Source organism: Macaca fascicularis, chromosome 14, assembly GCF_037993035.2.
Source record: "Macaca fascicularis isolate 582-1 chromosome 14, T2T-MFA8v1.1".
Taxonomy (NCBI): domain Eukaryota; kingdom Metazoa; phylum Chordata; class Mammalia; order Primates; family Cercopithecidae; genus Macaca; species Macaca fascicularis.
In genome coordinates, this window is record NC_088388.1 from 109,365,651 (window position 1) to 109,509,829 (window position 144,179).

The 144,179-nt window shown below is 41.8% G+C and overlaps 1 protein-coding gene and 2 long non-coding RNA genes across 5 annotated transcripts; 1 reads left to right on the plus strand and 2 right to left on the minus strand.

Annotated features, from left to right (window-relative positions):
• The first annotated feature begins 5,758 nt into the window (after nucleotides 1-5,758).
• FDX1 (ferredoxin 1) lies at nucleotides 5,759-42,233 on the plus strand. The gene is made up of 4 exons (XM_015435681.3): nucleotides 5,759-6,107; nucleotides 12,242-12,366; nucleotides 35,292-35,421; nucleotides 41,093-42,233. The coding sequence occupies exons 1-4, from the start codon at nucleotides 5,923-5,925 to the stop codon at nucleotides 41,205-41,207; spliced, it is 555 nt and encodes a 184-aa protein (XP_015291167.1). The 5' UTR covers nucleotides 5,759-5,922; the 3' UTR covers nucleotides 41,208-42,233.
• Nucleotides 42,234-45,767: 3,534 nt separating this feature from the next.
• On the minus strand, nucleotides 45,768-99,116 carry LOC123568695 (uncharacterized). Of its 3 annotated transcripts, XR_012423682.1 has the most exons (4): nucleotides 98,984-99,116; nucleotides 59,423-59,578; nucleotides 54,594-54,773; nucleotides 45,768-47,018 (listed from the first exon to the last, which is right to left on the minus strand). It is a non-coding gene; the product is annotated as an uncharacterized lncRNA (long non-coding RNA). The 3 variants fall into 3 exon arrangements; XR_010580992.1 differs by lacking the exon at nucleotides 45,768-47,018 and having other exon boundaries at nucleotides 53,571-54,773; XR_012423681.1 differs by lacking the exons at nucleotides 45,768-47,018; nucleotides 59,423-59,578; nucleotides 98,984-99,116 and adding an exon at nucleotides 55,801-56,759 and having other exon boundaries at nucleotides 53,571-54,773.
• Nucleotides 66,750-82,427, minus strand: LOC135967117 (uncharacterized). Its single transcript, XR_010580993.1, has 2 exons — nucleotides 76,832-82,427; nucleotides 66,750-67,040 (listed from the first exon to the last, which is right to left on the minus strand). It is a non-coding gene; the product is annotated as an uncharacterized lncRNA (long non-coding RNA).
• Nucleotides 99,117-144,179: the final 45,063 nt, after the last annotated feature.

Here is a 144,179-nt window from a genome sequence, read left to right on the forward strand (position 1 = left end):
TGGGGAGTCCCCTGTGAACTTCACAGTGATAGGGGAACTCACTTTACTGGCCAGATTTTTCAAAATCTTTGTAAAATTTGGCCATATTTCAACATTTTCAGGGTGCCTACCATCCCCAGTCCTCAGGCCTGGTGGAGAGGACCAATGGAATAAATAAAACACAATTGGCTAAGTTCACAGAGGCATTTCACCTCCCCTGGCCCAAAGCACTCCCCCTAGTGCTGCTTATCCTCCAATTCACCCTTCCTGGAAAACATCAACTGTCCCCTTATGAAATTATAACCGGAAGGCCCATATATATGGGAATGAAAATAACCAATCCAACTTTTCTCAAGGGAGATAAATCGCAATATTGGGAGGGATTCATTTATCATCTTAAAAAAGCCAACACTTGGTAAAGAATTCCTTTCGGCCGGGCGCGGTGGCTCACGCCTGTAATCCCAGCACTTTGGGAGGCCGAGGCGGGCGGATCACAAGGTCAGGAGATCGAGACCATGGTGAAACCCCGTCTCTACTAAAAAAAATACAAAAAATGAGCCGGGCGCGGTGGCGGGCGCCTGTAGTTTCAGCTACTCGGGAGGCTGAGGCAGGAGAATGGCGTGAACTCAGGAGGCGGAGCTTGCAGTGAGCCAGGATCGCGCAACTGCACTCCAGCTTGGGCGACAGAGCGAGACTCCGTCTCAAAAAAAAAAAAAAAGAATTCCTTTCACAGTGCGCTCCCTGAAGATAAGGTGCCTGGTCAAGATCTGCAGCCTAGAGATTTTGTCTATTGAAAAAGACATTTAATAAGGGATTCTCTTCAACCTCGATGGAAAGGCCCATACTAGGTGCTATTAACTAATCCACGTGCAGCAAAATTAGAGGGTACAGCCTCATGGATTCACATCTCTCATCTTAAAAAGACACAAACTCCTGAGTGGACTGTAAACTCCCATCAAAGACCTTCACCTCCAGTTCACTAAACATCGACCTTCAATCCAGAATAGAAGCAGATGACAGCTGTTGTGGATGGCTTAACCCCAAGACACAGGACCAGGCCTGTATACAAAAGAATGCCTATGTTTATCGTATAATAACCATTACAATTATTGTCCTAGAGCTACTGGCAACTGCTGTCTTATAAGAACAGGACACTTGCCTTGTCTGATTAAACATCCTTTTAGTAGCTAAAATGAATTTTACAACCTTGCTATTATTGACCCTATATCCCTACACCTTCTTGCCATTGCCACCCACTGACTCCAATGAAACAAACCTGTTTCTACAATGGACTGAGGATTATGCAGACAGATTACAAAAGGACACCTGCTGGATACTTATGCCTCTTTCCAGTGGCCCTGGCCTGCCATGGTCGGTATCCTCCTTCCAAGGTTAGGACTGAATAGAATACCAAAAATTTATTACATCACAGAAATGGTCTGGTATTCTTAGTGCTGGCATAACAGAACAAGGAAGATGGGAAAAGTTTTTCAATGGAAAGGACCAGCTCATTAGCTCTCACTTTAGCATCCCCCACAACTAAAACAAAAGGTGGTAACTATGCCCCAGACAACAGCCCATTTCAAAATGGAAGAATGCAAATTTGGGATGAATTTATCTGGCCCACCCTTTCATTTGGCCAACTCAGCCAAAATGCTGGGAACAAAGAAACCACACCAAGGATTTATGACCAGACAGTACGAGAAATGTGGGGTGGATACAAGGAGAACGCTGTGACCACATTATCATATTACAAGACACTGACTGGCATGCCACTGATTGGCTGTAGCAACTAGGTATTTATCGGCTAGCACCAAATGGGACGTATTGGCTGTGTGGTACTAACTTATGGCTGTGGGCACCTCCAGGGTGATTAGGACAATATTCCCTAGGTTATGCTAAGAACAAGGATGAATAATTCAGACCCTGCCCAAACCAGCAAGCCTTTTTCATTTACGATCTCACTGGACACATTCAGTATTCCAGTGGCATGATCACTTGAAGATTGAAGGTAGGTACTAAAAGCGTTGTATGGCATATAGATGCCTTAATGAATTATACCAAGAAGGCCCTAAATGATAGCCAGATGAGTATGTCGTTGCTAAACAATGAGGTCATGCTTTATACTCCCAGCAACACAGCGGGGGGGCCTGCACCACCATAAAAACTGAATGTTGTGTGTATATTCCACATGAATCGAAGAACATAACCCGACTTATGACTGATATGAAAAGCCAGATAACCAACCTGTCAGATCCAAAACCCTCACTCATCAATTGGTTGAGCGATTGGTTTGCATCCTGGGGAAGTTGGTGGCAGAAGCTGTTGCTTATAATAGGAATAATAATAATAATTTCTGTTCTGTCCTGTTTCTGCTTACGGTGTTGTTATGGTATGTGCTTGAAAATAAGTCTACACACCACTGAAAGGTCTAGTGTAATGATTGCCCAGGGGATTGCTGTAATTGAGGAGGCAGTAATATAACCTGACCCACCTTCCAGGTTTGCTTCCTATTTGTTGCTATAAATCTGGTCTAGGGACATATATACATATATATGTGTGTGTGTGTGTGTGTGTGTGTGTGTGTGTGTGTGTGTGTGTGTATTTTTTTTCTTTTCCTTTTCTCCCACTTTTTTTTTTTTTTTAGATCTTCATGGTACATAACATCTTAGGAATGAGCCTTCCTAGCAACATGGGACCTGAACCTCCAGGAGTTAACCATCCTAGTGAGGAGAAACCAGGCCAAAAGAAAAGGAAGAAAAAGCAACCTAGGTCAGAAAGCTGTATTCCTTCTGAAATGCTTTCTCCAAAAGACTTTAAAGAAAAAGAAGGGAAAATGTGAATGGAAATTAAATCTTGAGACCCCAAACTCATTAAGCCAAAGGGAAAAGCTAAGCTGGGAACTGGGTCATGCAAACCTGCCTCCCCCTTTTGGTTTCTAGATAAGATGGCTGCAAGATGAAAAGCTACATGCCTCCTCCATATTTTGCCCACAAAGAAAATTCCTAGGGAGCTGCAAGATCTTTTAAGGTAGTTCTGTTAAAATTTCACCACGGCAATGTAAATGGATAGATAATCTTTACAGATGCAGTCACCCCGCTGCCCACCAGACACAAATGCATATCTCATTGTTCCCCTGCCCCATTTTGTCTATGCTACCTTATGTAAAAATGTAGATGTCCTGCATTTTTCCTCTGCTCCATTTGTCTATGTCATCTTATATATATAAAATCAGATTCACTGAGCTAGACACAGGCATGAATGACTACTTTTCCTTATCCCCCTCATACATGAAAATTAGGTACTTCTCAAAATCCCACCTTTTCCCCTTTAAATTTGGAACCTTCAAAATCATCTTCAGAAAAGGCATAGAACTGTCTCCTGGGTGTGCATCCTTAACTTTGGCAAATCAATCTCCTAAAATGATTGAGAGTTGTCTCATAATTTTTCTCGATTGACACCTTTATAAAAGGACTGGAGGAAATTAGGCATGTTTGCCCTTCCTTCTTGCATCATGTGAGGACACCATCATATCAGGACAACAGGACAGGATCTTGGGACAGGACACCATCTCGGAAGCAGAGACTGGGCCTCTCCATCAGACATTAAACCGGCTGGCACCTGGGCGACCCACTCTCCAGACCTGTGAGAAAAGAAATTTCTGTTCTTTACACATTACCCAGTCTGTGTGGTATTTTGTTATAGCATCATAAACAGAATAAGACAAAAGTCTTTAAACAATGAATGGATTTCGAAAGGAGTAAAAGATGGGCTGGGCATGGTGGCTCACGCCTGTAGTCCTGGCATTTTGGAAGGCTGAGGTGGGCAGACTGCTTGAGCTCAGGAGTTCCAGACCAGCCTGGGCAACATGGCAAAACCCCATCTCTAAGGAAAAAAAGAAAAGAAAATAAAAAAAAAAAAAGGGAATGGAGGGGTGGGAGTTTTATAGACAAGAAAACAATAAGCAAACAGATAAGCAAAAGCACGTCCTCAGTAATTCCATGTTGCTTTATCTGTATTCATGACCATGTTTACAAATCCCTTTTGGAATTCTGCTGACTACTGGTATTTGCGATTTTTGGCATTACCCCTCATCCACCTTTGAAAACCTGGAGAACATTTTCTCTATCTTTAATCTTCATATACAGGCTTAATGAATTCTGATGATTATTAATGGAAATTACATAACATTAATTTATTCGCCAATATTTATTGGACCCTTGATATGTTCAAGATCCTGTAGCTGGTGCTGTCGGAGTTATTAAGATGAACTATACATACAACTACTCTATGTATACAAACAACTACTCTACAAAGCAGAAAACTGTCAAGTGCCTTAAAGGAGTTGAAACTGTATTTGCTACAGGAGGGCTGAGAGAAGAGAGAACGTCTACAATTTTTTTTTTCTTTCCAATTCTCTTCCTACAACTAATTCATCTGACCTTGGAGGTTTGATCTTATTTAAAAAAAAAAAAAAGTTAACTGTTCTTTTACAACCTCCTCTTCAAGATTACTTGTCAGGGTTTGCTGTGCCCTTCGCAGATTTTTCTTTACCCAAAGAGTTGAGGCAATTAGGAGCCATTGCCTTCTCTCTGCCATTGGGTTCGAGAAAGCACCATACATTGTCCGCAGAGACTTTACTCAGGTTTACACTTTCTTGTTCTGAATTATCAAAAATTAGTGGGGCGTGGTGGCACACGCCTGTAGTCCTAGCTACTCGGGAGGCTGAAGCAGGAGAATCACTTTAACCTGGAAGGCGGAGGTTACAGTGAGCCGAGATCGCACCACTGCACTCCAGTCTGGACAAAAGAGAGGCTCCATGCCAAGAAAGAAAGAAAAAAAAAAGTATCTGATTGTGTTTAGCATATCTGCAATATCCCCTTGACTTTGGCCTTTAGCCTCTTTATGAGTACCCTGATGGAGGAAGGCCCAGGAAGTGGTAGCCTTCCTGGTTTGTGACGCACTGTATGTTTTGCGTGTTTGTTTAACATCGGAATGGCCCTGAAGGCTGGAACATCTTATCTGTGTTTGAAAATTATGGAAACTCTGATCCTCTAGGAGAATAATTTTTCCAAGGTCTCAGATCTCTAAGGTAGTAGACCTTGGATCTGAATATTGCTATTTCTGACCTTAAAGCCCATGCATTTCCCACAACATATTAACCATGATAAAGTGTTTTTAAAGTTAGTTCATCCTTTCTGGCTTTTGTGAAAGTCTTTTAGAAATCTCAGCTCATCACAAAGTTTCCTGTTCAGTCTCGTGGGTTTCATGTACTCAGCATTTATTTGCCAGTCAAGGTCTAGGATGGCTGGCTGTCCTCTGCAGCAGCCCCAAGCCTATTCATTATTGTCATTTACAATTTTACAGTCATAATTATTTCTTTGTATAATAGCATTCTGAGATTTTTCAAAATTTCCCCCTGTTCTTGTTTTACAGTGCGCAGAATTCACTTTTGCTCTAACTTGACTCTAAGATGACACAATTTCCCAGTTTTTTCTTTTTTTAACGGCTGGGGGATGGGGGGACACGGAACAGAACACAGTGGTCTAGCTAACTGGTTTCCGCTAGCCGTCCAGCTATCTTTTAAAATATTTTGTTTCTGCATGGCAACTCTGGGCGCTAAGAAACCACCCAGCTTACGACGGAACCTAGAGGATAGGTAAAGGTCCCCTGCGCTGGCCCCGCCCCGTGGGACTTGGCGGCGTGGGCGGGAGAGGCGGGGCGGGGCCGCACTTTGCTCGCCAGTGTCTTTATAGGTCACCCGGCAGGCACGCGGGGCCTCGGCGCGCTGCTCCCAGTGGGGCCTCTCCGCCACTCCAGCACCGCGCCCTTCGCCACGGCCCTCTGGCGTCTGCGCTGCAGCTGCGGCCCCCGCCTCTTTGGAGTCTCTCGCGGCCGCAGCCCGCGGCCTGCGTCGCTTCCGGCAGTTCCGGACCGCGGGCGATGGCTGCCGCTGGGGGCGCCCGGCTGCTGCGCGCCGCTTCTGCGGTACTCGGCGGCCCGGCCGGCCGGTGGCTGCACCACGCTGGGTCCCGCGCTGGAGTCAGCGGCCTGCTGAGGAGCCGGGGGCCGGGCGGGAGAGCCGGGGCGAGCCGGCCGCTGAGCGTGTCGGCGCGGGCGCGGAGCAGGTAGGGCGCCATGTGGGCACGGGCCGGGGTCCCCGGTGGGTGGCGTCTGGCTGGTTGGGCCCAGTCTGGTTCCGCCGCCTTCTACGCGCCGGGCCCACACCCCGGAGGCCTGCCTCTCGCCTCGCTCTTCTGGGGTGCCCTCGCGGCTCCGTCTTGCTGCTCGGTGGCGTCGCTGCCTCCCTTCCGTCGCACCGCAAAGTTCCTTCGCGTATTACCCACTCCCGGCGGGAATCGGGGACTCTGGACGCCCAGCTACCTTTCCCAGCGCCTCCCGTGCCCACAGGAAAGCCGGGACTTTGCTGGTGCTTGTTCTCCGTGTGATTTGTCTGGGATCTGACCTTTGCTCTGCCCGAAACTGACAGTGACCTTCGCGACAGGCTCCGCTGCTGCTGTCCTGGCCTGACACTCCTGCCAGCCGTTTCTTTCCCGGCCTTGCCCTGCTTTGGGAGGACACCTAGGTCCCAGGTCTCTGTCAGGGGGTGTCCAGGTAGAATACACCAAGCCCATAACCTCTGCTGCTCTGTAGGCCCTTTGCTAGTTGCTCAAGTGTTGAAAGCCCCTGCGTTGAAGTAATCCGCCGGGACTTGAAACTTCGCTTTGGCACGGATTGTCTGACGTGCCTAACTTCGTCAGTCCTTAGGAACCCAGTTTCCCCATTTGCAAGTTGAAGATAATAACAGTTTAGACCTCCTACGGTTAATTGAAGAATAAATGAGTTAATACAGCGATACGGGTAGTCTTGTGTCTGGCACATAGGGCTCGGTAAATGCCACTTGGTGGTAGCAGCAGCAGCAGCAGCAGTCTCCTAGCCTCACAATGTTGAGAGGGTTTTGTTTTAAATATTTTAAGAGATGTGAACAATTTCCCCCAAATGTGTTGAAGTTTTAGGTTCTTGGGCATATTTGTTTTTCAAAGACACTCCCTAGATATACTAGAGATAAAATTTAAACATGATTTCTAGCAGCAAGGAGGCTAGAAACATGGTGGCGATTTATATAAAGCAGATCTCTCAACAGCCCCTTGACCTCGTAATGTAGGGTAGCAGGAATAGAGAACTAGAGGGAGAGTATGTTGGATTTATATGCTGCTTTTTCTAGTTTCTTCTTGAGAAGGTCTCTCTGAGAGTAGGGTGTAAGACTTTCAGTCATCTTTTCCTCACTAATCCCGTTGTCTAGTGGGTGCTCCATACATTTTTGTTGTGTGAACTTTGGGGGAAATCAGGAAGAAGGCAAGCCAGATTTATTTGTTCCTGTTTCCTCTGTACTTCCCTGCCTTTGATCTGTGTGGGTGCCTTGCTTTCTGTTATACAATGGATGAGTTTTGGACAATTGTGTAAATTGGGACAGATACTGAACATACTTGTGTAACTGGTACAAGGGAATATGAATGTTTTTGTAATAATTGGGAGTTATCTTTCTCAAATTTGTTTTTTTGGATTTGGATATGTCAGGTTGTCTTAAAGGGGAGCACATCTATTTCCTCATAATCCTGCTGCCCTCTTTATTGGCACAATTTCTTTCTTTTTTTGTTTTTTTGAGAGGGAGTCTCGCTCTGTTGCCCAGGCTAGATTGCAGTGGTGCAATCTTGGCTCACTGCAAGCTCCGCCTCCCGGGTTCACGCCATTCTCCTGCCTCAGCCTCCCAAGTAGCTGGGACTACAGGAGCCCGCCACCACGCCCGGCTAATTTTTTGTATTTTTAATAGAGACGGGGTTTCACCGTGTTAGCCAGGATGGTCTTGATCTCCTGACCTCGTGATCCGCCCTCCTTGGCCTCCCAAAGTGCTGGGATTACAGGCGTGAGCCACAGCACCTGGCCTGGCACAATTTCTATTCATGGTCTTATCGTTTCTGTTACAGACTTTGGAGCTACAACTGGATTTTCCAGTTCTTACTGTGTTAATGAAACTTGTGCTGTCCAATACAGTAGCTGCTAATCACATATGGCTATTGAAGTTTAAGATAATTAAAGGTAAATAAAATTAAAGATTCAATCTCCCAGTTACACTAGCCACATTTCAGGTACTCAGTAGCCACATGTGGCTAGTGGCTGCTGTATTGGACATTGCAGGTATGTGTAGAACATCTTTGTTATGGCACAAAGTTCTTAGGGACAGGCAGAGCAGTTCTAGAAACTGTAGTTCTGTGTTTGAAGTTTAACAACTCGATAAGCTATCAGTAACTGAGAGTCAGAAAAACTCCTTTTACTCTAAAATACAGTGACACAATACTTTACATTTTGCAGTGATTTAGGTAGCAAAGGGCTTTCACGTGTATTATTTCATGTGACTCTTAAGATAATTCTATGAGGTAGGGAGGGTAGGTAAATGGGAATAAAAATTTCATATTAAGTAGCTGGCAAAACTAGGACTAGAACTCAAGAAGTTTTTGTGAATTTAAATTTTTTTTTTTTTTTTTTGAGACGGAGTCTTGCTCTGTGCCCCAGGGTGGAGTGCAGTGGCGCGATCTCGGCTCACTGCAAGCTCTACCCCACCCGGGTTCACACCATTCTCCTGCCTCAGCCTCCCGAGTAGCTGGGACTACAGGCGCCCGCCACCTCGCCCGGCTAATTTTCTTGTATTTTTAGTAGAGACGGGGTTTCACCATGTTAGCCAGGATGGTCTCGATCTCCTGACCTCGTGATCCGCCCGTCTCGGCCTCCCAAAGTGCTGGGATTACAGGCTTGAGCCACCGCGCCCGGCCTTAAAAATTTTTTAAATTTTTATTTATTTTTAAAATTTCAGTAGTTTTTGGGGCTCAGGTGGTGTTTGGTTAATGGGTACGTTCTTTAGTGGTGATTTTGGTGTACTCTTCACCTGAGTGCAGTGGTGCCATCATGGCTCACTGCAACCTCTGCCTCCCAGGTTCAAGCGATTCTCGTGCCTCAGCCACCCGAATAGCTGGGATTACAGGCGCGTGCCACCACACTTGGCTAAGTTTTGTAGTTTTAGTATAGGTGAGGTTTCACCATGTTGGCCAGCCTGGTCTGGAACCTCTGGCCTCAAGTAATCTGCCTGCCTCAGCCTCCCAAAGTATTGGGATTATAGGTGTGAGTGACCACTCCCGGCATAGTGTCTACATCTTCGGACTCTTAGGTTCCATACTCTTTCAACTGAAGAATTACTTTTTTCTCTTGTTTCCACTTCCTCTCCTATTCTTTGGTAAACCTGTTAATACTCTTACTTGGCAGTTTTTTGTGGGGCTGTTGACTTTTAATACAGACCAACAGGTTAGACTTCTTAGCAAAAGGGTTTGGTCTTTAAATAAAAGTTATTAATCAGTGTTTGTTGAATTCTACTATGTGTTACATATTTTGCATACATTGTCAGAACTGTAAGATTAATGTTGTCCTGATTTTATAGAAGAGGAGGCTGATGTAAAAGAGATTTTGAATTCCTTTGCTGTAAGCTTAACTCTAGAGTGGTTCAGAAGAACAACAACGCTAAAACCTCTGGCTTTCAGTAGTGTGTATAAATGATGGAATTCTTTCTAATGTACTTCCTGTAGCTTTAGCTACCAGGCATTCATTGATGTCAAATCTCTAGACTTCCCTGCTGGGCTCAGACCCATACCCTTATTTCCATCTGGCTTTTGGACATTCTTATCCGGCTTTTTCATTATTAAATTCAGCAGGTCTAATCTTCAACTGATTTCCGTCTTCCCCAAAGCTCCTTTGTTTCCTGTCTTAAATCTAGGTTAAATGGTACCACCTAATTGCGTGAGCCGGAAATCCCAGTGTTTTTCTTCTTCACTTTTCAATTTAGCTTAAGTAGATGGTGAGTAAAACCTTTCGGTCTACCTCCTGGATGTCTGTTATGTCACTGTGTTCTCCGTCCTTGATTAGTTTATGCTGTTTTGATAACCTCCAAAGTGGTCTCCCTGCCTCTGGGGTATTTTCATTCTCAGTCATTCTACTTTGAAAAAAATTGCAGTTATTCATATTGAAAGTCATGAATAATATGTGGGAATACTAGTTTTAAAGCATTTTTGGCTGTGAAAAGAAGTTGGAGAGCGCAGGCCCTTTTGAGGAACATTCCTGAACACACACACCCTTTTGATGAGTTTTAATGAATAGAATCCTGGTTTTTTTTCCAGTGTTGTAATATTAGGGAGGGCATTATCCAGTGGGGCTTCAGTTGCCTCATTTGTGAAATGGGATCATTGGACTTGGTAACTTTTAAGATAGTGATGGCTCTGAAATTATTTAATTCTGAGTTTTACTTATATTAAAGATTTGTTTGATGGGCTATTGCCATCTATTGGTAGTAGTAAGAATAACAACTCATTATTTTAAGTTGAAGAGAATCTTTTCAAGTGTGAGGTAAAAATTAAAATGACCAATGGTGGAGGAATAAGGATCTAGTTGCTAGTATAATGTCTTCTCAAGTTTTGGAGGGATGTTTGTGAGAAGTGAAGGAAATTTAAGTCAGCTGATAGCTAACCTACTATCTTATAAAACATGTAAGGAGGTATTTATCTTACAGATTCAAACAAATAAAAAACTTTTTCTAGTCCCTTTGATTTGTAAGTATACAATGTGGACTGAAATGAGATGTCAAATACGCAGGAAACTATTAAACAACGTCACTCAGCAATAGTAGTCTATGTAGCACTTGCACAGCAGTTGCTGTGTTGAGAGCAGAATGATTTCCTTTTTTTTTTTTTGGAGACAGAGTTTCACTCTGCCACCCAGGCTGGAGCACAGTGGTGTGATCTCAGCTCACTGCAACCTCCGCCTTCCGGGTTCAAGCGATTCTTCTGCCTCAGCCTCCCAAGTAGCTGGGATTACAGGCATGTACCACCACGTCTGACTAATTTTTGTATTTTTAGTAGAGACGGGGTTTCACCACGTTGGCCAGGCTGGTCTTGAACTTCTGACCTCAGGTGATCCGCCCGCCTTGGCCTCCCAAAGTGCTGGGATTACAGGCATGAGTCACCATGCCCGGCCATGATTGGCTTTTTAAAAGCTCACTACAACCCTGGTCTAGTCTTTTATGGACACATTCATGTTTTTCAGAGTCATGTGACTACGTTTTTACGTGTTTTTTTTGAGACAGGGCCTTGAGCTGTTGGCCAGGTTAGAGTGCAATGGTGTAATCACGGCTCACTACATCCCTGAACATCTGGGCTCAGGTGATCCACCTCAGCCCCCTGAGTAGCTGGTACTACAGGAAAATACCACCATGCCCTTTATTTTTCACACACCTACAATCATCTCATTTTTATTTTTATTTTTTGTAGCTATAGGGTCTCTCTATGTTGCTCAGGCCGGTCTCAAACTCCTGGGCTCAAGCAGTCCCCAGCCTCGGCCTCCCCAAGTGCTCCTGTACAGGTGTGAGCCACCACACTTGGCCTTTTCTTTTTAAACAACAGGGTCTTGCTATGTTGCCCAGGCTGGAGTGCAGTGGTGCAGTCATATCCCATTGCAGCCTCCTCCTCCTCCTGGGCTCAAGGGATCCTCCTGTCTCAGCCTCCCAATTAGCTGGGACTACAGATCACATCACCACACCTGGCTAATTATTTTATTTTTTGTGAAGATGGGATCTTGCCTTGTTGCCCAGGCTGGTCTCAAACTCCTGGCCTCAAACGATCTTCTCACTTCAGCTTCTCAAAGTACTGGGGTTACAGGTGCAAGCTATTGCACTGGCTTGTATGAGAGTAAAATAGAGTTCATGAGTGATAATAATTGCCAAATGTTTTATAACTGTGACTATTAGGGAGACATATACTGAGGCCATTTGACCAGGTAGTCATTGCCATTTCCTGTAAGGTAGTAGAGCTTATTATCTGGTAGCTGGGTAGATATAGATGCCTTTGATTTGTGTTGCCTTCTTCCCAAATAAGCTTTGGAAAGAAAAGAAAATACTTTCGGCTAGTCATGGTGGCTCAGGCCTGTAATCTCAGAGTTTTAGGAGGCCAGATTGAGAAGATTGCTTGAGGCCAGGAATTTGAGACCAGCTTGAGTAACATGGTGACACCCTGTCACTACAAAAAATGAAAATAAAAAAATTAGCCAGGCATGGTGTTGGGCACCTGTGTTCCCATCTACTCTGAAGGCCTTATAGGCTTTTAAACCAATTATTTTGAATTATGTTTTGAAATTACTAAAAATACTAAAGGACTGCTTTCTTTTCCAGCTCAGAAGATAAAATAACAGTCCACTTTATAAACCGTGATGGTGAAACATTAACAACCAAAGGAAAAGTTGGTGATTCTCTGCTAGATGTTGTGGTTGAAAATAATCTAGATATTGATGGCTTTGGTGAGTATGAAACGTTTCTTAAAATGCATAAGTGAAACTGTTAGATTTCAAATTTTTGTTTTGTTTTGTTTTGTTTTTTTAAGAAGTTTAACCTATAGCATGCTAGGTAAAATATTAGCATTCGGGATGTGTTAGTGTTATATTCTTGTTTATAAATAATAATAGAGTGACACCGTTGTTCTGTTCTTTGTAGATTTAAATAACTCATGATCAGAAATCTGCTGTGGCCTCATTACCTTACTGTTTATGTATGCGATGCAAAGCTGATGGTACGGAGTAGAGTTAAAAGATACCAGGTTAGAGAGAATAAATGTCCTAGCACAGAGGGGTACTTAAATATCTTGAATGTCAGCTCACCTTCCTAGGAAAGGTAACTTATCCTAGAAAGTGATTTGTTTAGAAAGTTTTCATTTTTAGACTTCTGACCATATGCCTTAACTACACGTGCAAAGCCTGTGTTCCTGCAGCTGCCCTTTTACACTTCCTGAGGCATACCCTGTATATCACCTGTCAGTTTTGTTCAAGCACTGTGTGTCTAGATTAGCAGTTCTCAGAGGGTTTCCTTGACCATTAGCATGAGTGTCACCTGGGAAATAGAGATTCTCAGACACTCCTCCCCACCCGCCACCCCTGCCCCTGCCCCAGACTTACTGAGTCACAAAGTCTGGGATAGGTCCAGCATTGTGTGTTGTAACAGCTGTCTGTGTGATATTGATGCATGTTCAAGTTTGAGAACCACTGGTCTGGAATAAGGTTCGAGGAGTGTATCTGACTCTGCTTCTTTCAAGGCACTGTTCACATTACCTTTAAAGAACCATTTCTAGATCAGAATTAATTTATCTTTCTTCGGTTTTCCCATGATTTATTAAATCTACCTCTCCTTGTTAATGCTTTTAACAGTTTTCCTTTTTAGAGAGAATGGCTATCTCTCTTATTAGATTATTAGTTTTTGAAAGACGGCTCCATGAGGTTACTCAGGTACAGTAGACTTTGTCGAGAGTTGGCACTCAATAATATTTGCTGAGTATCTTTAAAAAAATTTTTTTTGACAGGATCTTGCTCTGTCACCCAGGCTGGAGTGCGGTGGTATAATCACCGTTCACTGCAGCCTCAACCTCCTGGACTCAAGTGATCCTCCTGACTCTGCCTCCTTAGTAGCTGGGACTACAGGTGCACCGTCACACCCGGCTGAATTTTGTAATTTTTGTAGAGACAGGGTTTTGCCACATTGCCCAACCTGTTCCTGAACTCCTGGGCTCAAGAGATCTTCCTGCCTTGGCTTCCCAAAGTGCTGGCATTACAGGCATGAGCCACCATGGATATCCTTGGATATCTAAATCTAATTTTTTTTTTGCTAGTTTTAAAATAATTATAACAACTAGAATTTGAGTGTATACTACATTCCAGCATATGTTAAATGAAGTAGACTTTTTTTTTTTTTTTTAGCTCTCCATTTGATAGTTGAAGAAACTGAGTCTCATGGAAATTAAGTTTCCCTGTTTATACACGCAGGAAGTGAGAGGGCTAAGACTCAAACCTGTCTTGAAGTCAAGATTGGTGTATCTCATTGTGGTTTTGATTGCCGTTTCTCTGGTGATTAGTGATTTGGAACATTTTTCCGTATGTTTGTTGGCTGCTTTTGTGTCTGTGTCTTCTTTTGAGAGGTGTCTGTTCATGTTTTTTTTCCCAACTTTTATTTAGATTCAGGGAGTATATATGCAAGTTTGTTAAATGGATGTATCATGTGATGCTGAAGTCTGGGGTATGAATGATCCTGTCACCTAGGCAGTACGCTTAGTAACCAATAGGTAGTTTTCCTCCTTGCCCCTCTCCCTTCCCCCTCTGGTAGTGCCCAGTATCTGCTGTTCCCAACTTTATGTCCATGGGACCCAGTATTTAGCTTGCACTTTTAAGTGAGAACACTTTGCTTTTCTGGGTCTCTATTAATTTACTCAGGATAATGGCCTTGAGCTGTATCCATGTTGCTGAAAAGGACGCAGTTTTGTTTTTTTCTAATGGCTTTGTATTCTGTGATATATATGTACTACATTTTCTTTATCCAATCCACCATGACGGGCACCCAGATTGATTCCATATCTGCTATTATGAGTAGTGCTGAGGTAAACATACAAGTGCATGTGTCTTTCGGTAGAATAATTTGTTTTCTCCTGGGTATGTACCCAGTAGTAGGATTGTTTGGTTAAATGGTAGTTCCATTTTTAGTCCTTTGAGAAATCTCCAAACTGCTTTCCGCAGTGGCTTAACTAATTTACATTCCCACCAGCACTGGCTAAGTGTTTCCTTTTCTTTGTAGCCTTGCCAACATCTATAATTTTTTGACTTTTTAATGATACTCTTTATGACTGGTGCAAGACGGTATCTCATTGTGGTTTTGGTTTGCAGAGTGAAGTATTTCTTCATGTGTCATGTTTGTTGGCCACTTGTTTGTCAACAGTGAGACGAACTCTCACTGTCACCCAGGCTGGAGTGCCGTGGCACAATCTCGGCTCACTATAACCTTCACCTCCCAAGTTCAAGCGATTCTCATGCCTCGGTCTCCCGAGTAGCTGGAATTATAAAGGTGTGCCACCATGCCCAGCTAATTTTTATATTTTTAGTAGAGACAGAGTTTTGCTGCGTTGGCCAGGCTGGTCTTGAACTCCTGACCTCAAGTGATCCGCCCTCCTTGGCTTCCCAAAGTGCTGGGATTACAGGTGTGAGCCACCATGCCTGACCTCTGCCCACTTTTTAATGAGGTTATTTGTTTTTTGCTTGTTGATCTGTTTAAATTCCCTATAGATTCTGGATATTAGATCTTTGTCGGATGCACAGTTGGTGAATATTTTATCTCATTCTGTAGGGTGTTTACTTTGCTTTTTTTAGTTTGTTTGTTTTTTGAGACGGAGTCTTGCTCTGTCGCCCAGGCTGGAGTGCAATGATGTAATCTTGGCTCACTGAAACCTCCACCTCCTGGGTTCAAGTGATTCTCCTGCCTCAGCCTCTTGAGTAGCTGGGATTACAGGCGCCCGCCACCATGCCCAGCTAATTTCTGTATTTTTAGTAGAGATAGGGTTTCACCATGTTGGCCAGGCTGGTCTCGAACTCCTGACCTCATGATCTGCCCGCCTTGGCCTCCCAAAGTGCTGGGAATACAGGTGTGAGCCGCCATGCCCAGCCCTCTGCCCACTTTTTAATGAGGTTATTTGTTGTTTGCTTGTTGATCTATTTAAGTTCCCTATAGATTCTGGATATTAGACCTTTGTCTCATGCATAGTTTGTGAATATTTTCTCTCATTTTGTAGGGTGTTTACTTTGTTGACAGTTTCTTTAATGTGTCAAAGCTCTTTAATCAGGTCCCATTTGTCAGTTTTTGTTTTTGTTGGAATTGCTTTTGAGGACTTAGTCATAAATTCTTCGCCAAGGCCAATTTCCAGGAGAGCATTTCTGAGGTTTTCTTCTAGAACTTCTGTAGCTTTAGGTCTTACATTTAAGTCTTTAATCTGTTTTGAGTTAAATTTTGTATATAGTGATAGGGGTCTAGTTTCATTCTTCTGCATATAATAGCCAACTATCCCAGCACCATTTATTGAATAGGGAGTTCTTTCTTCATTGCTTATTTTTGTTGACTTTGTCAAAGATCAGATTTTCTAGATGAATAGCTTTATTTCTCGGTTCTCTATTCTGTTCCTTTGGTCTGTGTCTGGGTTTTCTAGTTTATGTGCATAGGGGAAGGATCTTTGTATCTTTATGGGATTGGTTGTAATGCCATCTTTGTCATTTCTGATTGAGCTTATTTGGATCATCTCTTTTTTCTTTGTTAATCTAGCTACTGGCCTATCCGTTTCGTTTATTCTTTCAGAAAACCAACCTTTGGTTTCCTTGATCCTTTGTATAGATTTTTGGGTCTCAGTTTTGTTCAGTTCTGCTTTGAGTTTAGTTATTTCTTTTCTTCTGCTAGCTTTGGGGTTTTTGTTTTTCAAGTTCTTCTAGGTTAATGTTGATTGTTATTTGAGAGCTTTCTAACTTCTCAATGTAGGCATTCAGTGCTCTGAACTTCATCTTAACACTGCTTTTGCTGCATCCCAGAGATTTTGGTACTTGTGTCTCTGCTTTTATTTATTTCAAAGAATTTTTTGATTTCTGTTATATGGTGGAGCCACTTTAGCTGGTAGATATATTTCCTGATCTTTGACAGAAGTGGGTCAACCATGCTGTTGTTTGTGTGCATTGGAAGTTGTGGCTGTTATGCCATTGAAAAATTTAAATCTTAGTATCTCATAACAGTGTTAACTAAACTTTCATTTAGTGATGGTGTGGTACTGAAATATATCCCAAATCAATAACATTGGAATGGATGCTAAACATGATCTTACATGGAAAAAGGCTAAACAATCAGCCTGACATTTGGTGCTGTTGATTTGGGAGTAGATACTGTATAGACAAAAGTGCTTAGAAAATAGGATTTTAAAAGGCATTACAGTAGGAATATTTTTAAGCTCACAAAAAAATCACTTGATGTAGGGTAATGGAAAACAATACTGGTGATACGGTCTGGCTGTGTCCACACCCAGATCTCATCTTGAATTCCCATGTGTTGTAGGAGGGACCTGGTGGGAGGTAATTGAATCCTGGGGGCAGGTCTTCCTTATGCTGTTCTTGTCATAGTGAATAAGTCTCCCAAGATCAGACAGTTTTATAGAAGGGAGTTTCCCTGCAGAAGCTCTCTGATTGCCTGCTGCCATCTGTGTAAGATATGACTTGCTTCTCCTCACCTTCTGCCAGTATTGTGAGGCTTCCTCAGCCATGTGGAACTGTAAGTCCATTAAACACTTTTTCCTGTGTAAATTACCCAGTTTCGGATATGTCTTTGTCAGCAGTGTGAAAATGGACTAATTAAACAAATTGGTACCAGGAGTAGGGTGCTGCTGAAAAGATACCCCAAATGTGGAAGCAACCTTGGAACTGGTTAACAGGCAGATGTTGGAAAAGTTTGGAGGGCTCAGGAGAAGAGAGGAAAATATGGGAAAGTTTGGAAATCCCTAGAGACTTGTGGAATGGCTTTGGCCAAAATACTGATAATGATATGGACAATGAAATTCAGGCTGAGGTGGTCTCATGGAGATGAGGAACTTGTTGGTCGTTGGAGTAAAGGTGACTCTCTTGCTATGTTTTAGCAAAGAAACTAGTGGCATTTTGCCCCTGCCCTAGAGATTTGTACTTTGAACTTAAGAGATGACTTAGGGTATCTGGCAGAAGAAATTTCTAAGCAGCAAAACATTCAAGAGGTGACTTGGGTGCTGTTAAAAGCATTCAGTTTTAAAAGGAAACAGAGCATTAAAAAAGTTTGGAAAATTTGCAGCCTGACAATGCGATAAAGAAAACCCCATTTTCTGGGGAGAAATTCAAGTCGGCTGCAGAAATTTTGATAAGGAATGAGGAGCTGAATGTTAATCCCTGAGACACTGGGGAAAATGTCTCCAGGGCATGTCAGAGATCTTCGTGGCAGCTCCTGCCATCACAGGCCCAGAAGCCTAGGAGGAAAAAGTAGTTTTGTGGGCTGGGCCCAGGGCCCCCTTGCTGTGTACAGCCTAGGGACTTGGTGCCCTGTGTCCCAGCTGTCCCCGCTTTGGCTGAAAGGGCCAATGTAGAGCTAGGGCTGTGGCTTCAGAGAGTGCAAACCTCAAGCCTTGGCAGCTTCCATGTGGTATTGAGCCTGCTAGTGTACAGAAGTCAAGAATTGGGGCTTGGGAACCTCCACCTGGATTTCAGAAGTTGTATAGAAATGCCTGGATGTTCCAGGCAGTAGTTTTTTGCAGGGTCAGGGCTCACACGGAGAACTTCTGCTAGGGCAGTGCAGAAGGGAAATGTGGGGTTGGAGCCCCCACACAGAGTCCCTATTGGGGCATCACCTAGTGGAGCTGTGAGAAGAGGGCCACTGCTTTCCAAACCTCAGAATGGTAGATCCACTGACAGCTTGTATGGTATGCCTGAAAAAGCCACACTCAATGCCAGCCCATGAAAGCAGCCGGGAGGGAGGCTATATCCTGCAAAGCCACAGGGATGGAGCTGCCCAAGAGTGTGGGAACCCACCTCTAGTATCAGTGTGACCTGGATGTGAGACATGGAGTCAAAGGAGGTCATTTTGGAGCTTTAAGATTTGACTGCCCCGCTTTATTTTGGACTTGCATGGGGTCTGTAGCTCCTTTGTTTTGGCCGATTTCTCACATTTGGAATGGCTGTATTTACCCAATACCTGTACCCCCATTGTAGCTAGGAAGTGACTAACCTGCTTTTGATTTTACAGGCTCATAGGCAGGAGGGACTTGCCTTGTCTTGGATGAGACTTTGCACTGTGGACTTTTGAATTAATGCTGAAATGAGTTAAGAGTGTTGGGAAGGCATACTTGGTTTTGAAATGTGTGGAGATGAGATTTGGGAGGGACCAGGGGCAGAATAATATGGTCTAGCTCCGTCCCCTCCTACACAAACCTCATCTTGAATTCCCATGTGTTGTGGGAGGGACCCAGTGGGAGGTAATTGAATCTTGGGGGCAGGTCTTTCCCATGCTGTTCTATGATAAGACTCACAATATCTGACAGTTTTATAAGGGGTGGGGGGGTTCCCTGTGTAAGCTCTCTGTTTGCCTGCTGCCATCCATGTAAGATGTGACTTGCTCCTCCTTGCCTTCCGCCAGGATTGTGAGGCTTCCCCAGCCATTGTGGAACTAAGTTCAGTAAACCCTTTTTCCTGTATAAGTTACCCAGTTTCAAGTGTGTCTTTATCAGCAGCGTGAAAATGGACTAATACAACTGGTTATATAGTTGAAGGCACAAAACTGTGGCAGTGTACCTCAGTCTGCAATGACTGATGTTTATGGGTGCTGAAAATTCATCTTTACCCCTGCCCTGCCTCTCTATCTTTTTTTTTTTTTTCTGTAGGAAAATTATCTCAACTGAAGTTTTAAATTATGTGAAGCTTTCAGCACTAGCATCTCTTGTATAAAAAAAGATGATTGGATTTAGATTATCTTCCCTCCCCGCCACATCATTTAACATGGCATCTGTTGTTTTTTGATTTTTTAATAATACCCTTTTTTTTTTTTGAGATGTAGTTTAGCTCTTGTTGCCCAGGCTGGAATGCAATGGCACGATCTCGGCTCATTGAAACCTCTGCCTCCTTGATTCAAGTGATTCTCCTGCCTCAGCCTCCTGAGTAGCTGGGATTACAGGTGTCTACCACCACGTCTACCTAATTTTTAAAATATTTTTAGCAGAGATGGGGTTTCACCATGTTGGCCAGGCTGATTTCGAACTCCTGACCTCAAGTGATCTGCCCGCCTTGGCCTCCCAAAGTGCTAGGATTACAGGTGTGAGCCACTATGCCCGGCCAACAGCTAATACCCTTTCTGACTGGTGTGAGATGATATGTCATTGTGGTTTTGATTTGCATTTCTCTGATGATTAGTGATGTGGAGCAATTTTTTCATGTTTGTTGGCTGCTTGTATGGCTTTTTTTGAGAAGTATCTGTTCATGTCCTTTGCCTATTTTTTAATGAGGTTGTTTTTTGCTTGTTGATTTAAGTTCCCTATAGATTCTGGATATTAGACCTTTGTTAGGTGCATAGTTGGTGAATATTTTCTCCCACTCTGTAGGTTGTCTGTTTACTTTGTTGATAGTTTCTTTTGCTGTCTAGAAGCTCTTTGTTTAATTAGGTCCCACTTACCAATTTTTGCTTTTGTTGGAATTGTTTTTGGGGACTTAGCCAAAAATCCTTTGCCAATCCAATGTCTACAAGAGTATTTCCTTGGTTGTCTTTTTTATAGTTTGAGGTCTTACATTTAAATCTTTGATCCATTTTGGGTTAATTTTTGTATATGGTGAAAGGTAGGGAGTCCAAGTTCAGACTTCTGCATATGTCTAGCCAGACATCCCAGCACCATTATTGAATAGGGAGTCTCTTAAAAAGAGTAAGTGCTGGCCAGGTGTGGTGGCTCATGCCTGTAATCCTGGCACTTTGGGAGGCCAAGGCAGGCAGGTCACTGAGGTCAGGAGTTTGAGACTAGCCTGGCCAACATGGTGAAACCCCATCTCTACTAAAAATACAAAAATTAGCCAGGTGTGGTGGTGCACACCTGTAGTCCCAGCTACCTGGGAGGCTGAGGCACAAGAATCAGTTGAATCTGGGAGGTGGAGGTTGCAGTGAGCTGAGATAGTGCCACTGTACTCCACTCTGGGTGACTGAGCAAGACTGTCTCAAAAAAAAAAAAAATATATATATATATGTATGTATATATGTGTGTATATGTATGTGTGTATATATGTATGTATATATGTGTATATATGTATGTATATATGTATGTGTGTATATATATGTGTGCGTGTATATATATATATATATGTAACTGTAGAACAACCTCTGAGCTGCTACTCTGGGCACACTGCCTGTGGGGTAGCCCTGCTCCGCAAGGAGTCCTACCTCTGCTGCTGCTGTACGCTGCTGCTTCAATGAAAGTTGCTGTTTAACACCACCGGCTTGCCCTGAATCCTTTCCTGGGCAAAGCCAAGAACCTTCCTGAGCTAAGCCCTAATTTTGGGGCTCATCTACCCTGCATCAATTTCATATGAATTTTAGAATAGTTTTTTTATAGTTCTGTGAAAAACGATGTTGGTAGTTTGATAGGAATAGTGTTGAATCTGTAAATTGCTTTGGGCAGTATTATTTGCCTATTTTTTGATGAAGTATTGTTTATTTTTGTAGGTTAGCAAAAGCTCTTTAAATGTCCTGTTTGATTGTGAAGACAGATTTTTAACATTTATTTAAATGGCTTCCAACTGCTGTTTTACATGAAGCTACATATTCTCAAAATAGTGTAAAATGCTTTTTGCATAAATAATTTGTGTGGATTGCTTTATATTAATTTCTTTTAAATTAAAACACAAGTATTATGATCTTAATACTTGAAAATATTCTTTTAAGTTTTTAAAAGTATTTTTTTCTTCATCACTTGTGACTATGTATTACAGTCCAGTTTTTTTTTAAACTGCTGGTGGCAACTATTACAGGATCATGAAATCAATTTAGTCACTCCCAACTAGCATTTTAAAGAAATCAAAAAGAACAGAACATATAAAAACATACCATCGGCCGGGCGCGGTGGCTCACGCCTGTAATCCCAGCACTTTGGGAGGCCGAGGCGGGCGGATCACAAGGTCAGGAGATCGAGACCACGGTGAAACCCCGTCTCTATTAAATATACAAAAAATTAGCCGGGCGCGGTGGCGGGCGCCTGTAGTCCCAGCTACTCGGGAGGCTGAGGCAGGAGAATGGCGTGAACCCAGGAGGTGGAGCTTGCAGTGAGCCGAGATTGCGCCACTGCACTCCAGCCAGAGAGCGAGACTCTGTCTCAAAAAACAAACAAACAAACAAACAAACAAACAAACAAAATACCATCTTTTGCAAGAGTATTATCTTATTAAATGTTTATTTAGCTATTTACAAGTATGTGTGTACTGGGTCATGATGTAAAATGAAATTCATACTCTGAGTCACAGTTAAACAAAGTGTTTTCTGAAAGTCATTGGTTGGAATGGAAGAATGTCCTGCCTGGGCTTCTTTCCCAGCTCTATCACTTTTTCAGCTTTGTGACATTGGGTTAGGTATCTAACCTACTCATACCTCATCTTTTCATCTGTAAAGCGGGGATAATATTAATATCTACCTCATAAAATTGCTGTAAAGATCAAATTAGTAAATCCAAGCAACTGCTAAATAAATATTAGCTAATATTGTTAACATAGGTATTAATACAGATTCATTGTTCATTATAGCAAATTTTGAAAATAGATTTAAAAAGAATTTAACCCTTCATGTCATCACACAGAGATAAGCACTGGAATAATCTTTTTTCCCAATGCCCAAGAAATAAGAAAATTTAATGTAAATGTAATTAAAGAATTCTGCTGGTATCATAGAAATTCACATATTCAGACTCAGAAGAAAAGCTTTAAAGATCAAGTATCTTGACATGTCCACAAATCTTTGTATTTAAAGATAAGCTCGAGATAAGTAAGCTAAACTAGATTCACCAAAGATAGAGTTAAGCCTAAGCCTCTTTCTAGAATAAAGATGAAAGAAATGAAATCAGGAAGGGTGCAGTGTTATCGTTATAAAGAAGAGCTTATTACCACAACATTATGGTGGCAGCTGTTTCATTAATTCCTAAGGCTGAATGCAGGAGCCCATCTAAATACCACACTTGTCATAAGTCCTACTCACAGATGAACACCGTACTCCAAACGTGGCTGACCAAAGTACTCAGTTTCTTTACAGTTTCTCCCTGGGTGATCTCATCTGTTCTATGACCTTAAATCCTTTCTAGATGTTGATAAACTCTTAAATTTACATCCTTAGCTCAGACCTCTCCTCTGAGCCCTGACTTACAGGTCTAACTTCTTGCTTTACATCTCTTCTTGGAAATCTAACATATTTAAAACAGGTTTTGGCTTTTTTCCTCCTGATGTAACCTGTCCTTCCTCGAATCTTTCCTATCTCAGTAATGAGCACCACCCGGCTGCTTGAACCTGAAACCGTAGAGCACCATTCCTTCCTCTTTCTGCCCCACCTGACATCCAGTCCATCGGCACCTCCTGCCAGTTGTGCCCCCAAGATTCGTCTCTAGCACCTCCTGTTGGCTCCATCCCTACAGTCGGCACGTGGGGCTGGCCAGCCACTGTGCGCCTGGAGCTGTGCTAACCTGCTTCTGCTCTGGAGCTTAGCAGCTGGGTAATTTGTCCTAACAGAAATCAGACATATCAGTCCCCTGATTAAAAACCATGAGTGGGCCTGGCACTCATGGGCTGATGCATGTAATCCCAGCACTTTGGGAGGCCTAGGCGGGCAGATCACAAGGTCACGAGTTTGAGACCAGCCTGGGCAACATGGTGAAAACCCGTCTCTACTAAAAATACAAAATTTAGCCAGGTGTGGTGGCACGCACCTATAATTTCAGCTACTTGGGAGACTGAGACAGGAGAATTGATTTAACCCAAGAGTCAGAGGTTGCAGTGAGCCGAGATTGCACCATTGCACTCCAGCCTGGGTTACAGAGTAAGACTCCGTCTTGGGAAAAAAATAAAAAAAACAAAAAAAAAAAACCCGAGACAGGCGGATCACGAGGTCAAGAGATAAAGACCATCCTGGCCAACATAATGAAACCCTGTCTCTACTAAAAATACAAAAAACAAAAAAAAAAAAAAACAAAAAAAAAACAAAAAACCCAAAAAACAAAAAAAGAAAACAGCTGGGCGTGGTGGTGGGCGCATGTAATCCCAGCTACTTGGGAGGCTGAGGCAGGAGAATTGCTTGAACCAGGGAGTCGGAGGTTGCAGTGAGCCGAGATCGCACCACTGCGCTCCAGTCTGGCAACAAAGTGAGACTCTGTCGAACAGAACAAAACCATGAGTGCCTTTCTTTGCACATGGGATAAAATCTGTATTCCCAACCATAAAGGGCTCTGCATTATCTGGCCCTATCTGCCACTCTTCCTCTTTTTTTTCTCAATGTCCTTTGTCTCACTTTGGTGATACTGGCCTTTTCTCAAGAGCTTGAACTCACCCAAAATTCCTACCTTTGAGACTTTATAGATACTTCACCCTCTCCCTGCGATACATCCCTCTCTCTCCCATCCCCAAAATTTAGCTTTTCATCTCTCAAATCTCAATTTATATACTTCCTTAGCAAGGCTTTGCCCAGCCACCCAGTCCAAAGTAGTGGTTCTCTTGTTATCTTGAACCTATTATCCTCCTTCTCAGCATCTTGTTCATTTGTTTCACAGTATTTGTCACAGTTTAGTAATTATGTATTTCTTGTGTATCTTTCCCAATAAACTTCAATGAGGGATAAAGTCATTCCTATTTTATTCCTCATTGTATATGAAATGAAGTAGTGAATGAACAAATGAATAAAAAGGGACAGTCATACATTTTGGAAACAGTGCAAACTTATAAACATTCTCATTGCCAACTTTTATATTAATATAGGTCTTTTGGATGATGCAGGTACCTGTTTTCAGAGTGTATCATAATATTCTGTCACTAGGGGGCAGTTACACACCTGCGATTCAACTTACCTAGTTTACTCTCGACATTTTTTTTCTTCAATATTACCTATTTTCATGTGTCTGTTTTGAGGGAAATTATACAAATTGGAAGATCCTGATTGTGTTTGTATAAGTTTATATTTTTTCCCTTCATACTTGAGTCGCTATTGATATAATGTATTTCTGACTATGCTAGATCAATCTTTACTCGAGAAAATTAGATTTTGTGTTTACACATAATTTCCATTTCTAATATATAATATTCCCATGCAGCCATCCTCTAGATTTTTGTTTGGGAAAGGGGTTGGGTGTCGGGGCGGGCAATCTGTATTGTCAGCATCGTAGTAGATAATACAAAATGATCTTAATATGAGATGCATACACACGAAATGTCTTTTCCCATTGGCAAACACTGAAGTTACATGAAAGGAAAGGAAAAACAGTCTGCAGAGATCTAACTTTCTCTAGGAATTAATTTCGCAGCTAGAACTTCTGAGGATTTGCCCAAGTGCTTACTATCATTATTCCTGTTTAAAAAAAACAAAACTTCGTTCATGAGTTCACCAACCTTGAAATTAGTAAGCATGCTTCACTATTCTTCGTGTAATTTTATATGCATATTTGAAATTGTGCAGATTAACAGTATTGAGATTCTTCCTCTAGCAAAATCAGAAGTATTGTGAAAACCAAAACTTTTGTCAGGAATCCTATAATTTTAAGCTGGCAGGCTGTGTGAGTTGTAAATTTTATGTTTGTTACTGCAGCTAAAGATGTACCATTTTAGCTTATAAACAAATCCCTGCCATCCTTTGTCAGCACCATGTGAACCACACTGTTTATAGACATCTGAATATCTGTATGATTTTCTTGACTATGGTGATGATATTTTAAACTGTGGTTATAATTTAAAATCATTTTTAAAGCCTGTATCAGTTTCAGCCAAGCATTAAGTGCTAATACTGAAAAATGTATCTGAAAATTAGTTATTTTGTAACAGAGGTTAGATGTAACAAAATGCTAGGAAGAAAGCCAAAAACCTGTCATGATACCTATTACTGTTAGTTTAGGAGAAAGAACTCTGAATTGTTAGCCAAAATGTCAACAAAATCAAAGCAGTACTAAAATGTATATACTTTTAAGTTCATGAAAATTGTTGTATAACCAAGCCAGGATGGTGGGTAAAATGCTGGCCCCAGGGGCTAATATTAGCGTGGCTGTAACGTGTTCCTAAATCAGGTTATTTTCGGTGCTAAGGCATGAAATATGTTTTAGTATTAATTTTAATTGACGATCATAATTGTATTTATGGGGTAGGTACAGTGTGATATTTTGATACATGTATACAATGTGCTTCACCTCAGTTATTTTTTGTGATGAGACATCTGAAATTTGCTGATAGTAACTGTTGAAATACACAATACATTATTATTAACTGCAGTCACCATGCTGTGCTATAGATTTTTAAAAATTCTTTTTAAATAATTTTTTGAGACAGAGTCTTACTCTGTCACCCAGGCTGGAGTACAGTGGCGTGATGTTGGCTCACTGCAGCCTCCACCTCCTGGGCTCAGGTGAATCTTGTGCCTCAGCCTCCCTAGTAGCTGGGATTATGGACGAGTACCATGACACCTGGCTAATTTTTGTATTTTTAGGAAAGATGGGGTTTCACCATGTTGGCCAGGCTGGTCTCGAACACCTGACCTCAAAAGTTTGCCTGCCTCAGCCTCCCAAAGTACTGGGATTACAGGCGTGAGCCACCGTGCCCGGCCTGTGCTAGACATGTTAAACACAAATTCCTCCTAACTGAAACTTTGTACCCTTTGAACAGCACATGCTCGTTTCATTTCCTCACCCCGACTCCCATCCGCTGGTAACTACCATTTTATTTTCTATGGCCGTGGCCCCCAACCTTTTTGGCACTAGGGACTGGTTTCGTGGAAGACAAATTTTCCATGGACAAGGTTGGGGTGGGGATGGTTTTGGGATGATTCAAGTGCATTACATTTATTGTGCACTTTATTTCTATTATTATTACACTGTATCATATAATGAAATAATTATGCAACTCATCATAAGGTAGAATCAGTGGGAGCCCTGAGCTTCTTTTCCTGCAACTAGATGTAGGTGTCATCTGGAGGTGATGGGAGATAGTAACAGATCATCAGGCATTAGATTGTCATAAGGAGGGTGCACCCTAGACCCCCCACATGCGCAGTTCACAATAGAGTTCTGACTCCTGTGAGAATCTCATGCAGCTGCTGATCTGACAGAGGTGGAGCTCAGGCGGTAATGCGAGCAGCGGGGAGTGGTGGTAAATACAGATGGAGCTTCCCTCGCTCTCCCTCTGCTCACCTGCTGTGTGGCCTGTGGCCCGGGCCTGCTGTAAGACATGATGTATTTTTGGTTATTTGAATGGTGGGTATAGTAATGTAAAGAATTTTACTTCATACATTTGTTCTACTTAAGTATATTTTAAAACAAAAATGTTTGAGTATTTTAGATTTTTAAACTTTAGGAATCCACTTTCTATTTTGTTTCATTGAGAAAATAATTCTTGAAATATGAGACTTGTACAATTCTCAAAATCTTTGAGAATGCATTTCTCATAAAACATGATCACTTTGTGTTTACATATATGTGTATATCCATGTACATATATACATGCACATACATATATACATACACATACACATTTTCCCTATTCATTTACTTTTATATAGCCAACCACTTACAGGGACACTAAAAGCTGACAGCCACCAATATTACTCTGGGGCAGTGTATATAATAAGTTATATAAATTTTGCACCTTATTCCTTCATATACATAATGTATTAGTATGCCCATATTGTGATCAGCTGCAAGTTTTAGCCTTGTAGTTATTGTTTGTTATTTTATATCCTTTATTCTTTTATAGTTTTATAGGTTATCTTCTACTGTTTGTTTGTTTTGTGGGGTTCTCTGTGTATGTGAAAAGCAAAAAAAAAAAAAAATGCTCCCCCTTTTGTGAATTGTGGATAGGTTTTGTTTCCATAATCTATTTTCAGGTCAGCTGCTTGTTATTTGGAATTTGTTTTCCCATAAACATAATGTTGGCTAAATTTTTGAGCCAACATGCAGAACCTATTTCTTCACAACTGACTTAATTACCATTTGTAGCTTGTTTTTTTGGGATAAAATGCATTGCACCTTCTAACTCTTGTAATTATAGCTGTTGCTGCTTCTTTCTTGTACTTTTAAAAAGAGCCAGGGTCTCATGCAAGTCAGAATGGTGATTATTAAGAAGTCAAGAAACAACAGATTCTGGTGAGGTTACAGAGAAATATGAACACTTTTACACTGTTGGTGGGAATGTAAATTAGTTCAACCATTGTGGGAGACAGTGTGGTGATTCCTCAAAGATTTAGAACTGGAAATACCATTTGACCCAGCAATCTCATTACTGGGTATATACCCAAAGGAATATAAATCATTCTATTATAAAGATACAGGCATGTATACGTCCATTGTAGCACTATTCGCAAGAGCAAAGACATAGAATCAACCCAAATGTTAATCAATGATAGGCTGGATAAAGAAAATGTACATATACACCATGGAATACTACACAGCCATAAAAGGAACGAGATCGTGTCCTTTGCAGGGACATGGATGGAGCTGGAAGCCATTATCCTCAGCAAACTAATGCAGGAACAGAAAACCAAACACTGCGTGTTCTCACTTGTAAGTGGGAGCTGAAAAAGAGAACACATGGACACAGGGAAGGGAACAACACTTACTGGGGCCTGCTGGGGGAGGGCACAGAGGGGAGAGCATTAGGGAAAAGAGCTAATGCATATGGTGCTTAGTATCTAGGTGATGGGTTGATAGGTGTAGCAAACCACCATGGCACACATTTACCTATGTAACAAACCTGCACATGTACCCCAAAACTTAAACAAAAAGAGATGGGGTCTCGCTTTGTCACCTAGGCTGAAGTGTAGTGGTATGATCATAGCTCGCTGCAGCCTTGACCTCCTGGGCTCAGGTGATCCTCCTGCCTTAGCCTCCCAAGTAGCTGGGACTACAGGTGTGCACCACCACACCCAGCTAATTTTTAACTTTTTTGTAGAAATGGGATCTTGCTATGTTGCCCAGGCTGTTCTCAAACTCCTGTCCTCAAGAGATCCTCATACTGCGGCCTCCCAAAGTGCCGGGATTATAGGCATGAGCCACCATGCCCAGTCTGTACCTTCTAATCTCAGATCAGGGACCCACCCTACACACATGAACGCACACACACACATCAGGAACACCTTAACTCCCTGGGCCCACCCTACACACACACACACACACACACACACACACACAAAAAACAAAAAAAAAAAAACAAACAGAGACTCCTTTCTCTGTGTTGCACCCAAGTCTGATAGTGGGAATATATGCATGGGTGATCTCAGTGCAGAAGATACCATGGTGGATAGGAGCCTGGGAATTCTGTGATGCTGAAGAAAGAAGACTTAGAAGATGACGCCTAATGACAATGTTATCTACTTTGTTTCTGCGGATAGGCTTTGGCATCTGGGGCTGTGACTCTAGCATAGTTGGGAGCTATAGGGATGCTCATTATGGCTCTGAACTCTGTGTCAAAAGAGATAGAGAATTGGTGGCAGTTCTCATGTTTTAACTGGAAATAAGAAGGCAGTGCCAGATCAACTCTATGCAAAATAAGGTGCTGATAAAAGGAATCTACAAAAAACTCTATAACTGACATCATGCTTTATGGTGAAAAATGGAATGTCTTTCCTGTAAAATCGGAGACAAGGCAAGGATGTCTACTTTCACCACTCCTATTTAACATCACACTGGATGTCTTAACCAGTGTATTAAGGCCAGAGAAAGAAAGAAAAGGCACATAGATTGAAAAAATAAAAGTGGTTTTAGATGACATGATTGTTTATGAGGAAAGTCACAAGGAATCTACAAAAAAATTCTTAGAGCTAATAAGTAAGTTTAGCAAGGTCCTAGAATATAAGGTCAACACACACACACACACACACACACACACCAGTTGTATTGCTATGTACTTAACAGTGAATGTTTGGAAATGAAAACTAAAAAAAATCCATTTATAATAGCTTCCTAAATGAAAATTTTAGGTTTAAATCTAACAAAATATGTTTATGGAAAAGCAAATTAACTAGAAGAGCCAAAACAAGTTTAAAAGAAGAATAAAGTTAGAAGAAGCACAGTACAGGTCTTAAGACTTACAGTGACACCACAGTGATGAAGATGGTATAATATCAGCAGAGAGACAAGCAAACATGTAGATCAGTGAAACAGAATAAAGGGTTCAGTGACAGACCCATAAAAGATGGGCAGTTTTTTTGATAACAGCTTTATTGAAGTATCATTTAAATACCAAACAAGTCATCTATTTAAAGTATGCAGTGAATTTTTTTTAGTATATTCAGAGTTGTGCAACATCACCTTAAAACATTTTCATCACTTCAAAAGGAAACCCCATCCTCTTTAGCTAGCACCTCTCAATCCCCCATTTCCCTAGCCCTAAGCAGCCACTACTTTCTGTATCTATAGATTTGCCTATTCTGGACATTTCTCATCAATGGAATCATATAATATGTGGTCCTTTGTGAGCGACTTCCACTTAACATAATGTTTTCAATGTTCATCTTGTGTTTTAGTTTGTATACTTCATTCCTTTTTGCGGCCAAATAATATTTCGTTTTATGAATGTATACCACATTTTCTTTGTCTCTTTATCACCTGAGAGATATTTGGGTTGTTTCCACCTCTTGGCAGTGGCCAATTGGTTTTTGACAGAGGTGCAGAACAATTAGAGAAGGAAGAGTATTGTTTTCAACAGGTGATGCTGAATCAATTGGATATTCATGTGGGAAAAAAAGGAGCGTCAACCTAAACCTCATAAATCTTATAAAAACAGTAATGCAAAATTGACTTAGATCTAAATGTAGAACTTGGAACTGTAAATTTCTCAAAGAAAGAACAAAGAAAAATCTTCAGGACCTGTGGGTAGGTAGGCAAAGAATTAGACATGACCAGAAGAGCACAATTTTTTCTTATATATAAGAAAAAATACATAAATTAGACTCCATCAAAATTAAAAACTTTTGTTCTTCCAAAGACACTGTTAAGGGAGTGAAAAGACAAACTACAGACTGGGAGAAAATACTTGTAAATCACATATCCAGTGAAAGGACTTGTATCCCCAATATATAAAAAGCTCTCAAAACTTAACAGTAAGAAACAACCCAGTTAAAAAATGGGCAAAAGATATGAACAGACACTTCACCAAGGAGAATGTAGAGATGGCAAATAAGCTCATAAAAAGATAATTGAGGGGCATCGGGACTGAACTTGCTTGTATGAACGACTCTGTGTTGTTTAGAGTTTTCTTCTAGAGGGACAGGAGACTAATGGTGATGTCATACTCCCAAGTGGCTTTGGAAAAAAAAATGAGGCAAAGTTAAAAAAAAAAAAAAAAGATATTTTACACCTTTAATTTCTTGTAGAGAATGTGAATGAAAGTCACAATGTGACACCACCAAATACCTATTAGAAACAAACCGTGGGACATTCAAACAGTGGAATGCTTCTTAGCAATGAAAGGGAGCAAATTATGGATAGACGCAACACATTGGATGAATCTTAGAGGCATTGTGTGGAGTGAAAGAAGGTAGTTTCAGTCATACACTGTATGATTCTATTTATGTGAACATTCTGGAAAAGACTAAACTACAGTGATAGAGAACAGATCAGTGGTTGCCAGGGGTTAGGGATGGGGTAGATTGTGACAACAAAGCAACAGTAAAAGGGAATGTTTTAGGCTGACGAAGCTGCTCTGTATCCTGAGTGTGGTGGTGGTTACACAAGTCTATACATGCATTAAAACTCACAGAACTGGCCGGGTGCAGTGGCTCAACGCCTGTAACCCCAACACTTCGGGAGGCTGAGGCAGGCGGATCACCTGAGGTCAGGAGTTCGAGACCAGCCTGGACAACATGGTGAAACCCCGTCTCTGCTAAAAATACAAAAATTAGCCAGCCGTGGTGGCTTACGCCTGTAATCTCAGCTACTCCAGGAGGCTGAGGCAGGAGAATCGCTTGAACCCAGGAGGCGGAGGTTGAACCCAGGTTGCGGAGGATCACGCCATTGCACTCCAGCCTGGGCAATAAGAGTAAGACTCTGTCTCAAAGCAAACAAACAAAACAAAACAAAACACCTCATAGAACTGAACACCGAGACAAGTGGTAGTTGGAGGACACAGCTATCATGAAGTGGCAGTATTTTATGAGATAAAGAGAACAGAAAAGGAGGAACTGTTTTTTTCTCTTAAATAGTCTCTTGTTCTTCTCAGAGTTTTAAGCTCTTTTTATACCCAAATATTTACCTTATTTTTTTTCCTCCTAAATACCCTTTTTGGATAGGTGTCTCCAATATTCTCAAAAATTCTTTATTTGTTAATAAACCGTATAGGTTAAATCTCAAAACAAACTCTAGAAAATGAATCATCTGTCTTTTTATGGAATTTTGCAAGATTGAAAGTTTCTTTTTACTTTTTTAAATTTTTCTTTGAGCCCTGACTATGGCAAGGACAGAATAGTTGTTAAGTGCTATCCATGGGGTCTTGTAAACCCTTGCTACAGATCGTTTCTGTAGGAACACAGTCTGACCATGAGCTTTCTCTGGTTTAGTGTTAGCTCTCTCACATAGGCTGGTTTCATTCTGAGTCTTAGAGTTTCTATTATATTTGAACTTCTTCCTAGTACAGAGAATAAGAAAGGATAAATTGTTGACAGGTTTTTGTGGCAGAAAAGGTTCGAAAAGGATCATAAAATAATGAGGGATCATGAATGCGATGTGTTCATTTAAAGAATAAATAGGAACTTAGTGTGTAGACATCAAAAGTTGATCTGTACATATTCAGCATTTTTCAAATTCTTTTTTTTTTTTTTTTTGAGACAGAGTCTCGCTTTGTCGCCCAGGCTGGAGTGCAGTGGCGCGATCTCGGCTCACTGCAAGCTCTGCCTCCCGGGTTCACGCCATTCTCCTGCCTCAGCCTCCAAGTAGCTGGGACTGCAGGTGCCGCCACCACGCCCGGCTAATTTTTTGTATTTTTAGTAGAGACGGGGTTTCACCGTGTTAGCCAGGATGGTCTCCATCTCCTGACCTCGTGATCCGCCCGCCTCAGCCTCCCGAAGTGCTGGGACTACGGACTACAGGCGCCCGCCACCACGCCTGGCTATTTTTTTTGTATTTTTAGTAGAGATCAAATTCTTATTAGAATAGTCTCTTCAGCGCTGAGCTTAGCAACTTAAGCAAGATGTGGAAACGATTGCCAAGGTTCCTGAGCCATGAAAATTTAAATAAGAGAATAGAAGAATACCTTTAAGAGAAGGTTAAAAGAATGGAAGCTTCCTAGGGAAGAGAGGGAGAGAATTTGAAACCTATGAAGGAGCTAGAACAGGATGGTAACTCTTCATTTCGACTGGCCACTGGTACAAAAAGCAGTGTCCTTTGTTTTTCAGGAGGGATTTGTTGGCATATGAGCCTTTTCTCTCCATTTAATATATAAGTAAGGCAACTTACATTGTTGTATGGCGATACAGTAATGATTAGTTGCCTACAGCACTGGGAAACTTAAGCTGAAGTCCTAACTCATCTCTAACTAGTGGTATGACCTTAGTCCATTTCTTTAACTTCTGGGGCTTAATTCTTAATTTAACCTCTTATGTTTACAAATAAAGTTCAATTACTCTAAGAGTTTCTGTGACTTCCAGATAATAATAATAGTTTACCAACACTTACATAGCACATACTATCTGCCAGTCATGGTTGCCAGTATATATATTCATATATATTAAGTATGCAGTCATGTGTAATTCTTGGAACTACTATGTGAGGTTAGTGTAGTTACTCTTGAGGAAGCTGAGACATGGAAGGTAAAGTAGCCCAAGGTGACAAAGTTAATAAAAAGGGAAGCTGTAGTTGAAGGGAGGAAGTCTGGCTGAAAGCCCATGCTCCTAGCTCTTGTACTTCACTATATGGTCTCGCTCTCCCATAATTCTATTATTGCTTTGAATTGGATTTAATAAAAATGAAGATTTAGAGAGATCTCTCAATGGTTCTTTTTCTTTTCTTTTTTTTTGAGACGGAGTCTCACTCTGTCGCCCAGGCTGGAGTGCAGTGGTTTGATCTTGGCTCACTGCAATCTCTGCCTGCCTCCCAGGTTCAAGCGATTCTTCTGCTTTGGCCTCCCGAGTAGCGGGATTACAGGTGCGCACGACCATGCCCAGCTAATTTTTGTAGTTTTAGTAGAGACAGGGTTTCACTATGTTGGCCAGGCTGGTCTCGAACCTCACATGATCTGCCTGCCTCGGCCTCCCAAAGTGCTGGGATTACAGGAGTGAGCCACCATGCCTGGCCTGTTTTTTTTTTTTTTTTTTTTTTTAAATGGTAAAATATGAATAACAAGTGCTTAAATTATAAGGAAGGAACAACTCTAGTGAAAATGATCCATTCAGAGGAAAATTAAGAAGGTTACTAGTTGTTAATAGTGGCTGTGTATATTTCATATAATGTTTAGTTCCAAAAGAGAATATAAATCAAACTGAAGTTACTCTGAGGACTCTATAGTCTTTGAAATTGTACAGTGACTTTAAAAATTCATGTAGAAACAAACCCGAATCCCTGTTTTTAAAGTTAGATTTAACCAGACTGTGATTCTGCATGCCTCTGTTGTCGGGTTCTCCCCTGGGATACTAATATGTTCTGGATGCCATATTTTAAGAAAAGCCCAACTAGCCTGAGGGATGGGAGTTAGAACTGTGTTGTGTAAGAAACAGTGGAAGGACCTGGGGATGCTCAGCTGGGAGAAGGAAGAATAATCTCAAATAAATGAAAAGCTATCATTTAGAAGGATTAAACTCCATGGGATAGCACTGGACCAGTAGGTACTAGTTACAGAGTGGCAGACTTTAGCTTGGTGGAAGCCAGCCGAATGCAAAATTGGCTGACTTATGTGGTGTTGGTTTCTTTGTCAGGAGATTTTCAAGCAAAGTCTGAGTAACACTTAAACATTTAACTTATTAGTGATAGGTTTGATTGATTTCTAGTTCCTCTTATATACCGTAACTTACATTGCTATTATGTTAGTAATTACTATGTAAGTTTAAAAATGCACACACTTTTATATATATGCATGTCTCAGCTTATTAATTTTTAAGCTCTCTATTAGGACTATGTATTTTCATAGGTATTCCTTCATAGCACCAAGCCAAAACCTTTGTGAAATAATACAGCGTGAGGGATTTCAAACTCGTGCGTGTGTGTGTGCGCGTGCGGCAGGAGATGGAGGGTTGTTGCCCCTATTCTCTTCATTTTCAACTTTCATTTATGTATTCTACTTTTCTTTTCTTTTTTTTTTGAGACAGAGTCTTACTCCGTTGCCCCGGCTGGAGTGCAACCTCAGCTCACTGTAACCTCCGCCTGTCCCGTTCAAGTAATTCTTCTGCCTCAGCCTCCCTAGTAGCTGGGACTAGAAGCATGTGCCACCATGCCTGGCTAATTTTTGTATTTTTAGTAAAGACAGGATTTCACCATATTGGCCAGGCTGGTCTTGAACTCCTGACCTGAAGTGATCTGCCTGCTTTGGCTTCCCAAATCACTGGGATTACAGGTGTGAGCCACTGTGCCTGACCTCACTTATGTATTCTAACGCTGATTCTAACATTTAGAAACCTTTACTGAACCAGGTTTGAATCATCTGATGTAAAAGGGAGTATTTTCAGTGTTTGTTGCTTTTGTCAGGTGCATGTGAGGGAACCCTGGCTTGTTCAACCTGTCACCTCATCTTTGAAGATCACATATATGAGAAGTTAGATGCAATCACTGATGAGGAGAATGACATGCTTGATCTGGCATATGGACTCACAGACAGGTAAGATTTTTGGACTGCTTCAATTGTACTAATAATCTGGGAACATAGATGTTTTATTATGTTGTCTATGTAAGACCAGACCCATGAAAGTAACAGTATTCTACCAGGTTAAATAACAGTCACAGATTTTGAGTATCATATATGTGGCAATTCTCTTGGTTTTCACTGCTCTAGTTTAGACCTTATGAAACTTTACAAAAGTAAAAAAAATTAATTGGAAGTATTGGAAGTACAAGTTATAGATCCTAACACCTCTTCTTTAGTCTCTTTTTACTCCAGGAACTAATATTTATTACAGCTGAATGGAGGGGTTAAATTTAATGCTTTTATAGTATTCTTGAAGGACAGGTTTGATAATTGAACACAATTATGGTGGAAAGTTTTACCTATTGAAGAGAACAGAATTTTTAAAGAAACTTAATATATAATAGTAATTATGTTAAAATGAGTAGTTCTTTTTCTAAGTGTACCTTAATCAGAGCTTATTCTTGTTATTAATTAATAGGTAGAGTTACTCTTGAAAGTGGTGAGATTTCCAGTAGCAAGTGACATTAAGTGATAACTTATTTTTTCTTAAAATATCTAGTCTTTCAATTAGAGTCAATGAAGGTAGCTAGCTGATACACTGTTTCAAGGGGTAAGATAGTGAGAGCTTATTAATTAAGGTTGGCTTTGTTTAACTCTAGTTTGGTGACCTTAATGACAAATAACTTTTTAAAAATTAAAAATAGTAATAATAGTTTTATTTCATGTGTATTATATAGCTACAATTTTGTTATATACTTAACATAAACTACCCCATTTAATCCTCACAAAAATTTTCAGGTCATTTGTATTTATTTAGAGAAGAAGAATCATTTTGTTCCTTTTATAGTTCATTTCCCTCTTGGTAGATGTGAGACTGATAACCCTGGGAAGAGAAACTGGTGAAATAGTATCTGTTTGGACACCAAAGCAGAGTGGATTGTGGCTACTGTCTGCCTGTCCCCTCACATCTTCAGTGCCATGTTCTCTATGAGCACCTCCTTTTTTCCCCCTTAACACAGAATCTAAATCCAATGACTGTATTGGTTTGGTTCTGAGAATTGTGTCTCTTAAAAAGAGGTAAATCATAACTAACTGTTTGCCCTTTTATACAGTTACAATTGTAGATGCATGTAATAGATAATTTTCTAATTGAAAAGAAAGGGAAAAGGAAGAGCTACAGTTAGATACAAAAGGTGTGTAATAAACGTCAGCTAGCAAGAATATTGATGATAAAATTGCCAAGTTTTAGAGCTAGATAATGGAGAGCAAGGAATAGCTTTTATAGTGTTTTATGGCTAGTATTCTTTTTTTTTTTTTTTTTTTTGAGATGGAGACTCGCTCTGTCGCCCAGGCTGGAGTGCAGTGGCTGGATCTCAGCTCACTGTAAGCTCCGCCTCCTGGGTTTACGCCATTCTCCTGCCTCAGCCTCCCGAGTAGCTGGGACTACAGGCGCCCGCCACCTCGCCCAGCTAGGTTTTTTTTTGTATTTTTTAGTAGAGATGGAGTTTCACCATGTTAGCCAGGATGGTCTCGATCTCCTGACCTCGTGATCCACCCGTTTCGGCCTCCCAAAGTGCTAGGATTACAGGCTTGAGCCACCACGCCCGGCCTATGGCTGGTATTCTTAAGTACACAGCATTTTAGTAGAAATACTTTGTGGCAAAGAGTATAATGAGTTTCACAGGTAGCATTTACAAAACACACTGACATATTTGGAATGGAAAGAATTTTGTTCAAAGCTGGTAACCACAGGTAAACTTATTTTTAGGGTATCAGAAAGTTTCAAAAAAAGAAATAAGGAAATTTAGCCTTTTAGTTCATGTACTTACTTTACTTTAAATACTATGTAAATGTTTTTAATTTTTAAGCAAAAACACCATCATTTCATTTTTTTTTTTTTTTTTTAGAGACAGAGTCTTGCTTTGTTACCCTTGCTGGAGTGCAGTGGCATGATCTTGGCTCACTGCAACCTCTGCCTCCTGGGTTCAAGCAATTCTCCTGCCTCAGCCTCCCAAGTAGCTAGGATTACAGGTTCCCGCCACCATGCCCGGCTGATTTTTGTATTTTTAGTAGAGACGGAGTTTCACCATGTTGGCCAGACTGGTCTCGAACTCCTGACCTTGTGATCTGCCCGCCTTGGCCTCCCAAAGTGCTGGGATTACAGCACTATTACAGCTGGGATTACACCGTGCCTGGCTTCCATGTTTTATTGGTTGTCCTTACCTTGATTGCTGATGGATGGATGATACATGGACAGCCTCATTGTTTTTTTCATACTGGTTACCTCTCTCCCTTTTCCCATTAGAGGAGCCGCCATGTCTTATTTTACCATTGTATCTCTAATGCCAGATTCACAATAGAGGTCACCAACTGCTTGCGGAATTAATAGTTGATGGAAAGGGAGATTCAGGAATTACCTGTGAGTTTACACTGGATGATTGTCATTGCTCCCTGCCACCAGTTTGCATGGATAATCTACACAGAGGCCTCAGATTCCTTATATGTAAGATGAGGTTAATAATAGTATCTACCTCACAGTATTGCTGTGTGGAGTTAATGAGGAAGTATATGTGAAGCTCTCAGAACAGTGCTTGGTGGAGAAAGCGTTCATTAAATGATAGTTGTTAGCATTGTAACTACCATCATATCGACCTATCTATTGGGAATTTACTGTAATGCCTAGGCACTTAAATGTTATTTCTAACCTTCAGGGTTAGGCAGTACTATCACCGTATTGTAGGTGGGGAGACAAAGTTTAGTTGTTGCGGATTTGCTTAAGGCTGCACAGCTAGTGGGTAACACCCCTGATTTAAATCCAGCTATGCTGGGCCACAAAGCCTTTAGTCTTTTACTGTTTCAAGCTGCTTCTCTGAATTGAAAACCAAACCCTAGATCTAAACTAAACCCAGTACCCAGTATATTTTCACCATCAGGGATATGTGGCAAGAGTGACTGGAGAAAATAACTTCGAGGTTTGCACAAGTGTCAGAATGTTTTGGGACTCAAAAGTGTGAAATCAGGGGAGCCTTGTTGTCTGTTTCCTTCTCCAAAGTATGAGACACCGTCTATATTGGTGGATCTTGGAGCCAGAGACCTTTAAGGAAGCAGAAAAAGTAGGAGAGTGAGGAAATAGCCACGGAGCGCCACTGCCTTATTTTCTAGAGTGAGCGGGAGCTTTTCGTTCCGTCTCTTTCTGTGTTCCCATAACAGGCTTATTGTTCTCCTGTCACCACACTTCTGGTGTCCTGCCATGTTTCACTGATAGCTGTTTCCCTCTCTGTTTCCCTTACTAAAGTAACAGTTCCTTGAAGACCAGCATCATCTTGCTATCTGTATATGAATACCAAGAGTAATTAACAGACTCTCGAGAGCTCACTGCTGTCTTAGTGAATTTGTCCAAATTGGCTCGCCACTTTTTCTCTCTTGCAGACAGAGCTTAATGCATACTTGAGTATTGTGAAGGCTGTTTCCAATTCTACAAATAAAGAACTCTTGGTAGAAGGGATTTTTTTCTATTAGTAACCAGTATTTCTCATGGTTAAGCATACCCCTTTACTCCAAAACTTCCTGGTGGTGCCTCCTTGCTCACCAGTGAAACACAGACCCCTTAACTGATATTCACAGCTGCCTGTGCCTCTGGCCGCCTTTCTGGCCCATCATTCCCCTTGTCCTTGTTTACACTGTGCAGCAACCAAGCTAAAACACCCATCTTGCCTTAAATGTTGCTTGAGCTTCTCTGCATTGTGTTGCCTTTGCCTCACATACTTTTCTCCTTTATCTTTTACTAAATAGTAAATAGTAAATCCTACCTATCCTGCAAAGCCAAACACCACCTCCCATGGCCAGAAGTAAGTGCTTTCTTCTTAGACCTCTCAGAGCCATTTGGCTTTCTCCCTCGGTGGCATTTGCCACAGTCTCACATGTTAAGTGTCTGAATGTGTCTCATCTCATCCCTTTGATTGAAAGTTTGCTGATTAATGCTGGCATTAGCAACCAATCCTCACATCAGTCCTGTGAGGAATTCTCCTACTCATCTTGAAGATCAGGTTAGGAAACCAGCATTTGGTGAGGTTAAGCAAGTTGCCTGTGAACATGGTGTATTAAGTGCTGGGTTCTGCACTGCTGGTCTTTTTGGCTGTAACTCTGATGCTATCTCTTTAGTGCATCCCAATGCCCAGGAAGTAAGAGGTGTTCAACAAGAAAGTGTGGAGTTGAGTTGGTCTTCGTCACTGACATTTAGTATTGTGCCTTTAGGTACTCCATAAATGCTTGATGAATACATTAATAAAACCAAGACCTGAATATCACATTTCATCAAATTGAAGACATGTCGATTGTAAGATTAACATTTCTTTTTATATGCCACTAAGGAAGAGAAAAGCACTGCTAATTCAAATAAGACACAGTGTTATCACTTAACATATTTTCTGCATATTGAAAGAGTGAGTTAGACTTCTCTAGACACAGATTTGAATTATATATCACTGCTAAGAAAAGAAAATGGCTGAGTGCTGTGCCTCTTGCCTGTAATCCCAACACTTTGGGAGGCTGAGGCGGATAGATCACTTGACCCCAGGAGGTTGAGACCAGCCTAAGCAACATGGTGAAACCTTGTCTCTACAAAACATTCAAAAATTATTCAAGCGTGGTGGTGTATGCCTGTAGTCCCAACTACTCAGGAGGCTGAGGTGGGAGGATTACCAGAGCCTGGGAGGTAGAGGTTGTAGAGAGCTGAAATCATGCCAGTGCACTCCAGCCTGGGTGACAGAGCCAGACCCTGTCTAAAAAAGAAAAAAAGGAAAATAAACACAAAAGAAAATTAGTAGTAATTCTAAAAAAAAAAAAAAAGAAAAGAAAATTATAGTCATTCTTAAAATGACAAATATTTATTAATTCCAAATTTATACCCTGCTTTCTTTCTGTATTCTTCTTCGTTTTCATTTTGCAATCTTTTTATACTTATTTTGAAAAGTAGGTAAATTCAACATGTGCAACTTACATACTTTCCATAACTAAGTTGAAGAGACCCCTATATGAATATTGTCACCAAATTTATAGCTGTGAGATGACCATTACTTGACAGTGTAGCAGTGATTGGAAGATTCCACTGATTTTAAGACGCTTCTTGATTTTCAGAGATGGTAAAAATTTGAGAAAAAAGTATGCTGTTATAATTGATGACTTAAGTCTATGTATTTATTCCAGATTTCTTCTTTTAAAGGCTTTAAAAAGTGTAGCTTCCTTTTATAGTCTGTGTAGTTTTAATTATCTAGGAATTGATTAATCATTTTCTTGGCCTTGCTAATAACCTCAGTTCCCCACCATTATGCCTTTTGATTGTTTCCTTGCTTGTCAGCTCTTTGACCAAAAAATAGTGGTCTGGTGAAACAGTTAATAGATAATAGGAACCACAGGCTAAAATGAAGCTTTACTACACTAGGTTTATTGTATTCATATTTACCTTTTGTTACTCTCTAGTTGATAGGGTTGGTTATATCTGTTTTGACATGAAGGAAATTTAAAAGATTAATAAGTTCCCTGACTGCTTTGGGTAAGAAAACATAAAGACTATCTTAAACAACTGCATTACCTTGTGAATATATATATGTAATAGTAAACCATATCTTCCCCCTTCTCCATACAGGTCACGGTTGGGCTGCCAAATCTGTTTGACAAAATCTATGGACAATATGACTGTTCGAGTGCCTGAAACAGTGGCTGATGCCAGACAGTCCGTTGATGTGGGCAAGACCTCCTGAACTAGAACAAATGGGAATGTTTTCATGGAATTTTATCTATTTTTATAATTATTATTTCTTAAAGTGATTAAATGAGAACATGGATGAGTGGACTTCATATTATGACTAGCTTTTACTATTTTAATTCACGTTGTATAACTACAGAATTTTGTCATTCTTGAAAGTATGCAATTTTTATTTTGGTTATATTACAAAAATGTCAATCAAATATTAAAAAATAGTTAATGTGATAGAAAAACCTTACATATTTTTTTCTTATTTTTGTTTAGCGACTTTAGCAAAATGTTTTCATATAATCTCATCTGTTTACCTAGAAGATAGGTTAAGGAAATATATTATTATTCCTGTTTGATGTGGGTGAAGGCAGAGATCTAACCTGGCTTGTTTAGGGCCATACCACTAATTAGAAAATCTGTACTAGAACCTGTGTCTTATTACTACTATAAGTTATGTGTTCAGACTGAAACTGGAGAAATTATGACTATTTATAGCGATAGTTAAATCTGAATGTGTATGGACAAAAATATTTAATTGCTCAGTAAACTGCTTAACTTCAAAGGTAGTTATTAACCTTATAAATAAATGTTTCAGAATTTTGATTCTAAAGTCTAAGTCTGAGCATAGAAATTATAACGCTATCAAAGAAGTTTGATCTCTGTTTTGACTATACTAGAGGAATAACGATTGGTTGTGTTTATTCTTTTCTAAGCAGAACGGTTTAACTTTGTGCTCTTTGAAAAATCATGCTGATTTATAAATCTCTGCCTATAACAGAATGGAAACCTTATGAATGAATTGTTTTTCTCTGTCCTGAGCTGGAGAAGGGAATGAGCAGGCTGACACATCGCACAGCCCCAGGTGGCGCCATTCTCTCACGCAAGGATGGGGCTGCAGTGTGAGCAGCGTGGACTGCAGTGTGTCAGTCCCAGGAGGGAGGGAGTGGTGAGCACCACAGATTACCATGTATGTGTGGAAGACATTTGTATCCTTATCTTTACTATAAATAAATTCATAAAAGTTAACAAAGGGGTACACAGTATGGTCTTTGGAAATACAATAAAACATCAACTAACTTGGAATAATTGTGAGGAAGAGCAGAACAAATTAGTAGAAAGAAGGTGAATTGTAAGACAATTGAGTTGGCTTCATGTGTATTATTGCAGCTTGATCATTTATGTAAATATTTGCCTAGTACAATGCTTGACATACAGCATTGTGTTATGCCCATTGGGGACACACAGGTGAACAAGACAAGGAATGTCATCAGGGAATTCACCTTTTATTAGGAAAAGATAAAATATGTATGTATGTGCAAATAATTTGCTTGAACTAAACTGACTAGTTCTACAAAATAAGATTTTAATTCATATGTGAAAAGTGATTAGGAAGAACTTGAAGAATCTGATTTTCATTTGATGCTTAATAACTATTGAGTAGCGTTTGTTTGTTTGTTTGTTTTGAGACAGGGTCTGACTCTGTCACCCAGGCTGGAGTGCAGTAGTATGATCTCCGCTCACTGCAACTTCTGCCTCCCAGGTTCAAGCAATTCTTGTGCCTCAGCCTCCCGAGTAGCTGGGACTGCAGGCACAGGCCACCACGCTTGGCTGATTTTTGTATTTTTTGTAGGGATGAGGTTTTGCCACATTGCCCAGGCTGGTCTTGAACTTTGGAGCTCAAGTGACCCACCCACCTCAGCCTTCCAAAATGCTGGGATTACAGGTGTGAGCCACTGCACTTGGCTATTAACTATTGAATGCTTTCTATATGGAGAGTGCTTGTCTTAATTTTCTGTAGCTATAACAGAATACCACAGACTGGGTAATTTATAAAGAAAAGAGATTTATTTGGATCATGATTCTGGAGGCTGGGAGGTCCAAGAGCATGTCACCAGCATCTGCTTGGCATCTGGTGACAGCCTTCTTGCTGCATCATTACGTGGTGGAAGGGCAAGAAAATGCGAGTGAGAGCAAGAGGGCAAAATGATTATCCTTTTATCAGGAGCCTACTCCTGATATAACTAACCCACACCTGTGATAACAGCATTAATCCATTCATGAGGGCTCTGCTCTTAAGAGAGATCACCTCTTAAAGGACCCACCTTTCAATGCCATTTCACTGGCAATTAAATTTCAACATGAGTTTTGGAGGGGACATTCAAACCATAGCAGTGCTGTAATTTTAAAGTACTTAAAGCCAATTTATTCTCTTAATTAGCTTCAGTATTCTCGTCTTTGTGTGTGGATTACTTAAGCTCTCCTTCCAGAGCTACTTTAATGATTATATTCAACCAAAGTGCTCTAAAATTTAGAGTATAAATTGTCTTATATTTTCAAATTAGACAAATTCAAATAAATGAAGTTTAATTGTGTTATTAGATAAAACCTTCTAAAATTATTAAATGGAGGATATAATCTATAATTGGTTTGTATAAAGGTGATTTTTCAGTTTGAAAAATCATTCTGTATTTGATGTATGTGTATTGTAGGTAAATATGTTGGTTTATCTGTTGCTGCAAAACAAATTACCCCAAAACTTAGTGTCTTAAAACAAGAAACTTGTATTATTTCAGACAGTTCCTATGAGTCAGGAATTCAGAGTACAGAGTAGGGGTGGCTTGTCTCTGCTCCACAGTGTATGGGTCTTAAACTGGATGACTCAAAGGCCAGGTTCTGGAATCATCTTCGGGCGTATTCTTCATGTGACTGGTGTCTGCTGTTGGCATCAGCTGGGGCGTCTAGGAGAAGATACTGGCTGGAACACCCACATGTGGCTTCTCTGTGTGGCCTGGACTTCCTCACAACCTGGTGCTTGGGTTCTAAGGGCAGCCATCCTCAGAGGAGCGTGCATGCCAGGCAGAACTGGATCCTCTTTATGAGCTAGTTGTGGAAGTGACAGAGTATCACTCCCAACTATTCTTTTCATTAGAAGTGAAGCACTAAGTCTGGCCCATCATCGGAAGGGATGAGTTTCCAAGTATTTGGAGATATCAGAGTAACTGTTAACTTACTGATAAACCCCTTATCTCCTGTGAATATTGACCTTTTAACTACCCGTGTTGTAAACTTAAGAGGAGCTAGCTTTTTCTCTTATATTTGAAAGATTCTTGTGTCTGCTTTATTATGATGGCTCACTTGTTTTATTCTATAACTCCCAACTTTTTGCTTCTTGACTATTGATTTAAATGAAAGGAAAAAATAGTGGGCTCCCTTTCAATGCTGTATAATTTTTTAAAAAAACTTTTCGTAGTCATTTTTCTACCAAGAAAGGCATCTTCCTTTGGTATAGAGTTCTATGTAATTATTGGTTGTGTGCTAATACTTAATATTGTATTTGGCTTTCACAGATAAAACCAACCTATAATTTAAGTAATTCAGAACCACTGAATTTCTTAAGTGAACAATTCTAAGGAATTCTAAAACCTTTTGCCTTTAACTGTGAAAATATTTCTAATATGTCTATTTTTTCTGTCTCAAAAGACAGCTTTCCTATTTTCTTACTAGCTATTTAAGTATCATATGATGATCTATGTGGTAACTGTAGTGGTCATTCAGCAGTTACTAGAATGATTATATTTACTTGAAAAGTTGTTTTCTAAGAGAGACTTCAACTGTTCATATATTTTCCCATTTTTTCTTTTTCACAAGTCTTTTAATTGTTTTTCCTTCCTTAAACTACCTGAAATTTTGTGGTAAGCCACATTTTAGATCAGAATTTGTTAGATGGCTTTCTTATTTATAGCACAACTTATTGTTCTATTACCCCACAAAATAGGAATAATGTTGTATTTTACATTACTAAAACTTTATATAAAGTGTAAATAAACAACAGTAAGACATTCATACATTACAAATAAGCTTTGTTTTCTATTAGAGAAATATTGAGAGTAGAAATACGACTTTGGTTAGGCAATGACAGGATTTTTTTAATGTGTCAATATGCCACATGATATCAGGTTATTTTGAACAGATTTTTTTCTGTTTATAATTTCTAGAATCTGAAAAATTAGAAAACCAGCTGGCAGGAGGAAGGCATGATCAGTAGCAGACACAGATACATGTGGCTACAATAGAACAGAAATGGGCAGTTAAAGGATAATTTACATCTACCAGAAGCAGCTTCTGAGGGGAGTTGATAGAAAGGATCTCGGCCAAGCGTGGAGGCTCACGCCTGTAATCCCAGCACTTTGGGAGGCTGAGGTGGGCGGATCATGAGGTCAAGAGATCGAGACCCTCCTTGCCAACATGGTGAAACCTCGTCTCTACTGAAAATACAAAAAAATTAGCTGGGCATGGTGGTGCACGCCTGTAGTCCCAGCTACTTGGGAGGCTGAGGCAGGAGAATTGCTTGAATCCAGGACACGGAGGTTGCAGTAAACTGAGACTGCCCTCTGCACTCCAGCCCGGCAACAGAGCGAGACTTAGTCTCAAAAAAAAAAAAAAAAAAAAAAAAAGGATCTCACAATGAGGGGCATCACGGCTGCAGTGACTGTTAGTAGTAAACTGTCTAATAAAAGCCTCTTTCCTTTTTCCTTTGACTCCCATTTGCTTATTATCTAAGATATTTGTCATTTAATTTTTAGACTTGATTTGATAGTAATATAAAATTAAGCAGAGCCTTTTGCCTTTCTGGCTCCCTTGCTTACTAGCCATTTCTGAAATCATCAGCACTCAGCTTGGTTTACCTCACTCTCTTGTCTGTCCCATTACTCTGCTTTAGGCCGCCCTTTAGAGCATTTCCTACGTCTGACATATGTAGCACTTATTCCATCTAGCAGTTAGCACACCAGCGGTTTTCACCATCAGTTTTTCCCTGAGAGAACAGCACCTCCTTTCTTCTTCTTCTTCTTCTTCTTTTTTTTTTTTTTGAGATAGAGTCTTGCTCTCTTGCCCAGGCTAGAATGCAGTGGCATGATCTCTGCTCACTGCAACCTCTGCCCCACTTGTTTCAAGCGATTCTCAGGCTTCAGCCTCCCAAGTAGCTGGGACTACAGGTGCATACCACCAAGCCTGGGTAATTTTTTGTATTTTTAGTAGAGACAGGGTTTCACCATGTTGGCCAGGCTGGTCTCGAACTTCTGACCTCAAGTGATCCACCCACCTCGGCCTCCCAGAGTGCTGGGATTACAGGCCTGAGCCAGCACTTAATATTTTTAAGAATAAGGACTCTCTTGTGTTCAATTTTATAACTGCAATGTCTATGATAGTATTTAGCCTACAGTAGGTATATAGTAAGTGTATGAATGAATCGAATCCTGGTCTTACAAGGAATCTGCTTTTAGCATTTGGCTCTGTGGCAGTCACTTGTTATGGATGGGACTACATAAGCTCAATACAGACCAATATACTGAGCCTGCATTCTAACTAACTAAACGGGAGTCAAGTTACACAGGAATGTTTTGTTGAAAAATGAGGTAATTTCCACTGCATTGAAAAGGACAGTGTTCAATTATCAACTTTTTTTTTTTTTTTTTTTTTAACATATCTTGAAGGAAACTGCCTTCAGATGAGCCGAATGCAGGTCCCTCTGCAAGTTTTGATCTTGTAGGTCAGTGGCTCTGAGGCATGCGTGCTGAAGGTCCTATAGGTGGCACATGGACTCCACCCCCCTGTATCATGTGGTTCTGTCATGATCATGCCTCCACATGAGTGCTCTTCCGTCTCTCGGAAGCACCTGGCCTCATGCATTTCTGATAGCCCTTGGTGACGTCTTGCCAGCCTTAGGCTTCCCATGGATTCGAATGAGGATTCCTCAAGGTGTGGAAGAGGAATAGCTGGTCCACAGAATATTCTCCCCAAGCCAGCAAGCCGAAGACTGAGAATTACAGAAAAACACTTTTTTTAGTATTTTAAAATTTTAACCTTTTTCTTTCATTCATCTTTATTTGTTTCTTATCTGAACTCTAAGGACTGAATGAGCCTCAGAGAGATAGCAAAGTCAGCTCTTTTACGTATTAGGGGAAAAGCATCAAATTTATCATTTGAAGACCTGGATACTGTTTACAAATTATCTGAAAATTAGAAATGAAGAACTGCATGTCTCTTCAAAATTGCATATAGAGGACTGTCTAACTGGGTCACTGAAGGATCACTTGATGTTTTAGTAGGATGGGGGTTAGCAAACTGTGTCGTAATACAGTTTTATGGGAACACAATCATGCTCATTCATTCCTTATTGTCAATAGGTGCTTTCATACTACAGCGGCAACGTTGAAGGGTTGTGACAATGACCACATGGCCTACAAGGCCTAGAATATTTGCTGTCTGGCTCTACGCAGATTAAGTTTGCTGACCCCTGTGCTAGGGGAAGGTAACTTTGACTTACTGCGTACTATTGATTAGTACCCAAACTCTGTAAAGTTAGATGTTAACTTAGAAAAAATTGGTAAGTTTCAAAAAAATTTCTCTTTGGTGGGGAAGGTAACTCCAAGTTAACGGTTTTCTTGCCTTGAAGGGCATTATCCAGTTTTGTATCTATCTCTGCAGTCTTATTTCCCATCGACATTCTTTTTTTCCATTGACTGCATGTGTCAGTTTCTCATGTCCTTCTTTGAGCCACCCTTTGTCATTCTGCAGGTCCCTTCATTAATGAATTAAAGAAATCTTAGACACACGCTCACTGTATATTCTTATGAGAGTCTTTATTGCATGGAGAATTATACGGTGTCTCCTTGAGGCTTGGCAGTGCCTCTTGAATGTAGTCATTTATCCCTCTTGGGCCTCAGGTAACTCCTCTGTTAAGTGGAAATCATTATACCCAGTATCTTAGCCAAATTACTGTCTCACCCAAATAATAACTGGACATAGTTTTGTAACTAAGTTAAAAGATGTTATGTTTATGAAACAGTTTTGTTAACTGCAAAGCATTTATTTGATGGTTGGATATTGCTTCTTGAAAAAATATAGATCTTAGATATTAAAGAATATGTAGAAGCCTGTTAGGTGTGAATTATAAACAGATATTTGATTATTTGACTTCTCCATTCAGAATAGTTATTTTTAAAAAGCAAACATGTAAAGGTCTTTCTGCTCTTAAGCCTAACCACTCATCTGATGAGTGTACTGAAAATAGAAGTGGTTTATTGAAATATGTCAGAGAAATATTCTACTGATAACCACCCATACATGAAATCTTTAAGAAGTAGTTATGAGTTGGAAACTTCTAGGTTGTAATCAGAAAAGGGAGCAAATGACAGAATACAGCTGTGCATTGTTTGGAAGTGGGCTGGAAAGAATTCATTGCCTCTTTAATTGAAAAAATGTAAGGAGTGATACTAATCAAAGTAAAAGAAGGGAAGTACTCATAGCTAAAAATGGAACTATAAATTGTTTTCTTTTTAGAACAACATCAGTTCTTTGAAACCCATACAGTTCCTTATAATATTCCAAAACAAACTGCCATATGGAAACCTGTTTAGAAAGGAATAATAGCACTCTACCCTACTCCCCAGCCACTAAATTGAAACATACATGAAAACTTAATGTGTTTTTTAAATCAAGCTCAGAAAAGTTTTTTTTTACGTATTTTTTGACAGTCTGATCTAATTTTTTGAAGTATGAACATTGGGTAGATCTTGCACAGTAGATAAACCATTCTTTTTTATTTTATTTTGTTTTATTATTATTTTTGAGATGGAGTCTTGCTCTGTCACCCAGGCTGGAGTGCAGTGGCACAATCTCGGCTTACTGCAACCTCCGACACCCAGGTTCAAGCAGTTCTCCTGCCTCAGCCTCCTGAGTAGCTGGGATTACAGGTGCGCACCAGCACACCCAGCTAATTTTTTTATTTTTAGTAGAGACGAGGGTTCACCATGTTGGCTAGGCTGGCCTCGAACTCCTGACCTCAGGTGATCCACCCGCCTTGGCCTCCCAGCTCATGCTGATATTCCAGGCAGGAACCACCACGCCCAGCCAAGAAACCATTCTTTGAGCACAAGCAAATATACTTTGGAGACAATTTTAATAATCCTAGCAGGGCTACATTCACCATAATTCTGTTGTGGGGTGAGGCAGCATGTTCTGGCTGCTCAGTGAGCTATGTTCTTTTTTTTGGGGGGACAGAGTCTCGCTCTGTCTCCCAGGCTGGAGTGCAGTGGCATGATCTCAGGCGATCTCGGCTCACTGCAAGCTCCGCCTCCCGGGTTCACCCCATTCTCCTGCCTCAGCCTCCTGAGTAGCTGGGACTACAGGCGCCTGCCACCACGCCCAGCTAATTTTTTTGTTTTTTTAGTAGAGACGGGGTCTCACTGTGTTAGCCAGGATGGTCTTGATCTCCTGACCTCATGATCCACCCGCCTGGGCCTCCCAGAGTGCTGGAATTAAAGGCTTGAGCCACCGCGCCCGGCCTCGGTGAGCTATATTCTGTGCAACCAAGTGAAATTGTTCAAAAAAAAGATTCTCATGTATACAGTAACTTAAAGTGATGCAGTCTACTTAAGATCAGATCTGAGTTACAAAATCAAACGTGATAGCTCCTATGTTCTTTTAAAGTCCAATCTCTTTAATTCATTGTGCTCCAAATGCCTTGAGTACCTGATGTAGAGTAGGTGGCCAATAAATATTGGTTGAATTTCTTGAACAAATCTTTTATGAAAAGATCTACTTTGCTCATCTCTGTGCCCCAATAGCAGGAGCTTGAGGAGAAGGATAAAAGCTTGGATCAGAGCTTTTGATTAATATGTGTGATTATATTAAATGGGTTCACTAAACCAAAAAAAGCAAAGGAAAACAGTTAAGCCAAGAGTTCTTGAGGTTAAAGTCTTGTGATGATTAAAATCGTCATCCTAAGATAATGATGACAAAGTTTCAAGTATTTTTCTGTCTTGACTGCTTTTGTAAGTTGGTCAAACTCTTTAGTTCTTTTAAGAAGACTGCCGCAATTTACAAAACTGTTGATGTACACAGTGGAGTGGACATACTTTGACCCAGCACCCACCTCCAACAGCCTCTACTCGTTGTGTCCTGAGGGGCACTGCAAAGTGGCTACACTTGTAGGATATAGAGGTTTCTTTTATTGAAAGATTTAAAGAGAGGTAACCCCGGGAAGCTGACTTTGCTGGCTTTTCTTTCCTCCATCAGGGACTAAAACCTATGTCCAACCATTGTGCCAGCTCTCAGTCAGCCAGCCTGTTACTTTTGGGCAGTACTCAATGCACAGTCTTGGAGCTCTTCTGCAACCCCGGTGAAACCCCATCGTTTGGAGGCCATGGCCTCATCTTGATGTAGTTAAAGTACACACCTCAAAATGCCCGTCATCAGGCTCAGAATCCATGCTGAGTGGCAAGATAACAACTGATCACAAGGTATTAGATTATGAAACGACCTGTTTGCACTCTTCTGTCTCCATTATTAGCCAACTTTTTAATGCTACAAGTCCAATTTTGTGGATCAACTACAGCCTTCCAAGAGAAAAGTTGTTTGGAGAGAGAGCAAAGCAAAACTGAACAGGAAATAAGTAAGCCAACAGTCATCACCTAATGCAACTGCATAGAAAAGCTGAAAAATATTTTAAGTGATTTCAAAATGTTTGTAGATATCAAAGAGCCAAACCATCTGGGTCAAACATTCCATAACTCTTCATTCTTTTGTAGGGGCATTAATTTTGAACTGGAAAAATCTCACCCCTGCCCAAGTTAACATATTTTGTACTTAACACCTCATTCAAAACTCTCAAGTTAAGTTCTAATTAGTAATGAAACTTAGAAGTGCATAGCCATTAATGTTTTTCTTTCAAACATTTGTCCATGAGGCTTGAAAAGGGAGGAATCCCTCCCTGTCCCACTCATATTTCCTGCCAAAATATTAATTCCATTCTAGCTCCTCCCCTATGCCAGAAAAGTCATGCCCTCCCCATTCATGTCTTTTTTTTTATATATTCTATCCAGCTGCTCTACCTTCTGCACTAATTCTCTGGGGTGCTCTGCCTAGCCTCTCTCCTTACCTGAGTCTATGCTTTTCTCTGTCCTCTCCTTCAGGTAGTGCCTGCCCTGCCCTCCTTTTCCAAGGTGTCTTCCATGCCCAACCAAATACTGGCCCCGGACAGTTAGCAGGGGAGACTTATTGGTAGGACTCCTTAATCTTGAAATAAATGATGAGTTTGGTCACCTGAAAAACCCAGACTGGAGATTGGGGACTATGATTTGAATGAGGAGGAGACATCCAAGAATGTTTAGGGTCAGTCTCTGAAGATCAGGTCACCTGTAAAGGCCATGAGGGACTGGCAAATGAGATTATGTCCACTTGGGAGGAAGGAGGACCAGAGGGGTCAGGAGCTGCTGTTTCACTCTAGCTTGCTATTTCCAAACAGCAGGGCAGGACACTGTTTTCAGAATTTTAGAAAGAGAAGCTGGAACCTAATTATTTATTTATTTATTTATTTATTTATTTATTTATTTATTTTGAGGCGGAGTCTTGCTTTGTTGCCCAGGCTGGAGTACAGTGGCACAATCTCAGCTCACTGCAAGCTCTACCTTCAGGGTTCACACCATTCTCCTGCCTCAGCCTCCTGAGTAGCTGGGACTAAAGGCACCAGCCACTATGCTCGGATAAGTTTTTGTATTTTTAATAGAGATGGGGCTTCATGGTGTTAGCCAGGATGGTCTTGATCTCCTGACCTCGTGATCCACCCACCTCAGCCTCCCTAAGTGCTGGGATTACAGGTGTGAGCCATGGTTCCTGGCCACTGGAACCTAAATTTTGATGTGAAATCTGATTTTTATTATGTTCGCAAGGATTTTAAGTAGTTTTAGTTTGTTTCTAATGTTACATGGGACAAATAAAACATCCATGACAGATACAATGGGCTACAACCTCTGGTCTAGAGGATCCCTTGGGACGGGGTTAGTTAAGTCCTAATTTTCAAAATTTTTATTTATTTTATTTTTTAAATTAGAGACAAAGTCTTGCTGAGTTGCCTAGGCTGGAGTGCAGTGATGCAATCATGACTCACTGCAGCCTTGACCTCCTGGGCTCAAACGATCCTCCCACCTCAGCCTCCTGAGTAGGTGGGACTACAGACATGTGCCACCATGCCCAGCTAATTTTTGTATTTCTTGTAGAGCTGGGGTCTCACTATGTTGCTCAGGCTGGTCTCAAACTCCTGGGCTCAATTGACTTTCCGGTCTCATCTTTGCATAGTGTTGGGATTACAGGTGTGATCCACTGTGCCCAGTCTTAATTCCTAATTATTAGGACTTTGGTTGTACTCAGTGGGCTCTGAAATGTCAACAGGGGTCTTGGGTGAGTTTGAATTTCAAGGAAACTCACACTTGATTATTTACCTCCTAAGGGATTCTCTGGTCTTATGAGGCTGGCCAGACCTGGAGTGAACCCTGTAGGTTGGCCTTGGACTGGAACAGACCACCTAGTCTCTCTCTAGGTTATATGCCCGATTCTAAGGGGGCCTCTAGGCCACACAGGTTTCTGAAGGGTCTATGTCCCCTCCTGTTATCATGTGGAAAGGGCAAGGTGTGTCATCTAAGCTTAAGTCGTCAGGGAATTCTCTCTCCCTCAAAAGCATTTTAAATAATCTCCTGAGTCTTGCTTTAATTGGCTTTCTAAATCTTTAATAAGCCTGCATTAAAACCATCCTCCATTAGGATGATCAATCTGAAAACAAATTAGATCAATTTCACTAGTCCAAGCCCCTTCGTATAGCCTATAAGAGATGCCGAGCCCTGTAGCTTACGTTCTGATAACTCAAGCCTCCTTGTGTTCCCTGAATACATCATGCTGTTTCATAACTCTGCATTTGCTTAGGCTGAGCTCTGACTGGAGCTCCCTCCTGCTCTGTCTCGGCCCGGCTAACTCTCAGTTATCCTTCGAGATGTCTCTGGGAAGTGTCCTCTGAACTTTCAGCGGGGATTAAATGCCCCCCCACCGCCCGGCTTTTTGGGACCGCCCCCCCACAGGATGGAGTTCCATCTTAGCCTTTGCCATGTTATAGTATATTGAGCCTGGTGGTGGGTGATTGTCTCTGCCAGTAAGCTGTAAGCACATCCTGTGTACCATCCAGCACAGAGCATGGAGTCTGACACCGAGTAGTCAGTTAATACCGAAATATTGGAAAGCAGAGAAAGGGTGCCTTCATGCTACAGGGACAAGCCACGTGAACACTTAAAGAAAAAAAAGGAAACAGAGTCTAGACACCTCAAACTCAGGAAGGACTTATAGTGTGGGTAAAGAGGCCCAGGCAACATTATTTGTCTCTGGTTTAGACATGCCCTTTGTCTTGGAGCCCGTTAACTGTGTTTTGTACTTACTGACAGTTCAAGTTTTTCTCGTTTTTTTTTTTTTTTTTTTTTTTTTTCATACTTTGGAAGGGCAGAGACATCTGATCTAATACCATCTGTGACCAAGAGAGGAAAGGTGGGAGGAAGGAAGAGAATATCCGTTTATTCACGTGACAAACATTTCTCCAGCATCTGCTAGGTGCTGAGGATTCAGCAAGGACAAAACAAATTAATTCCTGCCTTCGCAGCTTCCTCTCCAGTGTGTGGGGGAACAGAAAATGAATAACAATAGAGAGTGCCTTAGGCGGTGATAAGTGCTACGGAGAATGTAAAGCAGAGAAGAAGGATACAGGTGTTGAGGGTGGGGAGCAAGGAGCTGCAGATTTTGAATAGGGTGGTCTCTGAGGTGGATGCCACAGGAAGGCATGCTCCTCTGGGAGATGGCCTGGGAGGGCAGGAGAGCAGCAGGAACGGAGGTCAGGAAGGTGAATGAGCCAAAGGGGAGTTTGTAGATGGTGCAGGCCCTGTAGGCCAGGGCAGGGGCCCAGCTTTTACTTCATGGGATGGAAGCTACTGGAAGGTTTTGATAAAAGCAGTTCAGTGCTCTGACTCACCATATGTCCAGCACTGTGCTAGGTAGTCACATAAATGACCTCATTTAATTTTGTAAAGTACCCTGCAAGATATGTGGTTTTATCATCATTTTGCAAGTGAGGACTTAACACAGACCTCCAAGATCAAATATGCATGGGGAGTCAGGAAGACTTAACTTTTCTAAGGCCCTGCTTTGACCTCTGTAAACTAGGAATGATGCCTAGAAACCCTATGCAATTCTGAAAATCAAATGATAATGTAAATAAAGAGAGTAGCAAAGCACTTGAGGAACTCAATAAATGTCAGTTTCCTTCTTTGTTCCAAGGCCACACACACAATAGCAAAGTGAACACTAGTTAGAAGATCTGCTCCATCCTCAGTGAACCCAGAGTAGGCACATCCATTGCACTTAACAGATTTTTATTTCTTCCCTCCTTTCCCCTCCTCCTGTCTCTGGGTTCAGTTTCCTTATCTGTGTATTGAGTCTATTGGTCTGCTTTCCAAGGCAATTTCCAGTTATAAAGTTCGTTATTGCTTCGACATTGTCTTTGCTGTTGGGTACCCACCTTCCCTACTAGCTGGCAGAGGGTGATGCACACCGTGGGAACTTCATCAATCCCCAGTGAATGATTTGCGGGGTGTGATGATAGAACAGGTTCAATGCCAGTGTCCTCTTCAGGTTTGATTGGGTCAGTGATCTTGTCAAAGGGGCGTGATGAAGTGCCCCAAGGAGGATCCTGGAGTTTCTGAAAATGGATGCAAAATACAAAATGTCAATGCTTTGCCAGCGATGCTGGAGCACTTCTGCCTCTCGGATGTCATTCTTATTACTTTATAATTACCTTCTGACCTTTACTGACTCTGACAGTTGTGAGTCTTTAAAAAAAGGATTCAAGAATATTATCATTATGCAGTTGCCTAGAAACAGGGCCTAAAATACATCTGGCTTTAATAGAAGAGCTAAAATGAGTTTTCATTTTTTGGCATTGTCTCTCTTTCTCCTTTCTCTTTTCTCTCCTCCCTCCCCCAACGTTTTCTTTGTATTAACCAAGAATTGCAATATAATTTTTCACTAATCTTTTCTGAACTGTCCAGAGCCAAGGTACCCAAAATAGAGAGCATTTTTCCATCGTGGGATGCTTTAGCAACACTAACTGGGCGTTATGAAATCTAATCCCTAGCCCACTTACACAGCAGGTATAGAATCTGGAATGTCAAATCTCTCATCGTGCTCTCTATAAGAAAGCTTTGCCAATACTCATAAAGATGCGAGAAGAAGGAGATTCTGTTGAGATTCTATTTCTGTCTTCATCAAGGCATGTTCTAGAACACTATGCCAAATGGCTCCAAATGTAATTTTCTGACCCGTAAACATTTCTCTTCACCACTTTAATGTCTCCTCCCAGATGTACCCTCTTGCTTTCCTCTATCCTTTTTATCATTGCAATGTTTAGTCAGTCTGTAGCTAGTGCACCTTGCAAACACAAGCCCTTATCATCTGATAAAAAGAAAAGAGAAAACAGTAAAAAAGAGCAATAGAATATATTCCATTTTTTCTATGTCTGTTATTAGATTTCTACCTGTGGAAATACACTGATTTGCAAAAATTCTTCTGGTGGCAAAGGTTACATCAGCCTTACTAGGTCAAGAGGTGTAGAAGCCTGCTGGCCAGGTCAGCACAGCACCCTCTACTCACCATGCAGGTGCTTATGGAGGTTTAGGGATGTGGAGTTCTGTAAGGGGAGGGGTGCCTCCAGGGATCCAGACCCTCACCGTTCAGAACTGCTGCAGAATTAATTTCCATAGCTGACATCACTCCCAGGCTGTTTCCAAACTTGCCTGATCATAAGAACCATCTGAGGGCTTGTTAAAAGTACTGATTCAAAGCCTCTTTTCTGAAGACACTGATTCCGTAGATCTGGTATAGAACTTGGGGAAGAGCTTTTAACAAGTACCCTGGTGATTCATGTCAGGCAAGTTTAGGAAACAGACCAGTGGTAGAGTCCAGGCGCCTTTCAACTGCAGACAAGGCTGTCTGTGATCTTGCTGCAGATTCCACTGTTAGCTCCAGACACACACTGGTTTGTGCTGCACCGTCACACAACTCCAGGCCTTGACTCCTTGCTATGCACACTGCCCAGTGGCTGTCTGCCGTCTTCAACAGGCTTCCCCATGTCTTAGGACTCAGCGCAGGCATTGTTTCCTTGTGTTTCTGGAACACCTGCTCTTGCTTCTAACAAAAGAACAGCACTTAAGTTTATGACAGGTATTGGTTTACCTTCTGCAATCCCATTTTCTGCTTTATATTTTTCATAGGATGTCTACCCCATACTCCTCAATTTGAATGAAAGCGCTGCGAAGGAGGACTCTGCCTGGACTAAATTGTATCCCAGGCTTCTACAAGAGGCCCTGGCCCACAGTAGGTGCTCAGTAGATATTTGTGAATTAACTTCTGTCTGCAGCACTAGACTGTGAGCCAGTCTTTAATCTCTGCAATCCTAGCACCTTGCTGAGTGTCTGTCACTCTAATGATAGTTGGATGAATCACTGAGAGATTTGACTTTATAACCAGGTTTCGGTCCACTCAGCTCTTAGTGAGGAAGAATTAGGCAGATACAACCTTGAAAGGGAAAAAAGGAGCCAAATGGGGGAACAGCATGGAAACCTGGAAGAGCAGAGGAAACAGATACATAAAGACTGGACAATGGTGGGGAGCAGGGGAAGTTATCTTAGTCCTGATGGTAAGAAAAGTATCAAGAAGGGGATAACTGTTGATTGTTTCTAAACAACTCAATTCTTACTGGTAGTTTCCAAAGACAGCCCAGAGATCACCCAGGGCCATCTCCACAACCTGCCCTCCCCTTGAAGTGGCTCTGCACACAGTCTAACCCAGAGAGAGCATTAACCCAGTACCATGGTTAGGAGGGCAGATTCTAGAGTCAGAGGACCAGGTCTCCAATCCTAGTCCCACCCCTGACTGACTTTTTCCTAGGGCAAAATGTTCCAATTCCCTACTGCCCCCGCCTCCTCATCTGTAAAAGGCTGTACTAATGGTACCTGATCCTAGGGCTGTGGTGATAAATATGGTAATCCATACAAGGTGCTTAACACCGTGGCTGGCACCTCGTAAGTGATGAGCTGTGGCCTGTGTGGCAGGCACTCTGCTAGGGACTGGGTATGTACAAAATAGCTAAGGGGCCAAGTGCGTAGACTTCGGAATGAGATATGTATGGTCTGGATTGGGAGCTCAGGGAAGTGTACTTAGCCTCTCTGAATCTCACATCATCAAATGTAAAGTGGGGATAATAGCTTCTGTTTACTGAGGCACATCCATTTGCCTGTGATCCACACAACTATCCTATAAGGGTATTACCTCATGTAGTCATCACGCAGATTCAATAAGTGTCAATTAGTGATCACTTTATAACCTCTACCTACCTTTCACCCTTGCCTATCCCCAGTACCCTGGTTATTTTCACACAAACCCCAGATAGAACATCACTTCATCTGTCAATATACCTTATAATGTTTGTTGGCTTCACTGTGTCTAGAATTCTAAGTAAACAAACTTGGTTCTGGACGAGGCACACAGTTGAACACGGTACCTGTGGTCCAATTTCAGAACCATCCTTCTCAGCCCACGGATGAGCTCATCCCCTTCGGGCTATAGGGGTCGCCGGAGCTAGAGGAGGAATGACAGCCAAGCATCCTGCTGAGAAGGCAGACTGAGAGCGTCCCAGGGAGTGATCTCTGTGGCCTTGGCTTCCTGCGGAGAAACCTGGAAAAAGGATGCCTCATACGATGGTTTGAGGCCACCGCCCAGCCTGGCTCTCCCAGTGGAAAGCTGTATCCAGACCTAAAACTGTACACACAGTGCACTCTACAAGGGCTTGGGAGAAACTAGGGTACTCGTCAGGGGACTGTCTGGAGGCATCGAGGACTCCTTGGAACTGGTCTCTTTTAAGTAACGTTAATGAGCTTTAGCTACTGCATAGGTAAAATGGCAAAAAGAAAAGCCCATTTTGACAAAATTGTTCCTTGGTCCTGTCACATCAGGCTGTCATTTTGGCTAACTTGTCAAAAGTCCTTTGCATCTCAAATCTGAAAAAATTCTAAAATGCCTGAGCTCTATGGTGAGCAGAAAACTGTCCTATTTCTCCTCCTTTTCGACGTGGATGTCTCTGCCATTCTGAGTCTATTATGCAGTTTAAATTCCCTTTCTTCCTTCTCCCAGAGCTCACTTTGCCATGTAAGCAGTGAGCTCCAAATAGATTGGTTCAGCACCACTCCAAAAAGAGAGCACTCCTTGTCTGAGAGGAAATATGGGTAAGTTGCAGCTTCCTCATTCTTCCTGTAGATAATATCTGTTCCTCTTGAGGAAGACTCTAGCCCTGATGCAATCATTTGATGCATTCTTTGTGATTGCTCCAAGGCAAAACTAAGGTAAGCTTGGAGCCAGAGAAAAGCGCTTTATCTATTTATTTATTGGTGGTGGTGCTGGTGGGGAAGGTAGAGCTGCCAGTATTCCTATTACAGTGTGATTTCCAAGGGAGACAGTATTATGTAACCAGTGAATCATGAAAACCACCTCCAGTCTTCCAGCTGAGGAGGGCTTCTCCCTCCCCCATAACAAGCTGCAGATTGGCAGTAACAAGAGGCAAGTACTTCACTGCTTTGTCCTGTTGCAGAACTTTTGATATCACCCCTTGGCATGAACGGAAACCTAGTATACCTCTGGAAGTGAAGCCTGCTTAGCTGGGTTCAGCCCAAGGGAAGGCAGCAGTTGCTATTCCTCCCGTCTGCAATCCAAAGTATAGTAAACAAGTAGGGGATAGAGTTCTTGTTTACAGGGGTTGCTGAAGTTTCTGTTTCAAGACACCATTTTTATCATGACACAAAGGCTGCTCTCACTACCCTTGGTCGTCGTTCTGTGAGTGGTGACTGAGCTGAATTTCACTGCTAGTTTGGAAGAATCAAAGGCAAAAAGGCATTTGCATCAGCTCCCTCCATTTTAGCCAACAGCACTTGATGGTGGCTCAGCCTGACTTGGCATTATGCCAAGAGACAGCTTCTCAGCTGTGTGAGGTTTGGCTATACTCATTATCATAATTAACGTTAGCTGTCCTAACTGACAAACCCCCCCCCCCCGCCCCAAGCCTTGACGGCTTAATACACAAAGGTTTATTTCTCATTTATGTGAGGTCCAGTGGGGGTCCGGCTGCCCTCCTCTGTCTGATAGGGTTATCTGGAACACAGGGCCCCCAAGGTCTCTGCTGCAGGGAAGAATAAGTTGGAGGAAGTGCCTGGCTCACAGTCCCTTGGCCAGAATCAGTCACATGACCCCAGCCTAACTTCAGGGGAGGCTGGCAAGTACAGATTGGAAAACATGAAATACCTGGTAAGTACTGATCCTCTCTGGCTATCATAATTCCATGATTTTCTGTGTTTTCCAGCAACTCACTGATGAAAACGTTGAATAGGTTAAACCAGGCAGGAGGACTGTCAGAGAACAACAGCACCTTAGTCTTCAAGGAAGTTATTCTTCACAGGGCTGTGGGCAAGAAGAATGCTTTTGAAAACAACCAGAGTCATTCCTAGAAGCAAGGACTATGACAGTAAGCTAAGATAGTTCTCGTTTGCTGGTTGTAGTTGATAACGCTCATTTTATTCCTTCGTCGAGGTAGAGTCCAAGTCCCAGCTGGAGGATACATTCTGTTATCCTGTTGCTCAGTTCCTAATGGACACAAGAAAGGTCGTAGCTACTGGAAGTTTCTCAGCAAGGAAGCTACTGAAAAATAAAATAGAATCCTTGTCCTATGAACAATTCCAACCCTTACCCTGACTGATCCAGAAACTGTGAGATTGAGTCTTGCCATGTTAAAAAAAACAAAACAACAACAACAACAACAAAAATGGACAAACAGGGAAAAATTTAGCAACCCTCAGAAGTCAACAGTTTTCTCTACAGCTTGGGAAACAAGTAGAGCTAGGCAAACTTTCCACCTGGTACATCAGCTTAGTGTGAATGACAAGGGAGAAGTGAGGTGAGAGACACACACCTCTCTTTCTCTCCTTTTTTTTTTTTTTTTTTCTTTTGAGATGAAATTTTGCTCTTGTTGCCCAGGCTGCAGTGCAGTGGTGCGATCTCAACTCACTGCAACCTCCACCTCCTGGGTTCAAACGATTTTCCTGCCTCAGCCACCTGAGTAACGATTCTCCTGCTTCAGTCTCCTGTCTGCAATTACAGATGCATGCCACCGTGCCTGGCTAATTTTTGCATTTTTACTAGAGATTGGGTTTCTCCACGTTGGCCAGGCTGGTCTCAAACTCCTGACCTCAGGTGATCCACTCGCCTCGGCCTCCCAAAGTGTTGGAATTACAGGTGTGAGCCACCACGCCTGGCCGAGACACACACCTTCCAAGGGCATACCAGATTCTCAAAGGGAGGATGGTTAGAGAGATGTAAGATTTTTATATTTATCAAAAGAGGACTTAAATTTAAAAAGAAGGAAAGAGAGAGTGAGAGGGGAAAGAAAGACGAAGAGAGAAAAGCAGAAGAGAGAGATAAAAAGGAAAGAGAAAAACTAGAAAGAGAAAAAGGAAAAGAGACAGAGACTCCCTAAACACATCTGCAACCTTCCAAACCTGCATATGATTGTAAGGTGGTTGAGTGCATGTGTATCATTAGTTGCTAGGACAACAAATTGCAATCCAGTGCTCTGGAGCCTTATATCATGTGGGCAGATTTTCTGAAGTGCTACGGTTGTGCTTTTATCGCTCTGGGGACAGATCCAAGGTGTCATGGCTAATGGGGATTTCTCTTTCTGAGAAGGGGCTCTCAGTCTATGACTCAGCTGTCATCTTCTGGCCCCTGAGATCTAGATAGTGTTTCTCCTGAACCATCAGTTTTACTGCCCATAGAGGTCCACTGCCAAATTTCTACTGATTCTTCGGGACTTGCCTTCCCATGAGCCCTCTGCTCTTGGCTCTACACAGGTGGCTTTAGTCCTTACCATGATGCTCAAAACATGAAACTTGGCAATTTCCAATATTATCTTCTAGAATCTTTGTAGTTTCAGGTCTAAGATTTAAGTCCCTGATCCATCTTGAGTTGATTTTTGTATAAGGTGAGAGATGAGGATCCAGTTTTATTCTCCCACATGTGGTTTGCCAATTATCCCAGCACCATTTGTTATATAGGGTGTCCTTTCCCCACTTTATGTTTTTTGTTTGCTTTGTCAAAGATCAGTTGGCTGTAAGTATTTGGGTTTATTTCTGGGTTCTCTATTATGTTTCATTGGTCTATGTGCTTATTTTTATGTGAGTACCATGCTGTTTTGGTGACTATGGCCTTATAGTATAGTTTGAAATCAGGTAATGTGATGCCTCCAGATTTGTTTTTTGCTTAGTCTTGCTTTGGCTATGTGGGGTCTTTTTTGGATTCATATGAATTTTAGGATTTTTTTTTTTTTTTTTAGTTCTGTGAAGATGATGGTGGTATTTTCATGGGAATTGAATTATATTTGTAGATTGCTTTTGGCAGTATGGTCATCTTCACAATGTTGATTCTACCCATTCATGAGCATGGGATGTGTTTCCATTTGTTTGTGTCGTCTATGATTTCTTTCAGCAGTGTTTTGTAGTTTTCACCTCCTTGGTTAGGTATATTCCTAAGTTTTTGTTTTGTTTTGTTTTGTTTTGTTTTTGCAGCCGCTGCAAAAGAGGTTGAGTTCTTGATTTGATTCTCAGCTTGGTTGCTGTTGGTGTACAGGACAGCTACTGATGTGTGTACATTAATTTTGTATCTGGAAACTTTGCTGAATTATTTTGTTAGTTCTAGGAGCTTTTTGGAGGAGTCTTTAGGACTTTTTAGGATACAATCATATCGTCAGCAAACAGCAACCCTTTCAATAGTATTTAAACAAACACACAACTAAAGCACGTTTACAAGCACACATTTATTGCTTTACAACTTTGCAGATGACTGCTACTGAAATCAGCACATGCCAGATAACATTTTTAAAAATCCCTTTTATGGAGAGATATACCAATTTTGTGGATTGGAAGATGCAATATTGTTAAGATACCGATTTTCCTTAGATTAATTTATGGATTTAACATACTCCGAATGAAAATTCTAACACACTTTTTTTTTTTTGGTAGAAATTGGCACAGGTAGGGAAATGCAAAGGAATTAGAACAACCAAAACAAATTTGAGGGGAAGAACGAAGTTTGAGGACTTACACTACCTTCGTTGAAGACTTTACAAATCTATAATCAAGACAGTGTGATACTGGTGTAAAGATAGATGTATGGATAAATAGAATAGAACAGAGAGTTCTATTGACCATGCATATATGGTCAATTGATTTTGGCAACATTACAAAGGCAATTCAGTGTAAGGAGGACAGTTTTTCAACAAATGGTGCTGGAATGATTGTTATCCATATGCTGAAACATCATCTTTGATCCATACTTGCTCATGAACTCAAAATTGATCATGGATCTAAATGTAAAGCCTATAAGTATAAAACTTCTGGAACAAAAGATAGAAGATCTTTGTGACCTTGCATTAGGCAAAGATTTTTTAGCTATGACACCAAAAGCATAATCCATAAAAGAAAAAAATTGATAAATTGGACTTAATAAAAATCAAGAACGTCAGCTTTTTTGAAAGACACTGTTAATGGAATGAAAAGTCAAGCCACAGACTGGAAAAACATTTGCATATCACATATCTGATAAAGTATTTATATCCAAATATATAAATAACTCCCAAACTCAATAAAACAACTCAATAAGAAAAATGGGGAAAATATTTTAATGGACACTTCATCAAGAAAGAGATATGGATGGTAAATAAGCACATGAAAAAATGCTCAACATCATTTGTCATTAGGAAAATGCAAATTAAAATCACAATGAGATGCTACTACACATCTTTAGAATATTTAAGATTGAAAAGACTGACAGTATCAAGTATTGGTGAGGATACTGAAGAATTGGAATTCTTATATGCTGCTGGAATGACCACTTTGGAAAACAGTTTCAGAGTTCAACAAAAAATATAACTCAGTAATTCTGTTCCTAGTGGAATGAAAACAGATGTTCATACAAAGACTTGAACAGGAATGTTCAGAGCAGTTTCATTGTAATAGCCCCAAACTAGAAACAACCCAAATATCCATCAACAGGTGAACAGATACACAGATTTTTGACATATTCATATAATGAAACACTTCTCAGCATTAAAAGGAATAAACTATTTATACATACTAAAACATAAATGAATCTCAACTACAAAGTGAAATATACCAGACAGAAAGGGAGTATATAGTATATGATTCCATATATAGATACACAATTCTAGAAAATGCAAATCAATTTATAATGACAGAAAGAAGATGTGGTTGCTTGGCTAGGCAGGGATTGGATTGGGAGCTTACAAGGAACACAAACTTTAGGGTGATGGACGTTTGTACTATCTTGATTGTGGCGATAGTTTCAACTTATTGTATACTTCAAATATAGTTTACTTTATGTCAATTATACCTCAATAAAGCTATTATTAAAAATCTGCTTTAGACAGATTTTCTCTAAAGTCCTATTTTTGGCTTTCCACCACTGTCAAGTTCTTCTCTTGGTCCTTTCCCCATCATCATTTGATTCTTCTCTCTTTTCCTTCATTTTCTACCTCCCCTCCTGTTGTTGAACTCTTTCAACGACAGAGTTCCTCTCCTTGTCTTATGCTGAGCAGTTCTGCTCTTGTTCTTGGACTTTGAACTTGTGACTCCAGCTCACACTTGGACCCTTGCCTCTTATCATCCATCTTGTACTTCAGAACGCAAGTGCTGGAGCCAAAATGCATGTATTAAAAGCTATGCTCTCCTACTTCCTAGCTGGGAGCTTCAGCAAGTTCCTTGCCATCTCTATACTGTGAACAAATGTGAACCTAAAAACGTCCTTTGAGATGGATCCTGGGTGGCTAAGCCAGTCCTTCAAGATGGAGCCCAGGAGGCTAAGTAGGCCTAAATTTAAAAATAAAGCCACATGGCCATACTCTGAGTTTCCAGAAAAATCTCACCTCTGCTTAACTTTGGGACTTTCAGAGCTCACCAGAGCCAACCAATCAGGGCTGAGCTATATCAACCAATCAAGGATCAGTTGTATTGACCAACCAGAACTCAGCTGTGCCAATCAATGGAAACTAGGCAAGTTTGCAACTTTTATTTGCATACACAGATTTGATTGGACATCTGGGCAGGAACTTTTGCTATAAAACTGGAAACTTCTGTTTGTTCGCTGGAACATGCCTTTATTTCACAGGTTTGCAAACTGTTACCTACCGCATGATAGTAAAATTAATAGTACTCTTGTTTTAACATTTGCTGTGAGGATTAAATGAGTTAATAAAGAATGTTTAGAATATCTGGCATGTAGTGAGTATTCAATTATTATTACTATTATATAGTAATAGAGCAATTATTATTACTTTAGGACTTAAAAGCATCTAAGTTTAGAACAATTCCTCCCTTAAGAGGAATTATGACAATAGAGAAAGAGTTCAGTAAATTATGGCCCATTGGCTGAGTGGAATATTACATGTCCCCTAAAAAAATGATCCTTCCTATGAGTCTATAATAATTTGGAGAAATGCTTGTTACGTGAAAACATAGTAGGCTTTATAATCATACATACAATGTCATCTCAGCTATACTCAAAAGTCCAAACAAAAATTATGCACAGAGTAAAGACTGAAAGGAATTATACTAAAATATTAACAGCTACCTTTCATAATGGAAAAAAAATGTTTTTTTTCTTCCTCCACAAAGAACGCTCTCATTATTAGTGAATGTCTCTGCAGGGGAGCTGGGCACACCCTATGCTTTTATTAGTTAACCTCTTATCTAGCCAAGGCTTGGCAGGAAATACAGCAATGCAATACAGGGTGGAGGAATATGTTTGAAGGGGAGGAGAGAAGATGAAAGAAGAGATGCCCATGGTATCTACTTTGACTTCACGCCTGTGTCTGTCGGAAAGGGTATTACTCATTCATGATGGCAGCTGCAAAGACTATGATTAAATTATTAATAAACTGCAAAAATCATTTCCTGATCTTCCATCCCAAGCAGAAATTCAGCTTTTGTCACACTGACAACATTTTGACCCTAACTTCTCCTTTATCTATGCATATTTGGTTGCAGGGAGAAGACAACCTTCCTCTTCTTTGCTGTCTCTTACTCTGTGATTTTTGTGGTGAGTAACTTATTTTTCTAATCACACGTGTAGCTCATGAACTGAGGCAATGCAAGGAGTTATCTTGGTTCTTGGGTGCTGGTTTCTGGTCAGCCAACCCTTTGTTGTCTGGAAGGTTTGATAATTTTAGCTAAGTGTCCCTCTTAGTCAGACTAATTAGATCCGTAGCACTGTGAAGAACATCTTACCAGGGAATTGGCATATCATGCTTCTATGTATTAACTCTACCTCCAAGGCTAGGAAACAGGAGACTGCCCTAATGTCCATGGACACCCTTTCACTTTTTCTCCATAAATCAAGAAAATGGAGCTTATATTATTTAGGCCGCCGTGTTGGAAATGTGGGTCTCATGTTTTGAGGGAGCCAACTGATGAAAAAATATTTGGAACATTTCCATGGGGCAGCCTGGCTAGAAACCATCCAAAAACTGCTGGCAGCCAGCCTGGGGTGTGCCTACCTGGTCTCCCTGTGGGCAGCTCAGGGCCAGCTGGAGGGAGAGGGTGTGCCCACGGTCACCACACTGCAACCCTGACAAACGGAGGTCATCACTAAGGGCAATCTGAGGCTGTATGTATTCAAAACCAGTTATTTTATTTTTTTCTTCTTCAACTTTTAAGTCCCGAGGTACATATGCAGGATGTGCAGGTTTGTCATATAGGTGAATGTGTGCCATGGTGGTTTGCTGCACAGGTCAACACATTACCTATGTATTAAGCCCAGCATCCATTAGCTATTCTTCCTGATGTTCTCCCCTCTTACCCCCACTGACAGGCCCCAGTTTGTGTTGTTCCCCGCCAAGTATGTCCATGTGTTCTCATTGTTCTGCTCCTACTTATAAGTGACAACATGCAGTGTTTAGTCTTTTGTTCCTGTGTTAGTTTGCTGAGGATGATGGCTTCCAGCTCCATCGATGTCCCTGCAAAGGACACGATCTCATCCCTTCTTATGGCTGCATAGTATTCCATGGTCAAAACAATTGTTTTAATTTTCCCCAATTATTAAAACATACAAAGTCATTGTTGCATTGGAAAATACAGAAAGAAAAAAGCAATTGTAAAACTTAATATTTTGGGCCAGGTGCGGTGGCTCACGCCTGTAATCCCAGCACTTTTGGGAGGCCAAGGCGGGCAGATCACCTGATTGGGAGCTCAAGACCTGCCTGACCAACATGGTGAAACTCTGTCTCTACTAAAAATACAAAAATTAGCCAGGCATAGTGGCAGGTGCCTGTAATCCCAGCCCTCAGGGGGCTGAGGCAGGAGAATCGCTTGAACCGGGAGGTGGAGGTTGCAGTGAGCTGAGATTGTGCCACTGCACTCCAGCCTCGGTGACAGAGCAAGAGTCTGTCTCAAAAAAACAAAACAAACAAAAAAAAAAAACAAAAAGAAACTTAATATTTTGTAGTATTTTCTTTTGAAATATTGTATTGTCCTTTTTTACCATAGTCAAACAAATACAATGTATAAAATGTTTGTGTCCTGCTTTTATTACTTTATGTGGCATGAATATTTTCATATAGTGTTAAAGATACTTTGCAATAATCAGTTTTAATGGCTGCTTAGTATTCTCTCCGGCTGTAGTTTCTTTAGCAATTCTTCTATGGTTGGGCATTTTTCATATTATAAATAGTATGAGCCAAGCACGTTGATACACTCCTGTGGTCCTAGTTACTCGAGAGGCTGAGGTGGGAGGAACGCTTGAGCCAGGAGTGATCGTGCCACTGCACTCCAGCCTGGGTGACAGGGTGAGGCCCCATCTTTAAAAGAAAAAGAAAAAGAAAACTTAAAAATTGAAAACATTAAAAAAAGTAAAAAACTTCTTTGATCATAAAATGTTTTCATATTTCAGGTTATTTCCTCAGTGTAGAGTACCAGAAGAGGAATTTATAAGTGAAGATCATAAAAATGACTACCATATGGTAGCACTTATGTATTGGGCATTTTACATATATTTTGGAATTTAATTCTTATAAGAATCCTGCAAGATTTGTATTATTATTTCTATTTTACACATGAAAGAAGGCTCAGAGAATTAAACAACTATTAAGTGGCAAAATTGGGATTCAAATGCAGGTTGGTTGGTCTGAGTCCAATACACATTTGTGATGGTTAATCTTTTTTTTTTTTTTTGAGACGGAGTTTCACTCTTGTTGCCCAGGCTGGAGTGCAATGGCACGATCTTGGCTCACTGCAACCTCCACCTCCTGGGTTCAAGTGATTCTCCTGCCTCAGCCTCCCAAGTAGCTGGGATTACAGGCACCTGTCATCACGCCTGGCTATTAGTAGAGGCGGAGTTTCACTATATTGGCCAAGCTGGTCTCGAACTCCTGACCTCAGGTGATCCACCCACCTCAGCCTCCCAAAGTGCTGGGATTACAGGCGTGAGCCACTGCGCCCGATCAGTGATGGTTAATCTTACGTGTCTTCTGAGTATAGAACCCAGGAATTCCTGAGTATAGAACTTCTGAGCATAGAACTCAAGAATTCCCTGGACTTGGATTTCTACAAAAGCTTTGCCAAAAAGAAATCAGTATCAGACCAAAGCAGTATATGTTTCCTCTAAGGCAATCAGGCTCTGGTTTATGGTTTATTTTGCTGGTTAACTTTTGTCCTGGACTGTCCTTACCTTTGCAATCCGCAGATTGTCCCTGATGGCATTTCTGCTAGCCCTCGCCCTTCACACATCTCAACTGGGATATAGACTCCTCAGGAAGTGATTGTCAAGCCAGAATGTATGGTAGATCCCATGGGGAGGTTTTTTTTTTTTTTTTTTTGAGACAGTCTCATGACACAGATCTTGGCTCACTGCAGCCTCCGCCTCCTGGGTTCAAGCGATTCTCATGTCTTTGTCTCCCTAGTAGCTGGGATTACAGGCATATACCATCACACCCGGCTAATTTTTTTTGTATTTTTTTATTAGGTTGATGCATAAATAATTGTGGTCTTGCCATTACTTATAATAGCAATTATCCATCTCTAATAGTAGAGACAGGGTTTTGCCATGTTGACCAGGTTGGTCTCAAACTCATGGCCTCAAGTGATTCACCTTCCTTGGTCTCCCAAAATGTTGGGATTACAGGTGTGAGCCACTGTGTCTGGCCCCATGGGGAGCTTTTAAAAAATGCGGATGCCATGGTCCTACCTCCAGAAATTCTGAATTTGTCTAGGGTAGGATTAAAACACCAGGTAATTCTCATGTGTAGCCAGATTTGATATCCACTGCCCTGGGATGTGATGGTGCAGATTCAAGTTGCAATTAAGGAAAGAAATATTGTTGAGAAAGAAAATTCTAGACAAATTAATTTTTATTTTTATTTTAGTATCAAAGGGAAAGAAAAAAAGAGGTAGATGGCCTCATGCAGATAAACCATATTCAAGGGCCAGAACTACTTTAAGGTAGCCTCAACCAGGAAGCATACTGGGGCCTGAGCTTCATTATAGCCAGGCAGATACTGGTGGGATAGACATGGGAGAATTTAGATTAGCTCAAATGGCACTCAGATGGGCCAAAGGGCCTGGAAAACTTGGAGGGCAGTTGGGCAAGTATTTGCACTCTGGCGAGTAAATCCAGAAGGAAGGCCTATGTCAGGTAGACAGTCGCTTTCTAGTTCTGGGCAAGCAGTTTATGTAAGGCAATGGCCCAGCTAGTGTTTAGGGACATGAAGATCAGGATACAACCCCCACAAATGAGTAGGAGGAGAGCATGACACTGTGGCTCCATCTGCAGGGAGGAGCGGGGTTAAGAACAGGGTCCTTGCAAAATCATTTCTGAGGAAATTTTTCTCTTCTGATTCTTTTTATTGGAAGGTAAGCTCCCTGAGAGCAGACACACATACTTCTGTTGTCAGCCACTCTATCTCCAGCACATACCACAGTGACAGTTGCATAACAGGTTCTCAAATATTTTGTAATTGGTGGTGGTTTGTTTTTACCACATCATAAATCTTTTTTTTTTTTTCCCTGAGACGTTGTCTCACTCTGTCGCGACACTGGAGTGCAGTGGCACAATCTCGGCTCACTGCAACCTCCACCTCCCAGGTTCAAGCGATTCTTCTGCCTCAGCCTCCCGAGTACCTGGGACTACAGGCACGGGCTACCATGCCCAGCTAAGTTTTGTATTTTTAGTAGAGATGGGGTTTCACCATGTTGGCCAGGATGGTCTCAATCTCTTGACCTTGTGATCCACCCAGCTCGGACTCCCAGAGTGCTGACATTACAGGCGTGAGCCACTGGGCCCCTCTAGCACATCTTAAATCTACAAGCAGCAAGGCATGGGTTCAGTCCCCTCTTGCTAGTAAGAGGCGGGTGCTAATATCCTCTCCACTCAGATACAGTGGGGTAGGCAGATGCTGACAGGAGGGCCTGTTGATTGCTGTGCTGGGAGGAGAAGGGTCTTGAATGGCAGGACTATTTCTGCCAGGTTACTTCCCGCAGACTGCCTTAATCACTCCTTATTCCCTCGGACTGCCCCCACCAGATCCCCCACATCTGCTGTGAGGCAAAGCCCCTGAAGAGAGTTCCTGAAAGGAAAATGCCTGGGGCTACCTGTTTTGACATTCAAAAAGAAGTCAGCAGACCTTAAAAAGGGCAAATTTTTCCTTCAAACACACATTAAAAGCTAACCTACTGCCTTTGTAACAGTTTGCGTCTTGCCAAACGCTTCAAAGATTGCTTTTTCAACTTGGAAGAGGATTTCCTCAACTTTAGAAAAGGTGGAATAAGCTATTGCCAAGGCAACCAGTAGAATCCATAACATTTGGCCTCCTTCACTTTAGCATGCCCAAGTCAATTGGAGGGGTCCATGGGTGGAGGGAATGAGCTGTTCCAAGCGGCTGATCTCTGCTGCCACTTTCCCCAGCTCTTCAGGTAAATGCAGTTTATTACATCTGACAGCTGGCTCTGCAGCTGTGGTGCAGGCAAGCCATCTCGTCTTTCACCTCATGGTCTGAGGCTGCTCCCTTATTAAATACACTTACTGAGTCAGAGAAATGGAGTTTTAAAACAGTCTTTCCGGGAAGTTCAGGGAAATCAATCTTTCCCAACCCCTCTTCCTGGATAATGGCAACTGCCTATTAACTGGCCTGCCTGTTTCCATTCTCACCGTCCTACAGGCCAGGCCTTTCACAGCTCAGCCAGAGGGATCTTCTTAAAATGACAGTCATGCCATGTCACTCCCTGACTTCGTTTCCTCTAGTATTTTTTTTTCCCCCTCATCTCAATCAGGATGAACTCCAAGCTCCTTCTGAGGGAGGCTCAAGAGGTCCTGTGACCTCAGGCCTACCTGGTCAGCCACAGCTCACAGAACTCATCCCTCTACTGGCCTAATCACAGCATTCTTTTCTGTCACTTGTAGCCTTCATTGGACCATTTCATTCATTTCTTCCCAGATCCATCAATCTGAGTGTTGGTGATGCTGTCATAATGAGCGCATCATTTTCTCTAAACAGATCAACTCTTAAATGAATTCTCAGTTACTGAAGCAGCCTCGTTGTCTGGGGTGATAACTGAGGTTCATTGTCTCACGGTCATGGAGATCAAGGATGCGGACACACCAAGAGTAAGGTTAAGAGCAGAAATGTAATAGGCGAAAGAAAGAGAATAGCTCTCTGCTACAGAGAGGGGTTTTGGAAAAATGCATTGTTGATCTGTGGTGAAATGCAGGCATTTTTATAGATAAGCTAGTGAGGAGGTGGTATCTGATCCATATATGGCGTGAAAACCAGGTCAGGACCAGGTGTGCCATCTGCATAGGGTGTGAATCTCTGGCAGCCTCCACCCGAATCTTTTATTATGCAGGTGGGTTCTCTGCCTGAGCTTCTCCATATTGCCCAGTTCTTTCTTACCATACATATGCTAAGAAAAAAGGGAAGGTGGAGCTTCCATGGTGGACACGCCTGGCCCCAAGTAGACCCTTTCTATTGGCACCACTGCTGGTATTCCCCTGTGCAAGCTTCCAGCTTCCTTATCTATGTTTGCAGCTTGATCTTTCAGGCTGCTCTTGGTTAGAAAAGATATGATTTCTTGGGCTGCTTTTTGTTACAAGGGAAATTCTGCTGAGGACTCTCTTGCCCCCAGCATCTGCCTAAATAATTTCTATCTTCTGTCTGTATCATTACTTTATGGGAAAATCCAACATTAACAGATATGCTGTAGTCTGTAAGATGGGGTAAAAACCTGGCCTCGTGATGAGATCATTTGGCATTGAGAAAGATGAGAAAAGAAAATCAGAAGGGAAAATGGAAGGCTTGAGGGAGAGGAAACTGTAGAAACTGGTGGCACAAAAGATAAAAGAGGAGTTACTGAAATAATACTGCTTTCAGATTTGTTCATTATGGTCAGGCACAGTGGCTCACGCCTGTAATCCCAGCACTTTGGGAGGCCAAGGTGGGTGGATCATGAGGTCAGGAGTTTGAGACCAGCCTGGCCAACATGGTGAAACCCCATCTCCCTAAAACTACAAAAATTAGCTGGGCGTGGCGGCGGATGCCTGTAATCCTAGCTACTTGGGAGGCTGAGGCAGGAGAATCGCTTGAACCCGGGAGGTGGAGGTTGCAGTGAGCCAAGGTCTCACTACTGCACTCCAGCCTGGGCAACAGAGTGATCCATCTCAAAAAAAAAAAGAAAAGAAGACTTATTCATTATTTGTGGAGTGGTATAGTGTTAATTCTGGGTTGACTGTGATAAGTTGAAGAGCCATATTATATTATAATCTCCATAGCAACCACTTTAATATATACAACAAAGAAATATTGATGAAAAAACCAACAGAGGAAATAATTTGAAATACAAAAAAAATGCTATATTAATTTAACATTTTAAAAGACGGAAAAGGAAGACAAAGAAATAACACAAGGGAAATAGGGAATCAAAAATCACCATGGTAGATGTATTAGTCAGCATTCTAATAGAATAACAGAACCAATAGAATATATAGAGACATATAAGAGGAGATGTATTATTGGAATTCATTCACCCAAAAGGAGGCTGAGAAGTCTCATGATATGCCATCAGCAAGTTGGAGAACTAGGAAAGCTGATGGTGTAATTGAGGGGAGCTGATGGTGTAACTTTTACTCCAAGGCCTGAGCACTGGAAGGTGGGATGTAGGGGAGAAGGTAGGAATGCTGGTGTAAGTCCCAGAGTTCAAAGTTTCGAGAACTAGGAGCTCTAATGTCCAAGGGAAGGAGAAAATGGATGTCTAACTCAAGGAGAGAGCAAATTCTCCCTTTCTCCTCCTTTTTGTTTTATTTGGGTGGGTCCTTAATGGTTTGGGCGATAGCTGCCCACACTGGTGAGGGAGATCTTCTTTACTTAATCTACCAACTCGAATGCTAATCTCTTCTGGAAACACCCTCACAGACACAGTAGTAATGTTTTACCAGCTATCTGGGCATCCACTGACCTAGTCAAGTTGACACATGAAATTAATCATTTCGTTAGACATGAACACAATCATATCAATGATTACAATAAATATATTAGTTTCCTAGGACTGACACAAATTACCACAAACTAGGTGGCTTAAAACAACAGAATTTATTCTCTTGTAGTCTAGGTGGCCAGAGTACAAAATTAAGGTGTTGGGCAGCATTAATTCCTTCTGGAGGCTCTGAGGGAGAATCTGTTTCATACCTCTAGCTTCTGGTTATTACCAGCAATTCTTAGTACTCCTTGGCCTGTAGCTACAACACTTTAATCCTTACCTTTGGGTTCACATAGCCTTCTTACCTCTGTGTTTCTTTGTGTATCCTTTCCTCTTCTTATAATTGGATTAGATTTAGGGTCTGTTCTAATCTAGGATGACCTCATCTTAACTAATATTTGCAAAAACCAATTTTCAAATAAGGTCACATTCTGAGGTTCTGGGAAAACATAAATTTCGAGGGTACATTATTCAGCCCACTACAAACATTAATGGATTAAACTTTAAGTAGGCCGGGCATGGTGGCTCAGGCCTGTAATCCCAGCATTTTGGGAGGCTGAGGTGGGTGGATCATGAGGTTAGGAGATGGAGACCATCCTGGCCGACATGGTGAAACCCTGTCTCGACTAAAAATACAAAAATTAGCTGGGCGTGGCAGCGTGTGCCTGTAGTCCCAGCTACTTGGGAGGCTGAGGCAGGGGAATCAATTGAGCCCGGGAGGTGGAGGTTGCAGTGAGCTGATATCACGCCACTGAACTCCAGCCTTGTGACAGAGCGAGACTCTGTCTCAACAAAACAAAACAAAACAAAACAAAAACCACACTTTAATTAAAAAGGGGAGATTATAAGACTTTTATTTTTTTTTTAAAGCAAGACAACTATATGCTGATTTAAGAGATATACTTTAAATATAAAGATACAGATAGGTTAAAAGTAAAAGAATGGTTAGAAAGGTCTACTATGCAAATTAGTGTGCCTATAATAATGTCAAGAATGTAGATTTCAAGATAAGGAACATGACTAGAATTAAAGAGGTACATTCCATGATGGTGAGTCAAGACACAAAACTACTAAAAGTGTATGTACCTAATAACAAAGCCCCAAAATATGTAAAATAAAAATAGATGGAGAAAACAGACAAATTCATATTTATATTTGGGGATTTCAACATCTCTCTGTTAGCAAATACTAGAAATAGACAAAAATCAGTAATGATATGGAAGATTGGAACGACAGTATCAACCAACTTGTCCTAATTATTATTTATAGGACATTATACTTAACCACTATAAAATACAAATTCTTTTCAAGTGCACCTGGGACTTTTACTAAGATAGACCTGGTCCATAATACAAGTCTCTGTTTTATAAATTTTTTTTGACAACTAATAAGATTTAACAGTTTTTCTTAGTACACCTTTGACTATTCTCTGGAAAATTGTGTTTTTTTGTCCCTTTTCCAGGCATCTATTGGGTTAAAACTGAGTTAGCCATTTGACTCATCACTTAGTCTATCTGGACCCTAACTCTTCTTCCTATAAAATGTTTGATCATTCATTCATCTGTGCACCCACCAAATATTCATTGATGTTTTATGTATCAGGCATTGTTCTAGATGCTGGAAATATAACAGTGAGCAAAACATAAAAATCCTTGTTTTCATGGAACTGACCTTCTGACGGGAAGAATAATACTGCCTACCTTACAAGGTGGTATAATCCATGGGGAAGAAAGCATGTTTACACGATGGAGTAAAAACATAAGTGGTTATAGCTGTTATTATTTTACCCTTCCAACAATTGTGTGGTCAGAAGACACTAAACCATCCCCTGTACCTCCTCATAGCAACCCCCATGGCCTTGCTTTGTACCTTATATGACTGATTTCTTCAAGCTAAAGCATTTGAAGAAGACTAACACACGGAATTTATTATAATTCCTGGTTTACAAATTGACCTAGTCACCTAACAGGGCCCTGAAGGAACAAGGTACTGCTCAAGTTTTGTATTTATGTCGTAAAAAGGGTCAGAAAAGGCAAGAACATGGAAATTACCGGTGAGGACCCATTACCCGTGAGAATGAGGCAACACCAGCGTCCTGTGCTGGGAACTGATTGGAAAGCAGAAAAGAAGACAGGCGTCTTTATCCTAAAAACCAAAAACCTCCACTGGAGTCTCCAGTCAAATTGCGAACTTGACAGAGGTGGGGAACAAGACAGAATCAGAAATATTGCTCCATTTCCAGCACCAACCACAGTGCCTGGCCCAGAGCAATATTTGAGGCATCATTTAATAGCCTCTACTCCAGATATTATAGTTCAGATTTAGCAGAAATCTACATGGGTTGTTTATGTGGGGGAGATCTTCATGGAGAAGGTGGGGCTGGCCTCGACTTCAAGGGTGATGGGAATTGGGAGGATGAAGCTGCCGTAGGAAGGACTGATGAAAAATCTTTGAGCAGGTACGTCAGGGAGTGGCATCAGTGGTGTAGTGGAGTGTATGTGCAGTCCTTAAGTCTTGGAGACTTGGTGAGGAGGTGGGGCAGGGACAGGCTGAATGTCATGAATAGCAGAAGAATCATGGGCAGAGTCTCTGAGAGCAGGTTTGGGACCAGTGGAAGCGGAGCCAATTAGGGGGAGTATTGTGACCCAAAGCTTTTATTATTATGCAGTATTGCTGGACTGGGCTCACTCTTGTCAGTCTTGGTGAAATTTCCTGAATCAGAGTGTTCTGCCTCCCACATACAGCCTGAAGTCTGCAGGGACTTCCTCCTTTTGCAAAGGGATAATAAACTCTTTATGGAGTCTGGCTTTAAACTATTAGCTTGAGCATATTTTCTTTTTTCGGTTCAATTAGCTAAATCTAGCTAGTATAAGAGCAAGAAATTGTAGTAAACTATTGTAGTAAACTCAAGATCATTCAAACAAGGGCTTGGCGTGAGATTCTGGGAACTTTGCTTGCGGCAACAGGAAGAGACAGGGCTTGCATTAGGATGTGTAAGCATAGACTTGGCATGAGTATCTGAATTTATAAGGGCTCCACAATTTCAACAGTGCCTCAGTTTTCCTAAGCAGATAAGATTGGGAGGGCCCAAGTAAAAATACAGATTGGAGCAGGAGCTTCAGTGGGTATTGAATCAACTCCACCTTTTACTTCCCAACAGCTGGTGTTGGGTGGGGCTAACCAGGGGTGAGCCTTGATTGACCTAAGACAATTGGTTTCATCTCCTCTTCTTTGCCACATAGATTAGCTCATGAGTGAGCAGGTGATTCAAACAAAGTAAGGCTCAGGACTTTGTTTCAGTGGCTGGGGGAGAGCGTGGGTGTGGGTATTAGTCTGGACACTGCTGCAGTTATTTTACTCTAATGACAGGCGCCATCCAAAGGTGAGGCCACTGCTTGAAGAAGGCAGATTCAAAAGACTCGAGAAAAAATGGAGTCAGAGCCCAATCAAACCACAGGTAACGTCTACCCTACCTTTGCTATTTACAGTTACATGAGCCAATACTTTTTATCTATTTTTTAAACTAATTTATCTTGCTTTTTCTCTTGCTTATCTGGGAGTTTCCCTTATATTAAACAAATACTTGTAGTAGTTTAGGGAGTAAAATTCGAAGCCCCCTTTCTTCTCTGTTTTTGTTTTTTGCTTTTTTTCTGAGACAGGGTCTCACTCTGTCATCCAGGCTGGAGTGCAGTGGCTCAATCACAGCTCACTGCAGCCTCGACTTTCCCAGCTCAAACGAACTTCCCCCCTCAGCCTCCCAAGTAGCTGGGACTATAGGCACACACCACCACACTGGCTAAGTATTTTTGTAGAGATGAGGATCTCACTCTGTTGTGTAGGCTGGTCTTGAACTCTGGGGCTCAGGTGATCCTCTTGCTTTGGCCTCCTAAAGTTCTAGGATTATAGGCATGAGCCCCTGCACCCAGCCTAATCCCTCTTTCAGTCTCACTTTTCAGAGTTAACCACTGCTAACTGATCCATATGTGTCCCTCGTGTCAATTTACTGTGCACTTTATTGCTCTATATTGTAAATTACACCCTCATTATATTTCAGAAATTACAGCACATCCTCCTCCCTCCACACATTTATAACTAATGTAAGGGTACCCATTGCTCATAATCCCACCTTATTCTACCTCTTTTAATCCAGGATGTGTAATCTGTTAAAGGTGCATTCCTGTGTTTTTCAAAGCTGTCCCATGAAATAAAATTCTCCTAAAAGTGATCCTGCAAAAGGAATGGGACTCTTATCAGACAAGATTGAAAAAAGAAAACCAAACACCGCATGTTCTCACTCATAGGTGGGAACTGAACAATGAGATCACTTGGACTCGGGAAGGGGAACATCACACACCGGGGCCTATCATGGGGAGGGGGGAGGGGGGAGGGATTGCATTGGGAGTTATACCTGATGTAAATGACGAGTTGATGGGTGCTGACGAGTTGATGGGTGCAGCACAGCAACATGGCACAAGCATACATATGTAACAAACCTGCACGTTATGCACATGTACCCTAGAACTTAAAGTATAATAATAAAAAATAAAAAAAAATCACACTAAAGAAAACTGCATCTCTGGATCCAGATAATCAGTCTCTCTGGAAAAATTACAGAACCAAGCTATCTTTAAAAGTATATTCCTTTTTAGGATCAAGCATTTGATAAGAAAATAAATTCCCAAAGTCTCAGTCACACAGGAGGTAGAACTAATTACCCCTCAAGAGGCAGGAATTGAGTGTATGGAGGGATGTCGGAGGATTAGATTTTTTGAGGGGCTCAATTCAGTTGAGTTCCATTCACCATTATAAACACGTGCATCAGGGATACTCAGAGAACTCAAATTTTTGTTGTTTCAGTGAGAAAAATTGGTACTCAAAAGTTGCCAGCCACCTCTCCATTAGTAGAGATATGTCACCTTGGGAAGAACCATGAAATGCTGTGTTCCAATTACACAGTTATAAATTATATTGGGTCAAAGCAAAACTTTCTTTTTAACTTGACAAAGGCTATCCTTGAAAGAATCGAAGGAGAGGGAGAATTTACATATGGGCCAAGGAGTGCTCCCTCCCATCATACAATTCATGCTTTAAAAGGGTGAAATTTAGTGGTCTTTTGTATATTTACAGAATTGTGCAACTATCACCACTGTCTAATTTTAAAATATTTTTAATACCCTGCAAATAAACCGTCCCCATTAGCAGTCACTCATTCTCCTCTCCCTAGCATCAGGCAATAACCTTTCTGTTTATAGACCTACCTATTCTGGACATTTCATATAAACGGAATCATACAACTTTTGTCTGCTCGCTTCTATCTCTTAGTATAGAAGTTTCATTCATGTTGTAGCATGAATCAGTACTTCCTTTCTTTTTTTCATGATCATCTTTTTGCTTTTATTCATAGTTTCATTAACCAAGTATGAATCCCTGAACAATATACTTTTCTTTTGCCTGTTTTTTAAACTGTTGGTAATATACATGTAACATAAAATTTACCATTTTTACAATTTTTGAATGGACAGTTCAGTGGCATTAAGCACATTCACATTATTCTGCAATCATCACCACTATCCATCTTCAAAACTTTTTCATCATCACATACTGAAACCCTGTACCCATTTAACAATAACATCCCATTCACCCTCCACCCCTGCCAGCCCTTGGTAATCACTGTTCTAATTTCTGAATCAGTGTATTAAACTATTCTAGTTACTTCCTACAAATGAAATCATACAATATTTTTTCCTTTGTGTTTGGCTTATTTAGCATAATGTCTTCAAGGCTGATCCATGTTGTAGCACGTATCAGAGTTTCCCATTGTGTGTGTATATACCACATTTTGTTTATTCATCCTTTGATGAACATTTAGGTTGCTTCCACTTTTCGACTATTGTGAATAATTCTGTTCAGCTATCAATTTTCTTGACAGTATATATAGTAATGGAATTTTTGGAGCATATGGAAATTCTACGCTTAATTCTTTGAGGAATCATCAGACTGTTTTCCATAGCTGCTGTACCATTTTACATTCCTACCAAAGATGCACCAGGGATCCAGTTTCTCCACATCCTCACCGATATTTGCTATTTTCTGACTTTTTGATAGCCATCCTAATGGGTGTGAAGTAGTATTTCATTGTGGTTTTGATTTACATTTCCCTAATGATTAATGATATTGAGCATTTTTGCTTTTTGGCCATTTGTATATCTTTTTTAGATAAATGTCTATTCAAGTCCCTTTTCCATTTTAAATAGTTTTTTTTGTTGTTGAGCTGTAGGAGTTCTTTGTATATTCTGGATGTTAATCTCTTATTAGATGTGTAATTTGCAAACGTTTTCCTCATATTCTCTGGGTTGCCTCTTTGCTCTGTGATAGTGTCCTTTGATGCACAAATGTTTTAAATTTTGATGAAGTCCAATTTGTGTATTTTTTCTTTTGTTGACTATGTTTTTGGTGTCATATCCAAGAAATTATTGCCAAATGCAACGTCTTAAAGATTTTTTCTGTTTTCTTCCCAGAGTTTTACAACTTAGGTCTTACTTTTAGGTCTTTGGTTCACTTTAAGTTAATTTTTATATATGGTGTTAAGTAAGGGTCCAACTTTATTCTTTTATATAGGATACCTGTTTTCTTTTTCTTAGTATAATTTGTTGCAAAGGCTGTCCTGTTCCCATTGAATGGTTTTGGCATTTTTCTTGTTGAAAATCACTTGACCATATATATGAAGTTTTATTTCTGGGCCCTCTGTTCAATTCCTCTGGTTTATATGTCTGTCTTTATGTCAGTGCCATGCTGTTTTGATTTTTGTAGCTTTGTAATAAATTTTGAAATCATTAAGTGAGTTATTCAATTTTGTTCTTCTTTTTCAAGGTTGTTTTGGCTATTTTGGTAACCTCAGGGTTCTATGAGGGTCCATATAAATTTTAGGATGGAGTTTTCTATTTCTGCGGAAAAGGTTGTTAGGGCCAGGTATGGTGGCTTATGCCTGTAATCCCAGCACTCTGGGAGACCAAAGTGCGTGGATTGCTTGAGCCTAGGAGTTTGAGACCAGACTGGGAAACACAGCAAGACTCTGCCTTTACCCAAAAAAAAAAAAAAATAAAAATTAGCTGGGCCTGGTGCCACATTGCTGTGGTTCCAGCTACTGGGGATGCTGAGGTGGCAAGATCACTTGAGTTCAGGAGGTGGAGGCTGCAGTGAGCTGAGATCATGCTGCTACACCCTGGTTTGGGGGACAGAGAGGCGCCCTATCTCAAAAAAAAATGTTGTTGGAATTGTGTAGGAATTACATTGACTTGTAGATTGCTTTGGCTAACTAATATTGTCATTTAAATAATATTAAGTCTTCCAATCCATGAACATGGAATGTCTTTCTATTTATGTCTTCTTTGATTTCTTTCGGCAGTGTTTCATAATTTTCAGTATATAAGTCTTCCATCTCCTTGGTTAATTCCTGAGTATTTCATTCTTTTTGATGTTATTATAAATGAAATTTTCTTAATTTCCTTCTCAGATTGTTCACTGCTAGTGAGTTGAAATGCAACTAATTTTTATGTGTTGATTTTTTTATCCTAATACTTTGCTGAATTTGTTTATTAGTTGTGACAGCTTCCTTGAATGTGGAATTTTTAGGGTTGTCTACATACACAATCATGTCATCTGTGAACAGAGATAATTTTATTCTTTCTGACTTGGATACCTTTTATTTCTTTAGCCAAATTTCTATTTTTGCCTATCTATATTGTCTAATTGTACTGTCTAGAGATCCTAATACAATGTTGAATAGAAGTGGGGAAAACCGGCATTCCTCTCTTATTCCTGATTTGAAGAGGAAGTTTTCAGTCTTTTGCCATTGAGTGTGGTGTTAACTGTAACTTACGTTAAAGTTGAAGGAAGTTCCTTCTATTTCTAGTTTGTTGAATGTTTTTATCATAAAAAGATGTTAAATTGTGTCAGATGCTTTTGCTGCATCAATTGAGATGATCATTTGGGTTTTATCCCTTTGTTTTGTTGATGTGGTGTACCACAGTGATTCATTTTGGTATGCTGGAATCATCTGTGCCTTCTAGGAATAAATCCTTCTTGGTCATAGTGTATAATCCTTTTAATATGCAGATGAATTCAGTTTTCTAGTATTTTTTTAAAGGATTTTTGCATCAATATTCATAAGGGATATTGGTTTGTACTTTTTTCTTCCTTGTAGCATCTTTGTCTGATTTTGGCATTTAGGCAACACTGGCCTCATAGGAAGAGTTAGGAAGTGTTCCTATTTTCAAATTTTGGAAAAAGTTTGAAAAAGATAGGTGTTAATTTTTCTTTAAATGTGATAGAAATCACTGATGAAGCCATATGCTTTGCTTTTTTGGGATATTTTTTCATTACTAATTCAATCTCCTTATTAGTTATAGATGTATTTATATTTTCAATTTTTTCATGATTCATTCTAGGTAGGTTTTGTTTCTAGGAATTGGTCCATTTCATCTAAGTTATCCAATGTATTGGTGCCTAATTGTTGATAGTATTCCTTATAATCCTTTTTATTTCTGTAGAGTTAGTAGTAATGTCTTTGCTTTCATTTCTGATTTTAGTAATTTGAGTCATCTTTTTTCTTAGTCTAGGTAAAGGTTTGTCAACTTTGTTTATCTTTTCAAAGAAAACTTTTTATTTTATTGGTGTTCTCTATTGTTTTTCTAGTCTCCATTTCATTTCTCTCTTCTCTAATCTTTATTATTCCCATCCTTCTACTTGTTTTAAGCTTAATATCCTCTTTTTTCTCATTTTTTAAAAGGCATAATTATTTCTCTTCTCAATTCTGTCCGTTTTTGCTTCATGTGTTTAGGGCTCAGTTTTTAGGTCCATATATATTTATAGTTGTTATTTATTCCTGGTGAATTGACACTAATCATTATAAAAAGTTCTTCTTTATCTTTAATAACTTTTTTTTTGGTCTTAGAGTCTTTTTTGTCTGATATTAGGATAGCCATTTCAGCTCTTTTGGTTACTATTTGCATGGTATATCTTTTCTGACTCTTTTAAACTACTCGTGTCTTTGAATAAAAAATATGTCTTACAGACAGCGTATAGTTGGGTTAAAAAATCTATTCTGCCAATTTCTGCCTCATGATTGGACTGTTTATTTGCACTTAATGTAATTATGATATAGTCACTTTACATCTGTCATTTTGTTGTTTTCTCTGTCTTATGTATTTTTTTGTTCCTCTATCTTTTTGTTATTTCTTTGTTAACATTAAATCTCTATTTTATAGAATATGGTTTCAATTTCCATTGTTTCTTTTAACACATATTTTTAGTTCTTTTACTATATATTTTAGTTTATATTTTCTTAATGGCTACCCTGGGAATTACAATCAACATCTTAACTTATAAAAATGTAGTTTGGATTAATACCAACTTAATTTCAATAGTTTAAAGAAGTTTGCTCCAATATAACTCTACCCCATCTCCTCTCCTTCATGTTGTTACTCATATACAAATTACATTATATATAACAATGTATCAATGCAGTTTATATTTTAAAAAATAATTATTTCAGTTATCTTTTAAAATATATAGAAGAAAAAGAATTAGAAGCAAAAATACATTTAAATCATCTTTTAAATTTACTCCACTCCAAGATGCCACTTACACTAGATTGCCTCTGACCCAGTTATTTGGGCACTGTGTGTGTGTGTGTGTGTGTGTGTGTGAGCACCTATAGAGCCATAAACTAAAAGATTTACTTCACTAAAGAACCACAACTATGGGATCCCCAGAAAACTTTGACAAAGGTAACTGATATCTGTTGGTGATCATAGAAGGTTATCCAGTTCAGTTCTAATAGTGAAATGAAAGCGACCAGGACCAGTTCCTAGATCTAACAGATGATGATAATGTGCCCAGCATCAATAGCCATAGTGATGGTAGACAGAGGTATCTTGAGGCTGTTGGGCTTTCAGTGGTGATGCCAACCTCTCAACTTTGGTAGCTTCAACTGTGGTATGAAGGTCCGTTCTGGACCACCCAGTGCTCAAAGAGCAGCTGAAACTGATCCGTTGGACCTAATCATTCCCTAAATAAGAAACACTGGGAGAGTCAGCATTATATGAATTTAAATATTAAGATAAATGGCTTTCTTTTAAATCATAACTTGTGAACAGAAATGTCGATAAATTTAAGCAACAAATTTTAGTAAGAGCCCTGCCAGTGAAAAGTAAATCAATAAACCAACAATAATATTGTTTAATAGATTATTTCTCTCCCTTCCAGTGCGTTTGCTTGATGAGATTTACAAAGTCTAGAAGCTCCTGAAGAGTGGGGCCAACACCTTGTGCACCTGCAAGGGGACTCAAAATAATCATAGCAGCCCACACTTACTCTTACCCCGTGCCAGGCACTGTGCTACTCAGAGTGTGAGCTGTGGATCATTGCTGGTCCATGATCTGTTTGTTAATGATCCATGACAATAAGTACACAAATCGAGAATAAACATTTAAACATTTTTATGGCAATTTGACATTGCTGCAACTTGAAGGTAGGTGATCATTTTCACTGAGCTTTACAAAAATGTCAGTCCAAGTTTGAAAAAACCAAAAGCAATAAACAAAAACTAATCCTTTTGTTTGGATAGCTTGAAAGTACTGTTCTATAATATTATTTTTTCCACCTTACAGATGAAGAAACAAACTTAGATTAATTACTTGCCACGGGATACAGTTAACAAGTAGGTGCTGGAATTTAAACCCAGGTGACCTGACTTCCAGTCTATGGTCTCAGGGACCATACCGTGAGCAGTAAGAAGCAGCTCCTCACCCCATTGACAGATATTTGGCCTCTGGTTGTGGCAGCAGCAACTTTTAGCAGCACCCTTCCATTTAAATGACCCCATCCTTGAGCTGACCTGTCATTGGTCAGGAGGTGAGCAGGGGGTGGCTGATGGGACCTGGCCACTAAGGTGGAAGACTAGGGCATAGGTATTTGTGTTAATAATCATGTATGTCCAGAAAGCCAGGGGTTCCAGCCACAGGAATGAGGGTTTCAGCAGACGGCACTAATTACCATGATTTCACAGCTGTGATCAATTCACGTTTTCTCACTCTGAGCTCAGGCCTGCTCTATGGGGACTAATGTGAAGAGGTGTAAAAATAAGTTCTGTTTCCAGCCAGATTAATTACAGGGTCTGCTGAGGCCCCAGTGCAGATTGCCTGGACTGCAAGATTGATTGGCTTAGGCCCCAGGTCTAGCTGAAGGAAGGCTACATGGGCTGGCCCAAGGCTGCCCCAGGGGGTGCAACTGAAGTCAGAGAGGCAGCCTAGCCCTGCTGCTGTCCAGCTGTGGCTCCTCCTGAGGGCCTTCCCTCCATAAGCACCCATCCATCTCAGAGATGCGCAGGGAAGATTAAAATGAGGCAACATCTGTAAAAGCCTAGGACATGACACAGAGTAGGGGATGGTCAACAGAAGCTAGTTATAATGTCATTATTATCAGTGTTATTTATTTTTATTGTTATTCATTTTCTTTTTTATATATCCTTCTCTTCCTACTAAATCCTAAGTTCTTTGAGAGCAGGGACATTTTTTTCTTTCAGAAAAATACAGAGTGCAGAACCCAAGTCGATGTGTATGCCTTTGATGCATGATTTTCCAAGCCACTAAATGAACTGTGAAGTTAAAGACACTTCTGAGAAAGAGCTATAGAGAGTTGCTCACTTTGCCTTGAGACAGAAGTCACAGGTGATGGGGCAGGGGCAAGTCTCTTGTGCGTAAAGAGATAGATTATGGGTGACAGATGTAAATCATGTTTTCTGTTCCTGCTGACAAGAGGGGATCAGTACACTTGTTGGGAGGAAGTGTGTTTGCCCAAATGGAAGGCTTTGCTAGGAACTTACTGGGGCTCCTTCAGGGGTGTCCCAAAAGAAAAGGCAGGGATGATGAGTGTGGCTTCATGAGAGCAGGATTCTCTGTCCCTACTGTGTTGGAATTTGGCAGGAGTGGTGACCACAGAACCTGTCCATGCGCCGTAAGTGGGCATGTGGATCCAGGTCACCCTGTGACAACGCGGCCCCTCCAGAGCCTGCAGGGAAACAGCAGCCCAGCCAGATAGGGGGTGGGGCACCTCTGAACAAAGGTTTGGGCCAATCAAGAATCGGAGCTCCTAACAACAATAACTAAGATGCATTGAGCCGGGCACTCACTAAGCATCTGACCTCCTTTATCTGATAATTCTCATAACAGTCTTTTATGGTAAATACTAACAGCATCCCCATTTTACATGTGAGGAAACTGAGGCTTAGGTCAGGTAAGTAGCTTATGCCGTGTTACTCAAGAAAATATGTTTTGAGAACCCTCAGCCTCACTCTCCTCTTCCTCAGGGCATACTTTTTTTTTTCTTTCCTGCTGTATGAGCTGTGGTGGGAATGCTAATCAGGATGCCTGTCTTTCCCTAGTCTTGGGGTCAGGCAAGTGCCCAAAATCAGGATAAGCAAACTCTCCTTCCTGGGACTCTGAGGAGAGGCTCATGGATGGGGGAAATGGAGGGAGTGGATTCCCTCCAGCTTGGTTCCGGGACAAGATGGCCATGGAGCTCCTGCTACATAGATGTCAGGGACTATCCTGGCTCCATCCTGCCTGCTTCCCTAACCGTTGCCCAGCACTCACCTAATAAACATTCTTCGAGCTGGAGTTAGCCTGAATTGATTTCTATCCCTTGTGACGACTGAACCCTGACTGACGCAGTCACAGGCTGGCGAGCAGAGTGACCAGACTTGGGTCCAGGTGGCCTGGCTCCAGCGCATGCCCTCCCCATTGCTCCAGGTCAAGCCAGTGGGCAGTGGCCACCACAGAGCCCCTCTATGGAACCCTCAGGATGGAAAGAGGGACTCTGGAAAGGCCGAGGAGGTCCACTGAGAGTTGACCAACAGGAACCCCTGCTTCTCTGGCTTTCAGGGTGCATGAGGAGCTCAGGTTCCAAGTTTCCAAGTGACGCGCCTCCCATTCCAGCTATATTTACATCTTCTGAGTGATGTTCAGAGGCGATGGCCTTGGTCCCATCTCCTGATGGCTGTGGGCCTGCTTAGGCCAACATTTCAGCTTCTAGGATGGTCCTGGAGCCACGGCCCACCTTTTCCCCAGGTCTCGACTCTGCCTTGCCTTCCCCACAGCCTCCTTTGTCTTCTCGGCTGCCTCCCCACTGCTCCTAGAAGGGCCTGGTACCAGCCATGGAAGCTGTGATGTGGTGCCGTCCACGGTCAGCAGCTGCCAACTCTACTATCCTGGAAGGAAGGGCTTAGTTCCCAGGTACAGAAGTAGGAAGTTTCAGGAAGCTGGTGAGAGAGAGTAGCCGTGGTTGGGGGCTGCAGTCACACTGTGTGAGGCTGGCCTATGCTCTGCCTCACAAGGGCTGATGCCTCTAAGCAATTGTTCTCCACTTATGTTGGCTTCTCTGATTCCCTTAAAGATTATTCTGCCCAGTTGGCCAGATCCTCTGCATAGGCAATCCAATTTGGTTGGGAAAATGCCAGCCAGATCATTTTCCAATCTGATGTGTTTCTTTGCCCAACCTGAGATTCTTCCATCAGACTCTGAATTTTTTCCTATTTTTCCTGGCTCATTACATGGCTCTCTGGCCCATCTCTTGGGCATCAGACCTCCTGAAGTCCTGCGTTCAGAGTCCCAGAAGGTCAGTAAAGAAGCCCAGGGTAAAGGATAGGGTTTAAGAAGAGAAAAAACAAAAAAAAAAACCTTCAATAAAGGCAAAGGGCAAAGAATATGTGATTCAGAGAACTCATCCAGCAATGTGGAAGAGATTAGTTTTCAATTACTTTAAATTTGAAAAGCAAAATAAATACTAATAGACTGAAGCAGTTCATTAATCTTATGATGACATTTCTTTTCATTTGATACAGAGCATAATTGATTACAGCCTACTTAATTTTTGAATAGGTGATACATGCATGTGGTTCACAAACCAATAATTATAAAAATGTATACAGAAAGTTTCCTTTCCAACTTTGTTCCTCAACTGCCCTGCCCCACACAGAACCACAATTCAAATGTTTTTCAATGACTAAAATCTGTCTTTCTAACCATATTTGTCCTCCCCTGGGCTTAGTTTTAACTTAATTTTATCCCACAGATTAAAAAAAGAAACTATTTTCTCACATTATCGTTTGAGAAGATTTTTGCTTTAAAAAAAAATGGTATGTGATACATAACTGAGACAGTGTTGCCATCTTTGAAATTCTCTTCCCTGGTGTTTTTATAAGCCAGAGTCTCCACTGACCTCAGATGACCTGATAAGAAGTTTTGTGTCTCAAAATCCCAGAAAGATTTGTTGAGTGTCAGTTGGAATCTTGAGGTCCATGTAGTCAATGATAAATACCCTATCAAAACTCATCCAAAGTGGCAATAAGATGTTAAAGCCCTGAGAAGGATCTCTGGCCAGTCATGCCCTCTGTCCCTTCAGGGTCTCAGACTGTCAGTAAGAGCATGTTATTTTAGACCAAACCAGAGAAGTGTCAGGGGACAATGGTGCTTCTTGGGAAATGCCTTTAGCTCACATCAATAACCATGCACCAAGCTGTGTACCGGGTCCTGAGAAGGAAAACATAAGATGGTTTCTAGGTAGTTGGACGTTTTGGCTAGGGGTGACATGCAGAGAAAGAGGGAGAGTCAGAATATGCTAGAACAAGAGCAGTAGAAAGAATGGTCTTCAATTCTGGCCACATATTAGAATCATCTAGGGAAGATCTTTAAAACTATTGATCCCCGAGCCTCACATCCTGGAGTTTCTGGATTCTGATTTGTTTGATCTGGAGTGAAGCCCAGGTATGACTATATTTTAACATTGTCTCTAGGTGATCTGACTGTGTAGCCAGATGATGAACTCTAAGGTCATTAGAGTCCAAAATATTTACTTTGAATCTCATTGAGATACAAAAGCATGTGATTACAACTTATGTAGTGCAGGTTTCACATTACAGATATCATTTTGTTCTTAGAGTGTAAACGGAACAGCATAAATGGTTTTCCCTTGTGGTATCTGAATAAAGCTTGACTGGAGCCAAGGTTAAAACGAAAACAAGCCGTGCAAAACCCAGCCCCTTTACAGTTTGGCCAGGGTGATTTGGATGGTCCCTACCTTTATGGCTTGTCGTCTTGCCACTCTCTTCTACGTTTCCCTCACTGCTCTTCTCTATAAAATGATCATTACTATCTTCTCTTTGCATCTCAAACCTTTCCAGAGCTCCTAGTGGCTTAGAGGGGACACTACTTCTCAAACTGGTCCAAAGGTCATGTTATGCTTGGAGAAATCACAGTGTACGGGTCTGAGGATATAAAGTGTGTAACTTGTTTTTCTTTTTCTTTCTTTCTTTCTTTTTTTTTTTTTTTTTTTTGAGACACAGTCTTGCTCTGTTGCCCAGGCTGGAGAGCAGTGGTGCAATTTCGGCTCACTGCAGCCTCCACCTCCTGGGTTCAGGCAATCCTGCCTCAGTTTCTCGAGTAACTGAGATTACATACATGTGCCACCACGCCTGTCTAATTTTTTTTTGTATTTTTAGTAGAGCCAGGGTTTCACCATGATGGCCAGGCTGGTCTTGAACTCCTGTCCTCAAGTGATCTGCCCGCTCGGCCTCCCAAAGTGTTGGGATTATAGGCGTAAGTCACCGTGCCTGGCCTAAAGTGTGTCACTTTGTTTAATCCAGTGTTTCCCAAACTCATTTGACCACAGAGCACTTTTTGTGAACATGGGTGTAAAGCAGACATGGTCCACAGACCTGAGCTTGCATCTTGAATGAAGGCAGGTCTGTTTGCACATCCTCAAGACGGCCTTCAATGACGCTCACCTTACGGCACTCATGCTGTTGGGGGTTCTGTCCCATCTTGAATCAGGGCTGAGCTGTGTGACCTCCAAGGCTAGCTAATGAAGGGGGTATGGCTTCCGCCTTGTTTTCTTGGGTTGCTTTCTCTTGGGGGAAGCCAGCCACCATGTTGTGAGGACACTGGAGTGGCCCTGTGAAGTGGCCCACATGGTAGAGAATGGTGGCCTCCCATCTACAGCCAGCACCACTGTGGCTGAGCCACCTTGGAAGTGGACCCTCTGGTCACAGTCAGTCCTCCAGCTGACCAGCATCTTGATGAGAACCTTATGAGAGCCAGAAGTGCCAGCTAAGCTCTCTCAGATTCCTAACTCACAGAAACTGGGAGAGCTAATCAATGTTTATTGTTTTAAGCCAGTATGTTTTGGGGTAATTTGTCATTTGAAAATAGGTAACTAACATGCCTGGAGATTTTACTTTTGGGTCTCAGTTTCCTCATCTGTAAAGTGGGCATTACAGTACCTTCTTCATAAGGTTATCGTGCCAATCTTAAAAGGAGAAAATGCCTGACCTATAGTATGTGATCAATAATTGGTAGCTATTTTTATGAGCTCTTCTCCATTCTGATCGGTCTTTTTTGTTTCCATTGTCTTAAAACCTCATTGTACAATTTCATTTTAACTATTTATGCCTATGTTTGTAGTTCCAACCAGATGGAAGGCTTATTGTTTTCATTTATTTTGTTTCACCGGACAACACATAGAAAGCAGTCTTTTGGATTCACAGTATAAGCGATAATAGGTGGACTCTTTAAAGGCTCATTTTGTTGTGTCTCCTTTGGGGATCTTGCTGACCATCTCTACCTGCTACATTCATCTTACAGCCAAGTGTGAGGCCTGCCCTCTGCTCTATAACTATGCTTTAGAATCACAGGACAACCTCGTTCTTATTTCTAACCTTGGGGGTCTCATCTTGCCAGGTAAGGGGTAGAGATCTCAGGTGACAATGAACTTTAGTAGGAGCCTTACTACTCAAGTACTGTGGTTCCCGCTCCCTGAAAGGCTTCCAAATCTCTCTACTTCTTTGTTCCCACCGCTACCACCATAGGCCAGGCCATCATTATCTCTTGCCTGAGCTATCACAATAGCTTGCCACCTGCTTCCTGGATTCTCTCTCCCACTCCCTGAAATTATGTCTGATATCTCAGCTAGAATAATATTCCTAAAGTTTAAATTTGATTATATCACGTCCCTGCTCCAAACTCTTTTAAATGATTTACGAGACCTCACGAGTTCTCATGTCTGTTCACCCTTCTGGTCCCACCTCCCCACGATATCTATTTGCAGTTTCCAAATGTGCTAAGCTGTTTCTAGTCTCTTAAGCTTTGCACATAATTTTCTCTCTGCTTTAGGTCACATAGCATATAAAGTTCCAGAGAGTCCCCCAAACAGCATTACCATCAAAAAGCCACGTTTCTTTCATCCCAGATTAGCTGTAGCGGCATAAAATTGCACCATTCACTAGTGAGACACTCAAGAGTTTAATAAACATTTCCTCCTGTTAGATTACAGATAATTGGCAGGGTGAGTGGGTGGGGGATGGAGAGTTACACAGGAGTTTGGCTTCTTGGCATTAAAGACCATATTGTCCATGTGATTCCCCAAACCATTTCAGTTTACTTGGGTCAGTGGGCAAGAACAGTTAGATGCTGAGTGAAAGAAGACCAGGTTTGAATTCTGGAGCCCAGGAGTCAATACATGGACCACCACCCAGCCCTGACCCTTCTTCTGAACTCCAGACCTGGAAAGTCAATTGCCAATTGGACGTCTCTACTCACATGTCCTGCAGACAGCTCAAATTTCTCATGTCCATGACCAAACTCATTGTATGCTCTCCCAAGCCTTCTCTTCCTTTGGTATTGTCTTGGTAAATTAATGGAGCCATTAACCACCCAGTCCCTGGGCCAGAGACCTGGATGCCCTTCTGTGCCCACCTCTAAATCTCAGACACAGTCACTTACCATATCCTGCATGTTCTGTATGTTGAATATTTCTTCTTGCTGGGTCTTTTCCTTTCTATCAACACTGCTTCTGCCTTGGTTCTGATTGACATCTCTGTCCTGCGCCATGGCTACATCAGTTTCTCAAGAGTTTCTCTGCTTCCAGTTGTATCTTTCTCCATGCACTCCCATAATGATATTTGGAAAATGCAAAACTCTCCTGATTAAAATTCCTCAGTGACTCCTTTACTCTGTAAGGTCGTGTCCCACATCCTCGCCTTTGCACACAGGGACCTTGATGAGGGGTTCCTGCCCTCCTCTGCAGCCTCCCCTTGGCTGGCACCCCACTCACAGCCTGGCCACGGTAAGCTCATGCTGTTATACTGTTCCTGCATCAGGCTGTGAAATTTCATGAGCCCTCACCCTCCAATGCCTTTTTCATATCCCCCTCACTTGGAAAATTCCCAAACAGCCCATCACAGGCATCTTAAAGTCTTGAAAGACCTTCTAAGACTTGGTTCTAATGCAGGCTTGCTGAAGCCTTTCCTGACCACCACCCCATCCTCTCCTACTTGGCTGAGCACTTACAGGGTGGGTGTTTCCTATTTCAGCAGCAACTGGCTGGCTGAGGGAGGGGGTGTGGGGGATGGAGTTCCAGCTGGGCAGGCAATGATATGAAAAATTTGCTCGGCGGAAATCATCAGTGGAAGGGAGGGTGATCCAGGATTAACTCTACTTTGAATTTGGCACCAACACTTTGGCCCTTGGCCTATGTGAAACCAGAGTGGGGTTGAAGGAGATGAGGCTGCTGGCTGGAAGAAATCTATCCGGGGGACAGCAAAGGGTGGCAGACACAGTCTCTGGTCCCTTGAGCCTTCCGTGCTTCTTGCTTTGGTGCTTGTGGAAATCTCAGTGTGCATTTGTAGTAGGACGGGAGACGGGGCTCAAGACAGGAGAGAGCAAGGGAGAGAGACAGATTTTTTTTTTTTTTTTTTTTTTTTTGAGACGGAGTCTCGCTCTGTCTCCCAGGCTGGAGTGCGGTGGCCGGATCTCAGCTCACTGCAAGCTCCGCCTCCCGGGTTCACGCCATTCTCCTGCCTCAGCCTCCCGAGTAGCTGGGACTATAGGCGCCCGCCACCTCGCCCGGCTAGTTTTTTGTATTTTTTAGTAGAGACGGGGTTTCACCGTGTTAGCCAGGATGGTCTCGATCTCCTGACCTCGTGATTCGCCCGTCTCGGCCTCCCAAAGTGCTGGGATTACAGGCGTGAGCCACCGCGCCCGGCCGAGAGACAGATTCTTAAGTGTGGACAGCCAGAGGCTGGGAGGAAGCCGAGGCCTTCAGAGTAGGGGAAGGAAGGGCCAGGCTCTCAGCTGAGAAGGGGAAAGGGTGGGTCACCTCGTTTAAAAACTCTTTACCAGGCAGCCTGACATTAAGGTTTGCACCTCCTTGCACTACCCATCCAGAATCCTGCTTCCACATTGCCTTGGAAAAGCAAAGGTGTGGGAGTGAGCGAGGGGTGAGGCGCACCCACCCTTCCTGCCTCCAGCCACTTACCCAAGACTCGGAGACCACAGAGACCCATTTCCCCACAATGGATAGCCCTGTCTTGTCTGCAAATGAGAGAAAATGGAGCCTAAGAAAGGAACCCTGCGTGCCGCATGTAATCCTGCGGTGGCTGGCTCGGTGGGCCCCAGCACAGGCCCCTACAGCACTGGCAGTGCTTTCCCAAACACCGCGGTTTTGATTTAACCAATTCAAAAAGGAGTTAACTTCTCCTGAAGAGTTTCACATAATTGGAAACATGCATTCTGGCAAAGACAGATGGAGAAATTTTTGGTACAACTCCAGCGAAAAGGCCAATTTATCAACTGCAGTGGGACTGACAGGCTGGTCTGCTGCAGCCCGGGAATTGAGGCAGGTGATGAAGCCCGGGGCTGACGGTAGGTAGGTGGGTAGGTGGGCAGGCAGGCAGGCAGGCAGGCAGGCAGGCAGGCAGGCAGGCAGGCAGGTAGCTGCCTGAATGGTGATGGCAAGCTGGACAGAAAGGCACATGGAGAGATCTTTATAAATAAAAGGAGCAGGCAGTACTGAGAAAATGGAATCATTTTCCCTAAAGCGATAGCAAACTTTTTTTCCAGTGAGGAAAAAAGTGAGAGGCCGGGCATGGTAGCTCACACCTGTAACCCCAGCACTTTGGGAGGCTGACACGGGTGGATCACCTGAGGTCAGGAGTTTGAGACCAGCCTGGCCAATACAGTGAAACCCCGTCTCTACTAAACATGTAAAAACTTAGCTGGGCTTGGTGGCGGGTGCCTGTAGTCCTAGCTACTTGGGAGGCTGAGGCAGGAGAATTGCTTGAACATGTGAGGCAGACGTTGCAGTGAGCCAAGATCGTGCCACTGCACTCCAGCCTGGGTGACACAGTGAGAGTCTATCTCAAACCCCCCCCCCCAAAAAAAAAAACAGGAAAAAAAGAGAAATGTGAGACCGGTGACATGTCAGTGACCAACAGCGGGCTTAATATGATGCTCAGGTATATAGATGGTCAATGTTTTGTCCACACTGTGTGGTGTACAGGGGTACAGAAGGTGAGTTCTCTCTGCCACTGACTGACACATTTCTTAGCTTCTCAAAGCCTGATTCCTCATAGATAAACTGGGGACATGGATGGCCACCCACAGAGCTGTCATTAGGATTTAAAAATTACTTATAAAGCATGCCTGGTGCAGTACCTGGTGCTCTGTATGAAGGATGACCTTGCAAGTAACTTTGGATGCCCCGACGCCTGCCATTTATAAGATCTTGCCAGCCAGCTCAGGAAGGGAGAGGAGGTGCCACCTCACCAACTATCTAGGTCCCTGGGCCATTTGTTTTGGCACCTGTGTGGCTGAGGATGCTCCCCATGAGGACCTGCGATACCCAACTTGGCCATGCTCTTCTCTGCTCCTGATCTCACCCTCAAAACTCTGGCTTGGCCTCCCCCAGATCCCGATCTCTGGACTCTGTGCCTCTCCCCTGACCCTTAGCGGACTGCTCTCAGCTTCCAAAGACTTGGGTGTCTTTATTCAACACCTTCTCTGATTCGCAAGGAGCTTCCTGGAATGATTACCATGACTCAATTTCTATAGAAATAAAAAGTTATCCAGTAGCAGCCTGCCCTTTTAACACAACTTCGTTTCTGGATTTTAGACAGTTTCTTGGTGGTGAAGAGCCAGGCTTTGGAGTGTGCATGCCTGAATTCTAACTCTGGCTCAGTTACTCACTTCCAGCAGTGTGACTTTGGGTGAGTTGCTTCTCTGAACTTCATTTAAATAAACTATTTAAATAAGGGCTGGGCACAGTGGCTCATGCCTGTAATCCCAGCACTTTCGGGGGCTGAGGGTGGGTGGATCATTTGATGTCAGGAGTTCAAGACCAGCCTGGCCAACATGGTGAAACCCCATCTCTACTAAAAAAAAAAAAAAAAAAAAAAAAAGGAAAAATTAGCCGGGCTTAGTGGTGCGTGCCTGTAATCCCAGCTGCCTGGGAGGCTGAGGTGAGAGAATTGCTTGAACCGAGGAGGTGGACGTTGCAGTGAGCTGAGATTGCGCCACTGCACTCCAGCCTGGGACAGAGTGAGACTCTGTCTCAAAAAACAAAACAAAAAAAAGAAACAAAAAAAATCCTATAAAGTAAGAATAACAACAACAAGTTCATAGTAATATTATGAAGATTTAATTAGGATCTAGCACTTGGGAAATGTTCAATAAATGGTAGCTATAAAAATAGGATATGTCAATGGGTGTATATCAGTGTGTGCATATGCTGTATACAAAAATATGAATTACCTCCACCCCTCCTCCAACATGTTGCATCTTTATCTGGGGTCACAGATAAAGTAACCATTCAAGAGCCGGGTGACTCAGTTGGGACCTGGCTTCTCTGAGATGGAGTCTTGCTCTGTCGCCAGGCCAGAGTGCAGTGGTACCATCTTGGTTCACTGCAATTTTCTCCTCCTGGGTTCAAGCGATTCTCCTGCCTCAGCCTCCTGAGTAACTGGGAATACAGCCATGCACCACCATGCCCAGCTAATTTTTTTTTTTTTTGTATTTTTAGTAGAGACAGGGTTTCACCATGTTGACCAGGGTGGTCTCGATCTCTTGACCTCGTGATCCACCCTCCTCGGCCTCCCAAAGTGCTGGGATTACAAGGCGTGAGCCTCCGTGCCTGGCCGAGACCTGGCTTCTGATGCAGGCACTGCCTCTAACCAGCTGAGTTACCCTGGAGAGGCCCCCTCATGTAGATGGTTCTCTAGAGGCTTCTATGAAGTCTGGCCATAAAGCAGTCACTTGTTATAAACCGAGACATGGAGCACCATGCTGGGGTGCAGGGTTCGGGAAGCAGGGGTCCTCACGGGGTTCACGCTTGTCAAGATGGAGTTGAGGAAAAGAAGGGGAGGGGCCTGCTGCCTCCTGACTCTGCTTCTCCTCCAGCTTCCTTGGCCACCACAGCCATGTGGACTGCAGGGGAGAGGCCTCTCCAGGCTGCCTTTTCCTTCGCTAAGTGCAAGGCTGCTGCCAAACTGAGGCTGGTGGTTTCTTGAGCTCCTACCCTGGTGGTAGCAGCTTCCCAGATAAAAGCGGGGTCCTCGGTGACCCCAGGGGCCCACCATATGCTGGAAATGAGCTCTTAACACTGGGACCAGACCCTTGGGGCTTTATAATCCTGGTTCTTAAGTTGGATGTTGGACTATCATTCTGACACATAAACAGAATACTTGAAAAATCCAGGCCCTAGAAAACCAGGATTAAGATAAAGTTGAGGTGCAGGGGCAAGTGGGGTCTAGAAGAACATGGACTAAGAGGAAGGGAAAGGAGTTAGTATAGATAGCAAGGCCTACTGTGTGCCTGATGTTGGACTTAGCATTTTACGTGTATTCTTATCTCATTTATACTCTTCAACAATAGACGGCGTCCCGTTTTAGAGATGAAGAAGTTAAGGCTGATAGCTTCAGTGACTTGCCCAACGTTACCCAACTAGTAAGTGCTGGTGCCAGGATTTGAGTCGAGGTTTTTCTGACGTCACAGCTTAAGCACCAAACCACTAAACCATATGAGACAGCTAAGAGATACTCAGTTCTCCCCACAGCCTTGTGAGGTGCAGGCATCACTATCTTGATTTTCCTGTTGTGAGAAGAGTGACCCAGACTTTCCCAAAGATTCCCAGCAGGGATTTGAAGCCGGATCTGTCTCACACCAAAGCCTGTGTGAGAGCAGCACCTTCCTTGTCTCCACCAGACACAGGAAGGGCTGGTTGGACTTCCCTCGGGACAGGGCATGCACGAGTAGAATTTTGTGATACCCGCAGGACCAAAGACTTTTAATCATTTTCATAATACTGACTACTTCTGTCCATTTAAAAATAGAAATTTAACATCAAGAGGAAGCATCACATTTAGAAGGGATTTGTTGAATCTGGTACTGTATTAAGAGAGCCATTTCAACTCACAAAGTATGAGAAATATTTTGCATTTAAGCAAATAAAAGTCTCAGGAGTCCACTAATAATTATGCAACCCCAAATTTATGGTTCCTAGGTCTCATTGGATAAAATGTGAAGCATAACAACGAACTCATTAGGTTATGACACATTAAAAGAAGAATGTGAAATATTTATTAAAGCAACAGACAATGATGAAATAGACAGCTTGGGGCCTGATACTTGAGGACGAGAATACAAATTTTGAGTATGCTCCAAAATTGCTCTTTGGCAATATTCATTAACATCTGTCACAAAAAGTCAAGAGACCCAGAAAATATGTGTAAAAATAATTAACAACCAGGTGGAGGCGAGCAGGGGGACCAGGCCCAGGAGAGGTGTGAAAAGACTTTACAGTGTCTGGAAGCCTTCCTCTTCAGTGTGTGTGGGCAAGGAGCTTAGATTCATTGTGAGGATCCTTCCTAGGCAAAAATGTAACTCACAATATGCCAATTAGGAGGCCCTGAAACGAGGGGTTTTCAGCAGTGCCTCCTTTTGAGGATGGTGAAGAGAATCATTTATAAGTCTTTATGTTTGCTGTTATTATACTCTCTCGTCATTTAAGAAATACAATTTTGGGATGGATGTGGTAACTCATGCCTGTAATCCCAAAATTTTGGGAGGCTGTGGTGGGAGGATGACTTGAGTTCAGGGGTTTGAGACCAGCCTTGCAACATAGCAAGACCCTGTTGCTACTTAAAAAAAAAAAAAAAAATTTAAAAATTAGCCAGGCACGGTGGCACATGTCTATAGTCCCAGTTACTTGGGATACTGAGGTGGGAGGATTGCTTGAGCCTGGTGGGCAAGGTTGCAGTGAGCCAGGATCATATCACTGCACTCCAGCCTGAGTGACAGAGTGAGACCCCGACTGTAAACAAAACAACGGCAACAGAAAAGGAAATACAGTTTTGGCTCTTTTCTTAAAGTGAATAAATGCCATCTGGTTCATGTTTTAATAGTTACATTTTAAATAAACTGGGGCTCATTTGGACGAATCCTGGGAACACCAGTGATAGTACTGCTCTGAGCAGCACCTTCAGCTCTTTAAACTACTCCAGCTGTTTGGGTCCTCCCTGCTGAGCTCCCAGATGTCAGGGGGCAGAGACAAGCAACTCATGCTGTACCCTGTCCAAATTCCTGACCTGCATGAGCATGAGAAACAGCTGGGTTTTATGCCACTAAGTTTGGGTGGTTTGTTATGCAGCAACAGAAAACCAGAGCACGTGGCATCTCCTAAGTTTTAAATGCCATGCCTAATTCAAGATTTTACAACAACAATGGCAATATCACAATGCTGGCCAATACTGTGCAGGCCAAACACGACCGCTGAATTTGTTCCCATAGGACACCAGCTTGAGACTTCAACTTAAAGAAATTATAAATGGTAGGTGGTCAACGACCAATGGGACAAAAAAGAACTAGCAAGGAGGGCAGAGATTTCTTTGCAGAGAGATGGCAGGCACAGGGATTAGTGGGGTGCTCAGAATTACAGCAGGTTTTCAAAAAGTGAACGTTAAATGCAAGAAGGCTCTCACGGAGAGGCCAAAGGACCTTAATTGATCTGGAATACATTGGCATCTCATGTACTGTATACTTAGACTCAAGTATACTTGAGTATACTTGAATTCACTCAAGAAAACTACTGATAGCTATTTTGGATCCACAAATACCAAGTATTTTCTCCTTGCAGGGAACCTCAGTCTGGAGGGCCCCATTTGTTTCATCCTTGCCTGGGAGCAACTAGGCACTGAGTTTTCCCATGTTGCATTGTGAGAAGACACTAGAATGGACAGGACAAAGGCAGATAGCATAAGAAGACTGGCCCTTAGCAAATAGAGTCCATGCAAATAAGTCTGTGTGGACTCAGAGGACAAATGTAACAAACTCCTACATGGGCCAGCCTTCTCATCTCATGGGTAACTTGTTTCTAGTTACTCCTTGGATTGTGAAATTTATTTATACAAGATTGCCCATCAATTGCAGTTAGCAAAGAGCACAGGCCATTTACAAACACATTACATCTTGGAGCAAGAAGAGGTCTTATCATTCAGGCTTCTTGTTTTACAGACTGGGAAAGGAAGGCCCAGAGAGGGAGAAGGACCTGCCCAAGGTCACCCAGCCAGTTAGTGAGCAATTGAACCTGGAGCTCAGCTTACCTTTCATTGTGCAACCAACTCATTTTTTCTGTGCTTTCAGTAGCTTTCTGTTTGACTTTAACCACTTTCAGAACACAGCTTATATTCTTCTTCATGATTTCAGTAATTTGTGAAGACAGTATATTTTTCTAAGAAGGCCGAAGTTTTCTAAGCCACAGCTTTCTGCTGCTTTTATGGAATACTATCTGTGCGGGGCTGTCATGAGAGTGGTCTGTGTTGTCTTCTCAGCTCTGATTACCACCGCTGAAGTGGGTGGGCTTATGTGGACACTTACGTTCTGTAAGAACCTGGTTCTTACTCCACTTCCAATTCCTGATTTAACCCAGGAGAGCTAGTCCATCAGCTGGACAGAAACCAGTGATTCTCTCTAAACACTTCCTACCAAGAGACTCAGGAACCATGGCTGGATGGCACTGAGCTCTTGAATTAAAATGTTATACAGAGCAATAGGTGTGCGCAAGCTGAAGAAAAGCAGTAAGATTTAGGGAAATCTGCACTGAAGACGGACAGGGGAGCAAACCTACAGAAAGAAGCGAAGGCAGGATCGTGTGGCCTGGAGTAGGCAAAGGAAAGCACCGCTGTCCTCTTGGGGCTCCCCTGCCAATCTTGTGCTATGGGGCCTGGCCAATCACCTTTCTATGTGAACCAGCTATTTCTTATAACACACTGATCTTCCCTCAGTGAGCCAGGACCTAACCGTAGAGATAAAATACGTCAGGTCATTGAATACCTGTAGATTCTAATTTGGCAAGTGTGGAAAGGGGCTGGATGGCATATTTTAAAAGACCTCACCTTGCAATTCAGCAGACCAGCCAAGATCAAGAGCATCGTCCTGCAGAATAAGGTCCCGGCTCCTTGCAGGTACACATCCCCTTCTGTGCCTTGGCCTTGTCTGCCTCGGTCACCTCACTTTGCCCCAAGTCCTGCCTCAGAATTCATGCTCTTGAGCTTATGCTCAGAGATTTTCTCTAAGCTTCGGGGCTAAGCAGGATGGAATCCCCTCAAGGGCATCCTCGCCTAAGCTACAGAGCTACTCAAGGGGTCGTATCTCCCTCTGAGTCCGCAATTCCTTCCCTCATCATTTATACCCTAGACTTTTCTCCCTTTTATACCCTAGACTTCCTTTGGTCCCAGGGAAAGCGCAGAAGGAATTAGGCCTTCTCTGGGGCCATGCCAGGTCCTCACCTGCCCCCTGCCCCTGTGCTTCCTTTCACCTCCTCCTGGAATCACCCTCTTCTCTACAGGGAGTACCTCCCTTCCCTCCTCTCCACCTGTCTCCCTCCCCCAGCCTGAGACATTCAGGCCAGAAGAACATCCTGGCATCTACTGGGGGTCAGAAGGCTTTGGTGACAGACCTGAGCTGAGGGTGAAGAAGGGGGTCTGGTGTTCCAAGATGTGTCCTTCATATTCGTGATTTTAGCTGGCTTTTTTTTGAGCCTAATGGTAAATGTAAACACCTATCTCTAAAACAGACACTTTACAGGGAGCTGTCTAGTACCACCTTAAGCTGAAATGAGGAAATATTTTCCCAATTAGCAAGACACCTTCTATTTCCTGAGTCGTGAGTGCCTGTTAATAGAGCAGTGTGTGGTTTCCGTCCTACTCACTGGTGGCTTCCTGTAACTTGAAGAAGCTACAGTATTCTTTCTGGCCTCTGAGACATCAGGAAGGGACCTAACTAACATTTCTGATTCTTGGGTTATCACACTTGTGACAGCCCTGCCCCCAATTCCCTTCTTGCTGCTTCTTCCCTCTGCTATGCTAGCTGTTCCCTTTGCCTTGAATCTCTTGGCATTGTACCGCTTTACCATGCTGACTCTTGTCTTTCTTTCTTTCTTTTTTCTTTTTTTTGACAAGGATTCTCACTTGGTCGTCCAGGCTGGAGTGCAGTGGCACGATCTCAGCTCACTGCAACCTCTGCCTCCCAGGTTCAAGCCAATTCTCCTGCCTCAGCCTCCTGAGTACCTGGGGTTACAGGCGCATGCCACCACACCCAGCTGATTTTTGTATTTTTAGTAGAGATAGGGTTTTACCATGTTGGCCAGGCTGGTCTTGAACTCCTGACCTCAGGTGATCCACCTACCTTGGCCTCCCAAAGTGCTGGGATTACAGGTGTGAACCACCCGGCCCGGCCAACTCTTGTCTTGGCATCAACATGACTCCACATTTTTATTTTTCATGCAGGACTTTGTTAGTCATTTAGTAAAGGAGACTCTGGACCCCAGAAATATCACCTCTCTCTGGAAGCTTTCCTTGATTTCCTCTCCCTTCTGCTCTCATAGACTCCATATCTGTCTCCATGGTGCACTGATCAGAGATAAGCACAAGGGCTTGATGATGGCTGAGTAATGGGTTAGTGGAGCCCTACAGCAAAGGGTCTCTTGGCCCCAGGAGTGATAGCGTGAGACTACAGCATGATTATAGGTACCTGGAAGGAGCTGTGGAAAGGGGTGGGTGATGGAGAAGCAGAGGATAATGGATGGGGTGAGAGCAGACAGGAGGAGCCACAGCCCGTGATGGGGCTAGCCTGGGAAGAGAACTGGCTCTGGAGGTGCATGCTGGGAGGACCTGGAGCACAGACACTTTGTAGAGAAGAGGAGATGACAGAGAGTACCTGGTAGATGGATGTCTTTGGTCCTATAGGCTTGTGACTTTCAAATTTGTTTGAACCATAAATCATAAGGAAAACATTCTACTTCACAATTCAGCAAATAAATACACATCTACATGCTGTCTGAAAACAAGTTTCACAAAAAGTACTTTATTTTACTACCCGTGAAGTACTGATCTGTTCTATTCAATTCTAGTCTCTTTTGTTGAAAAAATGCTGGTCAGACCATCTAAATTGATCTGACAATCCTTTAACAGATCAAGTTTGTGCATGTGTGTGTTTACCAACTTTTTAAAAAAAATTAAATTCACAGAAAGATTAAAGAACAGTGAACATCCATATGCCCTTTATCTAGATTCATCACTTGTCACATTTATTTATGCTAGGTACATGAATATAATACACAAATATATGGACATGTACATATGTATGTACACACACACACAACTGATTCCCATTATTTACATATAGTTATACTCTAGAGAGTCAAAGTGAACGCTGAATTAGAGAACATGGAACCATTTCTCCTAAAGGAGATACAGGGCTAGATTGCTAAGAGCCTCTGCTGACGTTTTCATTAAGCTTGTTTTGTGTGCATTTCTGTTTGAAGACACTTTATGTAATGTATATTGTTGATTCAGTAACATTGAGCATATGCCCGATAGTGCTATGACTCATATCTGAACGAAGCTTCTCTAAGATGTATTTTCTCCATGAGGTTCATCACAGCTGTCTTGCTCATGGGAACACTAGACAGCACTTCAGCCTTGTGCGTGGGGCAATCTTAAATAGTGAAATCACCAACAAAAACAAAAATGCAAAAAATGTGCCACTAAATAGACCACAGAAAGGACACTTGTTTACAGTGTGAAACAAGAAGACAGAGTGTTGATCAGCCTTCCTTGACCTCAGTTGAGAATGTTTGCATCAGGTGACTCAAAGTTTTCATCACTCTGTGTACGTCTGCAAGTAACCATCAAAGCCCTATGAATATTGATTCAGGGGGCTATAATTCTGAAATAAATTTTAGCAAGTAGGCAAATCTGCAAATATAGAATGTCAGTGATGAGTATCAGCTGTATGTACGTGTGAAAGTTGCAGACACTACGTCTCTTCCCCCTGAATGCATCTTTTAAGAATAAGGATATATCTTTTAAGAAGAAGGATAACTAACCTTCTTCCAATAATATCATCTATTATGCAGTTTATATTCAAACTTCTCCAATTTTCCCCAAGAATTCAAAGAGCTGTTTTTTTGGGGGGGCCTAAATTCAATCAAGACTTACCCACACATTGCATTTAATTGTGTCTCTTTAGTCTCCTTTAATCTATACATCTCCTGCCTTTTAAGAAATTGACATTGACATGTTTGAAGAGTCCAAGCCAATGGTCTCTTAGAATGTCCCACATCCTAGATTTATCTGGTTGCTTCCTCATGATTACATGTTGACGAAACCCTTTTGGCAGGATTACCACAAAGAGGGTATTGTTTACTGCTTCTGCAGGCCAGGAGAAGGCTCCTATCAGTTTGTCCCTCTATTGGTCAGGCTGTTTCATTCCTTCACTAAATTATTGCTGTAGAGCGGGTATGATGGCTCACGCCTGTAATCCCAGCACTTTGGGAGGCCAAGGCAGGAGAATCCCTTGAGCCCAGGAAATTCGAGACCAGCCTGGGCAACACAGGGAGACCCCCATCTCCATACAAAATTTAAAACATTAGCCAGGCATGATGGTACATACTTGTAGTCCCAGCTAATTAGGAGGCTGAGGCAGGAGGGCTGCTAGAATCCAGGAATTTGAGGCTGCAGTGAGTCATGATTGTGCTCCTGCACTCCGGCCTGGGTGACAGAGTGAGACCCTGTCTCAGAAACAAATAAATAAAATTGAAGTGCTGCTCTAGGTGAAGTAGGGTCAGCGCTGTAGAGGTGAGGGCCTGAAGAGTGGAGGAAGAACCAGGGATCATTGTTGGGAGTGGGGCAGGAAGTCTTAGGGGCTGAATCCCAGCACTGAGATGCAGCGATCTCTCTCCCAAGAGCAGAGGGCCTGCATCTGTCCTGGAGCCCTTCCTTTGTCAAGGGCATGAAGAAACACAGCGTCAATGTCTGGGGACCTACTCTCAATTTCCAGTGAAATTAGAACAAAGTTCCTTTAGGCTTGATATCATTTCTTTTAAGCCTGGGGCTTGAAGTTGGAGCATTCTAAACGCGTAGGAAACTGTTATGAATAGCAACAAAAGGCAGAGTAACTAACACCTGACATAGCTATTTTCCTTGCCATTGCCTCTGCATGATTTAATATTTAATATGCTTGTGGTCAAACCAAGTCCGAACAGAGCAAGTCTGAAGCATTTCTAGCAACACAGCCAGGTGGCCAGGAGCCCAAAGTGATATAACTGTGGTTTACTCACAGGCTTTCAGAGTAACCTTTAGGGCTGGTTGAACTCTCAGACACCACTTAGCATTTCCTAATAATGATCTGTAATGCATTTGGGAAGCCCGTCTGAATCACCCAATTAGATCATGCTTTCTAATAGGCCTCGATGCAGAGATGCTGCCAACAGCTTTGGCAGAGGCACACAGAGTCCCCTTCTTTGCAAGGCATCTTCCACTCTCTGTTTTTGATTTCACTCTCACAACATCACTGTGTTGTATCCCAGGCAGATGTTACTATTCTCATTTGCAGATGAGGAATCTGAGGCTCACTGAAGTTCAGTGACTTGTGCAACATCACAAAACCATTGAATGGTTGCTGTGAACTTTCAACTCAGGAAAGGGCTTGACTTTCCCCTCAGGTGCCCTTTCCACTGTGGTATTGGGAGTTAAGCAGAGGCAGACAGGTCATTACTGGATGGGAAATGCCCTGTGAGCCATTGCCAGCTATGTTTCTGTGTTGGCCTCCAGCCATGCTTGTCTGATCAGAGACAGGGGTTATGTGGTTAGAACTGGGAAGAAGGCACTCACTAAAACTCTCTAGTGACTTGTTTTAACTTTTGTTTTAGGTTTAGGGGTAGAAGTACAGGTTTATTATATAGGTAAATCACATGTCACAGGGGTTTAGGGTACTAAATTTCATCACCCAGGTAATAAGCAGAGTACTGGATAGACAGTTGTTGGATCCTCACCCTCCTCCCACCTCGTACCTTCAAGTAGGTCCCGGTATCTGTTGTGCCCTTCTTTGTGTTTACATGTACTCAATGTTTAGCTCCCACTTACAAGTGAGAATGTGGAGTATTTGGTTTTCTGTTTCTTTGCTAGTTTGCTTAGGATAATGGCCTCCAGCTCCATCCATGTTGCTACAAAGGATATGATCTCATTTTTTAAAATACGGCTGTGTAGTATTCTGTGATGTGTATGTACCACATTTTCTTTATCCAGTCTACCATTGATGGGCATATAGGTTGACTCCATCCATGTCTTTGCTAATTGTGAATAGTGCTATGGTGAACATACATATGCATGTGTCTTTATGGTAGAATGATTTAGATTCCTTTGGGTATATACCCAATAATGGGATTGCTGAGTTGAATGGTAATTCTGTTTTGAGTTCTTTGAGAAATCTCCAAACTGCTTTTCACATTGCTGAACTAACTTACATTCCCAACAGCAGTGTATGAGCATTCCTTTTTCTCTGCAACCTCACTAACATCTGTTATTTTCTGACTTTTTGGTAATAGCCACTCTGACTGGTGTGAAATGGTATTTCATTGTGGTTTTGATTTGCATTTCTCTGATGATTAGCAATGTGGGCATTTTTTCATATGCTTTTTGCTACATGTATGTCTTCTTTTGAAAAATCTGTTTATGTTCTTTGCCCTCTCTTTAATGGGGTTGTTTTTTGCTTGTAAATTTAAGCTTATAGATTCTGGATATGAGACCTTTGTCAGATGCATACTTTGCAAATATTTTCTCCCATTCTGTAGGTTGTCTGTTTACTCTGTTGGTAGTTTCTTCTACTGTGCAGAAGCTCTTTAGTTTAGTTAGGTCCTATTTATCCATTTTTGTTTTTGTTGCAATTTCTTTTGGAGTCTTCATCACAAAATCTTTTCTGTAGCCTATATCCAGAATGCTATTTCCTGGGGTATTTTCCACAGTTTTTATATTTATGTTTTACATTTAAGTGTTTGGTTCATCTTGAGTTGATTTTTGTATATGGTGTAAGGAAGGGGTCCAGTTTCAATCTTCTGCATAAAGCTAGCCAGTTATTCCAGCACCATTTATTGTATAGGGAGTCCTTTCCCCATTACTTGTTTTTGTTGACTTTGTCAAAGTTCAGATGGTTGTAGAGGTGTGGCTTTATTTTTGGGCTTTCTACTTTGTTCCATTGGTCTATGTGTTGGTTTTAGTACCAGTACCTTATTGTTTTGATTACTGTAGCCTTGTAGTATAGTTTGAAGTCTAGGTATAGAATCATATTGTCTACAAACAGAGATAGTTTGACTTCGTCTCTATTTGGATGGCTTTTATTTCTTTCTCTCGTCTGATTGCTATGGCCAGGACTTCCAGTACTATGTTGAATAGGAGTGGTGACAATGGGCATTCTTGTTTTGTTCTGGTTCTCAAGGGGAATGCTTCCAACATTTGCCCATTCAGTGTGATGTTGGCTATGGGTTTGTCATAAATGGCTCTTATTATTTTGAGTTATGTTCCCTAAATGCCTAGTTTGTTGAGGGTTTTTAACATGAAGGGACATTGAATTTATTGAAAGCCTTTTCTGCTTCTATTGGGGTGATCATGTGGTTTCTGTTTTTATTTCTGTTTATGTGATGAATCACATTTATTTATTTATATATGTTGAACCAACTTGTGTCCCAGGAATTAAAGCCTACTTGATCATGGTAGATTAGCTTTTTTATGTGCTGCTGGATTCAGTTTGCTAGTATTTTGTTGAGTATTTTTGCATGTGTGTTCATCAGGGATATTAGCCTGAAGTTTTCTTTTTTCATTGTGTCTCTGCCAGGTTTTGGAATCAGAATGATGCTGGCCTCATAGAATGAGTTAGGAAGGAGTACCTCCTCCTCAATTTGTTGGAATAGTTTCTGTAGGAATGGTAGCAGCTCTTCTTTATACATCTGGTAGAATTGGGCTGTGAATCTGTCTGGTCCTGGGCTTTTTCTGGTTGGTAGGCTTTTTATTATTGCTTCAGTTTTGGAACTCATTATTGGTCTGCTCATAGATGTGTTTGTAGTAGTCCCCGAGGATTTTTTGTATTTCTGTTGGGTCGATGGTAATGTCCCTTTTGTCTTTCTGATTGTGTTTATTTGGATCATCTCTCTTTTTTTTTTCTTTATTAGTCTAGCTAGTGGTCTATCAATCTTATTTATTCTTTCAAATAACAAACTTTTGATTTTGATGATCTTTTGTATATTTTTGCATCTCAATTTCATTCAGTTCATCTCTGATTTTGGTTATTTCTTTTCTTCTGCTAGCTTTGGGGTTGGTTTGCTCTTGTTTTTCTAGTTCTTCTAGGTGTGATGTTAGGTTGTTAATTTGAGATCTTTCTAACTTTTTGATGTGGGCACTTAGTGCTAGAATCTTCCCTCTTAATATCTAGTGACTTCCCAGAAGGTCAGGAGCACTCCCTCTACTGGAAGCATCAAAAGTGGCCCACAGCTTGGTGGTTAAGACCATAGACTTAGAGTTAGATCGAGATTGGAATCTCAGCTCTGCCTCTTACTGATGTGTGGCCTTGAGCAGGTTGTTTAACCTTGCTCGTTGTAAGTCTTCTTACCTATAAAATGTAGTTTTATAGTTTTTTATGAAGATTGAATTATTGTATGTAAGGTACTTAGATCAGTAGCAGACACTCTACAATTAGTAACTGTTATTGTATAATGCACTTAGTAAACACTCAATAAAAAGCCATTGTCATGGCACTGAGACATTTTCATGAACAGTGGTTGCTACTTGCAGACGAAGTCATTGAGAACTGAACATATTCTGTGACACTGTCTCCCAGAGGCTAAAGAAACTTCCTAAGTACAGAAGCCTGTGATTTGCACCTATATAATGTGCTCCATGAGACAATTTTCCATCATGTCATCAGTAGTGCATTGAATAAGTGCTGGGCAGATGGAGGTAAGAGTTGTGTTTCTTGCCCTCAGGGAACTTATGATCTGGCTGGGATTGGCCAGTGGGGGAAGGTGCAAAAACCCATGCATAGAACATAAACACCAAATACAGTAACATTGTCCATATGGAGAGGATTGGGTCCCCTTGGAGTACAGAGAATTAGGGGAGGCAAGAGCCAGGGTGGCCAGGCAAGTCCTGGCATAGGAAATGGACTTGAACAGTAATATTAAGTCATTCCTACTCCCTCCTTGCTGAGCAGGAATGAGAAAGCGAACTCCCAATGACAGGTACCGACTTGGTGTCAGTTCAGATAATCTCCCAGGCCTCTCTGCCCTTTAGTGGGAATGTTACCTTGTGTTCAACTCTCAGAGGGTACAGGCAGCTGGTGTGGGTATTAGTCAGGGTCAGACCATACATGGGTCTGGGAAGCTCTGTCCATCTACCTGTTTGTCCACTCCATTATCTATATTTGTCTATATGTCTGTCTGTCCACATCTGCTCATTTGCCTGTCCATCTCTTCATCTGTTGACCCGTGTATGTCTGTCCTTCCACTCATCTATCCATCTGTTAGTCCAGTCATCCATCTATGTGCCATCTATCTGTGTGTCCACCTGTCCTTTCCATATTTCTATTGCTTATCTTATTCCACAAAAGATTTGCAGTGGATTACAGAAAACACAAGGAAACAAAACAGGCACACGCATACACAGGATTAGAAAGGTCTATGAAGCTAAGAAGTTGCAAATGGGAAAGGGGCTAAAACTCAGACTAAGTAGAAATGACATAATTGGTTGCTGCTATAGTTGAGCCACAAATTTGTCTCCTATTTATTTTTACAGTTATCTTCCCTGAAGTAGACATAATCTACTATTTGTTTATAAGAAAAAATATTTTCTCTTGTGTTTAGCTCAAAAATAACTTTATCTCATGAAGCTTCCTTCAGTTTCTGGAGAGAGGCAGATGTTGGTAGTTTTACATGGTGGCTTCTAAATCAGACCAGCCTAAGTTCATATACTGCATCCATCATTCAACAACTGAGTAACCTTGGGCTCACTGAGTCTTTCTGGGTCATACTTTCCTAATCTATAAAAACATGGGATAAGCCAAGTATCACCTCAAAGGGCTACAGTGAGGATTAACTGTGATTGTATATACCCAGAACTTAGTAAGGTGTGGGACACATAATTAGTCTTTAATATGTGACAGCACTTGTTATTATTGAACTTAATCAGGTTTTGAAAGCAATCTCTTGAGTGTGATTGAGCATTAGCATTCACTCAGCTTCTGCATGCAGAAATCGTGCAGAAAGTCAAGGCCAGAGCAGCTGTGCCCAGGATAGTGCCTGTTAGCCTTGGATGGGCAGGGAAGACACTCTCATTCTCCAATGTGTCCTGTTGATTAGCAATCTGCTTTTTCCCTGTCCCTCAAGGCCAGTTATGGGGGAGGGCTTAGCCAGACTGCCCTGACCTTGTGGTTCCAGCTGGGAAGCAGAGACTAGGCAAGCTGCTGTGACTCACCTAATCTTCCCAGCAGCCATCCCTTTGTGCTTAAAGATGATTAACTGCATGGGGGAGCAAGTGTGCATCCCTCTCCTTGGCTGCAGTTGCCTCTCTCCCTTAAGTTCCGTATAGCCAGCAGCATTTCACTCTTAACCTTGCAGTCTTCCTGGCCTGATTTGCATCCATAAAGTTTCTATGTCTTATTTAGGAGTTGAGCCATCTCTCCTTAGAGACCAAGGGGTGTGGGGCAGGGGACAAGCAGGAGGCAGTGTGGCTTATTCTGTCAGAGAGCAAGAGCCAATGACTCGGTTGTGAGTGTGTATATTTGTGTGCGAGGGAAGATAGGGTGAGAATGGAATAATTCCACTTTGTTTTTACTTTTAAGTATTGCACAAATGGTCTTGGGAGTCCGCTGGCAGCTGGTAGACTTTGATTTAGAAAGCAATGAATTATATTCTCCAGTTGTGAGTAAAATTACAAATATCTTCAAGATGTGCAGTGCTCTGGGAAAGGCAGCTTACTCATCCTGGCTTTGTGGATGTCTCCTGTTTAGAGAAGGACACAGCACTTCTCTCTCCAGAGGGGAAGTGGGAAATGGGGAGAAGACTGTGGGGAGCATATCTCATAACACAGGGACTAGAGAAGAGTATGATTTAGGGACATAGCCTGGACCAGATATGGGGTAGGCAGGAATGGGAAGGCCAAGTGAAGCAACATGGGCCCCTTCCAGGCTTTGTAGGTAAAATCCTCTCAAATTCATATCTGGAGAGGAGTTGTGTAGGAGAATACCTGGTATCATCAGGTAGAATGGACGCTACTTGATGAAGGCTTCTTCACCTCAGCAGCAAATATATATATCTGATACAATGTCTCGCTCTGTTGCCAGGCTGGAGTGCAGTGGTGTGATCTTGGCTCACTGCAGCCTTGACTTTCCAGGCTCAAGTGATCCTGCCATCTCAGACTCCCAAGTAGCTGGGACTACAGGTATACCACCACACCTGGCTAATTTTTGTATTTTTTGTAGAGAAGGGGTTTCACCATGTTGCCCAGGCTGGTCTTGAGCTCCTGGGTTCAAGTCATTCACCCACTTTGGCCTCTCAAAGTGCTGGGATTACTGACATGAGCCACTGCATCCAGCCAGTGAATATTTACCAAGTGCCCCTGATATAGAAATAGAAAGTCAAAGCTGGGTGTTATGGTTTGGATCTGTGTCCCCACCGAATCTCATGTCGAATTGTAATCCCCATATTGGAGGTGGGGCCTGGTAGGATATGATTGGATCATGGGGGTGATCCTTCATAAATAGTTTAGCACCATGGTGCTGTCCTAATGATAGTGAGTGAGTGATCATGAGATCCGGTTGTTTAAATGTGTGTGGTACCTCCCACTCTCAGTGTCTTTTCCTTGTTGCTCTGATCATGTAAAGTGCCTTACTCCCCCTTTGCCTTCAGCCATGAATGAAAGCTTGCTGAGGCCTCCCCAGAGCAGGAGCCACTATGCTTCCTGTACCTCCTACAGAATCATGAGTCAATTAAACCTCTTTATAATTTACCCAGTCTCAAGTATTTCTTCGTAGCAGTGCAAGAACAGACTAATATACGGGGCATAGTGTCTCCCACCTGTAATCCCAGCACCTTGGGAGGCCAAGACAGGAAAATGGATTGAGGCCAGGAGTTTGAGACCATGCTGGGCAACATAGCAAGACTTCGTCTCTACAAAAAATAAAAAAAATGAGCCAGGTGTGGTGGCATGTGTCCGTAGTCCCAGCTGCTTGAAAGGCTGAGGCAGAAGGATTACTTGAGTTCAGGAGTCTGAGGCTGCAGTGAGCTGTGGTTGCTCTACTGCACCCCAGCCTGGGTGACAAAGCGAGACCCTGTTTCAAAAGAAATTAATAAGGTATGGTGCTCTTGGGATGTGAACCCTGTGGATAGGGAGGATCAACTTTTTGTGTATATGCAGGTTCCACAGGGCCAACTTCAAGACTTGAGTATGTGTGGATTTTGGTATCCAAGGGGATCCTGAAATGAATCCCCCAAGTCTACTAAGGGACTGCTATATATTCGATAATTGTTTTTCCAAAGAGGTTACATCTTCTTGGTATAGTTAAGCATATTGCAGAAGGAGGTTAAGCAAGATGTATACTTGGGGAAGGCAACCAAAGGGAAAGGTTGCTGGAAGGGAGATTTGGCTCCTTCCCAGCTAACCCTTTGGCCAGGGGCCCAGCTCCAAGTCCCCCAGCCCGAGCACATGGGAATGAGAACACTGGGGCGTGCCATTTTGAAAAGAAAAAGCTACTAAGTACCTGCATAGAATAGATATTAAGAAGAGATTTGTGTAGGGATTTCAAAAAAAAATCCATTGATTTAATAACTAACAAATTTCCTTATGGAAACAATGAGATTTCATCAAGCACATATTTAATTTATGGACACTCAACAATTTGCTGGATAAAAGAGAAAGAAACACGCGTGGGAGCACACACACACACTTACTCACTCTTAAACGGTCGGGGCCATTGTCCCTGCCAATCTCAGTGCTTATATACCTGGTGAGCATGAATGGGAAATTAGAACATAGGCTTTCTTCAATAGGTCTCAGTTTTTATGAACCATACAGAGAGTGAGTCTTTTGTTGTTTTGGTGTTGAAAGGTTTTTGTTTTGTTTTGGTTTTGCTTCAAAATGATCAATCTACTTCATTTCATACTCACTGAAGAAATGAATCTGTTGTAATCATGGAGGAAACCTTGGCTCTGTTGGACTTACTGAGAGATACTGTCTTCAACATGGTGTTGTCCTAAGGAAATTTCAAGAGTACTTTTAATCATTTGTATAAGTTTAGTTTTAGATACATATAATATAAAACTCAAATTAGTGACTTAAGATGAATTTTGATATCTTTCCAACAAAAAGTGTCCAGAGAAAAAAATGGTCTGGGTTGGTGACTCTGCGGCTGTGGGAGACCCAGGTTCTGCCTGTCTTCTGGTTCTTCTAGTATTGGCACATGTTTTCCAACTCAAGGCTACCTCACGGCCCAAGATGATTACAGTAACATCTTAGAGTCACGTTCTAGGCAAGAAGAAGGAGAAAGGGAGGAAAGAGCACAAAGGTGATCCTCTCAGTCAAGTAAACCCCTTTGAGATGCTTTCCCAGCAACTCCAACGATGACTTTAGCCTGTATAGCATTGGCCACACCTAGCTTCAAAGGAGACTGGGCATACTGTTACCCAGACTAGTCCTGGGGTTCTATTAGCAGGTGAGAAGGGGAGAATGAGTGTTGGGGAGAAGACAGTCTCTGCTATGATTTTTTTGCTTATGAGCTGACTTTAAAATCCAATCCCCACATAAGGTGGATCTCCAGTGTAACTCAGAGCCCTCCAGGTCTTCTGGGGCTATTTGGGACTTGCTCATTCCTAGAAGGCAGGTGTGCTGACCTGGGCTAACCCAGAGGGCACTAGGGCACCAACTGACATGGTGAGAGTTTGCTCTACAATTTGGATGGAGAGAAGAAGGGCAGAAAGTAGGTCTTCATCTTTATAGAGGAAGAAAGCAAGTACGGCAGTGACAGTTTCTCAGGGACAAGAAGGGCTAGAAACATGGTGGTGCAGGATACAGGAAGGAAGAGGCAGAGCTTTATTGGTGGTAGGGAGACTGGAGGGTGGGGATGGAGGGTGGGACCTTTAGCACTTTGTATCACCAATGGTGAGTTCTGGGAGCTTTCTGTAGAGGGTGTGTCAGAAAATGTTCTGGGAGTGTATTAGGCCATTCTTGCCTGGCTATAATGAAATACCTGAGACTGGGTAATTTATAAAGAAAAGAGGTTTAGTTGGCTCATGGTTCTGCTGGCTTTACAGAAAGCATGGTGCTGGCATCTGCTCAGCTTCTTGGGAGGCCTCAGGAAGCTAATAATCATGGTTTAAGGTGAAGGCGGAGCAGGCGTGTCACAGGCCAGAGCAGGAGCAAGAAGGGTGGGGAAGGTGCACACGATTGTCAATGACCAGATGCCCCAGATCTTGTGTGAACTCAGAGCAAGAGCTCACTTATCACCAAGGGGATGGTCCAAGCCATTCATGAGGGATCTGCTCCCATGATCCAAGTACCTCCCACCATGCTCCCCTCCAACATTGAAGATTACATTTCAACGTGAGATTTGGGTGGAGACAAATATCCAAACTATATCAAGGACTGAATGAGCACCCACTTTTGGAGTAGGCACTCTGCCAGAGAGAGAAATGTTTTTCTGCCCATACACAAATATACCCTCGTTACAGTGACTGCTGGAGTTGGCCAATTTTCTTTTATTCAGCTTACCACTCTAGTCTGCCTTTGGTCTGATGTTCTCTTAGAGTTATTCTGAGAAAATGCAGCCTGAGAAGATCAGCTGACAAGCAGACAAAGACAAATGTACAGGGATGTTCAATGCAGCATTGGTTAGAGAGTAAAACATTGGATACAACCTAAATGTTCTAAATGTTCATCAATAGCATATCAGTTAAATTATGAAACAGCTGTCTAAAGAATGCTGTGGGGTCTGTAAAACAGAAGCCAAGATTTATCTATTCACTGGCATAGAATGAGCTCCATGACATATCGCAGAGTGATAAAAGGGTCACAAGTCATTCATTTATAGTAGCACCCCAATTATATAAAATGTTAAAAAATATAATCTATGCATATTTATGCACAGAACAATATCACAAAGAACGTGTTCCAAGATATTTGACATGATGACATTTTATTTTTATTTTTATTTTTTTGAGACGGAGTCTCACTCTGTTGCCCAGGCTACAGTGCAGTGGTGTGATCTTGGATCACTGCAACTTCCACTTCCTGGGTTCAAGAGATTCTCCTGCCTCAGCCTCCCAAGTAGCTGGGATTACAGGTGCCTGCCACCACACCTGGCTAATTTTTTGTATTTTTACTAGAGACAGGGTTTCACCACGTTGGTCAGACTGGTCTTGAACTCCTGACCTCAAGTGATCTGCCTGCTTCAGCCTCCCAAAGTGTTGGGATTACAGGCGTGAGCCACCGCACCCAGCCAGACATGGTGACATTTTAGATAATCTTTTCTTCTTTTTTATACTTTCCTGTGTTGATTGAACATTCCAAGGATGTGCTATCTTTATAATCAGAAGAAATTAGCTATTTCATTTAGGAAAAAATACACGTATGTAAAAGACTGGGGGAAAACCCTCAAATGGCCATACCTTTTGGTTGGAATTATAGGTACATTTTTTTCTCCTTTCTTCTCTTTTTTCCCCAGACTTTCTAGTGTGATTATGATGTTTATCATAGAACAATGAATTTAAAATAGTACTAAGAGGATAATACTAATTGTTTTCAAGGATGGTTATAGATGCTTTTGCATTCATAGTCGTATATCTACATAACAATTCAACCTGTCTTCCTAAGCAGGCACATAAACAATGGGCCTTAAACTAAGGTGACAAGTGAGACATCAACAATAAGAACAAGGCCCCATGGGGCCACCAAGGGGGCACCAGGATGTCTGATCAAGCCAATAGCGGGGTGGGAAATGACAATAAAAGAATGTTCATTTGTAGGAAAGGATTCACCAATCAAGGAATTGAGAGGGACCCCACAGGTCTTCCAGTCTCTTTCCTGGGAATGTAGCCATCTCCTCCCTTATATCCCATCAGAGGGTATTCAGTCTTTTCTTGAACGATTGCAGTGGCCAGCAAGCTCTCAAAACCATGGACGTCTGCTACATCCATTGCTGAATGCTCCATTTATTAGAAAGTCCCTGGTCATACCGATCTCCACTCAGTCTCTTCGAAATTTGTACTAATTGTCCCTCTTTCTATTTTGTGGGTTAACAACTGGCAGGTCTCTTCGACCAGGACTGAATGCCCTTGGCGGTGGCTTTCAAACTGTCCAGTGAAAGCCAGGTTTCCCAGAGATGCCTCTTCTGAATGCTCCATTTGGAACTGTGTTGCTTTACAGAGCGAGGTGGGCACTGAGAACTTCAGCTCTGGTCGAGCCTGGCCAGCTCAGGACCTCGCAGGAACAATGTTTCTCTTGCCTTGGACCTGCCTCTCTGTTTACAGTGGGGGCCCAGGCCCTGTCATTCTTGCTACCCCATCTCTCATTGTGGCTTCTTTTTCCTTGGTCCTTGAGGATTTTTCTCATTTCCCAGTCTTTTTCCCAGTCTCATTTCCCAATCTAGACTCTGTAGCCTTTTGCTAACTTTCTGTGCAGAGATAGTTGTCTGTTTTCTACTTGAGTTAGTCAAAATCAACTTCTCTTGTATGCAACCAAAGAACCCTGTCTGGTACAGATGGCATTCACTTCTTTATTATAAATAGGTATTACATTAATCATTCATATTAAGATTCTGGTTAACCAAATCCATCCTTACCCCACTCCACCCCTGATTACTTTATATGAGGCTGTCACTAAGCCAGATCTGTCTATCCTGTACATGTGAAAGTGATCTTTTATTTTTATGCTTTAATCTGTCTCTATTACATTAAATTTTGTTAATTTGGTCAATTTCTGTTGGGGTTGCTTTTAATCTGGATGCCTGGCTTTCATCTATCACACTCATCTAGGTTTTGTGTTATCAGCAGATGCCACAAAATAACATAATGCATCCATGGACCACTGTCTAGATTCTGACATATTTGCTTCTGAATTTGATAATGCCAAGTGATGGTGAGAATGTGGGATGCCAGTGGGGGTATAAACTCATACTACCACTTTGAAGACAGACTGCAGGAAATTAAAATAAAACAAAAAATGGAGATACCTGGCTGGGCACGGTGGCTCATGCCAGCACTTGGGAGTGCATCCCAGCACTTGGGAGGCCGAGGCGGGTGGATCATGAGGTCAAGAACGAGACCATCCTGGCCAACATGGTGAAACCCCATCTCTACTAAAAATACAAAAATTAGCCAGGCATGTTGGAGTGCGCCTATAGTCCCAGCTACTCAGGAGGCTGAGGCAGGAGAATCGTTTGAACCCAGGAGGCAGAGGGTGCAGTGAGCCAAGATTGCATTACTGCACTCCAGTATGGGCGACAGAGTAAGACTGTCAAAAACAAACAAACAAACAAAACATGTACCCTACAACACAGAAATCTTATTTCTAGGTAAAATGGAAAAAGTTCCCTTGTCCCCCTTGCAGGGTGTACAATGGGGGTGTGGCTCGCTTCTTTGGTGCCTCCCTGCTCAAACCTCTATGGGGAGCATGCAGACGGGCAGGCTGTGGGGCTCTGACCCGGGCTTTCTGTATCCCGGGGTTTTTTGCCTTGGTGTACTGGAAGAATCAGATCACACATGTGCTTGGAGAATGAGTGCAAGGTTTTGTTGAGTGGAAGTACCTCTCAGCAGATGGGGGAGCCAGAAGGGAGATGGTTTTCCCCTGGAGTCAGGCTGCCCAGCAGCCGGGCTCTCCTTTGTCTGCCCAGCCAAACTCCGCATTGTTCAGGGGGCCGAGGGCCTGCCGGTGTGTTCTTCTGCCAGCATGCTCCTCTCGACATCCTCTGGACGTCCAGCTGCTTGTGTGTGCTTGTATGCGCTTCCGCCGATGTGTTCCTCTCGACGTCCAGCCACTTGTGTCTCTTCTCGCTAGGGTCTTAGGGTTTTTATAGGCACAGGATGGGGGTATAGTGGGCCAGGGTGGTCTTGGGAAATGCAACATTTGGGTATGAAAACAGAAGCGCCTGTCCTTACCTAGGTCCATGGGCATAGGCCCGAGGGTAGAGCCCTTGCCAGGGACTATGCTCTTCTCCCAGCACCTCCCTGCCCACCTGCCACATCATAGGTATACATGCTAAATAAAGTCTTCCACATGGCACATAGAGCTAAGTATTAGAATGCAGACTGTAATAACAAAGTATTAGAAATGATGTACTATATTCATAACATGAAATATTGTTGTAAAAATAGATCAAATTTATAACCATGGATAAATCTCAAATGTATAATGTCAAATGAAAAAAAGGAAATAGCAAAAGAATATACCTAGTATAAAACCATTTGTGAATTAAAAGAAAGAAAAAAATACTCTATGTGATTTTGGATACCTCTATGCGTGGTAAAAGTTTAAAAACATACGGAAGGGAAACATATCAACATCAGACTAATTGTTATGGAGAAGAAGGGACAAGAAAGAGATGGCGTGAGAAGGACTGATTCTATAGTGACTCTATAATGATTTATGTGGAAATATTTTCAAACTAACCTTTTTATAGATTTTTACGGTCATTAAAGCATTGGGTGCTGCAGATGACAATTTGGGGTCATACTGATCTGGGTCCAATTCTGGCTTCAAGCTGTGCAACCACAGGTAAATTGTGTAAGCTCCATCAACATCAGTTTTCTCAACTGTTAAATGGGAACAATAATTAAGCCTATTTTACAGACTTGCCATGAGAGTGGAATTATATTAGATATCTAAATGGTTGAGCATGGTGCTTGGTCTGTAATAGCGCTAAATAAATGTGAAATGTTGGTTTCTTTCCTCTTGCTGAGGCTAGTGAAGCATACGTGGAAGAGGGTAGGAGTGGGAAGTGGTAGGATGGGGAGGGCAGGGAGGAGGACGAGTAAGAGTTGTATTCACAGCCGATGTGGGGAACAAACCGTGGAAGGAGGAACTCCATGAGCGAGACACTGCACATAAGGAGAAGGCAACGAGTGAAACAGCTGAAACATTAGGGAAAAACAACCCAACACAGCAAATAACCCAATCCAGTGGAATGAGCTGGAAATCATGGCAAACCGGAGACCAAGAGAAGAAAACATATTTATACTCCTGGAAGGAAATACAAATGGAAAGACAAACGCCCAGACTGGAGCAAACAGGCTGCCCCTGCATCCCTGCCTCTCCCTGGGGGCTTCGCAGTCCCCGAGTCTGCCTTTTGCAGGTTACTTCTTTCTTAACCCTTTTCAACTTTACTCCGATTCTGTCAGGAAACCAGGTGGAATAGGCTGGGCTACACTTCTCTTGAAACAATATTCGACCCCCTTACCCTGTGCTTTCAGGAATGCTATGGTTTGAATGATGGTTTTGCCTCAAAAATTCAGGTGTAGAGGCTTAATGGCCAGTGCGATAGTATCAAGAGGCAGGTCCTTTAAGAGGCGATTAGGTCATGAGGCTTCTCCCTCATGAGTGGCATTAGGGACCTTATAAAAGGGCTTGAGGGAGTGGATTTTCTAGCCTTTTCTTTGTGTCTTGCCCTTCCACGTGTGAGGATGAAGCAAGAAATGCTCACCAGATGCCAGCACCTTGATCTTGGACTTCTCAACTTCCAGAATTTGTGAGGAAATACATTTCTGTTCTTTGTAAGTTGCTCAGTCTCAGGTATTTTGTTATAGTGGCACAAATGACTTAAGACACAGGAAATGCGTAAAGTGTGGTGACCCTATAAAATGTTGTGCTCTTAAAACCCTGAAAAGTTGGTGTGAGTGAGGACATAACATATTCAGAGATAACTCATTGCTTCAGCTAGAGAAGGGCATAGGCTGGCCAAGTGACTCTCATTACCTTTTACCTTGAATCCTGCACCCCATTCTCCACTTTTCCATCTCCTCTCTTTCCCAGTCCAGTTTTAGTTTTTCTGAGATAGAGTTCAAATTTCATCATTCTTCTGCTCAAAAACATTCAATAGCTTCCCCATTGTCCTCAAACTTAAGGACTAGTTCTTTGGTTTAACCTTTAGGAACCCGCCATAATTTTACCCTAACCCACTTTTTCTAACTTTTCCAAATTATTTTTCCTCTAGACTGATTCTCACATCACTACATTCCAGCCCCACCCCCAACAGTTACTGCTTTTCCATCTTTGTTCTTTTCATCATGTGCTCCCTCCATCCTCCCATTTCCATGTGTCCAATTTTTTCTCATCCTTCATGGACTACTTCAAATGCCATTTGCTTTGTAAAGCATTTTTGGATCCTCTTTCCTTCCTCCCCTAGCTGGACGTAAGTATTCAGTGCAATTTTACTTAAGAAACTATTGAGATTGGAGTCAAGATGGCCAACTAGATGCAAGCCGGAAAAGCTTCTTCCACTGAGAGACAAGACTATCAAGCAGACCAGCACACTCCAAGATCTTCAGGAAGAAGGCATTGAGGGCAGCAGGTGGGGGACAGACAGAGGACAGGCCCTGGGCTGAAGTGGGGAGGTCAGTGGGGACCCTGCATGGGGTTGCTGAGCACCGGGACTCATTCCTGGCCACAAGAAGTTCCTGGAGAAGCAGTGAGTTAAATAGGTGTGGAGTGAACCACTCTCACCGTGGACCTCTGGAGTCCTAGCTGCATGAGACCCCATGACCCCACGGGCATTTGAGCTGGCAGCGAGAGCTGCGTGGGGAGTTGGTGGAGACAGGCCTCTAGCCATGCAGAGCCCAGAGGGTTTGGGGCAGGAATGGCTGCAGTGGAGTATATTCAGGAACCCCCATCCTCCAAGGTTCACCATGCTCCTCTAGGTGCCTGTGACCTTTGTTGACTGTCAGACCTGGACAGAGCAGGGCTATGTTGCCTGGTGGATGGGCAACCCCCATGTCTGAGCACCCCCATGTCTCCCTGCCTCTCCTTGGGTTCCTGCTTGGCTGTGCCCACTTGCCATACAGCCTTAGATGCCCAACTAGGGCATTTACCAGGAGCCACCACCATATCTCCTTCATGAGCACACCCTGTGTAACCTTTGGAGAGCTTCTGCAGATGGGCCAGCATTGGCATGCACTCACTTGCAGCCTCCTCCCGTTGGTTGGCAGGTGTGCGTGGGTGGACCTTGCCACCCTGCAGCCACTGGTGCATATACACAGACCTCACTGCCATGCCTTCACTAGACAAGTACACACACGTGGTCTCCACCACCCCACTGCCACCAGTACCCAAGTATGCATGCCAACTCTGCTGTGCCACTGCACTGCCACCCCCCTGTACATGCAGGTGGATTCCACTATACTGCAACTACTGGTGCATGTGCATTCATGGACACTGCTGCTCTGCTGCCACCAGTGCACACATGCAAACACTGCCATGCCACTGTCCTGCTGTTGCTAGCACATGTACATGAGTATGGACCCTGCTGCCACCACTCTGATGAGGCATTTTTTTGCCAGCACCTCCAAGCAGAGTGTTGTGGCCAGTGGACTGGGAACACCTCAGCCCCTCCAGTGCAGCAGGTGCTTAACCTTGAGGGGCCAGAGAACAAAGAAGCTGTGGGCCTGGTCCCAGCCCTTCAGGGTTAGAGAACACAGGCCAGGAGTGCTAAGCTGAGCTTTGGCTCCCCGAAATCATCCAGAAATGAAGCCAGTAGACTGAACCCAACTTATACCACAATCAAACCCTCAAGGGCATCAAGGATATATAAGCAAAAAGCCCCATCCAAAAGACAGCAATTTCAAACATCAAAGGAACATCAGTTCGCAGAGATGAGAACGAACTGGTGCAAGAACTCTGGCAACTCAAAAGCCAGAGTGTCTTCTTACCTCCAAAAGACCACAGTAGTTCCCCAGCAATAGTTCTTAGCTAGGCTGAAATGGTTGAAGTGATAGACATAGAATTCAGAATTTGGATGGCAACAAAGATCATCGAGATTCAGAAGGAAGTTGAAACCCAATCCAAGGAATCCAGCAAAATTTTACAAGAGCTGAAAGACAAAATAGCCATTTGAAGAAAAAACCAAACTGATCTGATAGCGCTGAAAAACTCACTACAACAATTTTGTAATACAATCATAAATATTAACAGCAGAATAGACAAAGCTGAGGAAAGAATCTCAGAGCTCCAAGAATGTTTATTTAAACCAACTCAGCAGACAAAAATAAGGAAAAAAGAGTGAAGAAAGCCCCTGAGAAATATGGGATTATGTAAAGAGAGACCAAACCTATGACTCATTGGCATTCCTGAAAAAGGAGGAGAGTGAGTGAGCAACTTGGAAAACATATTTGAGGATATTGTCCACAAAAATTTCCCCAGTCTTTCTAGAGAGATTGACATTCAAATTCAGGAAATTTAGAGAACCCCTGCAAAATATACAAGATGACCATCCTTAAGACACATGGTAATTCAGATTCTCCAAGGTCAATGTGAGAGAAAAAAATATTACAGGCAGTTAGAAAGAAGGGGCAGGTCACCTATAATGGGAGCTCCATCAGGCTAACAGGAGAGCTTTCAGCAGAAACCCTATAAGCTAGAAAATATTGGAGGCCTATATTTAGCATTCTTAAAGAAATTTTGACCATGAATTTTATATCCAGCCAAACTAAGCTTCATAAGTGAAAGAGAAGTAAAATCCTTTCTAGACAAGAAAATGCTAAGGGAATTAGTTATCATCAGCCCAGCCTTATAGGAGGTCTTTAAGGGAGTCCTAAACATGGAAATGAGTGGCTGTTACTGGCCACCATAAAAACACACACACTTAAGTAATAGACCATTGACACTATAAAGCAACTACACAATCAAGCCTAGATAACAACCGTGTAAAAATATGATGACAGGATCAAATCAGCACATATCAATATTAACCTTGAATATAAATGGGCTAAATGCCCCACTTAAAATGTGCTGAGTAGCAAGTCAGATAAAGAAACGAGGCCTAACTCTATGCTGTCTTCAAGAGACCCATCTCACATGCAGTGACACCCACCGGGCCAAAGTAAAGGGATGGAGAAAAATCTATCAAGCAAATGGAAAACAAACCAAAAAAAAAAATTTTATATTAAAATATAGCAGGGGTTGCTATTCCTATTTTCCACAAAATTGTCTTTAAACCAACAATGATAAAAAAGGACAAAGAAGGGCATTACATAATGATAAAGCATTCAATTTGACAAAAGGACTTAACTATCCTAAATACATATATTCCCAACACTGGAGCACCCAGATATGTAAGACAAGTTCTTAGAGACCTGCAAAGAGACTTGGATAACCACACAATCATAGTAGGAGACTTCAACACCCCACTGACAGTATTAGGCAGGTCAATGAGGTAGAAAACTAACAAAGATATTCAGGACCTAAACTCAAACTTGACCAAATGTACCTAACAGACATCTACATAACATTCCACCCAAAAGCACATGGCATATACTCTAAAATCAACCACATGCTCAGCTATAAAGCAATTCTCAACAAATTAAGAAAAAAACCCTGAAATCATACCAACAATACTCCTGGACTACAGTACAATAAAAAATCAGTACCAAGAAGATCTCTCAAAACCATACAATTATATGGAAATTAAACAACCTGCTCCTGAAGGCCTTTTGGGTAAACAAAGAAATTAAGGCAGAAATCAAGAAATTCTTTGAAACTAATGAAAAGATACATTACATCCACCTGCGTGTACAGGAGGGTGGCAGTGCAGTGGCACAGCAGAGTTGGCATGCACACTTGGATACTGGTGGCAGTGGGGTGGTGGAGTTCCTGTCCAGTGATGGCATGGCAGTGTGGTCTGTGCATATGCACCAAAGATACAACATAGTAGAATCTCTGGGATACATCTAGAGCAGTGTTAAGAAGAAAGTTTACAGTGCTAACCGCCCACATCAAAAAGTTAGAAAGATCTCAACTTAATTACCTAATATAACACCTAGAGGAACCAGAAAAACAAGAGAAAACCAACCCCAAAGCTCACAGAAGAAAAGAAATAACCAAAATCAGAGCTGAACTGAATGAAATTGAGGCACAAATAAACTATACAACAGATTAACAAAACCAAAAGTTTGTTTTCTGAAACAATAAAATTGATACACTACAAACTAGAATAATAAAGAAAAACAGAGAAAAGATCCAAATATACACAATCAGAAATGACAATGGGGACATTGCCATTGACCCCAAAGAAATATAGAAAACCCTCAGGGACTACTATGAACACCTCTGTGCATAAAAACTAGAAAACCTAGAAGAAGTAGATAAATTCCTGGAAACATATAACCTCCCAAGATTGGACCAGGAAGAAATTGAGACCCTTAACAGACCTCAATAATGAGTTCCAAAGTTGAAGCAGTAATAAAAAGACTACCAACCAGAAAAAGCCTGAACCAGATGGATTCATGGCTGAATTCTACCAGATATACAAGGAAGAGCTAGACCAATTCTACTGAAACTATTGCAGCAAGTTGAGGAGGAGGGACTCCCCCCTGACTCACTCTGTGAGGCCAGCATCATTCTCATACCAAAACCTGGCAGAGACACAATGAAAAAAAAAAAAAAAAAACTTCAGGCTAATATCCTTGATTAACATACATGCAAAAATACTCAACAAAACACTAACCAATTGAATCCAGCAGCACATCAAAAAGCTAATCCACCATAATCAAGTAGGCTTTAATCATTGGGATGCAAGGTTGGTTCAACATACACAAATCAATAAATGTGATTTATCACACAAACTGGATTAAAAACAGAAACCACATGATCTCAATAGAAGCAGAAAAGGCTTTCAATAAAATTAAACATCCTCTCATTAAAAACTCTCAACAAGCTATGCATTAAAGGAACATACCTAAAAATAATAATAGCTATCTGTGACAGACCCACAGCCAACATCATACTGAATGGGCAAAAGCTGGAATCATTCCCCTTCAGAACTGGAACAAGACAAGGATGCCCACTCCCACCACTCCTGTATAACATAGTACTGGAAGTCCTTGCCATAGCAATCAGGCAAGAGAAAGGAATAAAAGCCATCCAAATAGGAATAGAGGAAGTAAAACTCTCTGATTGCCAATGATATGATTCCATACCTAGAAATTCCCATAGTCTCTGCCTAAAGGCTCCTAGATCTGATAAACAACTTCAGCAAAGTTTCAGGATACAAAATCAATGTACAAAATTGGTAGCATTTCTAGATACCAATATTGTCCAAGCTGAGAAACCAATCAAGAATGTAATCCCATTTACAATAGCCACAAAAAGAATAAAATACCTAGGAATACAGCTATCTAGGGAGGTGAAAGATCTCTACAATGAAAATTCTAAAACACTACTGAAATAAATCAGAGCTAACACAAACAAATGAAAGAGATAACACAAACATTTGTTTACAACAAGAATTACAAAACACTGCTGAAAGAAATTAGAGATAATGCAAACAAATGAAAAAACATCCCATGCTCATGGATAGGAAGAATCCATATTGTTAAAATGGCCATACTGCCCAAAGCAATGTACAGATTCAATGCTATTTCTATCAAGCTACCAATGACGTTTTTCATGGAATTAGAAGAAATGATTCTCAACCAAAAAGAGCCCAAATTGCAAAAGCAATCCTAATAAAAAAGAACAAAGCTGGAGGCATCACACCAGCTGACTTTATTCTATAAAGCTACAGTAACCAGAACATGATGGTACTGGTACAAAACAGTTACATAGGTCATGGAAAAGAATAGAGCACCCAGATATAAAGCCACATGCTTACAACCATCTGATCTTTGACAAAGTTGACAAAAACAAGCAAAGGGGAAAGGACCTCCTATTCAATATATGGTGCTGGGATAACTGGCTAGCTCTATGCAGAAGAATGAAACTGGACCCCTTCCTTTCACCATATACAAAAACCAACTCAGGATGAATTAAAACTTTTAATATAAAACCTAAACCTATAAAAACTCAACAGAAAAACCTTGGAAATAGCATTTTGGACATAGGTCTTGGCAAAGATTTTATGATGAAGACTCCAAAGCAGTTGCAACAATAACAAAAATTGACAAGTGGGACCGAATTAAAGAGTTTCCATACAGCAAAAAGCAAGCAAATAAACAAGAAAAACCTATCAACAGAGTAAACGGAAAACCTACAGAGTTGAAAATATTTGCAAATTATGTGTCCGACAAAATTCTGCATGTTAGCATCCAGAATCTATAAGGAACTTAAATTTACAAGCAAACAACAAATGACCTCATTAAAAAATGGGCAAAGGACCTGAATAGACACTTGTCAAAAGAAGACATGCATATGGCCAACAAGCATAGGAAAAAAATGTCCATATCACTAATTATCAAAGAAATTCAAATCAAAACCCCAATGAAATAGTATCTCACACCAGTCAGAATGGCTACTATTAAAAAGTTGGAAAATAACAGATGCTGGTGAGGTTGTGGAGAAAAGTAATGATTGTACACTGCTGGTGGGAATGCAAATTAGTTCATCCATTGTGGAGAGCAGTTTGGAGGTTCCTCAGATAACTTAAAAATAGAGCTAGCATCCCACCTAGCAATCCCATTCCTGGGTATATACCCAAAGGAATAGAAATCGTTCTACTACATAGACACATGCATGCGTATGTTTATCACAGTAATATTCACAATAGGCAAAGACATGGAATTAACCTAGATGCCCATCAACAGTGGACTGGATAAAGAAAATGTGATACATATACACCATGGAATACTACGCAGTTATAAAAAAGAACAAAATCGTGTCCTTTGTAGCCACAAGGAAGTTGCTGGAGGCCATTATCTTATGTGAATTTACATAGGAACAGAAATTCGAAAACTGCATGTTCTCACTTAGAAGTGGGAACTAAACATTGAGGACACATGGACAAGTAGAAGGAACAACAGATGCCAGGGCCTACTTGAGGATGAAGGGTAGGAGGAGGGTGAGGATAATAAGAACTGTCTATTGGGTACTATGCTCATTACCTGGGTGATGAAATAATCTGTACACCAAAGCTGCGTGACCTGCAATTTACCCATGTCACAAACTTGCACATGTATTCCCTGAACCTAAAATGAAGGTTGGAAAATAAAGACACTACTGTGCTTGCTGGGCATGAGAGAGACAAAAAGAATAACGCATGGTCCCTCTCCTCTATCAGGAACACCTAGTCAGGAAGGCAGGCATATAAACAATGAATCCTAAACCAAGGTGACAATAAGACATCATCAATGAGAACAAGGCCCTAGGGAGCCACCATGGAGTCACCAGCATCTCTTGCCTCCTAATTTTTCTCTGATTCTTCTCCTGCCCATTTCCCCCACCTTACAATTTCTTTGATTATCATTATTATTATACTTAAGTTCTAGGGTACATGTGCACAACGTGCAGGCTCATTACATAGGTATACATGTGCCATGCTGGCCCGCTGCCCCATCAACACGTCATTTACATTAGGTACTTCTCCCAGTGCTATCCCTCCTCCGGCCCCCCATCCCACAACAGGCTCCAGTGTGTGATGTTCCCCACCCTGTGTCCAAGGGTTCTCACTGTTTAGTTCCCACCTATGAGTGAGAACATGTGGCGTTTGGTTTTCCGTCCTTGTGACAGTTTGCTCAGAATGATGGTTTCCAGCCTCATCCATGTCCCTGCAAAGGACATGAACTCATCCTTTTTTTATGGCTGCATAGTATTCCATGGTGTATATGTGCCACATTTTCTTTTTTTTTTTTTTTTTTAATTTATTTATTATTATTATACTTTAAGTTGTAGGGTACATGTGCATAACGTGCAGGTTTGTTACATATGTATACTTGTGCCATGTTGCTGTGCTGCACCCATCAACTCGTCATTTACATCAGGTATAACTCCCAATGCAATCCCTCCCCCCTCCCCCCTCCCCATGATAGGCCCCGGTGTGTGATGTTCCCCTTCCTGAGTCCGAGTGATCTCATTGTTCAGTTCCCACCTATGAGTGAGAACATGCGGTGTTTGGTTTTCTGTTCTTGTGATAGTTTGCTAAGAATGATGGATTCCAGCTGCATCCAAGTCCCTACAAAGGACTCAAACTCATCCTTTTTTATGGCTGCATAGTATTCCATGGTGTATATGTGCCACATTTTCTTAATCCAATCTGTCACTGATGGACATTTGGGTTGATTCCAAGTCTTTGCTATTGTGAATAGTGCTGCAATAAACATACGTGTGCATGTGTCTTTATAGCAGCATAATTTATAATCCTTTGGGTATATACCCAGTAATGGGATGGCTGGGTCATATGGTACATCTAGTTCTAGATCCTTGAGGAATCGCCATACTGTTTTCCATAATGGTTGAACTAGTTTACAATCCCACCAACAGTGTAAAAGTGTTCCTATTTCTCCACATCCTCTCCAGCACCTGTTGTTTCCTGACTTTTTAATGATTGCCATTCTAACTGGTGTGAGATGGTATCTCATGGTGGTTTTGATTTGCATTTCTCTGATGGCCAGTGATGATGAGCATTTTTTTCATGTGTCTGTTGGCTGTATGAATGTCTTCTTTTGAGAAATGTCTGTTCATGTCCTTTGCCCACTTTTTGATGGGGTTGTTTGTTTTTTTCTTGTAAATTTGTTTGAGTTCTTTGTAGGTTCTGGATATTAGCCCTTTGTCAGATGAGTAGATTGCAAAAATTTTCTCCCATTCTGTAGGTTGCCTGTTCACTCTGATGGTAGTGTCTTTTGCTGTGCAGAAGCTCTTTAGTTTAATGAGATCCCATTTGTCAATTTTGGCTTTTGCTGCCGTTGCTTTTGGTGTTTTAGACATGAAATCTTTGCCCATGCCTATGTCCTGAATGGTACTACCTAGGTTTTCCTCTAGGATTTTTATGGTATTAGGTCTAACATTTAAGTCTCTAATCCATCTTGAATTAATTTTCGTATAAGGAGTAAGGAAAGGATCCAGTTTCAGCTTTCTACTTATAGCTAGCCAATTTTCCCAGCACCATTTATTAAATAGGGAATCCTTTCCCCATTTCTTGTTTCTCTCAGGTTTGTCAAAGATCAAATGGCTGTAGATGTGTGGTATTATTTCTGAGGACTCTGTTCTGTTCCATTGGTCTATATCTCTGTTTTGGTACCAGTACCATGCTGTTTTGGTTACTGTAGCCTTGTAGTATAGTTTGAAGTCAGGTAGCGTGATGCCTCCAGCTTTGTTCTTTTGACTTAGGATTGTCTTGGAGATGCGGGCTCTTTTTTGGTTCCATATGAACTTTAAAGCAGTTTTTTCCAATTCTGTGAAGAAACTCATTGGTAGCTTGATGGGGATGGCATTGAATCTATAAATTACCTTGGGCAGTATGGCCATTTTCACAATATTGATTCTTCCTATCCATGAGCATGGTATGTTCTTCCATTTGTTTGTGTCCTCTTTTATTTCACTGAGCAGTGGTTTGTAGTTCTCCTTGAAGAGGTCCTTTACATCCCTTGTAAGTTGGATTCCTAGGTATTTGATTCTCTTTGAAGCAATTGTGAATGGAAGTTCATTCCTGATTTGGCTCTCTGTTTGTCTGTTACTGGTGTATAAGAATGCTTGTGATTTTTGCACATTAATTTTGTATCCTGAGACTTTGCTGAAGTTGCTTATCAGCTTAAGGAGATTTTGGGCTGAGACAATGGGGTTTTCTAAATATACAATCATGTCATCTGCAAACAGGGACAATTTGACTTCTTCTTTTCCTAACTGAATACCCTTGATTTCTTTCTCTTGCCTGATTGCCCTAGCCAGAACTTCCAACACTATGTTGAATAGGAGTGGTGAGAGAGGGCATCCCTGTCTTGTGCCAGTTTTCAAAGGGAATTTTTCCAGTTTTTGCCCATTCAGTATGATATTGGCTGTGGGTTTGTCATAAATAGCTCTTATTATTTTGAGGTACGTTCCATCAATACCGAATTTATTGAGCGTTTTTAGCATGAAGGGCTGTTGAATTTTGTCAAAAGCCTTTTCTGCATCAATTGAGATAATCATGTGGTTCTTGTCTTTGGTTCTGTTTATATGCTGGATTATGTTTATTGATTTGCGAATGTTGAACCAGCCTTGCATCCCAGGGATGAAGCCCACTTGATCATGGTGGATAAGCTTTTTGATGTGTTGCTGAATCCGGTTTGCCAGTATTTTATTGAGGATTTTTGCATCGATGTTCATCAGGGATATTGGTCTAAAATTCTCTTTTTTTGTTGTGTCTCTGCCAGGCTTTGGTATCAGGATGATGTTGGCCTCATAAAATGAGTTAGGGAGGATTCCCTCTTTTTCTATTGATTGGAATAGTTTCAGAAGGAATGGTACCAACTCCTCTTTGTACCTCTGGTAGAATTCAGCTGTGAATCCATCTGGTCCTGGACTTTTTTTGGTTGGTAGGCTATTAATTGTTGCCTCAATTTCAGAGCCTGCTATTGGTCTATTCAGGGATTCAACTTCTTCCTGGTTTAGTCTTGGAAGAGTGTAAGTGTCCAGGAAATTATCCATTTCTTCTAGATTTTCCAGTTTATTTGCATAGAGGTGTTTATAGTATTTTCTGATGGTAGTTTGTATTTCTGTGGGGTCGGTGGTGATATCCCCTTGATCATTTTTAATTGCGTCGATTTGATTCTTCTCTCTTTTCTTCTTTATTAGTCTGGCTAGTGGTCTGTCAATTTTGTTGATCTTTTCAAAAAACCAACTCCTTGATTCATTGATTTTTTGGAGGGTTTTTTGTGTTTCTATCTCCTTCAGTTCTGCTCTGATCTTAGTTATTTCTTGCCTTCTGCTAGCTTTCGAATGTGTTTGCTCTTGCTTCTCTAGTTCTTTTAATTGCGATGTTAGAGTGTCAATTTTACATCTTTCCTGCTTTCTCTTGTGGGCATTTAGTGCTATAAATTTCCCTCTACACACTGCTTTAAATGTGTCCCAGAGATTCTGGTATGTTGTATCTTTGTTCTCATTGGTTTCAAAGAACATCTTTATTTCTGCCTTCATTTCGTTATGTACCCAGTAGTCATTCAGGAGCAGGTTGTTAAGTTTCCATGTAGTTGAGCGGTTTTGATTGAGTTTCTTAGTCCTGAGTTCTAGTTTGATTGCACTGTGGTCTGAGAGACAGTTTGTTATAATTTCTGTTCTTGTACATTTGCTGAGGAGTGCTTTACTTCCAATTACGTGGTCAATTTTGGAGTAAGTATGATGTGGTGCTGAGAAGAATGTATATTCTGTTGATTTGGGGTGGAGAGTTCTATAGATGTCTATTAGGTCTGCTTGCTGCAGAGATGAGTTCAATTCCTGGATATCCTTGTTAACTTTCTGTCTCGTTGATCTGTCTAATGTTGACAGTGGAGTGTTGAAGTCTCCCATTATTATTGTATGGGAGTCTAAGTCTCTTTGTAAGTCTCTAAGGACTTGCTTTATGAATCTGGGTGCTCCTGTATTGGGTGCATATATATTTAGGATAGTTAGCTCTTCCTGTTGAATGGATCCCTTTACCATTATGTAATGGCCTTCTTTGTCTCTTTTGATCTTTGATGGTTTAAAGTCTGTTTTATCAGAGACTAGTATTGCAACCCCTGCTTTTTTGTGTTCTCCATTTGCTTGGTAAATCTTCCTCCATCCCTTTATTTTGAGCCTATGTATGTCTCTGCGTGTGAGATGGGTCTCCTGAATACAGCAGACTGATGGGTCTTGACTCTTTATCCAGTTTGCCAGTCTGTGTCTTTTAATTGGAGCATTTAGTCCATTTACATTTAAGGTTAATATTGTTATGTGTGAACTTGATCCTGCCATTATGATATTAACTGGTTATTTTGCTCATTAGTTGATGCAGTTTCTTCCTAGCCTCAATGGTCTTTACATTTTGGCATGTTTTTGCAATGGCTGGTACCGGTTGTTCCTTTCCATGTTTAGTGCTTCCTTCAGGATCTCTTGTAAGGCAGGCCTAGTGGTGACAAAATCTCTAAGCATTTGCTTATCTGTAAAGGATTTTATTTCTCCTTCACTTATGAAACTTAGTTTGGCTGGATATGAAATTCTGGGTTTAAAATTCTTTTCTTTAAGAATGTTGAATATTGGCCCCCACTCTCTTCTGGCTTGGAGAGTTTCTGCTGAGAGATCTGCTGTTAGTCTGATGGGCTTCCCTTTGTGGGTAACCCGACCTTTCTCTCTGGCTGCCCTTAAGATTTTTTCCTTCATTTCAACTTTGGTGAATCTGGCAATTATGTGTCTTGGAGTTGCTCTTCTCGAGGAGTATCTTTGTGGCGTTCTCTGTATTTCCTGGATTTGAATGTTGGCCTGCCCTACTAGGTTGGGGAAGTTCTCCTGGATGATATCCTGAAGAGTGTTTTCCAACTTGGTTCCATTTTCCCCCTCACTTTCAGGCACCCCAATCAGACGTAGATTTGGTCTTTTTACATAATCCCATACTTCTTGCAGGCTTTGTTCATTTCTTTTTCTTCTTTTTTCTTTTGGTTTCTCTTCTCGCTTCATTTCATTCATTTGATCCTCAATCGCTGATACTCTTTCTTCCAGTTGATCGAGTCGGTTACTGAAGCTTGTGCATTTGTCACGTATTTCTCGTGTCATGGTTTTCATCTCTTTCATTTCGTTTAGGACCTTCTCTGCATTAATTACTCTAGCCATCAATTCTTCCACTTTTTTTTCAAGATTTTTAGTTTCTTTGCGCTGGGTACGTAATTCCTCCTTTAGCTCTGAGAAATTTGATGGACTGAAGCCTTCTTCTCTCATCTCGTCAAAGTCATTCTCCGTCCAGCTTTGATCCGTTGCTGGCGATGAGCTGCGCTCCTTTGCCGGGGGAGATGCGCTCTTATTTTTTGAATTTCCAGCTTTTCTGCCCTGCTTTTTCCCCATCTTTGTGGTTTTATCTGCCTCTGGTCTTTGATGATGGTGATGTACTGATGGGGTTTTGGTGTAGGTGTCCTTCCTGTTTGATAGTTTTCCTTCTAACAGTCAGGACCCTCAGCTGTAGGTCTGTTGGAGATTGCTTGAGGTCCACTCCAGACCCTGTTTGCCTGGGTATCAGCAGCAGAGGCTGCAGAAGATAGAATATTTCTGAACAGCGAGTGTACCTGTCTGATTCTTGCTTTGGAAGCTTCCTCTCAGGGGTGTACTCCTCCCTGTGAGGTGTAGGGTGTCAGACTGCCCCTAGTGGGGGATGTCTCCCAGTTAGGCTACTCAGGGGTCAGGGACCCGCTTGAGCAGGGAGTCTGTCCCTTCTCAGATCTCAACCTCCGTGTTGGGAGATCCACTGCTCTCTTCAAAGCTGTCAGACAGAGTCGTTTGCGTCTGTGCAGAGGTGTCTGTGTGTCTTAGTTTACTGTGCCCTGTCCCCAGAGGTGGAGTCTACAGAGACAGGCAGGTTTCCTTGAGCTGCTGTGAGCTCCACCCAGTTCGAGCTTCCCAGCAGCTTTGTTTACCTACTTAAGCCTCAGCAATGGCGGGCGCCCCTCCCCCAGCCTCGCTGCTGCCTTGCCGGTAGATCACAGACTGCTGCGCTAGCAACGAGGGAGGCTCCGTGGGTGTGGGACCCTCCCGGCCAGGTGTGGGATATGATCTCCTGGTGTGCCTGTTTCCTAAAGCGCAGTATTGGGGTGGGAGTTACCCGATTTTCCAGGTGTTGTGTGTCTCAGTTCCCCTGGCTAGGAAAAGGGACTCCCTTCCCCCTTGCGCTTCCCAGGTGAGGCAATGCCTCGCCCTGCTTCAGCTCTCGCTGGTCGGGCTGCAGCAGCTGACCAGCTCCGATCGTCCGGCACTCCCCAGTGAGATGAACCCAGTACCTCAGTTGAAAATGCAGAAATCACCGGTCTTCTGTGTCGCTGGCGCTGGGAGTTGGAGACTGGAGCTGCTCCTATTCGGCCATCTTGCTCCGCCCCCTGCCACATTTTCTTAATCCAGTCTATCACTGATGGACATTGGGGTTGGTTCCAAGTCTTTGCTATTGTGAATAGTGCCGCAATAAACATACATGTGCATGTGTCTTTATAGTAGCATCATTTATAATCCTTTGGGTATATACCCAGTAATGGGATCACTGGGTCAAATGGTATTTCTAGCTCTAGATCCTTGAGGAATCACCACACTGTCTTCCACAATGTTTGAACTAGTTTACACTCCCAGCAACAGTATAATATTCCTATTTCTCCACATCCTCTCCAGCACCTGTTGTTTCCTGACTTTTTAATGATCACCATTCTAACTGGTGTGAGATGGTATCTATTGTGGTTTTGATTTGCATTTCTCTGATGACCAGTGATGATGAACATTTTTTCATGTGCCTGTTGGCTGCATAAATGTCTTCTTTTGAGAAGTGTCTGTTCATATGCTTTGCCTACTTTTTGATGGGGTTGTTTGCCTTTTTCTTGTAAATTTAAGTTCTTTGTAGATTCTGGATATTAGTCCTTTGTCAGATGGGTAGATTGCAAAAATGTTCTCCCATTCTGCAGGTTGCCTGTTCACTCTGATGGTAGTTTCTTTTGCTGTGCAGAAGCTCTTTCGTTTAATTAGATCCCATTTGTCAATTTTGGCTTTTGTTGCTATTGCTTTTGCTGTTTTAGTCATGAAGTCCTTGCCCATGCCTACGTCCTGAATGGTATTGCCTAGGTTTTCTTCTAGGGTTTTTATGGTTTTAGGTCTAACATTTAAGTCTTTAATCCATCTTGAATTAATTTTTGTATAAGTTGTAAGGAAGGGATCCAGTTTCAGCTTTCGACATACGGCTAGCCAGTTTTCCCAGCACCATTAAATAGGGAATCCCTTCCCCATTTCTTGTTTTTGTCAGGTTTGTCGAAGATCAGATGGTTGTAGATGTGTAGTATTATTTCTGAGGCCTCTGTTCTGTTCCATTGGTCTATATCTCTGTTTTCGTACCAGTACCATGCTATTTTGGTTACTGTAGCCTTGTAGTATAGTTTGAAGTCAGGTGGTGTGATGCTTCCAGGTTTGTTCTTTTGGCTTAGGACTGTCTTGGCAATGCAGGCTCTTTTTAGGTTCCATATGAACTTTAAAGTAGTTTTTTCTAGTTCTGTGAAGAAGAAAGTCATTGGTAGCTTGATGGGGATGGCATTGAATCTATAAATTACCTTGGGCAGTATGGCCATTTTGATGATATTGATTCTTCCTATCCATGAGCATGGAATGATCTTCCATTTGTTTGTGTCCTCTTTTACTTCCTTGAGCAGTGGTTTGTAGTTCTCCTTGAAGTGGTCCTTCACATCCCTTGTAAGTTGCATTCCTAAGTATTTTATTCTCTTTGTAGCAATTGTGAATGGGAGGTCACTCACAATTTGGCTCTCAATATAGTATATATACACCTATATTGGTGTATAGGAATGCTTGTGATTTTTACACATTGATTTTGTATCCTGAGACTTTGCTGAAGTTGCTTATTAGCTTAAGGAGATTTTGGGCTGAGACGATGGGGTTTTCTAACTTTACAATCATGTCATCTGCAAACAGGGATGATTTGATTTCCTCTTTTCCTAATTGAATACCCTTTATTTCTTTCTCTTGATTGCCCTGGCCAGAACTTCCAACACTACATTGAATAGGAGTGGTGTGAGAGGGCATCCCTGTCTTGTGCCAGTTTTCAAAGGGAATGCTTCCAGTTTTTGCCCATTCAGTATGATATTGGCTATGGGTTTGTCACAAATAGCTCATTATTTTGAGATACATTCCAGCAATACCTAGTTTGTTGAGAGTTTTTAGCATGAATGGCTGAATTTTGTCAAAGGCCTTTTCTGATTCTATTGAGACAATCATGTGGTTTTTGTCGATGGTTCTGTTCATGTGATGGATTACGTTTATTGATTTGCATATGTTGAACCAGCCTTGCATCCCAGGGATGAAGCCAACTTGATCGTAGTGGATAAGCTTTTTGATGTGCTGCTGGATTCGGTTTGCCAGTATTTTATTGAGGATTTTCACATTGATATGCATCAGGGATATTGGTCTAAAATTCTCTTTTTTGTTGTGTCTCTGCCAGGCTTTGGTATCAGGATAATGCTGGCCTCATAAAAAGAGTTAGGGAGGATTCCCTCTTTTTCTATTGATTGGAATAGTTTCAGAAGGAATGGTACTAGCTCCTCTTTGTACCTCTGGTAGAATCTGGCTGTGAATCCATCTGGTCCTGGACTTTTTTTTTGGTTGGTAAGCTATTACTGCCTCAATTTCAGAGTCTGTTATTGGTGTATTCAGAGATTCAATTTCTTCCTGGTTTGCTCTTGGGAGGGTGTATGTGTCCAGGAATGTATCAGTTTCTTCTAGATTTTCTAGTTTATTTGCGTAGATGTATTTATAGTCTTCTCTGATGGTAGTTTGTATTTCTGTGGGATCGGTGGTGATATCCCCTTTATCATTTTTTATTGTATCTATTTGATTCTTCTCTCTTTTCTTCTTTATTAGTCTTGCTAGCAGTCTATCAATTTTGTTGATCTTTTTAAAAAAACCAGCTCCTGGATTCATTGATTTTTTGAAGTGTTTTTTGTGTCTCTATCTCCTTCAGTTCTGCTCTGATCTTAGTTGTTTCTTGCATTCTGCTAACTGTTGAATTTGTTGGCTCTTGCTTCTCTAGTTCTTTTAATTGTGATGTTAGGGTGCCAATTTTAGATCTTTCCTGCTTTCTTTTGTCCCCCACCTTACAATTTCTTCTCTCCACACCTGTCAGAGGGTTGACTCTGACTGATATGTTCCTCCCCCGCTTCAATCCCTCCAGAGTCTTGCTGTTGTACATGGAATAAAATCTAAACCCACCATCCTGACTTACAAATGCCCCTCAAAACGGGCCTCATCCACCTTTCTGACTTTCTGGACTCCAGTATCTGCCTCTACCTCTCACATTGCTTCAGCACACTAACCTTTCTGTTCCTTAAACAGCCCAAGTGTTTCCCTTTTAAGACATTGAACCAGTTTTCACCTTTATCTATAATGCTCTTCCCTGCTCGCTCTTGCCATTTCAGTATCTGTTTAAATATCTCCTACTTGGTGAGCACTTCCCTGACCCATCCAGCCATAACCAGCTGTCCAGCTGTCCAGCTCATTGCTGGCATTTGTCCTATTTGGCTGTTGATCATCTGTCTCTCCCACTAACATAAGACACTTGAAGGCAGAGGTCTTGCTGTGGGGTTCATAGTTGTAGCCCCAAAGCTCTAATGAAACAAGGCTTGGCACAGAGTTGGAGCTCAGTAAATGTTTGATGAATGATTGAATAATAGGAAGATCTCATAGAAGAGTTGAGAAAGGAAGTCTATTATTGCAGGGAAGAGCATTTTTGGTAAAGGGAACAGAATGAGTGAAAAGGAATGAGGAGAGTATTAATAAATAGATAGCTGCATGTACCAAATGTAACATTTGGCCCATTTCACTAAAATTGCTTGCCAAATTGGCTTTCACTAAAGACTGTCAGTTTCTGAGGGCACGGGTCTCATCTATCTTGCTTACCACTGTATTTTCAATATCACACTGAAGACCCATCGTGGGTTTGCAACCATTGTAATTAATAAATGAAGGGAATAAAAGGAAGAGCAGTGGGACACAAGGCTGGAAAGATACTGTGAAGCCTCATTGCTAAAGGTTGAATGTTGAACAAAGGAGGTTTTATTTTGTCCTGTAAAAAATGGGGAGCCAGTGAAGCTTTTTCTTGTGTGTGTGTTTTTTGTTTTGTTTTGTTTTTGAGATTGAATCTTTCTTGGTCGCCCAGGCTGGAGTACAATGGCGCAGTCTCAGCTCACTCTGCCTCCCAAGTGCAAGCGATTCTCCTGCGTCAGCCTCCTGAGTAGCTGGGACTACAGGCACACCCCACCACGCCTGGCTAATTTTGTACTTTTAGTATAGATGGGTTTTCTACTAAATGATGGCCAGCCTCGAACTCCTGACCTCAGGTGATCTGTCTGCCTCGGCCTCTCAAAGTGCTGGGATTACAGGTGTGAGCCACTGTGCCCGGCTGTGTGTTTTAATTTTTTAATAATTATGTATTTATTTTATAATTTTTAATTTTTTTTGAGACAGAGTTTTGTTCTTCTTGCCCAGGCTGGAGTGCAAATGTTATGATTTTGGCTCACCACAACCTCCGCCTCCCAGGTTCAAGTGATTCCCCTGTCTCAGCCTCCCTAGTTGCTGGGATTACAGACATGCACCATCATGCCCAGCTAATTTTGTATTTTTAGTAGACATGGGGTTTCTTCATGTTGATCAGGCTGCAGGAGGCTGCAAAGAAAGGTATAGCAAAGTCCCATACACCATTTACCCAGCCCCTTCCAATACAACCATAGCACAATATCAAAACCAAGAACTTGATGTTGCTACAATCCATAGAACTTATTTAGATTTCAACTTGATTGTTGAGTATCTTGGGAATGGTATTTGTTGATTACCATTGCCACAAAATTCCCCTGTGTCTCCTATTTGTAGTCACACTATGCCCCCATCCCTAATGCTTGGTAATTGGCAATATATCCTTCATCTAACTAAGTTATTTCATAACTGTTACATAAATAGAATTATGCAACATGTATTCTTTTAAGATTGACTTTTTTCAGTCAACATAATTTCCTTGAGGTTCACCCAAATTGCAGTGTACATCAAGAGTTCACTCCTTTTCATTGTGCAGTGGTATTCCATGGTATGGATGTACCAGTCTGTTTAAGCATTCATCATTTAAAGGACATTTGGGTAGTTCCCAGAAGATCTTTACTTAAGGGAATAATAGCATGCTGACTTTTTTCCTCTAAGGAGAGGATTCTAGAGGCAGGGGAAGAAGAAATTGGACTAGAATAGTACTTAGTATAAATAAGAGAAATGGAGACAAGTAGGAGGTCATTTCAATAGGACAAGAGGGAGATGAGGAGTGCAACTAAGGAAGTGGCAATGAAGATGGGGAAGAGGTCAGATTCAAGAGAGATTTCTGAGGTAGAATTGACAGAAAGGAGCTGGCATGAATTTGATGTAGAAGATAAGATAAAATATATCAACAATCCCTTAAATTTTCCTGGCTTGGTTAACTGCAAGATCGGTGATTCTATACACTATGATACGCTATTCAGGAAAACAGGGCATTTAAGAAGAAAAACGAATCCAATTTTGGGGACCCAGAGTTTGAGATGCTTAGCAAGAGATCCAAGTGGTACTGCCCAGTGGTTAAGGAGAACTACCTGGGCAGGAGATGCAATGGAGAAGCTTGCAGAATACAAGTTATTTTGGATCTATGGAATGGATGAGATTGTCTGAGGAGTGACAGAAAGTTGAGTAGAGAGCTGAGGACATAAGCTTGGGAAATCCACATGGAATGCTATGAAGACACCAAACACAACAACAGGGAAAATTATTGTACTGGCAATCAGGTGATCATTGGGTGATCTTTACACAACCAGTCTCAGTAGACAGCCTGGTGGAGCAGGTGTGGTGATGAAGAAGAAATGAAGCAGTAGAGGCAAGTAGTGAGAGCTCTGAAGAATTTGGGAGCTGGGAACTACCTGTAGGATCTCACAATGATCCCCACATACCTCGTGCCCCCGTGGCCATGGGGGCATACACCAATCCACCAGAGGTAGCTTTTCTGCAAGTCCATATGTGATCCTGGGACTGGTCTAAGTTTAGCTCTTGACTAACACCTACTTGCCTTCTTGGGGATAGACTAGGAATGTTGCTTTGGGTCTGAGAAATGAACAGGTCTGTGAACTGAGGTCTTGATACTAAGTGAAGAGAGAAGAGATAAGCAGGGGCTGGCACAGCTGATAGAGCGAGGTCCCTGAGGAGTGGGAAGAGACTAGTGGGGAGATCTGTGTTGGGGGAAGAATCTTTCTTTCCTCAGAATCCGAAAGTAATTCCTTCAGGATGGGAGAGATGATGACAGTTGTGATGGGCAGGAGAGAGGGGCTTAGGCCACAATGTTCTCAGTGAGGTAGGAGGTCATTGCAGTTGAAAGCAAGAAAGTAGGGGTTGTTCCATAGGTTGAAGAAAGTGATAAAGATTCAGAGCAATGCTGTTTCTCTGTAGTACCTGTCACCACCTGATGTAATACTGGTGTGGCATTTGGCTGTTTTTTTTTCCTAAGTAGTATATAAACTCCATGCAGACAAGTTGTCTGTCTTCTTCGCTGTATGTCTCAGCATTTAGGATCGTGCCTGACACAAAGCAGGACTTGATAAATATTGAGTGGATGAAAGAATGAACACAGAGGAGCAAAATGACTGGTGAGCATCACAGAGGGCCCAGTTGCAGTGGAAATAATTCCTTCCTCTCCTGCTCTGGCCCTCTCGTCTGTACTTGTCCCCTGTTGCCTTGTAGCTGAGTTATTTCTAGTCATGTCTTATCCCCTGTCCTGCACTAAACACTCTTTGGGGCTAAGTCTGCAGCCGATCCATCCTGCTGTGTGCACAGGTGGTAGGTGTTCAGAAATTATTTGCTAAATGAATTGATATGTGAATGGAATGTTAAGCAGCTTCAGTTGTTGCAAAGGTCCTTGTTTTGTTGCATTAAAATCTAGCTTCTTGTGACTTCTATACATTAGTTGACGTTTTGCCATTTGGAATAAATGAAGCCTGTTTCTTCTATCCTTAGCCAGCTTTTCAAGTGTTTGAATGATTGCGGTGTCTCCCACACTTTCCCAGGTAAAGGCGTGTGATTCTTGTGACTGCCCCTTCTATGACTGGTTTCCAAGCCCCCTGGCATTCTGGTCTCTCTGGGATAGGAACTCTTTGGCCCCCAGAAGTTGTTTAGACACCGTCGGACTATGCCTCTGCAGGGACCCAGGCACTCTGGTCCAGCACATATAGAAATGGCCGGAGGCCCTTTTTTAATTTAATTTTATTTTTTTTAATCATCCTTTTCCAGAGTTTTACAATCAACCTATAAAACTGTGAGGTCCACTGAATTCTAAAATTAGGAGCCAGTCTGTCATTGGAGCTGACTTCTATGCCAGCAATGAGGTACATCTCTGCCCAGCAGGACCTGTGACCCTGAGCCTCTTAAGCTGGTAGCACTTTGCAGAGAGTTGTACTTTATTCCTTTTTGGGAGGTGACAGGCAAGTACCTCTGGCATTCCCCATCCATATTTTGAAGATAATAAACAAGGGGCCCGTACATCCCTGGGGTGGGGTGGAGAGGCAGACCGAAGCCTCCTTTTCAGCACTGCTGGACAGAAACAGCTTTTGGTTGGAGTTGTTTTGCTGAAACTCTTCGTTGCCATTACCCCTTAAGCCCAGGCTATGTGGGGAGTTCATTAGCTCATAGCTCAGGTTTCAGTCAGAGGGGAAGAAACTGGCCTCCAAGGAGCAAGGCTATGACCCTTATAGCTAACCCAGCAGGGTCTGTTTTTAAATTTATTGAGAGCTAATTAGCATACAATAAAATACATAGTTTTTAAGGGCTCAGTGTGAAGAGTTTTGAAAGTTGTAGACACCTGCTTAAACACTGCCTAAAATAAGATACAGAACATTTCCATTACCCTAAAGCTCTCTGGTGCCCCTTCCCAATCTAGTCCATCACCTTCCTAACCACTTTCTGCCTTCTATCATGATAGACTAGTAATTTCTGTCCTTGGGCTCCATGGAAATAGAATCACACAGCATTCCCTCTTTTGTGTCTGTCTTCTTTTGATCAACACAGTGTGTTTTAGATTCTATCATGTCGTTGTATGTATCAGCAGTTTATTCCTTTTCAGTACCAAATAGTATTTCATTTCGTGAACACACAATTTATTTATCTGTTTTCCTGTTAACAAATGTTTGGATTGTTTAAAGTTTTGGCCATTGTGAATAGACACTATAATGAATCTTGTGTGCAAGTCTTTGTGTGGACATATGGTTTTCACTCCTGTTAGGTAAGTATCTAGAGTAAATGCATGAACCTTACAAGAAATTTTCAAACAATTTTTCAGTGGCTATGCCATTTTACACTCTTCTGCCCCACCCCACACCTGTCCCCAGTAATGTATGTTCCAGTTGCCCTACATCTTTGGATGATGTCTTCTAAGTTTTATCCACTCTAGTGGGTATGGAGTGCTATCTTATTGTGGTTTTCATTTGCATTTTCCTATCACTAATGATGTTAAGCATTTCTCAAGTGTTTTATTGGTCATTTGTAAATCTCCTCTGGTGAAGTGTCTTTTCAGATCTTTGCCCAATTTATAACTTGGATTTTTTTTTTTTGTCTTTACTTGATTTGTAGGATTTCTTTATATATTCTGGATTTGTTAGATATGTGCTGTGTGTGTATGTAGCAGTGTGTGGCCTGTGGCCTATTTCATCTTCTTAATGGTATAATTTGATAAGAAGACATGTTTAATTTTGTTTATATCAATTTATCAGTTTTTGTCTTTAATGGTTAGTGCTGACTGATCTAATTTTCATATGAGAGACTCTTTTTAGCTGTGAGAGACAGGAGGTCTGAGATACCAAAAAGAACCTGGAAAAATTGGGAGTGGAAGGGGCTGGTAGAACCTTCACCTTTTAAGGTTACAGCAGCCCTGCAGCTTGGTGCTTGGAGAGGGCACAAGGTTAGTGAGTAATCAGGAGACCTAAACTGAACGCCTGGCTCAGCCATTTACTACTTGAGTGACCAGTTTATTCATCTGTAAGATGGGGGGTTGTTGTTGAGCTTACTCAGCCCATATCACAGTGGGCTTTGAATAAACTGAAAGCCAAAGGCACTCAACAAGTCATCATGAGTATTATAATACTATAACCCCTGTTATATTATAACCACCATTATAACCACCATTATATTATAACCACCATTATATTATAACCACCATTATATTATAACCATTATATTATAATCACCATTATAACCACCATTATATTATAACCACCATTATATTATAGTCACCATTATATTATAACCACCATTATATTATAACCACCATGAAATATTATAACCACCATTATATTATAACCACCATTATATTATAATAACCACCATTATATTATAACCACCATTATATTATAACCACCATTATATTATAACCACCATTATATTATAACCACCATTATATTATAACCACCATTATATTATAACCACCATTATATTATAACCACCATTATAACCACCATTATATTATAACCACCATTATATTATAGTCACCATTATATTATAACCACCATTATATTATAACCACCATTATATTATAACCACCATTATATTATAATAACCACCATTATATTATAACCACCATTATATTATAACCACCATTATATTATAACCACCATTATATTATAACCACCATTATATTATAACCACCATTATAACCACCATTATATTATAACCACCATTATATTATAGTCACCATTATATTATAACCACCATTATATTATAACCACCATTATATTATAACCACCATTATATTATAATAACCACCATTATATTATAACCACCATTATATTGTAACCATTATATTATAATCACCATTATAACCACCATTATATTATAACCACCATTATATTATAACCACCATCATATTATAACCACCATTATAACCACCATTATATTATAACCACCATTATATTATAGTCACCATTATATTATAACCACCATTATATTATAACCACCATGAAATATTATAACCACCATTATATTATAACCACCATTATATTATAATAACCACCATTATATTATAACCACCATTATATTATAACCACCATTATATTATAACCACCATTATATTATAACCACCATTATATTATAACCACCATTATATTATAATAACCACCATTATATTATAACCACCATTATATTATAACCACCATTATATTATAACCACCATTATATTATAACCACCATTATATTATAATAACCACCACTCTTATTATCATCCACCCTACAGTAGTCCATTGTCTTATTTGTGTTATCTAATTCCTGCTTCCCTGTTTCTTACTCCTGAACATTTCACGTTCAAAAGCATTTTTCTTGGGGGACAGGTGGGAAGGAAAGACTGTAAAACTTGAATCCATTTTTTTTGTCACCTGTTTGTATTTCCAGAAGAAACACCCTTGAGGTGTATTAGTCCCATGGTGCTGTGCGCTGGGTGTTGAGCTATACAGTGGGAGGCTCACATGAGAATCTGAGAGGTTCACAACGGATGGGGACATAGAATGAGACCCTGAGCAGGCTGCCATGGGTGTCTAGCCTCGTGACCTCTCATGGCTGCTTTTGTGATTTTTCTTCCCCCTCTGCATCCCCAATTTTTAACATACCTTTTCACCAAAAAACTCATGGGATTGCAGGTAGTTTATTTTGTCAGGAGTCAGACCTTACTTTCCCACAAGTTAATATGGGTTCATGAATTACATACAACCAAAAGTAAGTGCCATTAACCTGTGTAGTTTTATAATTGTCTTTTTCAAAATGTTGAACATGTTATGGGTATCCTGCTCCTACCTCTGAGAAACCCGAGCAGTCTGAGACCTTGGAAGGATGGTCCCTGCTCACTGCAGTCCATGCCTTTGAGAAGAGCCACATGAGGACAATGCTTTTCTTTTTACTTGCTTTAAAGTACAGTTCCTCTTAGGAGCAAAGGGGGCAGGCAGGGAGTCTTCATGATGCAGATTGCCAATTTGTGATGGGAATGATCTAAAGTTTTTGATAGGTGGAAAACATCTGCCCCCATGGTACCCAGCTGAGCTTAGGCCTAGAAGTGTTAAGCTGGACCATACAGGCTGCCCCTCCTCCAGCTAGATGTGGGGATCTAGCCTGATAGCCCAGGGCTCCTCCTTATTCCCCTCCAAAGGAGTGTTCAAAACATGAAAGTGGTCTGAGAAAAACAGCAGTCTTGTTTTTTCATGTCTTCTTAGTTTGTGGAGAAGCCAAAAAACTCCCTAACAAATATTCAAATCCAGACCCTGTCTCCACCCCGAGATGGGTCCCCAGAGCCTGAGTGAGATGCTGTATAATCTGGAGAGGGAGGAGATGAGGGCAGGATGAAGTGGCGTGGGAGGCGGGGTGGAAAGTGTAAGGTCCTCGCCTGGCTGTGGTATCAGCAGTGAGTCCAGCAAGCAAAGGGTGTTAAGGGAATGAACTTGATCCTTGAGGCCTCAAAGCAGGAGTAGTCTCTGTTCTCTGTGTATATCTGAGAGAGGAGTTGGGAGGTGGGGAGGCAGCAAAGATAAGAGGCCAGTGGCCGGGTGTCATATTACAAAGCTGAGAGGAAGAAGCGAAGAAACGAAGAGCTCTCACAAGAAAGATCAGAGAAAGCTGTGATTATGCAATATGCCCACTGCAGACAGACAGGCGGCACTGGCCCTTCATCTTTCTTAACCTCAGATTCCGAGAGAGCCTTTGTAGCCTGGTCAGTCACACGCAGGCATGGGCTGGGCTGGGGTGAACGTCAAAGCTCTGGCAGGTCCCACTCTGGATAAGAGGGTGAACCTGGGGAAAACCGAAGAGTTTTCCAGGTTAGGGAACTGATGCTCAGCCCCTAGCCTGGTTATCAGTTTCCCACATTTAGCCCTTTTCAAGTTGCCCCCACCCTCCCAACCAAGTACCCCAGGCCTCTAAAGCTCCAGCACTGCAGATGGTAGCATGTGCAGGGCCCCAACCTGCCACACACTTGGCAGGCCCCACCCAGACACGTGCCAATTTGAGCTGGGTAAAGAGCGAAACCGCAATCCATCCAGCAGTTGTTTTGTCTGCATGACACCAGACCAACCAGTTATGTACACTGGTGCCACGTGGTAAGGAGAGCTATTTTGACTAAAACCAGCTCCTCGGACACTGGAGCCTGCACTTGGTACCACATGGAGGGAAGGTAAAGACGCATGTTAGAGACTTCCTCAGATTCAGACCGAGTCAAACATCACTGCCCTGAGACTGGGTACTGTTTTGGGGTGCCCCAATCTTACGGGGTCAAGCATTTTTGTTCACTGCCACAGCTCTGAGTATATGTATAGCCTCTGTGGGTGTCCCTGGGTGCCAGGAGTTACAGACAGCAGAAGGAACACGGCGCTGTGCTTGCGACTGAGAGGATTAGAAACCAAAGCAGCATAGACACAGATCCTCACCTAAGACAGCACTTGGCATTGGAGAAGGTTGCAGGGAAGCCAGTCTCTGGGTCATAACCTGGACATGGCTTATCCCCAGGGTGGGTTCTGAGTAAATGTCAAATCACCAGCTTCTCGGGTAGGCAAATGCCAGGAACAAATGTGGACCATGGGGAAGGCACGAGAAATATCCTGCC

Bases quoted from the DNA above. Each gene is read 5' to 3' on its own strand.
- FDX1 (XM_015435681.3), top strand. From the start codon at position 5,923: ATGGCTGCCGCTGGGGGCGCCCGGCTGCTGCGCGCCGCTTCTGCGGTA. The intron at 12,367-35,291 runs GTGAGTATGAAA...TGCTTTTGTCAG, and splicing joins TCTAGATATTGATGGCTTTG to GTGCATGTGAGGGAACCCTG. The intron at 35,422-41,092 runs GTAAGATTTTTG...TTCTCCATACAG, and splicing joins GCATATGGACTCACAGACAG to GTCACGGTTGGGCTGCCAAA.